General features: G+C 36.5%; 4 protein-coding genes and 2 long non-coding RNA genes across 11 annotated transcripts in view; 1 reads left to right on the top strand and 5 right to left on the bottom strand.

Annotated features, from left to right (window-relative positions):
- Positions 1 to 144, bottom strand: part of LOC130590185 (uncharacterized) — a 1,323-nt gene extending 1,179 nt beyond the window's left edge. Inside the window, exons 1-2 of the mRNA XM_057392215.1 lie at positions 139 to 144; positions 30 to 50 (exon numbers count right to left, since the gene is read on the bottom strand). Of these exons, the coding sequence (XP_057248198.1) occupies positions 30 to 50; positions 139 to 144 (27 nt within the window). The remainder of the gene's footprint in view (positions 1 to 29; positions 51 to 138) is intronic.
- Positions 145 to 148: 4 nt separating this feature from the next.
- Positions 149 to 926, bottom strand: LOC130590184 (uncharacterized). Its single transcript, XM_057392214.1, has 2 exons — positions 493 to 926; positions 149 to 446 (listed from the first exon to the last, which is right to left on the bottom strand). The coding sequence occupies exons 1-2, from the start codon at positions 924 to 926 to the stop codon at positions 149 to 151; spliced, it is 732 nt and encodes a 243-aa protein (XP_057248197.1).
- Positions 927 to 10,773: 9,847 nt separating this feature from the next.
- Positions 10,774 to 13,715, bottom strand: LOC125493493 (uncharacterized). 2 transcript variants are annotated; one of them, XR_007270101.2, is made up of 3 exons: positions 13,426 to 13,709; positions 12,346 to 12,804; positions 10,774 to 11,103 (listed from the first exon to the last, which is right to left on the bottom strand). It is a non-coding gene; the product is annotated as an uncharacterized LOC125493493 (long non-coding RNA). The 2 variants fall into 2 exon arrangements; XR_008967810.1 differs by having other exon boundaries at positions 12,346 to 13,715.
- A 27,797-nt stretch (positions 13,716 to 41,512) lies between these two features.
- On the top strand, positions 41,513 to 60,062 carry LOC104903447 (NAC domain-containing protein 73). 2 transcript variants are annotated; one of them, XM_010691482.4, is made up of 3 exons: positions 41,513 to 42,029; positions 42,194 to 42,392; positions 59,318 to 60,062. In XM_010691482.4, the coding sequence occupies exons 1-3, from the start codon at positions 41,907 to 41,909 to the stop codon at positions 59,812 to 59,814; spliced, it is 819 nt and encodes a 272-aa protein (XP_010689784.1). In that variant the 5' UTR covers positions 41,513 to 41,906; the 3' UTR covers positions 59,815 to 60,062. The 2 variants fall into 2 exon arrangements, with proteins under 2 accessions (XP_010689784.1, XP_048491797.1); XM_048635840.2 differs by having other exon boundaries at positions 41,893 to 42,029; positions 42,225 to 42,392.
- LOC104903446 (uncharacterized) lies at positions 58,982 to 68,730 on the bottom strand. Of its 4 annotated transcripts, XR_007269500.2 has the most exons (4): positions 67,913 to 68,730; positions 64,337 to 64,428; positions 60,361 to 60,481; positions 58,982 to 59,906 (listed from the first exon to the last, which is right to left on the bottom strand). XR_007269500.2 is itself a non-coding variant. In XM_048635841.2 (3 exons), the coding sequence occupies exons 1-2, from the start codon at positions 68,590 to 68,592 to the stop codon at positions 64,386 to 64,388; spliced, it is 723 nt and encodes a 240-aa protein (XP_048491798.1). In that variant the 5' UTR covers positions 68,593 to 68,730; the 3' UTR covers positions 58,982 to 59,906; positions 64,337 to 64,385. The 4 variants fall into 4 exon arrangements, 3 of the variants coding, with proteins under 3 accessions (XP_048491798.1, XP_048491799.1, XP_010689781.2); XM_048635841.2 differs by lacking the exon at positions 60,361 to 60,481; XM_048635842.2 differs by lacking the exon at positions 60,361 to 60,481 and having other exon boundaries at positions 58,982 to 59,844.
- A 12,203-nt stretch (positions 68,731 to 80,933) lies between these two features.
- LOC104896861 (uncharacterized) lies at positions 80,934 to 84,222 on the bottom strand. The gene is made up of 2 exons (XR_007269896.1): positions 83,638 to 84,222; positions 80,934 to 81,347 (listed from the first exon to the last, which is right to left on the bottom strand). It is a non-coding gene; the product is annotated as an uncharacterized LOC104896861 (long non-coding RNA).
- Between the last annotated feature and the right edge of the window lie 59,957 nt (positions 84,223 to 144,179).

Genomic DNA, 144,179 nt, shown 5'->3' with positions numbered 1-144,179 from the left:
ATTCTTCTGGAAGAATTTGGGAAACTTGCCTTCAATGAAGCTTCAACCCCCTGATCAATATAGCAACAGATTAGGCATAGCAACAGATTAGGAATAGCAAGCATCTTGATGATACATGATAAATAATGAAAAAAGTACCTTCATTCTGTCACTCATAAAAGTCCATCATTCTCTCTGCTGTTGCCAATGTTAGCCTCAAAGACCTGAAGAAGTAGTCCCAGTTGTCTGAACTCTCCTCACTAACCACTGCATATGCTAATGGAAAATTTGTTGGTTTCCATCTAGGGCTATTGCAGATAGCAAGCATCCATTGAAGCCCTTTCAAATGGCAACCATCAATGCCAATTAGTGGTCTGCATCCTTTCATAAACCCCTTGAACATAGCATCAAAACTAACATAAATCCTCTTAAATGTTAGTGGATTAGCAGGGCCTTCATTAATCCAACTGATGAAGGCAAAGGATTCAGGGTTGTTCTCCTTAATGAGCAAACATAATGTGCAGATGCCCATAAGACTCATCATGTGCTCCTTGGATCTCTTTCACAGCCTCAGCCCTAGCCTTATACATAGTGGACTTGGGTACAGTTACCCCATATTTATCCAACACCAAATCAACAAGGGACTGACAGGGTACTTCAAAGTTAGCCCTCACCTGATCCAAAATCTTCCCTGCAAGCCACTTAATACCAGCCATAGGGTTATGTTCAAGTCTGTGACAAGAATGTGGCTCACTTAGAGATTTAATTGCCCATGTCACTTTATCAGGCAAGACTGAGGCATGCAATCTCCAGCCACAATCTTGGTTTGCACATACCACAGTGTATCTCTTTGCATCAACTTTCAGCCTGACCAAATCAGCCCCTACTTGCACAGAAAAATCCCTAACTGCTTGCACCATATGCTCCTTATCTAAGAAAATAGCCATTGTTGTAGCTCTATTTGACCAAATGGTTGTTCAGTAAACAACTTCCCATTTCTATAAACCTTGTGCAAATAACTCTCATTTTCAACCTCATCAGCTAAATCAGGAAACCCCTCATGCACATCATCATCATCATCTTGCTGCCTGCCTATTTCTTCTTCTGCAGTTTGTTGAGGCTCAGTTTGTCTGTGTTGCTTTCTTTCTGATGGTTGAAATGTACCCCCCCTTTAGCTGTGTCTTTGGGACCCTTCTGGTCCTAGGGTTTTGTGATTCTGTTGTTTGAGTGGGCTCAGTTTCAGTGGGCTGGGTTTGGGTGGGCTGGGTTTGGGTGGGCTCAGTTTCAGTGGGCTCAGTTGGTTGGGTTGGGGTGGGCTCATTTGGTTGGGTTGGGGTGGGCTCAGTTGGTTGGGTTGGGGTGGGCTCAGTTGGTTGGGTTTCATTGGGCTGGGTTTTGGTGGGGTTTTTTGTTGCTGCTTTTTTTGGAGTTAGTTTCTTCCTGGCCTTTGTTTTTGGTGGTGTTTGCTTTTGGGCCTGGGATTCTGTGAACTGGGGCCTGGGGGGGAAGCAACAAATGGATTGGGCTTAGACCTTGTTCTACCTGCTGGTCCTGAACAACTTTCTTGGGACTGAGCCACTTCTTCTGTTTCTCAGGACTTACAAAACATAGTCCACTCCTTCCTTGAGATCCCCTCATCAAACACAGGTACCTCTGTAGCCAAAGGCTCTATATCTATGACCTATTCCTCCTTTTTTCTTCTGCCTCCCTCCTTTTTTCTTCTTCCTCTTTTTGTCTTCTCTCTGCATCCTCCCTCTCTCTCTGTTGTCTAAACAGTTCTTGCTCCTCCATCATTTTTCTCAGCCTTTCTTGACTCTCAGCCCACTTTCTTTGCCTCTCCAATTTTTCCTTTTCTTTCTGTTCCTTGTATGCTTTCAGTTTGTGGTAACTCTCAACATAACTAGAAGGAACCTCTAAGTTTGTTATGTATAAATCTATCTCCATTTTATTTTGAAACAAACTAAACATCCTAATAAGATGCACATCACAAGTAACCTCAACTAACTGTTGAATCCCAGGTGGATAGTACTTAATAACAGGATTTTTTGCAGGTATGACATTTTGCTTATGAGCTTCCTGTTCTAAGTCTTGTAGCAAACACATGAAGCTATACTGATCAGTTTCTTTTACTCTTATATCATAACCATTGTGTTCATAGTGAATAGTTAACCAAATCGCAACCATTTTCAGAGATAATACCCCAAACCCTACAAAATCATTACACCAAAATAAACCCCACAATCAATTTACAGGCCATAATAACGAGATTGAAAACCCTAACAATTGTTCATTTAACAGGAAATCATAAAAATTACGCATTTAACATGGAAAAAATTGTTCAGAAGAGAAATTACTGTTACATACCTTGCAATTCGAACTCGCCTTCCAGAAATTGTTCTTCGTTGTAAAAAAAAATCCCCCTTTGTTTGAATCTTTAAAGAATTTGGTGCGTTTTTTGGGAAAAAAAACCCTAGATTTTGGGATTTCTTCATTCAACTGCCAATTCCTCTTCCTTTACTTTCTTGCATTAAATGTTCCAACTACCAACTTTCAAACATAAAACAAACTTTCTCTATCTCCTTTGGCGCCCTTTAGATGCTTCAGTTAACGTCTGTCAACCTGCCGTGAGTAGTAAGGGTATTTGAGACACAAACTCAAACCTCAGGGGTATCTGAGGAATTCCCCAAATGTGGGGGATAATTTGGGAATTACGTCAAACCTCAGGGGTACCTGAGGAAATTTCCCTAAAAAGAATGATTGAATACGAAAGAAGTAATTGCATGAACAAGAAAGAAATAGGAACACGGAATTTTTACAAGGAAAACTTCCTAGGCCCAATAGGAAGAAAAACCTTGACCACGAGGGATTTTGACTCAATTCTCTTTAATAACTTTAGGCCAAAAGAACTCACTTTTGTACAACCTAAACTCGGACCTACTCTGTTCCTCTAGGAACTGGTTCCCAGTCAACTTGTTCCCCCTGAACAGTTGACTTTCTCTCTTGACTTCACTCGAAGTCTTTTCTCTTTCTCTCTTCTCTGTCTCTTTCTCCGTTTCACTCGAATGATTACAGATTTAGATTCACTCAACCCAATCTATAAAACTCTAAGTAATAATGAAAGAAGAGTAAAACCTAATACACTTTCACTAAGATATTACACTTAAAATTCTGAAAGCATACATATAAAGATTGTTACAAACAACTTATTTCTAGAGGCCAATCTTTTCCACGATCCCATGAAGCTTGTATTCAACCACTTCTTCCATGATCTTCCGTTGCAAATATCAGTTGGGAGTTAGTTGGTCAATGTCCACAAATTCAGCCATTAACACACGCATCCCCACTTTCCCACGCCTTGTCAGTAGGTGGGTTGTTGTGGTTCCTAAAATATAGGAACTACCACAACGCATCCTTTTTAGGGGCTTGTTTAGGTTAGATTTTGGCGACTCCTTGTTTATGGAATATACGAAAAAACTACACACAAACTAACTAAACAGAATATTATGGAATCAAGACATATCATAATTTTTACCTCCATAATATAAACGGTTTTATCACAAATAACGTTTAACAACTTGATTTTTTTTATTAATCTCCTAATCAATACTCTATAAGTTATTTAACATTATTTGTGATATCTAAAATTAATTTAAACGAAAAGAATAAATCTTAAGCTATAAACTAATTTAAAACACACATGATTAAGTCTAACAAAATAAACTAGAAGCATCCGAATGAAAACAAAACTAAAATTAAATAAAGTTAATTATTTGTCATTATCAAAATAGTGAAACAACAATATTCCCCCTTTTTTATTATGACAAATAATTGGAAAAAAAATTGATGTTTTTATTTTTTAAGAAAAAGAAAAAAAATCTATAAACAATAAAAAAAATAGCACACAGACTACACTTAAGTAAACTCAACTAAGACTAAGACTGGGAACAGGGATGAGAAAAACTTGCATAGGAACTAAGAAAAAAAAAATTTATACAACAATATCTCTTCCCCCTTTGTCACATGTTAGGACATATTTAGCTCTAATAACAACATATACAACCATTAGAATCAACTAAAATCCATTCATATACTTAAAAACCCATTTTGGGAAAATGAAACTCATTTTGGTTAAGTAAGGTCATTTCGAGCCGATTTGTGCTTTTCATGTCCAATGTACTTTTTTTATTGTATTTAAAAACATGTTAGGACATATATAACTATAAATACAAAATATATAGCCATTAGAGTCAAGAAAAATCACCTCACATGCTTTGAAACACATTTTGGGTAAATGAAGCACAATTCGGGCCCATTTTTGCTTTTCATGTAAAATGTACATAATTTCACGCATTTTGCCACATGTTAGGAAATATTTAGCTCTAGTAAATAAATACACAACCATTGGAGTCAACTAAAATCCATGCATATACTTAGAAACCCATTTTGGGAAGATGAAAGTCATTTGTGGTAAGTAAAGTTCATTTCGGGCCGATTTTTGCTTTTAATGTCCAATGTATTTTATTTTATTTTGTATTTAACTACATGCTAGGAGATATATTACTATAAATACAAAATATATAATCATTAGAGTCAATAAAAGTCACCTCACATGCTTTGAAACTCATTTTCGGTAATGAAGGCCAATTCGAGCCAATTTTTACTTTTCATGTACAATGTACTTAATTTCACGCACTTAGCCACAAGTTATGACATATTTAGCTCTAGTAAAAACATAGAGAACCATTTGAGTTAAATGAAATCCATGCATATACTTAGAATTCCATTTTGGGAAGATGAAACACATTTCTGGTAAAAAAAGGCCAATGCAGGCCGATTTTTGCTTTTCATGTTCCATGTATTTTTTTTATATTTAGCCACATGTTAGGACATATATAACTATTATTACAACATATATATCAATTAGAGTCAAGAAAAGTCAAACACTTGCTTTGAAACCCATTTTCGGTAAATGAAGGCCAATTCGGGCCGATTTTTACTTTTCATATACAATGTACTTAATTTCACGCATTTAGCCACATATTACGAAATATTTAGCTCTAGTAACAGTAACAGCATACATTACCATTAGAGTTAACTAAAATCCATGCATATAATTAAATACCCAATTTGGGAAGATGAAATCCATTTTTGGTAAGTAAAGGCCAATTCGGGACTATTTTTGCTTTTCAAGTTCCATGTACTTTTTATTTGTATTTAGAAACATGTTAGGACATATATAACTATAATTACAACATATATAACCATTAGATTCAAGAAAAGTCACCTTACATGCTTTGAAACCCATTTTTAGTAAATGAAGGCCAACTCAGGTCGATTTTTATTTTTCATGTTCCATGCACTTAGTTTCACGAATTTAGCCACATTTTAGGACATATTTAGCTCTAATAACAACATATACAACCATTAGAGTCAACTAAAATCTATTCATATACTTAAAAACCCATTTTGGGAAGATGAAACTCATTTTGGTTAAGTAAAGGTCATTTCGAGCCGATTTGTGCTTTTCATGTCCGATGTACTTTTTTTTGTATTTAGCTACATGTTAGGACATATATAACTAGAAATACAACATATATAACCATTAGAGTTAAGAAAAGTCACCTCACACGCTTTGAAACCCATTTTGGGTAAATAGAAGGCCAATTAGGGCCCATATTTGCTTTTCATGTACAATGAACTTAATTCCACGCATTTAGCCACATGCTAGGATAAAATATTTAGCTATAGTAACAAAATACACAACAATTATAGTCAACAAAAATCCATGTATATACTTAGAAACCTATTTTGGGACGATAAAATCCATTTCCGGTAAGTAAAGTCCAATTCAGGGTGATATTTGGTTTTCATGTTCCATGTACTTTTTTTTCATTTAGCCACATTTTATGACATATATAACTATAGTTACAACATATAAAACAACTAGAGTCAAGAAAAGTCACTTCACATTCTTTGGAACCCATTTTGGGTAAATGAAGGACAATTCAAACCTATTTTTGTTTTTCATGTTCCATGTACTTAGTATCACGTATTTAGCCACATGTTAGAACATATTTAGCTCTAATAACAACATATACAACCATTAGAGTCAACTAAAATCCATGCATATACTTAAAAACCCATTTAGGGAAGATGAAACTCATTTTGGTTAAGTAAAGGTCATTTCGAGCCGATTTGTGCTTTTCATGTCCAATGTACTTTTTTTTTTGTATTTAGCTATATGTTAGGACATATATAACTAGAAATACAACATATATAACCATTAGAGTCAACAAAAGTCACCTCACATGCTTTGAAACCCATGTTGGGTAAATGGAAAGCCAATTAGGGCCAATTTTTGCTTTTCATGTATAATGTGATTAATTTCACGCATTTAGCCACATGTTAGGACATATTTAGCTCTAGTACAAAATACACAACCATTATAGTCAACTAAAATCCATACATATACTTAGAAACCCATTTTGGGACGATAAAACCCATTTCTAGTAAGTAAAGGCCAATTCGGGGTGATATTTGGTTTTCATGTTCCATGTACTTTTTTTTCATTTAGCCAAATTTATGGACATATTTAACTATATTTACAACATATATAACAACTAGAGTCAAGAAAAGTCACTTCACATGCTTTGACACCCATTTTGGGTAAATGAAGGCCAATTAAAACCTATTTTTGTTTTTCAAGTTCCATGTACTTAGTATCACGTATTTAGCCACATATTAGAACATATTTAGCTTTAAGAATAACATATAAAACCATTAGAGTCAACTAAAATCCATTCATATACTTAAAAACCCATTTTGGGAAGATGAAACCATTTTGGGTTAATAAAGGTCATTTCGGATCAATTTTTTCTTTTCATGTCCAATGTACTTTTTCCTAGTTAGCTACATGTCAGGGCACATATAACTATAATTACAACATATATAGCTATTGGAGTCAAGAAAAATCAACTCACATGCTTTGAAACACATTTTAGGTATATGAAGGCGAATTCGGGCCCATTTTTGCTTTTCATGTAAAATGTACTTAATTTCACGCATTTTGCCACAATGTTAGGAAATATTTAGCTCTAGTAAATAAATACACAACCATTAGAGTCAACTAACATCCATGCATATATTCAGAAACCCATTTTGGGAAGATGAAAGCCATTTCTGGTAAGTAAAGGCATTTCGGGCCAATTTTTGCTATTCATGTCCATTGTACTTTTTTTGTATTTAGCTACGTGCTAGGACAAATATGACGATAATTACAACATATATAACAATTAGAGTAAAGAAAAGTCACGACACATGCTTTGAAACCCATTTTCGGTAAATGAAGGCCAATTTGGGCCGATTTTTACTTTTCATGTACATTGAACTTAATTTCACGCATCTAGTCAGATATTACGACATATTTAGCTCTAGTAACAATATACACAACCATTAGAGTTAACTAAAATCCATACGTATACTTAGAAATTTATTTTGGGAAGATGAAACACATTTCTGATAAGTAAAGGCCAATTCGGGCCGATTTTTGCTGTTCATGATCCATGTATTTTTTTTGTATCTAGCTACATGTTAAGACGTATATAACTATAATCATAACATATATAACAACTAGAGTCAAGAAAAGTCACTTCACATGCTTAGAAACCCATTTTGGGTAAATATAGGCCAATTAAGGCCATTTTTTGTTTTTCATGTTCCATGTACTTAGTTTCATGCATTTGGCCACATGTTAGGACATATTTAGCTCTAATAACAACATACACAACCGTTAGAGTCAACTAAAATCCATGCATATACTTAAAAACCCATTTTGAAAAGATTAAACCCATTTTGGTTAAGTAAAGGACATTTCGGGTTTATTTTTGCTTTTCATGTCCATTGTACTTTTTTTTTGTAATTAGCTACGTGTTAGGACAAATATAACTATAATTACAACATATATAACCATTAGAGTCAAGAAACGTCACCACACATGCTTTGAAACCCATATTCGATAAATGAAGGCCAATACGGGCCGATTTTTAATTTTCATGTACAATGTACTTAATTTCATGCATATAGCCACATATTACAACATATTTATCTCTAGTAATAATATGTACAACGACTAGAGTTAACTAAAATCTATGCGTATACTTAGAAATGTATTTTGGGAAGATGAAACACATTTCTAGTAAGTAAAGGCCAATTCGGGCCGATTTTTGTTATTCATATTGCATTTTTTTTTTTTTTGTATTTAGCTACATGTTAGAACATATATAACTATAATTACAACATATATAACCATTATAGTCTAGAAAATTCACCTCACATGCGTTGAAATCCATTTTGCGTAAATGAAGGCCAATATAGGCCGATTTTTGCTTTTCATGTACAATGTACTTAGTTTCACGCATTTAGCCACATGTTAGGACATATTTATCTCTAATAACAACATACACAAACACTAGAGTCAACTAGAATCCTTGCATATATTTAGACACCCATATTGGGAAGATGAAACCCATTTTCGGTAATGAAGGTCAATTCGGACCAATTTTTACTTTTCATGTACAGTGTACTTAATTTCGCGCATTTAGCCACATGTTATGACAAATTTAGCTCTAGTAACAACATATAGAACCATTAGAGTTAACTAAAATCCATGCATATACTTAGAATTCCATTTTGGGAAGATGAAATACATTTCTAGTAAATAAAGGCCAATTCGGGCCGATTTTTGCTTTTCATGTTCCATGTATTTTTTTTATATTCAGCCACATGTTAGGACATATATAACTATTATTACAACATATATATCCATTAGAGTCAAGAAAAGTGACCTCACTTGCTTTTAAACCCATTTTCGGTAAATGAAGGACAATTCGGGCCGATTTTTACTTTTCATGTATAATAAACTTAATTTCACGCATTTAGCCACATATTAAGAAATATTTAGCTCTAGTAACAGCATACATTACCATTAGAGTTAACTGAAATCCATGCATAAGATTAGAAACCCAATTTGGGAAGATGAAATTCATTTTTTGTAAGTAAAGGCCAATTCGGGCTGATTTTTGCTTTTCAAGTTCCATGTACTTTTTTTTTGTATTTAGCAACATGTTAAGACATATATAACTATAATTACAACATAAATAACCATTAGAGTCAGGAAAGTCACCTTACATGCTTTGAAACCCATTTTTGGTAAATGAAGGCCAATTTAGGCCGATTTTTATTTTTCATGTTCCATGTACTTAGTTTCACGCATTTAGCCACATTTTAGGACATATTTAGCTCTAATAATAACATTTACAACCATTAGAGTCAATCCATTCATATACTTCAAAAACCATTTTGGGAAGATGAAACTCATTTTGGTTAAGTAAATGTCATTTCTAGCCGATTTGTGCTTTTCATGTCCAATGTACTTTTTTTGTATTTAGCTCCATCTTAGGACATATATAACTATAAATGCAACATATATAACCATTAGAGTCAAGAAAAGTCACCTCACATGCTTTGAAACTTATTTTGGGTAAATGGAAGGCCAATTAGGGCCCATTTTTGTTTTTCATTTACATACTTAATTTCACGCATTTTGCCAAATTTTAGGACATATTTAGGTCTAGTAACAAAAAAAAAACCATTATAGTCAACTGAAATCCATACATATACTTAGAAACCCATTTTGGGACGATAAAACCCATGTCTGGTACGTAAAGGCCAATTCGGGGCGATATTTGGTTTTAATGTTCCATGTACTTTTTTTTTCATTTAGCCACATTTAAGGACATATTTAAATATATTTACAACATATATAACAACTAGAGTCAAGAAAAGTCACTTCACATGCTTTCAAACCCATTTTGGGTAAATGAAGCCCAATTCAAACCAATTTTTGTTTTTCATGTTCCATGTACTTAGTATCACGTATTTAGCCACATGTTAGAACATATTTAGCTCTAATAACAACATATACAACCATTAGAGTCAACTAAAATCCATCCATGTACTTAAAAACCCATTTTGGGACGATGAAATCATTTTGGGTTAATAAAGGTCATTTCAGACCGATTTTTGCTTTTCATGTCCAATGTACTTTTTTTGTAGTTAGCTACATATCAGGGCGCATATAACTATAATTACAACATACATAGCTATTAGAATCAAGGAAAATCACCTCATATGCTATAAGACACATTTAGGTATATGAAGGCCAATTCGGGCCCATTTTTGCTTTTCATGTAAAATGTACTTCATTTCACGCATTTTGCCACAACGTTAGGAAATATTTATCTCTAGTAAATAAACACTACTACAAAAAAGGGCAAAGATAACTGTTAAATTAGGTTTTACATAACAGTTTTGAGGTGTTATCCAAGTCAATGTAATGTAAAGTAAACATAACACCTGATGAGAGTGTTATGTTTGCCAGAGAAAACATAACAGTCATTTATAATATACGTTATGCCACTAGATAACACATTTTGTAAATAAGTGTTATGTTTGCTATTTATATGATAAATTGAAAGAAAGAAAATTTAACACTTATCTTGAATAACTGTTATGTTTTCCTATAATATATATAGCATATATTACCTATAACTGTTATCTATGATATTTTTTTAAAAAAAATAATCAAATTATCATTTCACGCATATATTATTTATCGTAGGCGTTGCAGCACGCAGCACAACAATGTCGTACAACACAATTCCTTCTTTTTAACAGGACAGTACAAATGTACAATACTTGTATCTGTTGTATAATTACTGTTCAACCCATAAGATCTTATAACAAATAAATTGAATATGATATTCCAAACTTCAAAAATTCTTTATATCACAAAATAATTCAACTAGTATTCATAATTCTAAACTTCTAATTAAAAAAACCAATATATATACATATCAATTTTTAAGCTAAATCATAAACAAGATCAAATTTATCCTATAGCCACATCTATGATATCAATATCCAAATCCAAAAATATAATGTATGTCCAAAAGTGGATTAAGTTAAAAAATTGGGCGGAAAGTTATAACTTATTCATCCTTTGTGCTTTGTGTGTTGATCTCCGACATATGTAATCCACAACTCCTTGAGTTCATCAATTTTCTCCTGAGAATAGGTTGGACTAATGCCTTGTTAGTACTATAATAAATGTATCGTAATTATAGAATAAGTATTCATACATAAAAACTTGAAAAGTAATTAAACTTTATAATTAATCATGCACAAATTAATTTATCATAGTTGTAGCAAGATCATTCAGATATAAAATAATAATAAAGTGTTTTCAACTAATTTACCCAAACTACTCTTCATCTATCTAATATAATATGGATACAAATCTACAGTCTGAAAGATTCGTAATCATATAGAAATAAAAAAAATCAAATTATAACTAATGTTCAAGTACCTTATCTAGATTAACTAGTCGTCTCAAGCATGTAGCGACACACACAATATCCACAGTCTAGAGTACCAAGCGGTTGGCGAGGGCACTATACAGAAGAAATCACAAATACTATAATATAGACAGTGAAGAATATTTTTGTGTCAAGCTAGGTTGCACATAGATGGATACGGGTACGGGTGCAGATTCGGGTACGAGGACATAAAACGGCAAGATTTTGAAATTTTAAGGAATGGATACACGTACCCATAGTGGGTACGTATCGTATCGGGTATGGATATGGGTATGAATACGTGACCTAGAAGAAGTATCCATGCTACATAGGTGCCAAGTCATTGCGATATGGTCATCTAATTAATGATCATTTCGTAATATGAATATTATTAAAGTGTGATTTGTTTTCTCACAGGATCAAGATGGTTCCCACATCAAGGGGCTTGTTATCAACTTTATTCATGCATTCTGATTAGGAAGAAGAGGATGATATTTCTGAAATTCTCTTTTGCATAAGTATGGAGTTAATTTCAATTGGAGTTTGTTTCTGAAAGACTATCTCATTATACCTGCTGATTTGTTTAAGATTTGTGTTTAATTAAAATTGCTGAAGGTTTGTTAGTTTTAACTGAGTGCATTTTTTCTGGTGACTCAGGATGTGGCTTGGTCTTTATTGAATCAAACTTACGAAAAATAATTTAGTCAGTTTTGCAATGGTGTTAGAAACAAATTTCAGAAGGTTGAAAACAGTAATTTCAAGAGTTAAGATTTCATTTATGAGCAACATTCTTGAATGCAACTAACATATGTTTTTCTAAGGTTAAATATCACTAACTTTGACCATAACATTTGTACAGGCTAACTAATCATTTCAGCCATCCAGTCAAACCATTTCAACAGGCTAAGCAAACAAACATGTAAAAATAGATAAAGCTGCAAGGCAAACATACCTCATTAGCTTTCCTAGCAGCAGTTGCAATGATCTTTCCCGAGTCTGAAGAAATATAATTGACCACAAATCCCTCGAGCTGAAGCAAAATTCATCAGCTAGCTTGCTCGTGCAATTGCTCTTTAATGTGTGCCCTCTCAGTAAGTTGTTTTCATCATCAACAGAGTACCAATACACATCAGAAAATTATCTCTGAAAGATGGCAGCAGCTTCAGGTGTCTGAGGGTATAAATGCACATCCTGCATCTACTATTAGATGGAGACACTTCTGGGTTGAATCTACAAATGGCAATGCAATGACCTCGACAATAAAATGGGTTAATCCCAAATAGTTAAGCTTCTTCCCCAAGTAGGTGTGAACAATTGAAAGAATGCCACGGGCATCAATTTGATTTCCACAGTGGCCAACAACTAGAACAACTAGATTTTCATCCATGGTAGGATGATGAGGAACCTGCCACTGGTACAGGTTAAAAGCAATTGGGTTTTCACATGTCTCAGGCTTTCACAAATTAGGCAGAAAATGCCTAAGACAATTAACTAGAGCTTGGACAAGAAAAGCAACACCAACAAAGCCACAAGAACAACACCACCACAACATCATTCAATTAATCATAAATTCAATCAATATTAAACAATCTAAAACTGACTGGAAGGTTAGAGAAAAGGTGCACACCACCTCAAGAAACAACGATAAACAGCACCACCTGCACACGACGGTGCTAATGACGCCACAACAACATCAGCAACGAACAACAACGGCATCAGCAACACAACAACAGTGTAGCATCAACAAAGAAGGGAGGAAAACACGAGCAACAACAACCCATAAACAGTGAAATTTTATGTTCAGTATCAACTAATATAATCTATCATTCATTAGTAATATTTGTATGAAAACGCAGTGAAATTTTCTCGTCTCATTTTTTTTCTCCACCCAATCGACTACCACTAATGAAGCAAAATTACCAATCCAAGAAACTAGAAAATTGATTAAATTATCCAAATTTGATGATAAAGCCACAAATATCAGTTTCTTTATACATTAGGAATACATAAGGGCTTGAAAATTAAGAATTACCTGTAAATTGTTCTTAAAAATGGCAATTATGGTTGTCGATTTCTCCCAAAACTATTTAATGGGCAGAATGAAGTTGCGAATTTTGATGAATATATCCACGTTGTCTTCTAGAATGAAATTGAGACTGTGAGGGAGGAAGCTTCATCGGAGATAAGGGCCATAGTTGGAAACTGAAGGGGAAATTGGAGGTGCTAGCAAGTGGTTATGTACATTAGAGTCCAGTTACAGAAATTTAAAAGTAGGATTTGTAAAAGAAAAGGGTTTGCAGTTTCTATTTTATATTTTACGTGTAGAAAGTGATCCTAATTTTTAGCCAAATAAACGGTCTATAATATAAATATTTTAACATATTTTTTTATTATTAATAACTGAACAACACATACTAATTTCATAGCAAAGATAACACACATTAAGATAATTGTTAAGAATATATTATCAATACAAGTTAAGATAACAGTTATGATGTTAAAACGTTAAATTTAGACTTTACTTAACAGTTGCTAAAATAAGTGTTAATTTAGGGGTGTTATTTTTGCCCTCTTTTGTAGTAGTGAAATAAACAACCATTAGAGTCAACTAAAATCCATGCATATAGTTGGAAACCCATTTTGGGAAGATGGAAGTAATTTCTGGTAGGTAAAGGTCATTTCGGGCCAATTTTTGCTATTCGTGTCCATTGTACTTTTTTTTGAGTTTAGCTACGTGCTAGGAAATATATGACTATAATTACAACATATATAACAATTAGAGTCAAGAAAAGTCACGACACATGCTTTGAAACCCATTTTCGGTAAATGAAGGCCAATTTGGGCCGATTTTTACTTTTCATGTACAATGTACTTAATTTCACGCATTTAGCCAGATATTACGACATATTTAGCTCTAGTCACAATATACACAACCATTAGAGTTAACTAAAATCCATGCGTATACTTAGAAATCTATTTTGGGAAGATGAAACACATTTCTGATAAGTAAAGGCCAATTCGGGCCGATTTTTGTTGTTCATGTTCCATGTATTTTTTTTTGTATTTAGCTACATGTTAAGACATATATAACTATAATCACTACATATATAACAACTAGAGTCAAGAAAAGTCACTTCACATGCTTAGAAACCCATTTTGGGTAAATATAGGCCAATTAAGGCCGATTTTTGTTTTTCATGTTCCATGTACTTAGTTTCATGCATTTAGCCACATGTTAGGATATATTTAGCTCTAATAACAACATATACAACCGCTAGAGTCAACGAAAATTCATGCATATACTTAAAAACCTATTTTGAAAAGATTAAACCCTTTTTGGTTAAGTAAAAGACATTTCAGGTTTATTTTTGCTTTTCATGTCCATTGTACTTTTTTTTTGTAATTAGCTACGTGTTAGGACAAATATAACTATAATTACAACATATATAACCATTAGAGTCCAGAAACGTCACCACACATGCTTTGAAACCCATATTCGGTAAATGAAGGCCAATTCGGGCCGATTTTTAATTTTCATGTACAATGTACTTAATTTCATGCATTTAGCCACATATTACAACATATTTATCTCTAGTAACAATATACACAACGATTAGAGTTAACTAAAATCTATACGTATAATTAGAAATGTATTTTGGGAAGATGAAACACATTTCTGGTATATAAAGGCCAATTCGGCCGATTTTTGTTGTTCATATTGCATATTTTTTTTTTGTATTTAGCTACATGTTAGGACATATATAACTATAATTACAACATATATAACCATTATAGTATAGAAAATTCACCTTACATGCGTTGAAACCCATTTTGGGTAAATGAAGGCCAATATAGGCCGATTTTTGCTTTTCATGTACAAAGTACTTAGTTTCACGCATTTAGCCACATGTTAGGACATATTTATCTCTAATAACAACATACACAAACATTAGAGTCAACTAGAATCCTTGCATATATTTAGAAACCAATATTAGGAAGTTGAAACCCATTTTCGGTAATGAAGGTCAATTCGGGCCGATTTTTGCTTTTCATGTACAATGTACTTAATTTCACGCATTTAGCCACATGTTATGACATATTTAGCTCTAGTAACAACATATAGAACCATTAGAGTTAACTAAAATCCATGCATATACTTAGAATTCCATTTTGGGAAGATGAAATACATTTCTAGTAAATAAAGGCCAATTCGGGTTGATTTTTGCTTTTCATGTTCCATGTATTTTGTTTTTATATTCATCCACATGTTAGGACATATATAACTATTATTACAACATATATATCCATTAGAGTCAAGAAAAGTGACCTCACTTGCTTTGAAACCCATTTTCGGTAAATGAAGGCCAATTCGGGCCGATTTTTACTTTTCATGTACAATAAACTTAATTTCACGCATTTAGCCACATATTAAGAAATATTTAGCTCTACTAACAGCATACATTACCATTAGAGTTAACTAAAATCCATGCATAAGCTTAGAAACCCAATTTAGGAAGATGAAATTCATTTTTGGTAAGTAAAGGCCAATTCGGGCTGATTTTTGCTTTTCAAGTTCCATGTACTTTTTTTTTTGTATTTAGCAACATGTTAGGACATATATAACTATAATTACAACATAAATAACCATTAGAGTCAAGAAAAGTCACCTTACATGCTTTGAAACCCATTTTTGGTAAATGAAGGCCAATTTGGGCCGAATTTTATTTTTCATGTTCCATGTACTTAGTTTCACGCATTTAACCACATTTTAGGAAATATTTAGCTCTAATAATAATATTTACAACCATTAGAGTCAACCAAAATCCATTCATATACTTCAAAACCCATTTTGAGAAGATGAAACTCATTTTGGTTAAGTAAATGTCATTTCTAGCCGATTTGTGCTTTTCATGTCCAATGTATTTTTTTTTTGTATTTAGCTCCATCTTAGGACATATATAACTATAAATGCAACATATATAACCATTAGAGTCAATAAAAGTCACCTCACATGCATTGAAACCTATTTTGGGTAAATGGAAGGCCAATTAGGGGCCATTTTTGTTTTTCATTTACATACTTAATTTCACGCATTTAGCCAAATTTTAGGACATATTTAGCTCTAGTAACAAAATACACAACCATTATAGTCAACTGAAATCCATACATATACTTAGAAACCCATTTTGGGACGATAAAACCCATTTCTGGTAAGTAAAGGCCAATTCGGGGCGATATTTGGTTTTAATGTTCCATGTACTTTTTTTTTCATTTAGCCACATTTAAGGACATATTTAACTATATTTACAACATATATAATAACTAGAGTCAAGAAAAGTCACTTCACATGCTTTGAAACCCATTTTGGGTAAATGAAGCCCAATTCAAACCTATTTTTGTTTTTCATGTTCCATGTACTTAGTATCACGTATTTAGCCACATGTTAGAACATATTTAGCTGTAATAACAACATATAAAACCAATAGAGTCAACGAAAATCCATCCATGTACTTAAAAACCCATTTTGGGACGATGAAATCATTTTGGGTTAATAAAGGTCATTTCGGACCGATTTGTGCTTTTCATGTCCAATGTACTTTTTTTTGTAGTTAGCTGCATATCAGTGCGCATATAACTATAATTACAACATACATAGCTATTAGAGTCAAGAAAAATCACCTCATATGCTATAAAACACATTTAGGTATATGAAGGCCAATTCGGGCCCATTTTTGCTTTTCATGTAAAATGTACTTAATTTCACGCATTTTGCCACAACGTTAGGAAATACTTAGCTCTAGTAAATAAATACACAACCATTAGAGTCAACTAAAATCCATGCATATAGTTGGAAACCCATTTTGTGAAGATGAAAGTCATTTCTGGTAAGTAAAGGTCATTTCGGGCCAATTTTTGCTATTCGTGTCCATTGTACTTTTGTTTGTATTTAGCTACTTGTTAGGACAAATATGACTATAATTACAACATATATAACAATTAGATTCAAGAAAAGTCATGACACATGCTTTGAAACCCATTTTCGGTAAATGAAGGCCAATTTGGACCGATTTTTACTTTTCATGTACAATGTACTTAATTTCATGCATTTAGCCAGATATTACGACATATTTAGCTCTAGTAACAATATACACAACCATTAGAGTTAACTAAAATCCATGCGTATACTTAGAAATCTATTTTGGGAAGATGAAACACATTTCTGGTAAGTAAAGGCCAGTTCGGGCCGATTTTTGCTGTTCATGTTCCATGTATTTTATTTTTTGTATTTAGCTACATATTAGGACATATATAACTATAATTACAACATACATAAGCATTAGAGTCAAGAAAAGTCACTTCACATGCTTAGAAACCCATTTTGAGTAAATATAGCCAATTCAGGCCGATTTTTGTTTTTCATGTTCCATGTACTTAGTTTAACGCATTTAGCCACATGTTAGGACATATTTAGCTCTAAAAACAACATATACAACCATTAGAGTCATCTAAAATCCATGCATATACTTAAAAATCCATTTTGGGAAGATGAATCCCATTTTGGTTATGTAAAGGTCATTTCGAGTCTATTTTTGTTGTTCATGGCCATTGTTTTTTTTTTTTTTTGTATTTAGCGACGTGTTGATGGGAATGTTCCTTCGAGTGGAAAAGAGGCTTACGCCCTCGTGATTGTGAAGAGCGTATATCTCTCCTCACCATTCTCCAGCGTGTTTTTTTCGAGCCCAAGGAACGAGATTCCTTTATATGGTCTCCACAAAAATCTGGAATTTTTTCAGTTAAGTCTTTCAAGGCAGAAATGGCAAAGGGTTCTCTCATTAATAATCTCACTCCCATCAACGGAATTTGGAAAGTTCTAGTCCCCTTTCGGATTGAAATTTTTGTATGGTTTGCAATCCTTGGCAAGCTAAACACCCGAACCAAATTGTTTCGAATCAGTATTATTCCAGTCGACGATATTTGTTGTGTTTTATGCGGGGTTGTTGCTGAAGACACAAATCATCTTTCACTCACTGCGAATTCTCGAGAAAAATTTGGAGTTGGTGGCTCAATATATGGGGAATTCAATGGGTATTCCCTTATGATTTGCGTGATTCTTTTCTACAATGGAGGGCTCCCTATGGTGACAATTTTTTCAAAAAAGTGTAGGCGGCAATTTTTTTCATAATACTGTGGTCCTTATGGAAGGAGCGAAATTATCGTATCTTCAAGGGAGCTTCAATGGCCCAACCCATATTCAAGATCTGATATTATTAAGAATTGGGTGGTGGATTAAAGGCTGGAACACCCTCTTCCCTTACCACCCAGAAGAGATACAAAGGAATCCCAAGTGTCTTCGATGGTGTTCAATCCAAATCACGTCTGCTCCTCCAGCTCCCGATCCCAAGCTTCGGGTTTGGTCACCACCTCCTCTTTCATGTCTAAAATGAAATGTAGATGCTTCGCTACAACCCGCTCTCAACAAGTCTTCAATTGGTGGAGTACTTCGAGATTCATCGGAGAAGTTTCGCTGCCTCTTTTATTCCCCCTTACCTTCCATGGAGATTAATCTGGCAGAGATTTTTGCCATTCATCGAGCTCTCAAAATATCTCTAAGCAGCCCATAATTCACAAAACATCATCTTATAGTGGAATCCGACTCCGCAAATGCAGTCAAATGGTGTAATGAAAAATCAGGGGGAACGTGGAATATTCATTTCATCCTGAATTTCATTCAAAACATTCACTCTATGGGGCTCCAAGTCACAATCTGCCATAGTGGAAGAGCCTCAAATAGTGTTGCGGATGGGTTAGCGAAGCAAGGGCTTGCTAGAACTGATGATTTTATTGCCTGGCTGTAACTTTGCCAGTTATCTTATGCTTTCTGAAATTTTGGTGCTTATTCATGCATGTAATGGACTCCATTTTTGCTTTTCATGTAATACTTAATTTCACGCATTTTGCCAAATGTTAGGAAATATTTAGTTCTAATAACAACATAAACAACCATTAGAGTCAACTAAAATCCATGCATATACTTAGAAACCCATTTTGGAAAGATGAAAGCCATTTTTGGCAAGTAAAGGCCAATTCGGGACTATTTTTTCTTTTCATGTTCCATGTAATTTTTTATTTGTTTAACCACATGTTAGGACATATATAATTATAATTACAACATGTATAACCATTAGAGTCAAGAAAAGTCAACTCACGTGCTTTAAAACCCATTTTGAGTAAATGAAGCCCAATTCGGGCGGATTTTTGCTTTTCATGTTCCATGTACTTAGTTCAACGCATTTAGCCATATGTTTGGACATATTTAGCGCTAGTAGCAACATATATAACCATTAGAGTCAACTAAAATCCATTCATATACTTAAAATCCCATTTTGGGAAGATGAAACTCATTTTGGTAAAGTAAAGGTAATTTCGAGCCGATTTGTGCTTTTCATGTCCAGTGTATTTTTCTTTTGTAATTAGCAACATATTAGGACATATACAACCATGAATACAAAATATATAACCATTAGAGTCAAGAAAAGTCACCTCACATGCTTTGAAAACCCATTTTTGGTAAATGAAGGCCAATTCGTGCCCATTTTTGCTTTTCTTGTACAATGTACTTAATTTCATGCATTTAGCCAAATGTTAGGAGATCTTTAGCTCTAGTAACAAAATACACAACCATTATAGTCAACTAAAATCCATGCATATACTTAGAAACCCATTTTGGGACGATAAAACACATTTCTGGTAAGTAAAGACCAATTCGGGGCGATATTTGGTTTTCATGTTCCAAGTACATTTTTTTATGCATTTAGCCACATTTTAGGACATATGTAACTATAGTTATAACATATATAACAACTAGAGTCAAGAAAAGTCACTTGACATGCTTTGAAACCCATTTTATGTAAATGAAGCCAATTCAAACCTCTTTTTGTTTTTCATGTTCCATGTACTTAGTATCAAGTATTTAGCCACATGTTAGAACATATTTAGCTCTAATAACAACATATACAACCATTAGAGTCAACTAAAATCCATTCATTATATTTAAAAGCCATTTTGGGAAGATGAAACCCATTTTGGGTTAACAAAGGTCATTTCGGACCGATTTTTGCTTTTCATGTCCAATGTACTTTTTTTTTTTTTAGTTAGCTACATGTCAGAACACATATAACTATAATTACAAAATATATAGCCATTAGAGTCAAGAAAAATCACCTCATATGATTTGAAACACATTTTGGGTAAATGAAGGCCAATTCGGGCCCATTTTTTCTTTTCATGTTAAATGTACTTAATTTCACGCATTTTGCTACATGTTAGGAAATATTTAGCTCTAATAAAAACATAAAAAACCATTAGATTCAACTAAAATCCATGCATATACTTAGAAACCCATTTCGGGAAGATGAAAGCCATTTTTGGTAAGTAAAGGTCATTTCGGGCCAATTTTTGCTTTTCATGTCCATTGTACTTTTTTTTAGTATTTAGCTACGTGTTAGAACAAATATAAATATAATTAAAACATCTATAACCATTAGAGTCAAGAAAAGTCACAACACATGCTTTGAAACCCATTTTCGGTAAATGAAGGCCAATTCGGGCCGATTTTAACTTTTCATGTACAATGTACTTAATTTCACGCATTTAGCCACATACTACGACATATTTAGCTCTAGTAACAATATACACAACCATTAGAGTTAACTAAAATCCATGCGTATACTTAGAAATCTTTTTTTGGAAGATGGAACACATTTCTGGTAAGTAAAGGCCAATTCAGGCCGATTTTGCTGTTCATGTTCCATGTGATTTTTTTTTGTATTTAGATACATGTTAGGACATATGTAACTATAATTACAACATATATAAGCATTAGAGTCAAGAAAAGTCACCTCACATGCTTAGAAACCCATTTTGGGTAAATTAAGGCCAATTTAGGCCGATTTTAGCTTTTCATGTATAATGTACTTAGTTTCGCACATTTAGCCACATGTTAGGACATATTTAGCTCTAATAACAACATATACAACCATTACAGTCAACTAAAATCCATTTATATACTTAAAAACCCATTTTGGGAAGATGAAACGCATTTTGGTTAAGTAAAGGTCATTTCGGGTCAATTTCTGCTTTTAATGCCCGTTGTACTTATTTTTGTATTTAGCTACGTGTTAGGACGAATATAGCTATAATTACAACATATATAACCATTAGAGTCAAGAAAAGTCACCACACATGCTCTGAAACCCATTTTCGGTAAATGAAGGCCAATTCGGGCCGATTTTTAATTTTCATGTACAATGTACTTGATTTCACGCATTTAGCCGCATATTAAAAAATATTTAGCTCTAGTAACAAAATAAAGAACCATTATCGTCATCTAAAATCCATGCAAATACTTAGAAACCCATTTTGGGACGATAAAACCCATTTCTAGTAAGTAAAGGGCAATTCGGGACGATATTTTGTTTTCATGATCCATGTACTTTTTTTTTTCGCATTTCGCCATATTTTAGGACAAATATAACTATAGTTACAACATATATTACAACTAGAGTCAACAAAAGTCACTTCACATGCTTTGAAACCCATTTTGGGTGAATGAAGGACAATTCAAACCTATTTTTGTTTTTCATGTTCCATGTACTTAGTATCACGTATTTAGCCACATGTTAGAGCATATTAGCTCTAATAACAACATATAAAACCATTAGAGTCAACTAAAATCCATTCATATACTTAAAAACCCATTTTGGGAAGATGAAACCCATTTTGGGTTAATAAAGGTCATTTCGGACCGATTTTTGCTTTTCATGTCCAATGTACTTTTTTTTTGTAGTTCGCTACATGTCAGGACACATACAGTTATAATTACAACATATATAGCCATTAGAGTCAATAAAAATCACCTCACACGCTTTGAAACACATTTTGGGTAAATGAAGGCCACTTCGGGCCCATTTTTGCTTTTCATGTAAAATGTACTTAATTTCACGCATTTTGCTACATGTCAGGAAATATTAAGCTCTAATAACAACATAAACAACCATTAGATTCAACTAAAATCCATGCATATACTTAGAAACTCATTTTGGGAAGATGAAAGCCATTTTTGGAAAATAAAGGTCATTTCCGGCCAACTTTTGCTTTTCATGTCCATTGTACTTTCTTTTGTATTTAGCTATGTGTTAGGACAAATATAACTATAATTACAACATATATAACCATTAGAGTCAAGAAAAGTCACCACACATGCTTTGAAACCCATTTTCGATAAATGAAGGCCAATTCGGGTCGATTTTTACTTTTCATGTACAATGTACTTAATTTCACGCATTTAGCCAGATATTACGACATATTTAGCTCTAGTAACAATATACAAAACCATTAGAGCTAACTAAAATCCATGCGTATACTTAGAAATCTATTTTGGGAAGTTGAAACACATTTCTGGTAAGTAAAGGCCAATTCGGGTTGATTCTTGTTGTTCATGTTCCATGTGTTTTTTTTTGTATTTAGCTACATGTTAGGACATATATAACTATAATTACAAGATATATAAGCATTAGAGTCGAGAAAAGTCACCTCACATGCTTATAAACCCCTTTTGGCTAAATGAAGGCCAATTTAGGCCGATTTTAGTTTTTCATATTCCATGTACTTAGATTCACGCATTTAGCCACTTGTTAGGAAATATTTAGCTCTAATAACAACATATAAAACCATTAGAGTCAACTAAAATCCAGTCATACACTTAAAACCCATTTTGGGAAGATGAAACCCATTTTGGTTAAGTAAAGGTCATTTCGTGCCAATTTTTGCTTTTCATATCCATTGTACTTTTTTTTTTTTGTATTTAGCTACGTGTTAGGACAAATATAACTATAATTACAACATATGTAACCATTAGAGTCAACAAAATTCACCACTCATGCTTTGAAACCCATTTTCGGTAAATGAAGGCCAATTCCGGCCGATTTTTACTTTTCATGTACAATGTACTTAATTTCACGCATTTAGCCAAATATTACGACATATTTAGCTCTAGTAACAATATAGAAAACCATTATAGTTAAATAAAATCCATGCGTATACTTAGAAATCTATTTTGGGAAGATGAAACACATTTATGGTAAGTAAAGGCCAATTCGGGCCGATTTTTGCTGTTCATATTCCGTGTATTTTTTTTTTGTGTTTAGCTACATGTTAGGACATATATATAGCTATAATTACAACATATATAACCATTGGAGTCTAGAAAAGTCACCTCACATGCTTTGAAACCCATTTTGGGTAAATGAAGGCCAATTCGGGAAGATTTTTGCTTTTCATGTTCCATGTACTTAGTTCAATGCATTTAGTCATATGTTAGGACATATTTAGCGCTAATAACAACATACAAAACCAATATAGTCAACTAAAATCCATTCATATAATTAGAAACCTATTTTGGGAAGATGAAACTCATTTATGGTAAGTAAAGCCAATTCGGGGCGATTTTTGCTTTTTATGTTCCATGTACTTTTTTTTGTATTTAGACACATGTTAGAACATATATAAATATAGTTACAACATATATAACAAATAGAGTTAAGAAAAGTCACTTCACATGCTTTGAAACCCATTTTGGGTAAATGAAAGCCAATTCAAACTGATTTTTGTTTTTCATGTTCCATGTACTTAGTTTCACGCATTTAGCCTCATTTTAGGACATATTTAGCTCTAATAAAAACATATTAAACCATTAGAGTGAACTAAAATCCATTCAGATACTTAAAACCCATTTTGGGAAAGTGAAACCCATTTTGGTTAAGAAAAGGTCATTTCGGGACGATTTTTGCTTTTCATGTCCAATGTACTTTTTTTTGTATTGAGCTACATTTTAGGACATATATACTCTAATTACATCAAATATAACCATTAGAGTCAAGAAAAGTCACCTCATATGCTTTGAAATCAATTTTGGGTAAATGAAGGCCAATTCGAGCAAATTTTTGCTTTTCATGTTCCATGTACTTAGTTTCACGCATTTAGCCATATGTTAGGACATATTTAGCTCTAATAACAACATATACAACCATTATTGTCATCTAAAATCCATTCATATACTTAGAAACTCATTTTGGGAAGATGAAACCTATTTTGTGTAAATAAAGGTCATTTCGGACCGATTTTTTGTTTTCATGTCCAATATACTTTTTTTTTATTTAGCCACATGTTAGGAAATATATTACTATAATTACAACATATATAATTATTAGAGTAGAGAAAAATCACTTCACATGTTTTGAAACCCATTTTGGGTACGTAAATGAAGGCCAATTCGAACCGATTTTTGTTTTTCATGTTCCATGTACTTACTTTCACGCATTTAGCCTCATGTTAGGACATATTTAGCTCTAATAACAAAATATAAAACCATTAGAGTCAACCAAAATCCATTCATATACTTAAAAACCTATTTTGGGAAGATGAAACCCATTTTGGGTAAGTAAAGGTCATTTAATGCCGATTTTTGCTTTTCATGTCCATTGTACTTTTTTTTAGTACTTAACTACATGTTAGGACATATATAATTATAATTAGAACATATACAACCATTAGAGTCAAGAAAAGTTACCTCACATGCTTTGAAACCCATTTTGGGTAAATGAAGGCCAATTCGGGCTGATTTTTGCTTTTCACGTTCCATGTATTTAGTTTCACGCATTTAGCCATATCTTAGAACATATTTAGCTCTAATAACAACATATAAAGCAAATATAGTCAACTAAAATCTAATCATATACTTAGAAACCCATTTTGGGAAGATGAAACCCATTTTGTGTAAGTAAAGGTCATTTAATGCCCTTTTTGCTTTTCATGTCCAATGTACTTTTTTTTATATTTAGCTACCTGTTAGGACATACATAACTATAATTACAACATATATAACCAATAGAGTCAAGAAAAGTCACTTTACATGCTTTGAAACCCATTTTGGATAAATGAAGGCCAATTCGAACCGATTTTTGTTTTTCATGTTCCATGTACTTAGTTTCATGCATTTAGCCTCATGTTAGGACATATTTAGCTCTAATAAAAATATGTAAAACCATTAGAGTCAACTAAAATCCATTCATATACTTAAAAACGCATTTTGGGAAGATTAAATCCATTTTGGTTAAGAAAAGGTCATTTGGGGCCGATTTTTGCTTTTCATGTCCAATGTACTTTTTTTTGTATTTAGCTACATGTTAGGACATATATAACTATAACTACAGCATATATAACCATTAGAGTCATGAGAAGTCACCTCACATGCTTTGAAACCCATTTTGGGTAAATGAAGGCCAATTCAGGCCAATTTTTGCTTTTCATGTACAATGTACTTAGTTTCACGCATTTAGCCACATGTTAGGAAATATATAGCTCTAATAACAACATAAAAAACCATTAGATTCAACTAAAATCCATGCATATTCTTTTAGAAACCCTTTTTGGGAACTGAAGATGAAACCCATTTCTGGTAAGTAAAGGCCAATTTGGGCGGATTTTTGGTTGCATGTCCAATGTACTTTTTTTTGTATTTAGCAACATGTTAGGATATATATAACTATAATTACAGCATATATAACCATAAGATTCAAGAAAAGTCTCCTCAAATGATTTGAAACTCATTTTGGGTAAATGAAGGTCATCAATACGGGCCGATTTTTGCTTTTCATATGCAATGTACTTAGTTTCACGCATTTAGCCACATGTTAGGACATATTTAGCTCTAATAACCACATACACAACCATTAGAGTCAAATAAAATTCATACATATACTTAGAAACCCATTTTGGGAAGTTGAAACCCATTTTTGGTAAGTAAAGGCTAATTCGAGCCGATTTTTGCTTTTCATCTTCCACATACTTTTTTTTGTATTTAGCCACATGTTAGGACATATATAACTATAATTACAACATATATAACCATTAGACTCAAGAAAAGTCACTTCACATGGTTTGAAACCCATTTTGGGTAAATGAAGGCCAATTCGAACCGATTTTTGTTTTTCATATTCCTGTACTTAGTTTCACGCATTTAGCCACATGTTAATAACAACATTTACAACCATTCATATACTTAAAGACTCATTTTGGGTAAGTAAAATACATTCATATACTTAAAGACCCATTTTGGGTAAGTAAAGGTCATTTCAAGCCGATTTTTGCTTATCATGTCCAATGTACTTTTTTTTGTATTTAGCCACTTGTTAGGACATATTTAACTATAATTAAAACATATATAACTATTAGAGTCAAGAAAAGTCACCTCACATTCTTTGAAACCCATTTTGGGTAAATGAAGGCTAATTCGAGCGATTTTTGCTTTTCATGTACATTATACTTAGTTTCACGCATTTAGCCACATGTTAGGACATATTTAGCTCTAATAATAACATATACAACCATGAGCGTTAACTAAAATCCATGCATATACTTAGAAACCTATTTTGGTAAGTAAAGGCCAATTCGGGCTGATTTGTGCTTTTCATGTTCTATGTACTTTTTTTTTGTATTTATCCACATGTTTTCATTGATGTATATATATATATATATATATGATAATTAACTACTTGTTTATTTCATTTGGGATCCGGAGGTTCGGAACATGATGAATTTACCTAAACACAAATTTATTTTGTGGTTAGGCATCCAGGGTAGGTTGAAAACAAAAGATATGCTGTTTCTACATGGTATTTGTCCAGATAGCACATGTTGTTTATGTGGTAATGTAGGGGGAAACACATGATTTTTTTGAGTGTGAATTCAGTAAGCAGGTTCTATGTACAAACCTTGAGTGGATTCGTGTGATATGTAGGCAAAGAACTCTATAGCAGTGGGTCACCTGGGCCAGGAGAAGATATAAAGGGACCAAAGTAAGGAGGCATGTTTTGTATACTGTCATAGCTGCTGTAGTATATCAGGTATGGATGGCATGAAATGAAGCTTATTGGCAGCACAAAGTTTGCAGAATAGATCATGTATTTAACAATACAAATTGTATAGTTAAACATAGAATTCACTTTTGTGTTTCGAAGAAATGGAGTGCTAGGGATTGTGAATGGATAGATAACTTGTAATTGGGTAGATAGGTTGGTTGGCCTGTGTGTTTACATACTTGAAGGATATAGGTTGTACATGTTTCTTTGGTTGGCAATATACTACTTAGTTACCAAAAAAAAAAAAACTACTTGTTTTTTTCTTGTTTCTATAGAATTTCCATATTAATCCTGATGAAACTAAAAAGGCGTTCATATCCACGGTGGCCGAAAGATTTAGAGCTCTCAAAAGCAAACTAATAGTTAGTGGATGGATAACGAAATGGAGAAAGAGGAATGAAAATAGGAGAAAATTCAAAAATCAAAACAAAATGAGACGGAAGAAATAGAAAAGGAGAGGGGAGATGAAGATCCACGACAACCGGATAGCATGCCTTTTGAGATTTGGTCACATATAAAACGAGAAGATTAGGAGGCATTTGTTGCCCAAAATACTATGCCGGAGATGGTGGTAAGTTTTATGCTTCAAGCTATATTTGAATTTGCATATTTACTTTTAGTACAATTAGATGTCTTTTCAAACTAACCATGTTATCTTATAGGCTAAACGTGAAAAACATGCACATAGTGTAAGACAGAGGAACCACTACAATCATATGGGTTCTTACACTTATGCCAGGGCGAGACAAATGTGGATTGACAATCAATTTTACCCTTCTACGACGACATCTTCTACCTCCAACGCCACATCTATCAAAGTTGACTGTGTCGCTGATTGGTGGTACTCCATGCATAGGTGTGATTCAGAAAATAAAATGACCATTTGAGATCCGAGGACCTTGAAGATTGCCAATGCCGTTGTAAGTACCTACGCTCCTTTTATATTGTTCCCCCCGGTTTTTTTTTCTCCCCCACTTTTGTTTTGCTCCCCCGGTTACTTAATTTTATTTTTGCTCCCCCGATTTTAATTTTTCTCCCCCACTTTTTTTGTTGCTTCCCCTGTTTTTTTTCCTCCTCCCCTTCCTTCCTGCCTCACCTACCCTGCCACCCCACCTGCTAACTTCCCAACCCCCTCTCACCTTCTGCCCCCTACCCTATAGCCCTGCCACCCACCCTGCCCAGGCACCTGCTACCCTCCCAACCCCCTCCCACCTTTTGCCCCCACTCTGCAAACCCCCCTCCCCAGCCTGACACCCCCTCCCCAACCTTCCCCACCCCTATAAACCCCCTCCCTAGCCTGCCCCACCTTTGCCACCCTCCTCCCTAACCTTTCCCCACCCCTATAGACCCCCCTTCCCAACTGGCCCCACCCCTACAAACCCCCCCCTAGCCTGCCTCACCCCTGCCAACCCCTCCCTAGGCTTCCCCACCCCTGCAGACCCCCTTCCCAACCTACCCCAACCCTACAAACCCCCCTCCCCATCCTTCCCCACCCCTGCCACCCTCCCTAGCCTTCCCGATTCCTACAGACTCCCCCCTCCCCAGCCTGCCACCCCCTCCCCAACCAGCCTGCTACCCCCTACCTAGCCTTCCCCACCCCACCCTCCCCCTACCTAGCCTTCCCCATCCCTGCAGACCTCCCTCCCCAGCCTGTCACTCCCTCCCCAACCTTCCTCACCCTTGTAAACCCCTCTCCCCAGCTTGTCACCCTCCCACCTGCTGCCCCCTACAGACCCCCTCCCCTTACTGCCCCACCCCCATACTTGCTCTCATTCACTTGCACAATGCCTCCATTCCTTGCATAACCCATCTTAATTTGTTATTTTTAGAAACTAACACTTGTTATTATATGATCTATGTAGATGGGGCTCAAGCAAAAAGAGGTTAGCGGCGAGTTCACTCCCGAAGCCAACAAAGATGATCTGTACGAGAATTTCATAAAGGACCACAATGGACATTTGAGGGGTTTTGGTGGTATTCGTCTCGTTTTAACAAAAGCCTACAATAAAGATTCTTACATCGTTACAAAGTCACGCCCTAATATTTCCGCACCACATGATATGGAAGTTATGGCACAAGCTCTTTGGGAGAAGCTTATGGAGGAAATTACAGAGAAGGAGACGGAAAAACTCACGAAAAGTTTCAATGCGGTCCTTTCAGAGTATGGTTTACCGACTATGCGTCAACCTAAACTGGATCGTCCTTTGGAGGACAAAGCTAGCCATCCTAACACAAAAAAATCAGCACCATCTATACTTAAGTTAGAGGTAACTATTATTCTTCTTATAACTTCAAAAACTAAGTAATCATATAAACTAACCTCAATTCATATACTTTTAAAGGAAGAAACGCCTTGCCAGCTTTTACTAGATGTAAAAGATAAGGTTTTGATTGTGGTGGCGGAAGGAAATGCACAACCATGAAGTGAATGAGCAATAGTCCATCATCAGTCTGTGGACAATGAGCACTTGGGGGTCAGTGTAGTCTCCATCACTCCTGGTTAAGAAGACCTTACATTTGGTGGTTATGTGTTGTGGCCATCGGCATGGGTGAGGTTTTCAGACGACGTAAAATGAAGCAACTAAAGTCTTCATTCATATTGATCTATTTAATTCATATCTATTAAGTACTTCCTCTGTTTCTAAATAAGTGCAACATTTCTTGTTTTCACGTTTGCCAATGCATTATTTTAATCATTAATATCTTCAATTATCAATAAATAAAAATTATAAAAAGTTGATATCAAAAAAATTCACATTCAGACGAATCTAACAAGATCCCACATGACTATGTTTTTCCTAAAATGTAAATCACCAAAGCTAATTAAAGTTCAAACTGTGAATAGTAAACACTATGCAAATGTTGCACTTATTTAGAAACGGAGGAAGTATTAACTAAGTAAGTTGAATGTTTTTCCGTTTCAATCAATAGGTTTTGGAGACAATAAAGAAGCCCAAGGAAAGCAAGGTGGACTCTTCTCCTCTAAAAAAGGCGAAGGAAAAGGAGGGTTCAAGCAAGCCAAAGAAGGCAATGTTAGGGAAAGGAACGCAAGTCTACAAAGGTTGAAGTCGCCAACAAAACCCTTCTAAAGATACTTGGATTGAGTCATCAACGCTTCAATGTCTCACTAAGGCATGCTCATGGCTACATGCAAATATGCGTGTATGCCGTATGATACACATGTGGAGGTTAAGTTGGGTACCACGGAATTCAACTACCACGAGGAAGCATCGACATGGATGTCCAAGGATGATGTGAAGGAGTTCCTTTGTGGAGAGATGAATGTTTCATTGATTCAAGCATTCATGAGGTATAACATTTGTACTTATGAAATATATGAACTTCTTTGCAATATCTAATAATATATCTATGTTATGTATATGGTTGTGCTTTGAATTGAAGATTACTACAAGAGCCTGCTTTTGGACGTGATCAGTTTGGGTGGTTATGTCAAAATTTCATCCGAGCTGACAGTTGTTTGCAAAACACAACTGAGGTTAAGGAGTATATTTGGCTATGTCTCCAAACAACTAAATGTGCAACATAAGTTCATATTTACCCCTTATTTTGAAGAGTATAGTTCTTAACCTTTGTATCCATTTTTACCACTTAATAATTATTATATAATACAAGTACTCACGTGATTACTTCCTAACTTTTTTTCGGGATTTTAGTGTCCATTGGTCGCTTCTTGTGATTTGGCCTTCAAATAGCACAATATATCAGTTTGATTTTGTAGCTCAAGATCCACCATAAACCTTACTCCTCATATCATGCATAAAGAGGTATGTTTGTTACTTAATTAAAATAATGCTTATTATTATTAGCAGAACACGTTTCACTAATTTCTTCCATTGTCCACTTCTCACATGAAATTAACATAACTACAGTTGTTTGAAGAAGGTTGAGAGAACAAGAAAAGTTCCTCAGTGGAAAACAATGAAGGTAATTCATATTATTTTTCTACTTCTTTCTTTTACAAAAAACAAACATGTATGTTTCTTACATGATTTTTCAATGTAATTCTACAATTAGTGTGCCCAATAGCCCGGGGAACCGAGTGTGGCTACTATGTGTTGAGGTTCACGCTTGATATAGCCTTAAGTTGCAAGGAAGTCGGGGATATTGAGAAGGTATTATACATAACAACCCATTTTCGCCTTTTCGGACCTATTTTCGCCTTTCAAGTTCAATTAACATAGTTTTTCACATTTAGCTACATGTTAGAACATATATAGTACTAATAGCAACATGTATAACCATTAGAGTCAAGAAAACCCATTTCTTATGCTTTGAAACCCATTTTGGGTAAATGAAGGTCATTTATAATCTATAAAACGATCCTGGACCTGTGGGTTATGGGCCCACAACAATATCACAAAATAGAAATACAATTACATGAATTGATCAATCAAATCTCTGATATAATACATTAAAACACCATGATATTTCTTTCCTATAACACTATATAATCTCCATCATAGCTCCCCCGAAAAGCATCTCTTATTATACCATGATCCTTAAACCACACCGGAGCTGGATTTCACATTCCCTGAAAAATTCATTAGCATTAAACGCTGCCCCCACCAGGACAGGTTCCAAAAACAAAATCAGCGAAACCGAGTACACACTATCCAACCAGAAATTCTTTTTATTTTTATTTTTGGTGGCTTAAAACACATTAGAGTTGTTGAGTGTGGTTTTATAGAGAATAAATGCGTCATGAAGAAATTACCTTAACATGTGAACTTTTATATCTCATGGATCAATGTACTTAAAACAAAATCACAGAAAAAAATATATATATCTTTTCATCAAAGATTCCGCATACCCAATATATTTATATTTCCCAAACATTTTATACTTGCTCAAAATACAAAGATATTCGTCGATAGATACCACGGATGCAAATGTAACATGTCAAAGAATATACTGAGTAACTTTGCAAAAGCTTTCCATAAATTGTCGGGCTATATCAACATCATTATCAAACATAACTCAAATTTTTCTCAATACTTTAGCATCAAAATATTTACTTAGTTAAGGAACACGAATGGAGAGGGGTAAACCACGTTCCCAGACTTTTGAGGGACGTCTCCCCACCTTTCTTATATTCTGCTTGCAAGACTTTTAGGTCATGACCCTACATAACGGAGCAATACCCGCTCCAAACACATAATGAGCAAACCTGCTCCACAAATGTTGTTCGTCACTGCTTTTGCAGCTACTTCCCTTCTAAAACAAAACATAACCGCAATACTCAATTATTGATTTCACAAACTCATATTTTTTCGAAACTCATATACATGGTTTTGAAAATTCGTATAACAAATATTCATATCTTATATAAGGATAATAAATCCATGTTCATATTTTGGAAACATACTTTAGAAATAATGGATATTTGACTTAGAAATCATATGCCAAATCCATTACACAATTATAAATTACTTAGTATTATTCAAAATCTGAAATCTCGAATTATCTTCATCTCCTTAACATCATTTGACAGATTTTGATAGTAAATGTTTTCACAATGGGAACAGATAACGTAGTCAAAATGTAACATATGCTTCTCAAAGATTTACAAGGTGGTGAACTATTGTCGAAACCACACACTAAGCACGTATAACATGTAGTTTCTAACTTTATAGATCATAATATTCCCTCTAACTCCTTTTGGCAATTTCCCCTTCTTTTAGTCCCTAATCCTTGGACTTCCATCTTTAACTTATAGCGTCTCACTATAGCCTCCAAGAATTCTCAAGATATGAATGTTCCTTGAAGGATTACTTATCCCCAATACACGAAGTCAACATTGCTAGAATGATACTTGTATGTCCAACTTATCACATTAATATCCCAGATTTCCCACGACCATATTATATCATAATAAATCATCTACGTTTATTATTGTAAGTCAGGATATCTCACTCCATATATCTATGTCATAACCAAATATTTCATGACTCAACTATTCATCAAAATATTTACAATTACGAATACTTGAACCCATTATCTTAATCAATCTTAATTATATAACTCATAACCCTACAACCCCAAATATCTAAACTTGATGTTCATATTAGTCTTAACACTCTATTATTTCAATATCAATACACATCATTAACTCCTAAACTCTCCATTACACTCGATTTACCTTTCTCCTAACTTCCATTTACATAATCTTACTTATCTTACTAGAAAATTATACCTTTAAACTTTCTTACTTAATCCAATTCCAGATATGACCTTTCATAACTTAAATACTATAAGTTACACTTCTTTATTTCATATTCTTTTGAACCAGTACCCATATCTTGATCCTTCATTTCTCTAATATGACCTTCACATTTCAGATCTTACTTCTCAATATTTAATATTTCGTCTCAAATACTTATTTTGGTTATAACATCTCTTGGACTCACAAACCTATTGTAACCACTCTATTAACCCTTAGATTAATGTTGAACTTCCAAAATTCACTTTCAAATAATTATCCTTAGATATCTAACTTGACTTCTATACACAACATTTGATACTCTTCCCACCTTCCCATTTCCTATTCTTACTTCTCCAATTAGAAAATAAGACTCCTAAGTTCTTTTGCACTCCTCATTGATACCTATTATAGAAGTTTTCCAAACTCTGTTATCACCTTCGCTTGACTTTGACAACATAATACAAATTTAGTGTCTGATACTTCCCAAAACCATCACTCCAACCCCTTTATATCGATATCACTATTATAGAACTCATTTATTTAACTCTATGTTCCAACGTTGAGTGTTTCTCATTCCCTATATATATACTTTCCAATATATACTTTTATAGTAGTCTGATCTTTAAGAATCATATAATTTTTTATATCGACAACTGACCCATTAATTGATGTTGGCACTCCAAAACTTACACAATCACCCAACTCCACTTTTCAAATAATAACTAACATTCTCAAACATAATTTTGCGATCTACTAATTTGTCCCACAACTACTTGACATAACTTTCCAATATTACAAAACCCAATTTCCTCAAATAGTCCTTGTTGCTATGCTTCTATGACATAATGTAACCTTTTTAATCTGAACTCATTCTCCTTATAATAATGGTTCATACTATACTCGTTCATAGTTTACTACATGTATATTTCCGTACTCAAATAATAGTCCTCCAAAACTCATGTTATAGCATACTCCGAAATTACGACTACAACTCCGAACCCATATCTTCCAACCTCTAATGCATGTATTTCGAAATGGGTAATCAAACATCATAATTGATTTCTTAAAAATTCATACACAAAACTTGAACAAGAATTAATGTTACTAAGATGTGAAACCGAGGTTCTCAACAACTTACAGCCTACAGGTATCATGTTCTTATAAATTTTGTACATTTATAACCATATATATACAAACTCTTTTCTGAAGTCATAATTTAGCTTCATAACCTTATCCATTCCCCTAATGTATAACTCACTGAACTCATAGAATCAAACTTATAACTATTGAAAATATAGTGAAACTCTCATTTAGAACCAAATGTCCATGCCTTATTCATATCACAAAACATGGTTCATCAAACAAATTTATACTATTGAGTCTCAAAACAACATAATTTTAACTTATGAAAACATATCAAGATCAACTTATATAGTTTATATGATCAATCGAAATATCAATAATATATTTGAAAAGTGGAAGGACATGTGTGTACCTCTTTCATTCTCCAAATAACGTTCAATTCCATAAAAATTTTCAAGAGTCCAACATCTCTAAATTCGTGACCAATCTCCAATAATCACCTCACAATAACAATAACAACAATTTACATTCTTTCCAACTATAATTCAGATAGATGAATTGACTTGCTCATCCTTTCTAAACTCTTCCATGAACTAACTACAACTCATCATATACCAATTATTCCACTAATCCAATTTAAAATAACACTCTCTAACTTTAATTAACCTTATTCTGATTTTAAAGAATATTATCAAACAACATAGTTTATAAAATCAGATTTTATAACTTAACTTAAAAATATCAATACAAATTATAAACCTCAATCCAACCCATTGAATAAAGATAAAAGATTCAATCTTTGAGTTCAACAAACTATTTCTCAACGGATTTTGGAAATCAATACCAAGTTCAACTAGATTTGTGAAAATCATTAACTATTAATACCATGCAAATTAGATTGAAATTGATTAAATAAGGATCACAATTTAAACCCAAAATTTATACCTTCATCTAACAATTGGGTTTTATGAATTAAAGAGAGAGAATGATTGAAAGAGTACCTAACATCAACACAACAACAACATCACCCACGACGCTGCAGCGACGACATTGAAAGTGCGAAAGAAAATGGCAGCAATAACACCAAAGTTGCAAAGGTCATAACTCATAGCTCCGAACTCCGAATCGAGTGATTTTTGTGCCCAAATTCATTATCTCGAAGAGATCTAAAACTTTGATGAAGAAACAAGGAGCAACATTGAATTGCATGTTGGAGAAAATCGCAGAAACAGATTGACAAAAACAGAGGAGAAAGAAATGAAGGTAGTAACACCAAACTTGCAACAGACATAACTTATAGTACACAAGTCGGAATTGAGTGATTTTTGAGCCTAAATTGAGTATCTCAACGAGATCTACGACTTTCATGCAACATATATTCCCAAAAACCATCTGCATACTGAATATTTAGAGCAAATAATTCAGCACCAACTTTAGGACCCAGAAAATTAGAGGAGATAGATTGAATTAGAAGGAGGTGGATTAAATAGAGGAGTGGAGTTTAATTCTCTAGATTTCTAGAAGGAGATTAGATACAACAAGTATTTTTTTTCTAGATTGATAGAACCCAGTTGATTTATGAAGAATTGACACATCAAAAAAAATACGACCTTGGTTGGCTGCATCACAAAATGACACAAAGAGGAAAAGAAGTAGAAAGCTTCTCTTAAACAACCACGAAGAGAGAGAATGAAGATCTCTTTATCATATAATAATTTCTTTTCTTTTACTTAAAACTAATCTAAAATACCCTCAATTTCATAAAATCCACAATGAGATAATAGATTTTATAATAATAATTAAGTAGATTCCCATTGATATTAAAACTTAATAACTAATAAACATAATTAACGTTAATTAAAACATGATCAAAACATGGGCTATTACAATCTACCACCCTTAAAATAAATTTCGTCCTCAAAATTTGAAAACGTAAAAGTTTAAATCTTTTCAAAACGAGTACAACTCTTAAAACATTTCCACAAATTATCAAACCAAAACGAACTCATATCCAAATTCTAACATCTCAAAAATAAATTGCTTTCCAACCCAATAATCACAAACTCCAACTACAAACTTTACACAATCTCAATCAATATAATTCGATCTTCCTCTTATAGCCATTCAAATCTAATACGCCAATAGAACTTTTTACTTTTGCAAATTTCACAACACTCAACCTTCAATTTCTTAATTTCAGTTCCTCAATTTTAAACTAACTCATAGCCCAAATCAATTTCAAACATTCCAAAATATCTCTCTTAAATTCATATGTCATGATATGAAGATCACGACAACCCTTAAACAACCATGCTCTGATACCATCTGTAACAGCCCGCACTTCCGAGCTGCTAGCTAATTACACTTAACATTTATAAATCTCAATTAACACTTAATAATCTCGAATTTACATTCACTCGCAGCGGAAATATAATCTATAAAATGATCCTGGACCTGTGGGTTATGGGCCCGCAACAATATCACAAAATAGAAGTACAATTACATGAACTGATCAATCAAATCTCTGATATAATACCTTAAAACACCATGACATTTCTTTCTTATAACACTATATAATCTCCACCATAGCTCATCCGAAAAGCATCTCTTATTATACCATGATCCTTAAACTACACCAGAGCTAGATTCCACATTCCCTGAAAAATTCATTAGCATTGAACGCTGCCCCCACCAGGACAGGTTCCAAGAACAAAATCAATGAAATTGAGTACACATTGTCCAACCAGAAATTCTTTTTATTTTTATTTTTGGTGGCTTAAAACACATTCGAGTTGTTGAGTGTGATTTTATAGAGAATAAATGCGTCATAAAGAAATTACCTTAACATGTGAACTTTTATATCTCATGGATCAATGTACTTAAAACAAAATCACAGAAAAAAAAAATATATATCTTTTCATCAAAGATTTCGCATACCCAATATATCTATATTTCCCAAACATTTTATACTTGCTCAAAATAAAGATATTCCTCGATAGATCAAAGGATGCAAACGTAACATGTCAAAGAATATACTGAGTAACTTTTCAAAAGCTTTCCATAAATTATGGGCTATATCAGCATCATTATCAAACATAACTCAAATTTTTCTCAATACTTTAGCATCAAAATATTTACTCAGGGAAGGAACACGAATGGAGAGGGGTAAACCAGTCTCGAGACTTTTGAGGGACGTCTCCCCACCTTTCTTATATTCTGCTTGCAAGACTTTTAGGTCATCCCTACATAACGGAGCAATACTCGCTCCAAACACATAATGAGCAAACCTGCTCCACAAATGTTGTTCGTCACTGCTGTTTTTGCAGCTACTTCCCTTCTAAAACAAAACATAATCGCAAAACTCAATTATTAATTTCACAAACTCATATTTTTCGAAACTCATATACATGGTTCTGAAAATATATAACAAATATTCATATCTTATATTAGGATAACAAATCCATGTTCATATTTTGGAAACATACTTTGGAAATGATGGATATTTGACTTAGAAATCATATGGCAAACCATACACAATTATAAATTACTTAGTATTATTCAAAATCTGAAATCTCGAATTATCTTCATCTCCTTAACATCATTTGACAGATTTTGATAGTAAATATTTTTCACAATTGGAACAGATAACGTAGTCAAATGTAACATATGTTTCCCAAAGATTTACAAGGTGGTGAACTATTGCCGAAACCACACATTAAGCGCGTATAACCTTTAGTTTATAAAGATCATAATATTCCCTCTAACTCCTTTTGACAATTTCCCCTTCTTTTAGTCCCTTATGCTTGGACTTCCATCTTTAACTTCTAGCTCTCACTATAGCATCCAAGAATTCTCAAGATATGAATGTTCCTTGAAGGATTACTTATCCCCAATACATGAACTCAACATTGCTAGAATGATACTTGTATGTCCAACTTATCACCTTAATATCTCAGATTTCCCACGACCATATTATATCATAATAAATCATCTACGTTTATTATTGTAAGTCAGGATATCTCACTCCATATTTCTATGTCATAAACAAATATTTCATGACTCAACTATTCATCCAAATATTTACAATTACGAATACTTGAACCATTATCTTAATCAATCTTAATTATATAACTCATAACCCTACAACCCCAAATATCTAAACTTGATGTTCATATTAGTCTTAACACTCTATTATTTTAATATCAATACACATCATTAACTCCTATACTCTCCATTACACTAGATTTACCTTTCCCCTAACTTCCATTAACATAATCTTACTTATCTTACTAGAAAATTATACCTTTAAACTTTCTTACTTAATCAAATCCAGATATACCTTTGATAACTTAAATACTTTAAGTTATACTTCTCTATTTCATATTCTTTTGAACAACCACCCATATCTTGATCCTTTATTTCTCTAATATGACCTTCACATTTCAGATCTTACTTCTTAATATTTAATATTTCGTCTCAAATACTTATTTTGGTTATAACATCTCTTGGACTCACAAACCTATTGTAACCACTCTATTAACCCTTAGATTAATGTTGAACTTCCAAAATTCACTTCCAAATAATTATCCTTAGATATCTAACTTGACTTCTACACATAACATTTTATACTCTTCCCACCTTCCCATTTCCTGTTCTTACTTCTCCAATTAGAAAATAAAGGAGATGTGTTGTCATGGGGATGCTTAATCTAGGTGGGAGCATGGTTGTAATGCTTGGGTTTACGTCTAGGTGGGACTTTGGGAGCATGATTGTGATGCTTAGTCTAGGTGGGAGCATGATTGTGACGGGATTGGCTATGGCTAATATATGGAGAGGTGATTGTGATGGTTTCGGGTATTTGTTGTAGGATGTTCTCTTACATAACCGATCTCCGGGTGGGAGATCGTTGGGTTATGTGGAGAGTTGTGAAGCAAGGAGGAAAGGAGATTCGAAGAAAGTAGCGAGCATCAACAGCCAAGTCAGGTAGCTGGAGAGCTCGGGCGGAGGGCAGCAGAGGTGGCCCAGGCGGGCATCCCTTGTGTTATGGGTTCTGCCTTCGAGGCAGTTTTGTGGCAACCCCCCTGAACACGGGCGGGCGGCATACAGGCCTGGGTGAGCGGGTTTGGTGTTGTTATTTATGCTTTCGATCAGAATGGTTAAGCAGCTCTGCGCCTGGGCAGGCGATTCTTCAAGCTCGTCTAGGTGGCCCATTCTACATGTGTTTTTTTACGGTTTAAGTTATAATCGTGGTCGTTGGATTGCTTTTAGTCTTAGGAGTATAAATACCCTATTTTTCAGTTTTAGAAGGGTGTAGCACACATATCTCAAAGTTATCATCTTTTCTAGGGTTTTAATAGAGATAGTGATTTTGTGAGAGATTTGTATGTTCACCATTGTCCTCCATTGATTCCATACTACAAGTTTGTGAGTTTTTCTCCCGGAGCTCGGGTTTCCCACATTTTATAATGGTGTTTTATTTCTTGTTTTCTTTCCTCTTTGCATTACTTGGTTGTTGTTTCAATTTTATTTTTATTCTTGATTAATTTTGATTACACAAACTAATTAGTACTTATTTTTCTAAATAATGATGCCCCCCTTGCACGATGGGAGCATGACGTGGAATCCCATCGTGAAAGATATCTTGTGACGGGTTTATGACAGGATATCCCATCATAAAAGGTGTATTTTTCTAGTAGTGTTTGGAAATTTTATTTATAGTCTATATATTGTTTCTAATACCATTTTTAGACATAGGTCTCAATATCTATTATCCAATCAACTCCCCATGCAATATGTTTTAGACTTAGATTTTTTTTTTCTCTTGACTTTTACCTGATCCTTTCATAATTTCTTTTCTCCAACTCTCTTAGTTTTAAATTTGTAGTTGGTTATGTGGTTAAAAGTAATAACTTATCCAGATTAATTGTAAACTGGGATAATATTCCGTTACAAGTTATGTACAAATTCAAGTAGCTCCATTGCAAGTTGTTCTAAGAACCCAATATAATCCATTTACTTCGTTATTAAAGACTAATTTTATTAAGTTCGGATGACGAGCGAGAGGTGATAACTCATTTGAATACCACATCGAATTTCAAGGCTTTGCCCACAGTTCCAATCCTTATTCTAATAATATGTTGTCAAATCCTCTTGTGGTGGCGGTGGGCCTTCAAGACTGTTGTCTTCTAAGTTGTACCCTTAAATTTTTCTTATGAGTTGGTGTGTACTACATGCTATTATCTTAGCAAGTATTTGTCATAGGACCAATTTTCTCTCCTAATAAAAAAACAATATGACCTGTAATTATTCTGCTAATGATATACACATCCACCTTACCCATTCGGGAAAGGAGAAAAAATGGTTTTAGGTTTAAAAAAACTCACCTTTAGTTTGAGGAGGTCTGAATCAATTTTTGGTGAAGTGGAGTAAGAGAGATTTCTTGCTTGGAAATAAAGTGTGTAGATGAGGAAATATATTTTAATGGTAGTTGCTAAATATAAACTTTCATACTCCAAATTAGATCCATGTGTAGTATTTGCTTGTGATGTTCATGTCTTTAACTTCATGTACACTCTATAGCGTGACATAAGAACTGAAAGGTCTCTCTTTCTCTCTCTAATTTGACAGCCCTCTTCTCTCATTCAATAGGTTGCCTCATCCTCACTCAACTTACATATATAAAAAGTAATATTATACACTGTATCTAAATCTTTTGGTTGTTTTCACTAAATTTTCAGCTTCTTTACGTCTAGTTTTTCACAAATCAAACGACACAATGTTAAAAGACTCTTTAGCCAAGAACCAATATAATTTTTATCCTCTTTCTTCTAAGTAATATATACATATATATATGTATGTATTACAAACTTAAGATCCAAGCAAAATATGATATCTTCCGTTTTCACTCCCACTTTATTTTTTTGAGTAACTTATCATGCTTCAAAGAAGCTCCTAAAACATTTCCATTATGTTCTGATACTCATTTAAAAGGGTTATATTATGGGGAATTAAATACCTTCCTTCCCAGAACACACTATTATCAGCAAATAAAGCTAGATCACCTCCATTAAAAGGATACAAAGTCTTTTGCTTTCTTCTCCTTCTCGCCGAAACTTCCTTTTTTTAAGCTTAATAATCTCATCATAGGATGAACATTTAACAAGCAAAAACTGAATATACATGAGAAATTCCAGAAATAGAACAACTATACAATTATAATTTATCATCATCATGACTTGGTGCAACGAAAGCAATGACATTGAAACTGTGGATAAAAATGCAGCAACTTCAAGGAGTGATACAAGAGTCAAATTTTGCCCTTCATGCGGTCATCAGATCAAATGCCAACAACAGGTTTACTATAATTACTTTCAAAGTTTATTATCATAGTATTAACAATTAGCTTGTGGCACGAAAGTTATAGCGAGGAAATAGCCGGGGTTTTGGAAACGTAAAATCTTATGTCTCAACCAAAAACTTATTTGATAAATTATGTATGTGCATGGATTTGTTATCAGGGAAGAATAAATGATTTGCCTGGTTTGCCAGCGGGTGTGAGATTTGATCCAACAGACCAAGAACTAATTCAGCATTTGGAAGGGAAAGTGAGACCTGATGATGAGACTTCTCGTGGATTACACCCTCTCATTGATGAGTTTATCCCTACGCTTGAAGGGGAAAATGGGATTTGCTACACCCATCCTGAAAAATTACCAGGTAGATAATTACACTATTTTTAATGTACTTTCTTGTTAGTTTACATTACTAATTTGTTTATTATCCGATATTTGGTAGTTGGTAGTTGCCTTTGTGAGTATACCATTCAAAACAATAAGTATTGTGCTGTGTAGAGAGTAGAGACTGGGCAATGAGAGGAGAATATAAATGACTTATCCGAAATCTGAAGATAAATCCAACTACAAAAATCATAAAAGTAATCCAAATTAATTTAAAATATTGAACTAAATGGATGATACTTGGCGTCGATACATCTAGGGAAAATTGATACCATTGTTCTTAACTGACTGGGACATATTTCCATATTATTTTCATGTTCTCGCTTTCTTTATGAATAATCCTTAATTTTGATATACCTTCTCATATTGCTAGCTTCCCCCGATCTCTATCATACAAGGGAAGGGGAAAGAAAGATGGTGTCCCCCTCTAAAAATACTAAATTACCCTTAATGACTTAATAGATTGAAAAATTAACAAAAGAAAACAATTTGAGAATCCTTTTTCATTTCAACTTGTGATTCGAAACAAGTTAAAAATGAAATATGCATCAAATATTTCAATCAAAAAATTAAATGAAAAAAATATCTTGACCTTTTTTTATACGAGAAGATGGTATAAATGATGTCCACCTGAAAAGTCTGAAACACTCATTAGCTTTGATACTATTTAATTCAATCAAACCAACTCATTATGTATATTATTTTCGTTCAAAATCCAGTCACATATAATTAATATTAAAATAAAGACACTCACAACCATTGCTAGTTTTTACATTAGCGAATTAATATTACTAAAGTAATCTAACTATTAATCTTTTATATTATAAGCGTAATCATAATTATAGTACGGATGGAGTATATAATAGAATAACAAGTTTTGAAATTAATGCATGCACCGTGAGCATATAACACACGCGTTGTTTGCATATAATGCTATCATGTATCATATTCTAATTGGTCATGGTAGTTTTCTACAAGGAAATTGAAGGAGAAGGTGAAAAATGAAATTTTAGAATTTAGAACCAAAAAAAGGAAAGAAAATAACTTTTTTAGGGATAGGAGAGAAATTTAACTTAGACAATAGGTAATATGTCACTTGGGATCAATGTTAGAATGATGCCTAAACTTGGGATCATTCAAAAGTAACTTAAAAATTCGGAGTCATGATTTAACTTTTTTGCATATATCAATCATAACAAAGTCTTATGTATAATTGTTATACAATAATTTAGGTAAAGTTTCCCTCAACACCACAAACTATGTCACTGGTGCACTCAGCGCCATTAACTTTGACTAGAAACCAAAACAACGCAAATTACTGGTCTGGGTGTACCGAGGGTCATAAATGACGTCGAACTAACTTTTCTCTACACATTTTCACATGACTTAGGTTTCTAATCAATGAAAAAGATAGGACAAATGAAAGATAAAGGGGAAAATGAGAAAAAAGTTGACATGAATTCCTTGTCATCGTCGGCAAGAAAAGTTAGCTCTAATATCATTTACGACACTCATTACCCATAGGCCAATAGTTTGGTATGTTTTGGGTACTAGTCAAAGTTAGTGGTGATTGGTGCATCCTCACCATAGTTTGTGGCGTTTAGGCCAATTTTGCTAATAATTTATTTTGTAACAAATTATTCACACTTTTGTGAATTTTCATGATTTCTTCAGCAATTTCAGTGGCGCACGATCATTTTCATCTTCTCAAACTCGATTTTCTATCTCCTGTTCCATTCCTAATTTCTCTCTCCATAAACTAGTCTCAAATCCCTAATCGCCTCCTTCTCTTGCATCGCAACAATCACTTCACTGGCATTTCTGACAAATCCGCATTACAAATCGCCATTTAATATTTTTCGATATTTCTTCTTGAATTTTTCAAAGATTTCTTCACTTCTTCTCCGCAAGTAGGAACATGCACCCATAAGGATGGTGTACCCTCTGCTAAACGACGTAGATTTAGTATTTTAAGAGTCTGTGATTTTATGAAAAATGTTGTTATTTGTTTACTTAAATTTTGCAACTTGTTTTATTTTTTTTAAAGAATAAGTTGTTAGTGATATTCCTTTTTTCAAATTTAAATTTAAGAGGTATGTTCTTTTAATTTAAATTAGATATTCATTTAAAAAATATTCTTTTCATTACCACCTATGTTCTTTTAATATTGGATATTTACACGCTCTTTAATAATTTATTTTTCCCGATGCACAATGAGAAATGTGCAACTTCGTGCATAATTCATGTCTTGCATCCTCTGACGCCATTAAAATTGCAAAATAAGGTGTAAAATTGTGTAGCCATAACCCTAGAATTTGAGATCGAAGATTCCAAACATAAATTTTGAATGATAGACAAATTATGTTCATTCGTTCGTTCAGAGGAGGGAGAAAGTAGGATTCTCTCGTTTCTGAATGAATCAATCTAGAGTTCCGATAAAGTGTAAGATTGCTGCTAGAATTTGTATGAAGCCTAGAGCAATAATCGTCATGTATGCATGCTCCTATCTTGAAGTAAGTAGAAAGGACAATTCCTCTGTCTGTCTCTGTACCATATAGGAATTTGCCATTGTTTAATAATTCGAGCTTTTCTTTGTTTTCTCCCTCCTCTCTAGAGATTGAGATTGGTTTGCTGCAACTACATATGAAGAGGAGATCATTTTTACTATTGCTACTTGTGAAAACAAATAGAATGAAAACAACAAAAGACCACAAAGAGAAGTAAAACAAGAATAGGATGCATGAAGAGAATTATTGCAGAAGAGGAGATTTGAGATTTCACAAATGATTTGATTTGTGATGTCAGAAATTAGGGTTTTACAAAAAATGAATTAACTGGAAAACTCAACACTTTTGAGTTTTTAGTGGAACTTTGAGGGGAGACTAGAGTGGATTTATAATGGAATTCAAATTGGATTTTTATGTGATGTCACAATAAAAAAAATGGTGAATTTTAGTTTATGCGTGGAGTGTGGATGAAATTAAGAGTGGTGGTCAAAATTAGGAACGGGTTGGAATTGGTTTCCTATCAAAAAGATATAATAATGATACAAGTTTGCTAAAAAAAACATAAAATTTAGTCTCCCCTCATTAGACGGCACTAGTGCAGCCTCGAGGCTGCCTCACGAATGGCATCCAAAGTATGCTGGATTCTAATGTCAACTATCTTCCTGGAGTCCAAGTACTGAACCAATGAAATAAAGTCCGTAGTAAGTAAAACATTTGGGTACCTATTCGTTCGAGCCAATTAATGGCGTTAAGACAAGCGACAACCTCATTATATAGAGCGAAGGCAGCATAAAGAAATATCGCTTGTCGTTGTAAGCATTGCATTTGATGGTTTAAGACGACCTAAGTGGCTCCTCCGAAACCTGTGTTCAAATCCCATGAGCCATCAAGTTGGATTACGATATCCAGGTTTCCTGCTGTCGTTGTCCTATGTTTGTGAGAATGAAACCCGGAGGGGGAAGGTAGTGAGGGTCAGGAGGTGGGTGAGTTGGCTGAGGCACTTCAAGGATGTATTGTTGGTGTTGCATATCACTTTCCCGCTTATGCAATTAGTGTTTGTAAGGTAGCACGGACTTACCTGTCAATTTGATCATTCCTCGTTTTCCAGACGGCCCAGAGAGTACCAAGAAACGTAGACAATCAGGTACGATAAAAACCATCGTCCTTAATAAATTTTTCGATCCAATATTCGAGCCAAGAGGCCACGGAGAATAGAGGATAAACATGGGGTAGTAGTTAAATACTATTTCCTTCTCATGCTTCAATTGCTAGATGACATAACCTAAAAATGTGTTGGGAATCCTCATCATTATGCAAATAAGTCAGATATTGGTTTGAGATAGTTATCCCTCTATGATAGAGGTTGGACGAGGTGGCTAGGAAATTGTGCCAGAGTTTCCAAATAAACATTTTCCATTTTGGCATGATGTTCAACCCCCAGATGTGACGAAAGAATTTCGTGTTTGCTGGAGTTGTCATGTTGCAAGTTTCTTTTTGTTGGTGTTGTAATAAAATTCCATAACCTATTTTTGTTGAATATTCCCTGGAACGCGTAAAAGGCCAGTAGGGGACATCTCTCACATCAGGTCCAAAGGGGAGTTCGATACCCTTTATGTGTCGAGCATCAATAGGACTGAATATTTTATTGACTTTTCGAACGTCCCAGTCTTGGTTATGAGGAAGAATGAGATTGGCGACATTAGTGCATGCAGCTTCTCGTAATGAAACGCAATCCCGAAAAATGGGAATCTTTATGTTAACCCAGGCTTGAAGCAGCTTTGGTAGAGCATCCGTTGCCTACTTTCCAAGCAAGTAGACTACAAAGTTTGGCTAGCCATTAGAAGACCTTTACGACCCAACGATAGATTGTGCGTAGTCAACCTGACCCAGGAACTACTTTGATTAGTCGAATGGAAAACCTTAGATAGGAGAAGCTGTGGGTGGTGATAAGTACGCCATACTTTTTTCATAAGGAGTGCCTTGTTAAAACAACCAATGTTATGAAAACCCAAACCTCCTTGCCCACGAGGTTGGTGCATAACCTCCTTTTTCTTCCAATGAATCCCTTTTTTAGTATGATTTCGCGAGAAGAACTGAGCAATCATTGCATCTAATTTGTGAACTATAGTAGCTTGAACCGAAAAGATAGATGATTGTTTCATAATGGTAGCCACCAGAATAGTGTTAATAATTATTAACTTAGTCGATTGAGATAAAGTGCAATGATTCCAGAGAGAGATCTTGTTAGAAATTGTATCCAGTAGAGGAGTGAAGTGTTGGACTTTTGAACCTTGGATATCAATTGATGACCCCAAATATTTCCCGAGCGAGGAATGGGCCTCTATTTGAAGGATACTTTTGTAAGTTTGTCGATGGTCAGAGGGCATATTGGGCTAAACTTCACAAAATATTTCTAAAAATTAAGCATCTGACCCGAAATATTACAAAACCTTGTGATGGTGGCTTAAGAGCAGTACAACCTTCATTGACGCTCGGAAGAAAAATAGTGCGTCGTCGGCAAAAAATAGATGAGATATCGTAGGATCCTGTTTACCTATTTTGATGCCTTAGAGTTAACGGATATCAGTAGGAAGAATAGTCATTCTAGAGAGGATATCCATGCAAAATAGAAATAGATAAGGTGAGAGAGGATCACCCTGTCGCAGGCCACATTGTGCCAAGAACGCTTGAGTTGCAACCCCATTTATAAGAAATCTGTAGAAAACCGTCGAAATACATTGTTAAACCATTTGTATCTAATCTTAAGGGAGCCCATATGCTGTTAAAATTTTTATAATGAACAATCAGCTAACCTTGTCATATGGTTTGTTCATATCTAGTTTCAGCGCAGCTCGATGATGAAGACCTGATCTTTGCTTGTTTATAATATGAGTCAGCTCATGAGATATCAAGATATTATCATCCATGTGGTGACACGGAACAAACACATTCTGAGTGTCAACAATTAAACTAGAAATAAGTGCTTCATTCTGCGAACCATACATTTCACAATACACTTATAAATTACGTTACAAAGAGTAATTGGGCGAAAAGGGCTTACAAAGGGGTGTTTTTTCAGAATCAGGATCAATAGAGTTATGTACCATTCTTTCAAAAGATATCCGGAGGAGAAGAATCGTTTAACAGCTTCTATGACAGAGGGACTAATATATTCCCAACGAATTTTGAAAAATTCCGAAGGAAAACCATCGAGTCCCGGAGATTTATCGTTTGCAATATTAAAAATTGCATCTCAAATTTCTTGGTCTGTAATAGGAGAAAGCAGTGCATGTTGGTCCTGGTCCGAGATATGCGGCAAGTGAAGCTCATGCAATATTGGATCAATATCCGAACCATGCTGCTGATTGTCAAGCTTGGTTCCAGACAACGGCTGAAAAATACTCCTGAAATAATCTTGGAGCATTAAAGCGATATCTTATGGGTTATCCATCCATTCCCCAACCGTGTTACAAATCATGTAAATAAAGTTTTGTTATTTCTTTTGCTGGAGTCTATTGAACAGGAACTTTAAAGGAATGTCCCCAAATTTTAGATGACGATCTTTAAGTCATTGTTGCCAGTATGTAGTGGCGAGTGATGCCTCCTACATTAAAGCTCGTTGGCGATTCACCAGAGATACGCCTTGGGTAATAGTTTGCACTTGGTTACCTTGCTCTTGTAGTTCATCAAAGATGCTCCTCCAATTAACTTCCCAAAACAAACGTTTATTGAGACACTAGGCTTTGAGCCGAGTGCGAAGGAGACCCAATTTCTTTGATAAAATATACATAAGAGAGCCCGCAATAGACATTTGTCAAATTTCATGTAAGATGCCAATTACCTCTTGATGTCGTAAACACCAATTCTCAATTTGATAAGGGCGACGATGCTTGAGATTTGGAGGTGACGTTTGTAACCAGATGGGAGCTGGTTGGAATGGATAGTTGGGAAGTTTTGAAGAATAGTAAACGGGAACTCATCGAACCAGTCCAAGTGAGGCGTAAGCTTTATCCAATCTCTCCATAATAAGATCTCATGCATCCCTGTTGTTAGACCAAGTATAACATGGCCCGTGAAATGGAATATCCCGCAAATTGAGATCATGTTTCTAGTTGGTTATCTCTTCCCAACGTCCAATTAAGTCTCCCCCCCCCCCTAATTTGTCGGAGTAGTTATCCACTTGATTTATATCACCAATTATTACGTAATTTGTATACTGATGTAACATTTGATACAAGGCATCCCATAAATCCGACATATGCTCTACTTGAGGCTCTCCATACAAGAGAAGGGAGTGCCACATCTTTCCATTCATAGTTATTGTTTTACATAGCACATAGTTCCTATAACTTACACCCACATCCATAACAAAAGGACCCCATCAAAAAACTACTAAACCCCCTAGTATCTACAACATCAACTCTACAACAAGATGCAGGACTAGTTGATCTAAGTAATTTAGCAACATTATCTACATTGGTTTTGGTTTCCTAAAGGAACGAAAAATATGGATGATACTCGAAAGTAGCCACCGAAGGTACTGAATTGTCGGACTATTCCTATCATTTAGTCCTCGAAAATTCAAGGAAATTTCATTGGGACTTTGGTGGTTGATCAGGGTCAACCACCTCCCTCTCAACATCAATTTTCGGTAAAGTCACATTCAAACTCAAGTGCAGCACCATTTCATTATCTTTAGTAAACTGGTCTGTGTATTAATCTATTGAAGATGTTGCAACATTCTTTCTCTTCTTTAGGCTCCAGTCAGCAATTGGTTGTTGAGGTGAGGTTTTAGCGTGCCGTTTTTTCACCCTATGCTAAGAGATGTTGCTATCTGGTTCTGCCCTGAAAGCTTCTGCCATCTCTAGATCAGTTATAATTTTGCCTCAAATTCTCGAATTTTGTTGACCGCATTGTATATTGAAACCCCCTTTAGCATCCCATTCCTCCATCTTGCGTTTATGTCGCTTTAATTTAGCCTGGAATTCATCCCCTTCAAACCTGATGTAGTTGCTGACAGATTGACTCTTTATGGAAGGAGCATTACTTCTCTTTTTTCCTATAAACATTGAAGCAGAACAATGGAGCACCAGCACTATGCTTCTCTCGGGGACATCTTGTTGGTAATTACCTGGAGTATACATTGGGGAGCAACTGAAATGTCATCTGGGTCGACTTGTTCATTTCTTGGATGATGATTTGTATTATTGTCCTGCAAAATAGAATTAAAAAAGTATGCAACAATAGGGGGTGAAATCCTAAACCTACTATTAATGAAATGAGAAATATCTCGAAGCTCATCTGGTTCATTGTTTCACGGAGTTTGTTGATCCAGCCCATTAGTATTTAAAGTTGGTAATTCACCCCTTTTTTTTTACTAAAAACCTCATGGGCTCATTCCAGCCAGTTGTTGGGCCCCGCTTCTTAAGGCCCTGGAGGCCTGATGGCCCAGCCCTCATTGACCACATCTTCCAAGGTATTTAGGGGATTGTGAGGTTTCTGTTCAGTGGCTTGGTAAACTGGGCTAGCAACCCTTTTAGCTTTAATGGACCCACAGAAGTTACTCACTACCGTCGCAGATCTTTGAGCCTAACTTGACAACCTCAACTGCTGAAAAAGGCTTCTTCTCGCAGCATTATTCCTATTCAGGTTATAGGCTTGAGATGAGAGTGGGTCATTACTAGTTTGATTTGGCAAGAGGTTTAAGTCTAGGTTTGTAGATAGAGGGGTAGACTCAAGTTCTTCACGTTGTGGTGGGTTAACTGAAGCATTAGTCCATACCTAGCCCAAACCGCTGGCCCGTGGAAGGGGTGATGTTTTCCTCCCACCTAATAGGTGTTCTGTTTTGTGTCGAGGCATTGGACAAATCAGGTGGTGGGTTTATGTGGTTTTGTGAATATCTAAATAATATTGGTGGTTATAGCCTAAGTTGGGAGGTCGAAAATCTGGAGTGGCATCATAAAAATCCTCATGCGAACTTTTCGATTCTCCATGGTCATGAAGGTAAAGATGGGGTACATATAAGGGTCAAATTGGGGGGAGGGTTAAGATGTGGTAGAATATTATATAAATTAATACGAGGGTTTCGATGGACGAACCTGTCGCTCAGACCTCTTACCATGTTGGTATAAAGTGGAACGCACTCGTGTCTTTGTAGAACTGTCTTCCCATCTTCCTCAAAGCCCCTCACGCGTCTTTGAATAATTCTACGAGCGTCATATGCTGATAAATGGCATTGACTAGTGTTGTGTCCCACACAACCACAATCTTTGCAAAATTTGAAAATGCCTTCATATCTAAAATAAATCCACGAGACTCGGTCTCCATTAATAGGGAGGAAGCATCCTGGAATTAAGGATTGGGCAAGATCAATGATGATTTTTGCTCTTAGATATGGCTTTTGCAGCAGACCTAGGCCATATTTATCAATAGATTTGACAAGCCCTACATGGCTTAGAATCCTCACTGTCCATTTGTTATCAAGATAACCAAAAGGGAGATCATGAACGCGAACCCAAATACGGCCCATATTAAAGTTAATACTGGTTGGAACTTTGTTTGCTGAGCTAGGCCTAAAAGTTATAAGCTTGCCATCTATAAAGGTGGTGTTGAGGTACAAAATCGCATCTTTGTCGGTTACATTTTCACATTCGAAAATGATGTATGGACCTGTACGATAGACGCGGATAGGTTCACGTGTTTCCCAGTGGTTGTCGACAATATTGTAAATGTAGCTGGATTTCGAGGGGGAGTTATCGAAAAACATTCCAACAATTGCATGTGACCAGTTTATGGATTGAGGATTAAAATAATTTAGAGGGTATTGGATGAGTATGCTCATCCTTTGAATGTTGGTTTGTTGGTGAGGTGATGATTTGGACCATTTTGGTTCGCTGAGTTATGATTCTGATGATTGTTCATAGCTTGAAATTTAAGCAGCTAAGTAAAGGTACAGTTTGAAGTGTAGTGCGAATTGATGAGGGAGGGTTGGATCTAGTCGTATGTTAAAAAAGGAAGATTTTAGCGGTTATTTCCAGATTTGCTGCTAATTTGTTCCCCACGCAGATTGCATGATCAACATCTGGCAAGCTAAGTAAAGGTACAGTTTGAAGTGTAGTGCGAATTGATGAGGGAGGGTTGGATCTAGTCGTATGTTAAAAAAGGAAGATTTTAGCGGTTATTTCCAGATTTGCTGCTAATTTGTTCCCCACGCAGATTGCATGATCAACATCTGGCAAGCTGGGGAAGATTCGCAGAATTAAAGCGGTGTCTGGGTGAGTTTGTCGGCTGAAAAAAGTGGGGTTCACAAAGTGTGAGGAGAAATTCTCTAGAGAGAGAAAGTTCCTAATGTACTAGGTTTTGTGTAACTGTTTATTGTCTTTTGCATTCTTCTAGAGAACCTATATTGTAGTCGATATGGTTTTCTCTTTTTTCTTTTTTTTTTCATAAATTAGATACATTTTCATGATCTATATATTATTATCTATAATCTATTATCTATAATAATGATATATATACTTCCTCCATTTCAAATTAAACTAGTTATTAGGCCCGGGCTATGCTCCGGGTAAGAAAAAATTTCATTTATTAATATAATACTTTATGATAATAACAATAAACACAACTTAGCCTAGTGGTTAAGACTTTAGTATATGTACTTGAGGTCTCGGGATCAAACTCTGTACTACACAATTTCTAATTTTTTTTATTATACATAGATTACATGAACTAAAACCCCTAGGGGTAGTACTGTGGTGGTCAACACTGCTTTTAAATGGTTTATGCATACATAATTAATTTTAATGAACATGCAAATTTATTTATTTTTAAGGATGCAAGGGATATGTTTAATAACATTAACTGTGGAAACATAGATCACTAAAAGAAGTTAGATGAGATGGTGATTCTTTGAAAACCCGTATATAAGGTCAGGGGTTCGAGCCCAAGCTTCAGCATATTTATTTTTAAAATAATGACCACTTGACTTTATTGGTTAATAGACACGTGGCGAAATTCTGGTGGCAGGAGGAGGGTGCCACGTGGCGCATCGACGTTGTTACGCACGCCTTTTAATATATTAGTATAGATGCAACAATTTGAATGGCACATTCTCCTAGACAAAATTTCTTAAGTTGAGATTAAAAAGTAAAGGCATGTGATTCACTTAATATGGAAAGAGAAATTAGGACCAACTTAATATGGTGTACTTAAATAAGGCTTAATTAGTTTTAGTAAGTGTATATTTGTAATTTCCCACTCAAAAATTTTACCAAGAATAGAAAAAATTAAAATTTTGCATTTCAATTAAAATTGTCGTTTATGGAAACCATTTCATTTAATTCGGAACGAAGGAAGTATTAAACAAAATCCTAAATTATCATTTCATGTTATGTTGCTTCATTATCTCCTCATTTCCATTTCATAAATCAACTTTACAAAGATATCTAATTGAATGCGATTATCAATCCTATCTTTTTTCTTATTTAATTTATAAGAACTGTGATTTGATGGAAACTAAAAAATAATATCTTCAAAATATCTCAAAAATAAGTTGAACTTAATTAACGAAAATATTTAAATTATTTGTTGACTCAAGCAATAAAAAATAAAAATATCATTAAATTCACTTCATTCGTTCCATTATTATTGCAACATAAAAACCAAAATCTCATTGGCTCATTTTTCAAAACAATCATGTGAATAGGAGAGAGATAGAAATAGATAAAAGGTGGGACTTGTGTGATCATAAGAGAGATATAAAGATAAGATATTACTAAATAAAGAAACATTCCAATTAATATGAAACATAAAATTTGGAAAGATATAAATAGTTGAATATAATTTTTGAAAAGTATCTTCTATGTTATAGCTATAACTACAAATCAAATACTTCCTCTGTTTCATAATTCTCGCTACACTTTTCATTGTGGGAAGTTTCACATTACTTGCTACGCTTCCTTTTTGATCAATAAACTCTCTCTATCTCTCTCCTCTCACATGGGCCCCTTTTCTTTTTACTCTCTACCTCTCTCTTCTTCAAATATTGCCTAGGTGCCCGTGAATTGAAAAGTGTAGCGAATAATATGAAACGGATTGTAATAGTCCTGTTTTTAAGAATGTATCTTTAAAAGTTAATTATAATTATTAAGTTAATTATGTTCCGAAAACTTTTATTTTATTTGAATTGTGGAGTATTATTTTTATATTCGTGGTGCAATGTAATATATTTAATTATGTCTAAGTTTATAAAGTTATTACTATTATAAAAGAGCAATTTGGAGAATAATCTTCGTATCAAGTCGCGTAGCCATGCATAGCCGCCGCCAGCAAGAGAAACTTCAGTAAATACAAGGGACAATGATATCAACCCTGGTACAAGCCATAGCAAACCTGATTGGCTGATTTTAGTATGAAGGTTGGACCTTTGATACCATTTGCAGCGAGCATGTTAGAAATAGACTAAAAAACCAATAATTCAGTGGGGGAAACGAGGGATACAAACCTATAAGGACCTGTTTGGTTGTTTTTTGGACTTGGAAACGGATTGAGGTAATGGACTCACTTTTAATATATTTGGTTGGGTTGCTAACTTATTTCACACCCTTACTAGCGCAATTCCATTAATTTGAAACCCCCCTCTCACCAGAGGAAACAAAATCTGTTACCTTCCACAAACACTTCACCTCACTATTGCTCCTCTGTTCACACCTATCTCCTTCGTTCGTCTCCTCGGTTCGCATCTCTCTCTCCCCTCTCTCTTTCTCCTCTGTTCGCACCTCTCTCTCTCCTCGTACCCCTCTCTCTCCTCTATCTATCTCTCTCCTTTGTTCGCACCCCTCTCTCTCTCCTTCATGTCTTCAAACACAAATCCAAAAAAAAAAAAAATAGGTTTTCCAATTTACAAAAATTCGTTGAATTTCTCTGTTAAAATTTCAACACTTTCACTCAAATCAACAATGGCAGATGTCCAAATCGGTGGTATAATCGAAGCGATTGGCGAAAATTCAAGTTTGATGTTACATGCTTGAAAAAGAAAGTATAAACCAAGCTTCAAAACAAGGAATAACAAGAATAAGCAAAGATCTCTTACCATAATTTTAGGAAAGGAAGTATAATTCAAATTCGAAAATAACTACGGTATAATCGAACTTGAAGAACTGCTTGGTTACTCTTTTTGTCTTGATTTTGGTTATCATTTTGTGATTTTGGAGAAATAGATTCGTGAATCTTGGTGTTGATTTGTGGTTTTTGGACGGTTGATTGATTTTGGTTGATTCTTTTTATTAATATTTTGTAAGTCTTTTTCTTAAATTTTCATATTGTAATTTTTTTGTCTGTTTTTTTTTTTTTTTTTTTTTTTTTGCTTTTTTCTGAATTCTGATTTGTGGATGTAAATGGTATAATTGAATTTGGGTATATCGATTTTGTTTGACTCATGAAATGGGATTAAATTATTTTGATGTGGGTAGAAAATTATCGTGTTCTAGAAAGTTATAATTATTTGGGTATTATGATAATATTAAAAAATGTGAATCCATTTGAAATGTGAACCAAACAATGAGAAAGGGAGTCGTAGAAAAATAATTCGATTCCTCAGTTAAAACAAACAAATGTTAAAATAACAGATTTCATTGTCATTCCACCCCTTATCTCCATTCCACTCCATTTCCATTTCCTAATTCGAACCGAACGACCACTCAGTCTACCCATTTGATCTCTTCAAGATAGGAATCAAAAGATGGCCTTCAAGGAAAAACTACAAAATTTATCCATGTACATGCCATGATCTTTCAAACCAAACAAGAAAGAAGGCACCAGGTTTGGAGAAATGAAGAAGTATCCAATAATTACTCACATTTCAAGGTAATCAACATCACCTTTGAGAAATTTCCAATTAGATTTTGTGTGAGCAATAATAGTTATAAGATCAATAGGATCACCAACATTTTTCCAACTAGACAAGTCTTAGAAAGCTCCTCATATCTAATTGGACTTGAAGAATCGAGCTCATCTAAATAACAGGGTTAGGGAAGAAGGTAAGGTCATTAATACTTCATAGTTTCACATTATATGCTAATTTCACTAATACTTTACAAGAGGTTACAAAGTCCTAGTACACAATAGAGTACACAAAGCTGAGTTTCCATTTTTCTTTTACTAAAATCAAATGTTTTTCTTTTTGATTCTTGTATTAGCTCTCCTTTGTTTTACTAATTAGTTATTAAGCCCGGGCTATGCCTTGGGTAAGAAAAAAATTCATTTATTAATATAATACTTTATGATAACAACATTAAATACAACTTAGTCTAGTGGTTAAGACTTTAGTATATGTACTTGAGCTCTTTGGATCAAACCCTTATACTACACAATTTCTAAAACTTTTTATTGCACATGGATTACATGAACTTAAACTCTTCTCCTAGGAAGAGCGCCTCGTGGAATAGTTTCTTGTTTATGCACACCTTTTAATATATTTGTATAAATTATTCTTGAAATTGCAATGATTTAATGATAAAGATCTATTTGAATTTCATCATCTTCACCAATCTTGTATATGCTTAATTATTAAGAACTATTAATTGTATGTCATGCCTAGTAAAATAATAAAAGGTTAGATTCCCTCGAACCAAATGACCACTCAGTCTACCCACTTGTTTAATCTTCAATCAATGCCTGAAATAGATTTTGGGTGCAAGCTAACAAAAATTAGCATATACTCCCTCCATTATTTATTAAATGCAACAATTAGATTTTTACACCATCCACACAGAACCCCTTCATAATCAATTGCGATTTTTTTTACGAAAAAATGTAGTCATATAGACTCATCTCGGTATATACTTTTAATATATCAACTTTTTAAATTTTTTTAGGAAAAATTGTCAAGAATAAGTCAACATTTAATTCATCTACTAAAAACAAGTCAACCTTTAGATTATCTTTGAATAAATCAACCTCTAATACCAATTTGATTTTAACAAATCCTTGCCTATTATTAACATATTTAACCACTTAAATATGGTACGTGTAACTATTCAAAAGAACGAGGGAGAAAACAAAACGAAATTAAAAATTACAAGAAAGAAAAAAGTCAGATTATTTGTAATTTAACTTGTTTAAAATTGATAAGTACTAAAAGTAGACTTTCATAAAATAATCAAAAAGATGTCTTATTTTTAGCGAACATGACAAATATTAACTTATTCTTGACAATTATTCCTATTTTTTACTAAAAGATAGTTAAAGATACTAATGATTAAAATTATACATTGACAAGCGTGAAAATTCAAATATAACAATTAATAAAGAACAAAACTCATTTGAATTACTGTATATTTGCTATTAGGGTTGAGTGGAGAGCATAATGGTAGTAGATTTAGGCGCTCATAGCCTAGTCCATACCTTTACACTCGTATCCAATATATGGTTCATCAACAATAAATTTATATGCGTTAGGGAGGTCTAGAGAGTGAGAATTTGTCCCTTAGAGCATCAGCAATGGCTTGGTTGGTCTTGGTTGGTCTTGGAGCTTTTTTCTTTCTCTCTCCTTCCCTCCTTACACCTCACATCCCACTAAAACTCCAACCAACTCATCTTTTTTTTGTCACAATCCCAAACTTACGCCATATGTGTTCAACCAAGTTATTTTTTAGTGAGATGTGAGTTTCCGCATCTCGCATCTCAGATCTTCTCTCCATGTATGCACCTAAATTTCGCGCATCGAGTCTTCCGTTGTGCACAACGAATGAATCTTCTCCGACTTGGTTAGATAACCCCTCATTATTATGAGTTTGAAGCTGATCATATTCGTTTGGATCTCGGTAATTTTGATAAGTATCACGCTCATCTTCAACAATCATATTGTGCATGATGATACATGCCATGATTATTTTCCACAATATGTCTTTATCCCACGCGAGAGCGGGTTTACGAATAATTGCAAATCTAGCTTGCAATACTCCAAATGCACGCTCTACATCTTTTCTAACAGCTTCTTGATGTTGTGTGAATAGTCTTTGTTTGGGGCTTTGGAAAAACATAAACATTCTTTGAAATTCTGGATTTTGTAGCACACTTGGATCGAATTGGAAATTATTTTGGGGATTTTGTGTGTGGTTTGGATTATTTTGGGAGTAATTAGGATTATTTGAATCCATAATATTGACTTACTTTAAGTAATATTAGGTAGAGAGCTAATTAGATAAAAAATATATTAGGAAGAGGTGTTGTAAAATATATGAAATTTGGGCTCAATTTATAGATAAAAATATTTTATAGCCGTTATTGTAATTTTTTTTTTTAATTTTAACGTCATTTTTTTTTTTACCGTTACAAAATTTGTAACGTTACAAATTACTGTTTTATGGAAACATAAATTTGTAACGTTACAAAAGCTGGCGGAAGGCACACTTGGCAGCAACTGATTTGCTGCTCAGTGGCATCTGATGCGCGTCAGAGCCACTGACAGCTCATCAGTCACTTTTCCCCACACGCAAGATGAAACGGCACACTTTGCTTGCTTTCTTCCGCCTTCTCACCCTTCAACCCAGCGTTTCATGCTTTTTTTCACCAGTTTACTTCGCCACGTGGCGGCTCGTTATTAGCTGTGTGCACGCCATCCGAGGGGCTGTTGGTCTGGAATTCTAGACCAACCAGCTCCAAGGACCAAGTGTCCCAATGGTTAGACTAAGTAAAGCTAGCTTTACTTTTTGCTAGACCAACTAAAACCAAGCCATTGTAGATGCTCTTATGTCATAATAGTCCCTTCGATTGTATTGCTTTATCAAGTCCAAATAAGATTCTTGAGCCTTTTTCTAAAGATCCATTGATAGCGATATGCGTGACGTGCAACAATACGTCTTTTGTATCCTATTTCTAGGTTGTGCATCTATCACTATTTGTACTCATTCCGTCCCAATTTATCGTGCTTGTTTCTCATTTTACAGTATTTGTATTAGAACAATAATTGTTTACATTGGAAAGTACAAATATTAGACATTACTACAACTTTCCAGGTAAAAATGAATACAAAACATGACTACAAAAATGTTTGATGAGGACATTTTGGAACAAAGTACCATTTCAAAAATAGCAATAAGAACATTTTCATACACCCAAAATGGCATACAAGCATGATAAATTAGAACAGAGGGAGTAATTACAATTAACAATTTGCTTGACAAGTGATAATCTATGACAAGGAACACAAGTTTTCTGTGGTATTGTTTTCAAAGTCTTGGAGGTAGTTAAGAGGATTTCTATTAGTGTGTCGGACAGGAAATTAAGCAAAGAAGGAAGAAATCGCTCACAGCCCTCCAATTTCTACCGAGCCATGTGTCAATGTCACACAAGAAAGATAGTAGATGATGTAGCATAATTTAATATAAACATCTTGCAGGAGTAAGAAAAGACGGACAAGTTCGTCACTTCTTCCACCGGCCTTCCAAAGCATACACAACAGGGACAAGAAAGAGAAGGAAAGTCCATACAGACGATGATGGCAGCGAAACCCGGTGGCACAAAACAGGCAAGACCCGACCAGTCCTCAACGATGGTAGAGTAAGAGGCTACAAGAAGATATTAGTGCTCTACACAAACTATGGCAAGCAGAAAAAACCTCAAAAGACTAACTGGGTAATGCATCAATATCACTTGGGTGTCGATGAGGAAGAAAAAGATGGGGAAATAGTAGTCTCTAAAGTCTTCTATCAAACACAGCCTAGACAATGTGGATCCATTTTGAAGATAAACGGACGTGTATCAAACCCGAGTCCAAGAAACGAATTGGGTGAATGTTACAGTCATTCCTCTATCATTTCGTTTGAGCAAAAAAGCAATAGCAATACCAAAGGAAGTGCTTCAACAGCTATGTTTCCATTTTGCTGTCCTCGATAGCTTCTCAATCAACAGGCACATCTTCTGCGCCTAAAAATGAACATAATTATAGGTGCAAGGACTAAGAAGACTCCTGACTTATTTCCCGAACTCTGCATCAATAGGACATATATTCATGTGTAAGTGTACATAGGTACTGTAATAAGGACTGATTTGAGGTACACAACTGTTTCAAAACAGCATTAAATTGACGGTCTGACTGGTAGTTGGTCGTAAATGGAAGTAATGATAATTCTTTTTTATTGTAATTTTGTAAGGGAGGTCCCAAGTCAATATCCATGGTAATAGTACTTCACCAAAAAAACATCTATTTTCTTCTTAAAAGTCAATTTTATCCATTACCACTTGGATAGGTGGTATTGAATGAGAACAAAATTTTATGACGAAAAAACAGAAATGAAGTTTCAACCATGGTAAATTGACATGAGATTGTTCTTGCAAGATTACACTAAATTTTATTACCCTTACCATCCTCTATATCGGTTACATATGAGCCGTAAATGAAATAAAGAGAAAAACTAACTACACTATTTATGTAATAATTACCCCTTTTCCTCAAACTACATCAGCAGTCAAATCTTGTAATAATCCAAAGAGATTTTCGCAATAAAACAATTGCTGATCAACTAGCAGAATGCTATCTACAGAAGAATTTCAGGCAATCTACCTGAAAAACACCACAGCAGTAACATCTAAGACGGGGCTCACTTAAAGGTGCTGATACACTATACTACACAAAAGAAAACTCTAGCACAAGAGCAATCAAACCCACAGCTAGAGCTTGTTGAATTCCTTTCCCATTCCCCCTCATTATTCCGTGTCCCAAATTGAAGTTCCACTTGGACTTATATTGTTGATCATCATTGATTGCAATTACATAATAAGATAAGAGCTTTTGCAGAACCAGAGCACTTTAGGGTACAGGTAAACATTAAATATAGATCCCAGTTGTCTGGGAATCCTATTTTTCTAAAAGGGTAAGTGCAATGATTTTCTTTCTCTTTATAGAAAGAGCGTTTGTCATGAAAACCACTATATTTCTCTGCTCTGATCTGTAATAGTACTCCAGTCTTGTGTACTCAAATATTCTCAAGCTTCCTAGTCCAAAGAGTATAACAGCTAACATAAAAGTTACTAGTGGGGATCTAGTAGAGGCAGGAATCTAGTGGTTGCAGAAAACCTATTTTCTGGGGTAAAGGGTAAATGCTATAACAGCATGTGAAGGTGCATGTTCAAATCGTGCTATGTTCTTCAAACAATCATGAAGATAAACCGCAAACAAAAAAAACTCTCCTGGCAAGGATTTACTACGCAGAGCATAAATCAGCCTACTTAAGATGCTAGAAGAAATGAGTTCAAGAGCCATTTGTCATGGTCTAGTTTGGTTTGGTTAAAGCAGGTCAGTAATTACAGGATGGAATTGTCATGCAGCTATGTAGAGGTAAATTTCGCCTTCGCAAAAGTAAATGGTCTCACTCGAATACTCTGAAAATAAAGGAGGCGTTGAATCCCCTGACAAGAAAAGAGGCGTGCAGCCCACAGGTTGGTAGAGAGATCATGGTTGCATGGGAAAGAGAATGGAATACAACGCTCATTAGAGACATCTTTTAGCCCAGCGCGCCAACAGGATTTCGGCCCAACAGTTCCACTTTAATAAATAGAGAATATAATGAAGCTCGGTGTGTCAAATCTGAATATGCTTTTTTATTATATCAGAGGCAGCAGGTTTCACAAGGGACTAAGAGATTGTGAAGCAAGTTTTTGTAGTTAAATATTCCCTAGACGAAAATTATTCATTTGGAAGATGATCAACACTGCTCCACCACAAATATTAGAATAAAAAAGGGGTGGCTAAATTTGTTGATCCAAAATGTGTATTGCAGGAACAACGTGATGCATCAACTGAGCACTTATTAAGAGCCTGCCCCATCTCATCTATGATCTAGAGGGCTAACAACATGGGTATTTATCCAGCGGCAAACTATATTGTCACCACAAATATTAGAATAATGCATGCTCCGTTTCTCTGGACTAAAAGGAGCAGTATAGCTTTGGAGAAATTGACAAATGAAATTCTTGTTGACTTCTAATGGAAGGAGATTTAACCCCCGTAAATTACGAATCTATCAGAAGGAAGCAACTCATAAGGTCTCAACAGAAGAGGTGGATGCAGCATAGAATATTATTTATTAACAAGCAGGAGTACACAAAAAAGTACAGCGGCAGTTGGAAAGGAAAGGGAGAGAAGAGTGAACTTGCATTTTCCTTTCAAATCTTTCCAACATTGGGAGGATTTGGTTTATTAAGGTGGGAGGGGAAACGACTCCTATTTCTTTACCCCCGTATTGTATCCAAGCAAGGGAAAATGTATCCTTCCCTTTCCCTTCTCTCCCTTAACCTCCAAATTTCCCTATCCAAACAATCTATAGGGTCCCAAAAGCTGGATAAATATTTGAAAAGCATGGTGAGGCAATGCAAGCTCGTCTCCTCTTCAAGGAGAAGCAAAAGCAGATTTTGATGCTCATAAGGAAACTGAGAGAATTAGGAGAAAGTGGAAATCCTGACAGATAGTATCAATATGGCGTGCCGTGAGCGGGATTGACTCCAGAAATTTCCTCCTTAATACTAAATATATTAAAGGCTATATAGTTCTTTTCAGTTTTTAAATAAAAAAAAGTTGATTAGTTACCGCCAAATAATAAAATTTACAAGAATAGGATCAGCTCAGAAAGTGCGTCAAGTCAACTCCTTACGCAAACCAGTCAACCAACTTGCCTCAACATCACCTGCACTTAACTGGCAATAATGTGCCAAGACACCAAATTCAACTTTATTCGTGCAAGTTAACCACCCCACCCCTCCCGAAGAGAAGTAAAAGGCCTTCCACCTCGTGCAAGTTAACCACCCCACCCCTCCCCAGGAAAAGTAAAAGGTCTTCCACTCAACACCAATTCAAAAACTAGAGCTCAAGACCCCTAAAGAAGAAACATTTGTCAAGCCTTTCAATAGGTGACTTTGTCAATAACTGCCTTCTAAAAGTAATTTTAAATTCAGAACCAAATGCCAACTTATATTTATTTTTGATACCTTTTCTCATTTTCCAGTAGGTTTGGCTATCAAATTACACCATTAAATCTACTTCTACCGCTTTGTTCGTTTTCTTCTAATCAGTAGATATGATTATGAATAAAAACCAAGAAAAGCTAAAACAATCTTTGGAAAAGCACAAAAGGTATCAAAAAGTAAATCTAAGTTGCCTATCAAGCCTTAATTTATAACGTTTTTTCGAAGAGGCTGTAAATGACAAAATTAAATGAAGAAAGTCAACTCATTAAGATAATGTCATAGCATGGCGTTTTTCTATATAATGTCATGAAAGTCGAGCAATTAGATATTCCCGTATGCATCTAGTTACGACATCAGAAATTTGATAATCCACATGAAAGTAAACTGAACACGTAAGTCTCTATTCTACCTTCATTTCATGTCAACAAACTCATAGCAAGCATTCCTTCAAAAAAAAGAACTCATAGCAAGCACAACTAAATGCAAATATGAATATCTTACTTCTGTTGTGGACACTTTTGGATGATTTGCCAAGCCACACTCTACCATCCCCATTAAATAATTTTGGGCCTTCAAGTCACTTGCATTATTCCATAAACCCTATGTTCTACCTAGTTAAAGTCTCTTGAAGCGTACCACAAAGAAACCTAAAATTCAAGTCATTGCCAATTTAAAAACAACATATCACAAGAACTAAATGTTCTAAAATGCTGATTTTCCCACTCGCAGAAGAAACCAGTCAAATTGACAACATGGAGATTCACGAAACATAGAAGCCTAGAAATTGTTTGTATGACAGGAAAGTATATAGGCAACGACTAGTCTTATATGACCACAATTATGAAAATGAAATATTTACTTACCAAAAAGAAAAGGCATATAAAAATAATAGAAAAGGTTTGACAAACTGCAAACAAAGCAGTCTCCGAATTCCAGAATGCAAGTCAGCAGAAGAATTGAGAATTATACATATTTGGAAGACATATGTATGTAAATGAACCTTATTAAACCTTAAACACCTAGAATAATGTATTCAGTGCCATAACCTGATAGCTGTCCAGTTCACCGTCCACTTAAAGCCTAGGAAAAGGCACTATCAGTTCCATAGCATAATAGATATCAGTCCACTGAAAAGCCTAGAAAAGGCACCATCAGTTCCATATAATAGATGTCCATTTTACCATCCATTACATCTATATATATATCATAAGAAACATAACCTATTACTTCAGCTAAACCTATATGCTCACAAACTCTAGGAAAGGTCCTATATAAGAGTATTTAACCTAAAACTTAACCTATAACTTTATGCTCACACAATAGTACAACTCCTTTATGGAAGAAACGGCTTCACCTTCATTTCTAGGCACAGTGAAGTCAATATTAAGGTAGTGGTATGCTGAAAGTACACTATTTGGATATTGATTATTCCAAGATTCCAAGTACATGATGATACCTGAGTCAACCTGCACACCGTAGCAGGAACGTTCTTTTTAAGCTCTCGTTCAAGAAGAAGTACTCTCCTTATCAACAGCTGGTATTCCGGCTCTGCAATAGTCATATGTAGGTGCATAAAAACTACTGCATATTAAAGGCAAAGGGAATTTGTATTCTTTGTATTTCAGTAAGTAATTGATAAGATTATTAAGTTGTCAAAACAGAAATGCAATGAGCATAAGATCTGCATCAACAACACCAAAGCAAGGACCACCAGATCACATAAAGTTTTTAATACAACAACAAAGCCTTAGCGCCAAAATGATTTTTGGTCGGCTAACATGAATCGTCATAGGAGATCGTCACCGTGACTAATGAAACAAGAAAAGAACTAGAAGTTAAAAAGAATAAACAAGGAAGAGGGAGAAAGTGAAATTAAAAAAAGTAAAATAAGAAGAAAAAAAATTATATAAAATAACATACAAGGTAAGAAAAATAAGAAAAGTTAAAAAAGAAAAATGTAAGGATAAATAAATTAAATATCTATAGAAGAAAGACAAGAAAAGACGAAGAGAAAAAAAAAAACTTGTAAGGAAAACAAATGAAAAGGTTAGAGAAAACCTTAAGAATGGGCATACGTAAAGAATGTTCAATGCAAAAGATTTGCAAAACGCGAGAAGTAAACTAAAGAGGGGTCAAAAGGGAAGATGTATGAAGTCAAGCCAAGTCAAGTCATCAACATATATTCTCTCCCTCCAATTTACCCTACCCAACACCATATTTTCCTCAATCCCAAGTACTCATTACGTTCCAATCACCTTCATCCATGTGTTCTTAGGTCTTCCCCTACCCCTTTTACAACCATATCATTTTGCCACCTTTCTAGCCTCCTAACCAAGGCATCACTTTGTCTCCGTCTTACATGTCCAAACCATCTTAAACAATTCTTCATCTTAAACTCAATCAGTGTAACCCCTACTTTCTTCCTAATAATCTTATTCCTCAATCTATCCTTTCTTTTACCCACACATCCAACGTAGAATACGCATCTCCGCCACATTCATTTTATGCACCTAACAATATTTCACAGCACAACATTTTGTGTCTTACAACAATGTAGGTTTAGTTGTCGAGCACTAGGATTTTCCGTTTTTGGGGATGCCTGGATCACATAGGAACCCCGTGGCACTCTTCCACTTCAACCAACCTGCTTTGATTCTACGAGCCATATCAACATCCAATACCCCATCCTTTTGGATAATAGATCCTAAATATAGGAAGAATTCCGAACCTTTGGACCATCTTCCCATCTAAGATAATCACCCCTGCCTATATGTTTCGACCCCACTAAAGTTACACTCCTAATATTTCGTCTTGTTTCTATTTAACCTAAAACCTCGAGAATCCAAAGTTTATCTCCATAATTCCAACTTACTTTCCACTCCTTTTGTTTCATCAATCAACACAATATCCTCTCCTAACATCATGCACCAAGGTATATCGTCTTGCAATTGACCTCGTCAATTCATCCATGCCTATAGCAAAAAGAAATGGGCTAAGTGTGGAACCTTGATGTACTCCAATCATAATGGGGAACTCTTCGGTCTTTCCAACACTAGTTTGCACACTCGTGCTAACTCCCTCATACATGTCCTTAATGATATCAATATATTTCAACGAGTTCCTTTCCTTCTTAAAGCCCACCAAAGAATTTCCCTCGGTACCTTATCATACGCCTTCTTCAAATCAATGAAAACAATATGTAAATCTGTCTTTTAATCTCGATAGTTCTCCATTAGTTGTCTTATAAGATGAATGTCCTCCATAGTGGATCTCCATGGCATAAATCCAAGCTAGTTCTCCGAGATCTTTACACTTCTCCCTAAACTTTGCTTAATAACTCGCTCCTCAAGTTTCATAGTATGGCTCATTAGTTTGATCCTTAGATAGTTGGCACAAGCTTGGACGTTACCCTTGTTCTTGTACAATGGGATGATAGTATAGTACTTTTCCTCCACTCTAATGGCATCCTATTACTTCTCCAATCTTGTTGAAAAGAGTTGTTAGCCATTCGACCCCCTCTCCCCAAAGCATCTCCAGACCTTGATAAGTGTGCCATCAGGGTCCCACTACCCTCTCCAATCCGATTTTATTCAATGTCATTTTGAATTATTCGCATAAACTCTCGGTTAATAATATCATGAGGGATACTTGTATCTCCAATATCGCGCTTTTGATCTTCGTTGAATAGTTTATCAAAGCAGAACCTCCATCTATCCTTAATTTCCTTCTCTCGAACCAAAACTTTTTCGTCAACATCATTCACATACTTTATCATTCCAATGTCTCGCTTCTTTTCCTTTTCCCCTTCTTTTGTATCCAATCTTGTTTAAAGGTCCTGATAACCTTTGCTCTAGCCTATCTTACGGCCTTCTTTGCTTCCCTTTCAGTCTCCTTATACTTCTCGTAGTTCTCAGCACTTCCACATTTCAAAAAAAATTACCACCAAGTAAACAGATAATCAGAATCAGATCATCAGAAATACCAAGCAATCACCTATTAGCTTTTTTTCATGCTTTAGGCCTCGTAGTTGAACACTACAGGAGTTACCATGTACCATTCGACTTACAATTACCTCTTAGGCTCTTACAGTTGAAAGAATGTCCATCTCTTCTGACCACCAGATAAGAAAGATAATAGCAGCAACTGAGCTCTACAATTTTCAATGACTTGATGTACCATAGCAAACTCTAAGCCGAAAGTTGCTTTGAAAGCTCATACACAAAGTCATCTGATCCATGAGAGCATTAACGTCGGTTAATCTAAATTACCTTTTAAGAGTTGCGAGTCTTGTGACTATTAACCATTTCTCTAAGCACGCCATTAAAGATAAGCATACATATTTACTTAAACTACATATAGTCACTCCATGCTCAGACCAACAGCAACAAACACAAGCCTCCATACAATTTAACATCAAAGCCATTTATCCATCCCTTGCTCCTCATCATACAACACTCCCATAAGAAACAATCGAATTTCATCAAACTTTTCTACTGTACAACACATTGTTATTGCTTCAACTACGCTTTGCACATTAATCTTTGTTTTCCAAAATCCAAATCAAAAGACAGAAATAAATACACACATACAATCACATATCCATATATCATCAAATAACTCATTAAAACAAAATTCAACATGCACCCAAAATAATCCAAATTCCCCTCAAATTAGCTTACCACAAAAAAAACCCAAAATTAAAAAAAGTTGTCAAGTACAACCAAATTGTCTAGAATCGAATAAGGAAAAAAAATGATAAATACATCCCTAAAAGCCTAGCATTAATCATAACTAAATATCAATAACACCGATTGATACATGATTTGTCATAAATTCCTAAACTGAAAATGAAAATAGCATTCAACAAATTAAGGTAAATGGACGGACCAAGGAAAATGATATATACAGCCCAAAAGGCCTGACATTAATCAATAGCTAACATTAATAACAAAAACCGATGCATGATTGGTAAACCCCAGAAGAAAAACAGTATTGAACAAATCAAGGTAAATAAATCGGTGATCGATCTTACACAATTGAAGTCTTGTTTTTCCTGAAAATATAAACATCAGTCTCCTCATAATTATACTCAGGATGCAAATCCTCACGCGGCACCTTCTCAATTTGAAAAAACTCCCTACAAAGTTTCCAGAACAACTCATCAGCTTCAGGCGACCTCAACTGATACCCAAGCAATACAACCCCGTCTTCCGCCATCATTTCAAGCATCGTTTGCACCAATGGCCGCACCGTCTCCTCCAAGTACACCACATCAGTAGCCACAACAACATCAAAGGGAGGCGAGAGGGCCTTCATTTGGGCCGAGTTGGCCCAGTACAACTGGGCTGTCTTGAGGGACTTCTTCAGCACGGGCTTGTTCTTTCTTAAGTTGTGCTTTAGGGCTGGCATGACTGGGGCTATGTCGGTGAGGATAACATCGGTTAAGCCCAAGAGGTAGAGGCCCATTCCAGCGACGCCGCATCCTGTGCCCAGTTCGATACCGCGTTTGGCGCGGAAATCAAGAAGGTCGGAGTACGGGTTCGGGTTCGGGTTTCTGGGGTTTGAGGGGGACCAGCGGTCGGCGAATTTGACGAGGACAAGGGAACCGGCCCATACGGAGGTGCCGACGTGCATGGAGCCATTGTCTTGTTGGAGAGAGAGATTGGTGTTGCTGACGGGGAGGTCGATCACCGGTGAGTCTGTGAATTTCATGCTTTCTGATGGGTTGGTGGTGGGAGCAGAAAGCACAACGCCACAGCCCACCTGCACAGACCGTCTAGCGAGTGAGATATCAGAACTTTGACTCCTACTAGGGGTGTGATTAAACAGTTAGAGTTATGGTTCAAACCAGATGTCATTGTGTTTTGCATAAAATGCACTAGATACACATGAGTAACGGCGTCAAGTTTTCGTTAGTCATTAGAATTAATTAACTCCTCTAATCCTAATTAAACCTTCTAACTTCAAATCCTAACTTAATCCCTAACTTCAAATCCTAACCCCATCACCACCAACCCACCACCACCCTACCAACACCACCTCCCTTATCCAACCACCACCACCCCTACCCAACCACCACCATCATCACCAATTGCACCTACCAGCAACCACCCCTACTTCCATATCTCTATCTAACACCCCCATTTCTTATTGATCTCCTTCACCGACCCATGATCGCCACATCATGATTAATTCACCATCACATTTTTTCTTCACCTCTTTTTTTTTTTTGTGGTTGATTTGGGGTTATTTGGTGGTGGTGGTGGTGTTGGTAGGTGGCTGAGATGTTGGAAATTGATTTGGGTTTCATGGTGGATCTAGGTTGGATTCGATGGTTTCAGTGGTGGATTTTGGTGACGGTGTTGTGGGGGGAGGGCAGAGGGGGAGGGGTTCTACGAGGGTGAGGGAGTAGGGGGATGTGTGGGTGGGGGGAGGTGGGTGAGTGATATGGGTGGCTAGGCAGGCCGTGGGTGGGTGATTGGATGGGTGGGTGGGTGGGGTTAGTGTTAGGGTAGGGTTAGAAATTAGGATTTAATTTAGTTAGTTAATTAGGGCTAATTAGGATTTAATCAGGGTTATAGGGGTTAGAGGATTAATTAACCCTAATAACTAACGGAAACTTGACACCGTTAGTCATTAATGGTATTTGGTGCATTTTATACAAATCACAAAGGAATTTGGTGCATTAACGAAACAACAAGGGTACCTGGTACATTTCATGAACTCAGGAGTACCTAGTGAAAAACCCGTAAAATTTTCAATTTAACCTTTTTTATTTTCTAATTCCTATTTATATTTAACAAATGTAACTTATAAATTAAGAAGGATATTGCTACTTCTATTAGGAGTGATTGAATTTGATAATAAGTCTCGCCACTTTGCGAACAATTTATGCACGATTCGATCAATACTCGATCAAAACTCGATTTGTGGTGTCTCGGCTTGGATTCAGACTCTACTAAAGAACGCAAAAGGCGTAGCTAATTTTGTAGCCTAAAAAAATCAAATGCTCATAAAAAGACACGTGGACCAATTAGAAGCGTACACGTGCCCTAATAAAAGGAGGAAAATGTTGGTATTTTTAAGGGTCTTTTACTAATTAAAGGATAAGGCTCACTTTGAAGGAATATTGAAGGTCCAACTCCCAAAAAATAGTTGAATATGATTGCTTGATGCTCAGCTCCCAATCATTGTCTGCCACGTGTCATAATTTGATTGCTTAGCTAATCAGGTGCCCTTATTTTAGGGTAACCTCAAATGACAGCCTTCATATCCCAAACACTATAAATAGTCCCCTTGAAATCAGGGAAAGGGTGATTCATTGAACAATGTGTCATTACTCTGTTAAAATATTCTCTCACTTTCTTTCTCTATCTCTACTCTCTTTCCTGATCTGATATCTAACTTAAGATTCGGAGGGAAAAACACCACCCAAACCTCCCGGGTTGGCTCCTTTTTCTGCAGGTCCTTAGTACGGAGCTTGGGTTCAGAACACCAACCTCAATAATCGTTGCCCAAGTCTCCAAGAAAAACACATTGAAGAAAAGGAGTTTACTTGCCAGCCAATGAGACTAAAGACTTGGCGCCGCCTGTGGGTAGACGCAACGATGATTGACTATCACTCGTTCAACGTGGCAAGAAATCGAAGTTGTCAGATTCGAGCATAAGATATGGTAGATGATGAGCGGCCAACTCGAGGGAGGGATAGACCTCCGTCCATCATTAATATTCCTGGTCAGAGCCATGTACTTATTGTGCAGAAAAATCTTGAACGCCTAGTGACTACTCCTCATCTGGAGAATGTCTCGAATGAATTCCATACTAAGATGGCAACAATCGTCGAGGAACAGATCAATAACAATATGTTGTTTTTCCATGTAAATCCGTATCCAACTAGTAACAATCAAGCTCCTCTTCAAGGACGCTCTCAGGAGAATCGTGCAAGTCCAATTCGGCATGCTCTTCAGGAACCCTCTAGTAGGACAACCAGAGAAAAACAACTGGAAGGTAGTGATCAGCTAACGAAGATGGACTGGAACCTGATGATTAGGACCCAAGATGATACTCGTCCAAACGGACATCAAATGAAAACGGATTCCCTAAAGTACTTGGAGGCAAAAAAAATTGTTGCATTACAATGGTCGGTCACGGGGTGTAAACTATATTTGAGAGATCCCTCTTTGAGCATACCTTCCAGTACAAAAGGAAGAAGTCTGGGCCACTCTCTTATTCATTCAAGACAAGAGAAGACGATGGTCAAGCCGATGGTTTATCAGCGTGTAGCCCTCGCAAACACCTCATCTAATCCCGTGTTGAAGGAGTATCGTAAGGAGTTCATACTCATTGAGGGACAGCTAGGATCCCTCCGGATCAACTGGCCAACCCCTTTTTTTGCCAGGATCATGGAAGCGCGCCACCCTGCCCAAAGGTTAAACTCCCAACTATATAACCGTTTGATGGAACAACTGATGCAGATGATCATCTCTCTACTTATAAGCATCATATGTATGTCGAAGCAGTAGATGATACTACTTGTTATAAGAATTTCCCGGCTACTTTGAAGGGAGTAGCTCAGAAGTGTTTTAACAATCTTCCCTCTAATTCAGTCAACAAATTCACTGAACTCAGTTATCTATTTACTAGTCACTTTGTAGCCAATCGACAAGTATAAAAAACAAGTATGCATTTGGGCAAGGTCGTCCAAGGACCAGAGGAAGACCTTCTAAGTTTTGTTAAGAGATTTAATCTAGAAGCTTTGCACATTCAATATCTTAATTCTGGCGTGGCCTTTGACACCTTTATTATAGCATTACGACCAGGAAGTTTTAAGGTTGTCTTGTTAAGAAGAAGATCACCACTCTTATAAAAGCCCTGCAGGAGACTGAAGCATTCATACATGCCACTGAAGTTTGTGCTGAGGCTAAGCATCCTGAGTCCAAGAAGCCTGAATAGGTGGTTCTGGCAAAAAAGAGCAACCCTAAGAAGGCCGAGACTTGGGCAATAACCTCCACAACTACTTCGTCCAGGCACAAAAAGAGGAAATAATTTGAATCTTCAGCTGATCCGATATAATTTACAAAGGAATAATACTCCATCCTTATGGAGATAAAGGGTCAATATGAGCTTAAGACTCCAACTGAAATGAATACTCCTTACAGAAACAGAGACAAGAGCAAGTATTGTCACTTTCATAAAGATTATGGACATGAGACCAATGAATGTAATAGGGCTCTAGAGGAGTTAGCCCGAAAAGGAAAGATGAATCCATACTTACCCCAATGGGGAAGGAAGTTTCAGAGGAAGGATGATCATCAGAGCAAGAGGAAAGAGAGTGAAAGCACTGACGAAGATGTTGTTCTTGTCATCTCAGATGGGTTTGCAACTGGAGGACCAACCAATCGGGGGCACATAAACTACCTCATGGAGCTCGGTCGAATTTTGTTAACTAACCAACAAAGGTCGAGCCCTTCTCTAAGGTATTCGTCAGCGAGCAACATTGGGGAAAGCTGAAGACTCTTCAAGATGACCCATTGGTTGTGAAAATGAAGATAGCAAGCTTAAGAGTAAGAAGAATTTTGATTGACACTGGAAGTTCGACGAATATCATCAATGCGAATTGTTTGTACATACTGAAGTTTGATGAGAAGAATGTCCACGACCCTATCATTGGGTTTGGTGGAGGAATTATCCATCATATGGGGACGGTTACTTTGCCAGTCCGAGTGGGAGAGAAGGATGTCTCTCGCACTCTGTTCATCGAGTTTCTGGTCGTCCGAGACTTGACAACTTACAATATCATTATTGTTCGTCCAGAGGTAAGGGGTAACGCACTATTGAGAATGCAACTGTACAAGCTGAGAATGGCTCAAGATTTTAACAAGACAGTCGCTAGGCGACCATTCAAAGTAGGGGATCTGGTTGTCAGAAAAATGGAAGTTATTGGACGAGCTAAAGAGTTGGGAAAGTTGGCACCAAATTAGGAAGGTCCTTACATGTTTGTCCAAGAAGTAATAAGTTGATCTTTTCATCTCCAAGATATGGATGGACCACCAATACAGTGCACTAGAAATTCAGACACTCTGAAGAAGTACCACATCTGATCTAGATAATTATTCAATAAAGATAGTAGTCTGTAAACATAAATTGTGCCACGACACAAAAAGAGATTTAGAAATGTATACATGTACCATGTAGGTCGCCAAGCAAAATTCATATAATACAATTTCTACTTTCTCACGACACTCACCATTGTTTCTTTATATTACTTAAGTCGTTCACTTTGGAGCATTTTTTACCACTAGTTAGCTTAATGGTCTAAAAGTGACATTAAATTAAATAAAAATAAAGAAAATAATAAACGACCAAAATTAAGCTAAAAGAATGAGTCACCCCAACAAGGGATAATCATTCTTCTAACGCACATTACTTCCTCAAGGAGGCCGACCAAAATGTAATATACCCAATGAAAAGTAGATTACATATATGGTTAGCCAAATAGTAATATTCTCTAGTAAGGGAAACATTATGGTCTCCTAAAGGAAGCTAGCCATAAATAAGCACACCTTAGTAAAGGGTATTTTACTTTTAAAAGCAAGGTCAACCAAGTAGTAATAGCCATAGTAAGGGAACCATTCTATAAGACAAATACTACTTACTCAAGGAAGCCGCCAGAAAATGCTAAGCTCATAATTGAACAACAATCGTATCCCACAAGGTTGTCAAGTGTATATATATCAAAGCTCGTCCAAGATGAGAGTCATACAAATGTTCGACTTATAGTGGTTGTTTTCCTTCTTAGAACATAGCTCGCCCGGAATAGTAGGACGAGCTCAGTTCCAAAAAGAGGGGGGGGGGGGGATAACAGGCCATAGAACTTTTAAGAAACTCATTTAGGAAGAATCCTATTTGACTGGGACATTTGTTCAAAAATCCCATGGTCGTCTAGGAATGAGGATGTGTTCCATTTCAATTTGGGGCATTTGGTTGAAGTTTTGTAGTCATCTAAGAATCTTTGGACGAGCTCATCTTAACTTGGGAAAAATAATTTGAAGTTCACTAATCGTCCAAGAATCTCTGGATGAGCTCATCATAACTTGGGCACATTAGTTTGAAGTTCATTAATCATCCAGATTTTAGGACGAGTCCCATTTGAACTTGTGCTTTTTGTTCAAAGAATTCAATTATCATCCTAGCTAGGACAAGTTCTATTTGAACCTGGGCATATTTATTTAAAGTTCAAAGATCGTTCAAACTATAGGACGAGCTCGTTAATCAACCAGTCTTAAGACGAGCTCCTTTTAACTTAGCATATTTCAACTAATTTGATGGTTAGTCCAGAAACAAACATTGTTAGACGAAAGTAGTTCTACAACAAGAAAATTTTCATTGATATTTGTTCAAAGGTTTACAAACTAATCTAAACAGGAGAAGACTAAGCTACAAAGATGGCATCAGCCAAGATACAATCAACAAACACTAGCATAAGACTATGAATTCTATTCAGCAAGAGGGGTATCTTGGCTGACAAGAGGATCTTTGGGGAGCTCTTGGTCTTCTTCAGGGGGCTCTTCCTCATTTTCCTCCTCGTCTTCAAAAGAATCGACGAAGATAGGGGGAGTACAGCCATCAATTTAGGCTATGTGCACCTCTTTCTGAAAGATTAGACGACGCTCAAACCAGTCGAAGTCCTCAAACTCGGCCAACATCTCGAAAGCCTTCATGTCTCATCCCTTGGAAGTCTCGACCACATCGATTAGTGCCTCCTTGGCATCACTAAAGGAAGGGACCGCTCTGCCTTCGGACGTTCATTCTCCTCACTTAGTGTGAGGTTATCCTTCCTGAGCTTGGCAGCGGCCAAGACGACAGTGTTCCTCACCTCCTTCAGCTTGGCAGAAACGGTTTCCATTGTCAGTAGTCATTCAGCCTTCTCATTCAGTAGCTCATTGATCTTAATGAGATGCTTCTTGTTGCTAGATTCCATTTCGGTCATACGCTTCTCCCAGGATTCTCGAGATTGACGATGGAGGCTCTCCAGCATCTGACAATCATACATGGCCTTGTCCTCAGCCTCTATAGCATTGTGGATGAGCTGCTTATGTTCTTCTCTAATCTCTCTCGCCCAATCTTCAGTTATCATGCAACGAGCAAGACGTTGTAACAATGAAAAGCAAATAAAAGTCAGTAGATGAGTAAAAAGAGATGAAATCATTACAAGTACCAAGATACAACAACGAAGAGTTTACCTCAGCAGTAAGTTGGGACATGTATCCCACGTGCCCAAACTATGCTCCCATTAGGCCTTTTATGTAATAATCGGGATAACACTTGAAAAGCTCCTGATTAAGCCTCTCCTGTTCAGCCTTCGTCATCTTAGCAAAGGCAGCAGAGGAGTCATCGTATGAATCCGCTAATGGATCAGCAGGAGCTGCAGGTCCTTTGCCATTATCTGAAAATATGGAAGAGTTCGTTCTCTTGACGTGTTAGACTACTGCAAGTTTGTTGGACGGACTCATCTGACGTCCAACAAACCGTAGCATCTTAACTACATTTGAGTAGTATGACATCCGAAGATAAGGACGTTGATCTGTATGATGATTGAATTTGAGCCACCGATCCAGCGAGCGACCCACTGAAGTCCAATCCGAAGATAGCAGTCGCGTCCATCTTCGTTACAACAACCATTTCAGGCTGATTAGCTGCGTCCGACTGATTAATAGGGAGAAGGGTGGAGATGAATCCATGCTCTCCCAAAGAGGGAGCAATAGTGGATGAGTCATCCGCCTTCAAAGGCTTACCCACCGGAAGCGGGTGAGACTTGTCTCCCGTTCTCTAGTTGACAGGAGTTGCCTTGTGAAAGGACGGTCATTCACTTTTGATTTTAGCTGTGAAACCTTTGGATTTTTTGGGTGAGGATTGATCCCAAGCTACAGTTGGGCGCCTTGTGGACGCAACTGGTTTCCCAGCCAACGTCTTGGACGTTGGGGCATTCTTCTCCAAAAAGAAATAAAGCACAAGTAAGAAAACGATCCTCCTAAAACAACGATGTCAAAATTATAAATACTGGACACATTCTGCTTGCTAAAGGAGATCAGCCAAATTGACCATTACCTTCTAGGCGAAGACCATTCGCAAAAGAAGACCAGCTAAGTACAACCGCCTTCCTTTTACGAAGAATCCTTGTCCGGAAACAAGAAGAATTTCAAATTTTGGACGAAGACCGTTCGTAGAAGGAAATGGGCCAAGTACAGCCGCCATCCTTTTACGAAGAATCCTCGTCCGAAAAGAAGAAGAATCTCATATTCTGAAAGAAGACCATTCGTAGAAGAAAATCGGCCAAGTACAATCGGCTACCTTTTTACGAAGAATCCTCATACGAAAAACTTTACAGACAAAGAACGTCCAAATTCAAACGTTCTCCTTCTGTGAAGGACCCTCGTATGAACCCTTTTCTCATCCTCATACGAAAAACAACGATTTTGTAACTTGCCTAAGTATCAGCCCTTTTCTCGGGCCTTGACTTGGTGTATTTATTCCAAAGGTTCTCACTGAACTTAGACATGTTTATGTCTCTCGTCCAAGATCTTTTTAGAAGTGCTATGGTTGCATATGCAAAAAAAATAAATCAAAATGATTCGTAAGACACATACGTTGGACGGTAAATCTTACTTAGACTTTTGGTGTTATACCTCTATCTTCGGCCAACCGCAAGCTAGTAGTGACCAAGAAGTTGTCGTCGTAAAACATTTCCTTTAAAGGAATATTCCATCGGTATGCTCCCAGTTACCTGTAATTGTGATCCGTTTGCCAGAACTGAGGGGTCTTTCTGTGGAAACCTTCACGAACAATCGTCGTTTTTTGATGGTTTTTCCCCTTCTCACAGCTGCTCATTTAGTCTGCCCCTTAATGGTTGGATGATTTGACTTAGAATACTCAACTATTCTGAAGTACTCGACCACTTCATTGTCAGATCTACTTTCCAGATCCAAGATAGACGCTCCTCGTCCGGTGTTTATTGTTGTCCGACTATGATAGCGATAATGCCTGATAACGTCTTCACTAGCAGCCTAAACGAAGATGAATTCAGCCTTCCATTCGTGCATCTTTGATGGTTTATCCCAAGTTGTGATAAACCTAGAGTGATTGCAGACGCTAAAACCAAGCTCCCTTAACTATTTTAGTAACTTTATATACATAGTGTATCTTGGAGAAGGCTGGTAAAGAAGGACTTAGGCCGCGCAGTTCGCAGACGACAATGTATTAAGAATGTTGTGCCAAGCATTTGGCAGGAATTGGTTATGACCGATGTTATAATACATTAACACTTGATCGACAAAGTTGTGAAGGGGAAATCTCAACCTGATATTCAGGACTAGTTGATAAATAGCAAAGTGACCCCTAGGAGAGCTCAAATTGTGGCCTCCTCGTCTGAAATTACAAACGAATAGCCCAGCATAGGCAAAATGGAGGTTAACCGATTGGGGTCAGGGCCACCTTTCTCTAACCACTTACGATTCACAAGAATAAAACCATGGTCTAAAAGGGGACCTAGACGTCTCCTAATTTTGGACGAAGTAGTAAAGGGATCGTTAGATTCTTCAGGGGAGCTAGAATCACCCTCATTATTATTGTGGTCATCATCTTCCATCTCAAAATATCTCCAAGACGGGCTAGCCTCTGGGTTTATTTTTTCAACAGTCTCTTCCCTGCTGTTACCAAGGGAAGAAAGCTCTACCGCTGGTCGAGCACTTTGAGTTTCTCATTCCCTTACTTCTTCGGGAACTCGTCCAGTAGACTCCTCCATCTCAGAACTGGAGGTCGGGAGTACGATTACTCGTCTAAGACGGGCGGTTTGCTTGATGCGCGCCAGATTACTTTGCGCAAGCAAAGATTGGGTCATCTGAATTTGTCGGCCAAATCAAATAAAAATGATATACATGGCCGGCCAAAATAGGCCCAACTGTGGAATGTGCTGAAAGGGAAAAGCGGTCGGTTCTAGCGTCAAGGCATAACTGTTGAACGACCGGGATTATTTGACAAAGAAGAGAAATTCATTTTATTGATTTTTTTTTAAATAAAAGAATAAGGAGTACTCGGAAGAAAGAGGGGATACTTGACGAGCGATTGCATTCGGTGAAGAAAAGAAAGTCTGGACGACCGCACACTCTCTCTAGAAAATCAGAAAAGTTGCAGACTGTTTCTCCCAAAAAAAATCTCTCTAGGTGTGGAATGATTTCAAAAAGGACAAAAAAACATATTTATAAGGGAGTGAAAAAACCTCCTGAACCGCTTAAAAACAACTGGTAACTCTTGAACCGGTTAATAAGAACCGATAACTTCCCCAAAAACTGGCGCGTCTTTGCTCTTTTGAAAATGAGGTAACTTACTCATGTAAAATGGCATTAACCGTCTTTGGCAACGGTAAATTCCCCTTTTAGGGAGCAATGATTATAAGGTAAAAACTTAAAGGCTCACAAAGAGACACATGGACCAATCCGAAGCGTCCACGTGCCCTAGTAAAAGAAGGAGGGTTGGCATTTTTACGGGGTTTTACTGATTAAAGGTTAAAGCCCACTTTTGGCCTAAAGGAATATTCAGGGCCCAATTCCCAAAAAATGGTTGCATATGTTTGGTGATGCTCACCTCCCAATCATTGTCTGGCACGTGTCACAATTTGATTGCTTATCCAGTGAGGTGTCCTTATTTTTACGGTGACCTGAAATGGCAGCATTCAAGTCTTAAATAATATAAATAGTATCCTTGAAATCAGAAATAGGGTAACTCATTGAACAATGTGCCATTATTCTATTAAAATATTCTCTTACTTTATCTCTCTATCTCTTCTTTCTTTCCTAATATGATATCTGACTTAAGATTCGGAGGGGGAACCACCACCCAAACCTCCCTGATTGATTCCTTTTTCTGCGGGTCCAGAGTACGATGCTTAGATTTGGAACACCAACATCATGAACCGTTGCACAAGTCTCCAATTTCCAACCAAGGAGACTAAACAGCTAAGCTACGCAAAACTCGGCTCATAAATCTCGTGAACAAGCTTGATTTTTATTTTGTATTAAAAATTTTATGATGTATATGTAATATTATCATATATATCATATCATATAACTAATATAAAAAGTTGAGTCCAAAAGCCAGCTCACGCGATTGCGACATTTAGCCTCCTTATTAGACGTCATTTTTCGCGCTTATTAAATGTCATGTCATTAGTTTTTTTAAAATAAATAGACTCCTAATTCAAATTGATAAAAATAACATATATAAAGTTTAGGATAAGGAGAAATAGAGTTTGGTTTACACTTAAATGCTTATGGACAGTAAATCAATTATAACTTTTAACGTATATATCAAAAAATTATAATTTTTGTACCATTAGAAAGTATTCAAATAATACCTTAAAACAAGATCCATTTATAATATTTTTTAACTCTAATTTAGAGTGATGTATATGAAAAAAAATACTTACTATAGTAACGTATTAAATTAACCTACTGCAATTAGAATTAGGGATGTGTTTTCAACTCCAACTTTTCTACAATCCTATTCATGTAAGAATTAGAAGAAGTACAAGAAGTTTTCCTAGAAAAAATGATGTATAAGGAAAAGTGTTCACTATAAGAACATATTAAAGTAACATATTATAAATTAACGCGGCTACTACTCTTCAGAAGGGTATCCTTTTGGATTCGAAACATGGCATCCAGAATATCCACATCGAGGGTGATAATCTCCTCCTTGTATATAACGTGATTAAAAAACTATGGAAGACTACTTGGCAGATACAACTTATCATAGAGGATATTCACGCTCTAATTCAACATTTTCATTCCTATTAGATCCATCATGTCTATAGGGAAGTTAACAAAGCTGCAAATTGGATAACTAATGTAGGACATTTAGTTCAGTCTAGTTTTGATATTACTTCTTGTACCATTTCAGCTTTTCATTCCATTCTTGTAAATGACTTTTTAGAAGTTCTCCAGCCTCGCGAGAAGGGTCTCCTAAATTTCATTTTTCTTACCTTATAAAAGATATTATAAATATACATGCGGAAAAATCAAAATAATAACATATTATATTACAAATTTTGTTGTATGTTGAAAAATAAATACGATCAAATAGCTAGTAACTAATATATAAAGTAGAGTCCAAAAGCCAGCTCACGAAGTCACGACATTTGATGTCCTTATTAGACGCCACGTGTCACGCTTATTAAGTGTCATGTCATTAATTTTTTAAAAGAAACATAGTCCCAAATTGATAAAAATACATATATAGAGTTTAGGATAAGAAGAAATAGAGTTTGGTTTATACAGAAATACTTAAGTATTGTAAATCGATTATAACTTTTAACATATATTTCAAAAAATTATAATTTCTGTATCATTGGAAAGTATTCAAATAATACGTAAAAATATACATTATACATATTAAAGTAATAGCCGTGTTATACACATTATTCAAAAATATATTTGATCATATCCTAACACTAGTATAATAAGAAAAGAAGAAAACTTTGTCCTGCATGTCAAGACCTCAACCTTCTTCTGCTCTCTCCTTCATCCTCAAATTTTCGGCCTTTACTTTGCTTATGCCACGTGGTATAAATGTTCTTCTAATTACCCTTCACCGGCTGTATTGAGCACTTCTAATCACCCTTCATTGTGCCGAGTATATAAAAAAGTAGAATCAGTCAATAACTAAGGGAATCAATCAAGCATCTATCAATTACGGAAATAAATCAAATCTTATTATACACTAGTGGAAAAAATGCCCATCTGATGCGGTCAAAATCGGGCTTACTGATCCGATTTGGTCTACATCGGATGGGCTCGCAACAGATCCAAAATATTTACCGATACGATCCTAATCCGGATCAGTAAATTATTTACTGATGCGATTTTTATGAATCATATTAACTGATCCGCCTTTCCATTAAAACCGCATCAGTTAATTGGAATTTTTATTTTTTTTTAAAAAAAGCAGATCAAACTAACTGATTCGGTTTCCAGCAAGAACCGGATTAGCTAGTGGAAATCAAAAAATAAAAATAAATTAGCTGCCACAACAAACTGCAGACTATTATTACTCTAAGTTCAGCACATGTATACATAAAAACTGTAATTAAAATACACAAACAAAACATGAACAAAAATTAGCGCAAATAAAAAATTCATTCTCCTAGTTCTAGAGAACTGATGATGGACCCATTAGTAACACATGATCCCTTCTGATTTCTCTTTGAAGTTGTAGACAAGAGAGAGAGAGAATACATTCAGAGTTGCCGGGTGAAACCTTTAGGCCGCCTCTCCTATTCCCTGTTGGAGCAACCTAATCCAGAAATGGATGAGGAACTATTTCTTGATTATTTCGGAAGTACAAATCAGGTTGAGAAATTGTAGACCAGTTGCCAATATGCATTTGAGGGCAGCAAAACTGCAGCATTCCATTTCCTGCAGTTTAATGTAATTTAGGAAAAACTGACAAAAACATATTATTAACCATGTGGAAAAAAATAGATATAATGATACCAAAGTTAGAAACATCCAAATCAAAGGAATTAGATGCTGGAGGTGAGGATTCACTTCGTCATAAAAATTTTGTCATTCTTTCTGGTGCTTTAAATGTCCAAAAATTCAATTTTGACATCACTGTGATTGTCTCTGTTATCACAACTTATCAAGGTTCACAACTCAGTCATCTTTTGCACATTTACTTAGTTCAGTCTATTTTTGTTTAATGAACTATTACTCCAGTATTATTGTTGTCAAATAATATGTGCCAGGAAAGGTTATATATTCTTTACATTTAGCTGAGGATCGATCAGATCACCTATTTGAGAGGACAAGAAACTAGCAGCAGAATCAGGGAATGAAACCTAAGATGGTGAACAGCATACAACAACGTGAGTTAAAAAAATAATGCATCATAATCAATGGAGCCCAGCAAATTCAGCCTAACAAACTAGCAGCAAATTCATTAATCTATCAGCTCCATGAGGAGGCGGGTTTGGCTAACAGACAAGGCAACATCTTAAACGAGGTCAATGTCTCAATGGTCTAATAATAAATCATAAGCTAATGAATTTACCTACCAACTTAGGCCTACTTAGACAAGATGTAGATCATTAAATGAATTATTACTAATATCCAGTCATGAGACAATCATGAGTTAAAACAAGCACACAAACACCCCCTGCACAGCTCCAATAGTCCTAACCTATCAAACTCTACCTAAACCGAACTCAAAAATCAAACAAGGGAGTAATGTAATATCAAACATGAGAGAAATATAACATGAATGTTCTGATTTGTGACCTCTGGGAACTAGTACATTTATTTGTTGCACCAATAATTGTAAAAGAGCATGTTTCTTAGGTGCAAATAGTTTTTGTACAGCATTGGAAAAGAGTAACTGCAAATAAAGCTATCATTAATATAAGAGCATGTTTCTTAGGTCAAATAGTTTTCGGGACTTGTGGGAGTTAATTTTGGACACATTACGAATTTAATGGTAAAATGTGCTTCCACAATGTTAGTGTTTACTCAGATTTATCAATATTTACCAGCCATTTCAAATATGAAAAATTAATAATGAAACTAAAGTAAATCAAAGTAACAACTAATGGATAGCTTCTTTTCTGTCAACCAAGAATCAACAACTAGGCACATTCTATTATGTATATCTCACAGGTTATGATTGAGTAACTGGAAAATTTTAGTTTCTAGAGAATGATACAAGGAGAGGAGCTCTTAGTATCAACTTTGTAAAATTCAGGAACCCCCTCGGGATACAGATGTAAACAGAGCCCTCACAACTACCTAAATGCAAATGTAAACCAAGCCCTCATAAATCATAAGTAAAACATATATAGCCATATAAATAGTCACAAAAGTCAAGTCTTTACAGTCGATAACAAATTTGTGATCACGACACTATTGTATCCACACATCTAATATATACACAACTAAACACCGTATCTACTCCGTAAATGTACAATGGCCAATATGTCTTCACTTTGTTTATTGATGAAATGCACCTGAACTAAACTTTTCGCCATGAGCTTATCTGTAATCCGCCATTCCACCGAAACCCAATGCATACAAAACCTTCTATACCAACTCCAGAGGATGACAAATGTCATTCAGGTTGTACTCTTCAAAACATACTAGACCTTATTACATTAATTATAGGAAACTAACAGTTGAAGGCTATATAGGAGCGACAAGTGTAACAACTACAGACAAGAAGAACCTTGGCAAATTTTAATGTACATGATTTAAAAGACCATTGAGCTTATAAGAACATATAAACTCAATAACATAAACAATTCATGAACACTCCTCACTTAATGTAGCAAATTATTAACAAATTACAGCAGAAAAAGCAACAACCAAAGAAGAAAAATTTTAGGCTCTAAAGCAATCAGAAGAAAAATGCAGCAATTGGGAGCAAAAGCCAGAAAAACTCACATCAAAAAACCAAATAATACGAATTAAATTCACCTCACAAACAACATAATTTACTTTAAACTTACTAATAATAAAAAAAACCAACATATACATTACCAAATTCAAGCATAAAATTGATCCTTTAAAATCATAACCACAAAATAGTAGGAAAAATCAATTGAAGTTCGACATAATAAAAAACAATTACAAATAACTAATCACATGAAAACCCTAACTCTAGTAATTCAAAAAATTCGAAAATCCTAATTTTAGTAGGAGAGTAGTAATTAACCTAAGTTCGCGACAGAGTCAAGATGAGAATGAAGCTTGAAGTAATGCGCTCATCGAGACTGAACGCTAATTTCAATGGCCTTTTCTTCATCCCTAGCTTATCACAACAAGGAGATCTTCTCATTTTCTCTTTCTTAAAGTTTTCTTTAATCTCAATTTTGGAGACAAACCCAGAAATTTAAAATACAAATTAACAATAACCCAGATGCCAATTTTCAAGATTTTCACTCAAAAGCTTCGAATTTTACATAAGATGAACTTGTTGCTGAGGCGGAGGTTTTTTAGCGGGGGTGCTGGTGAGATGAGGAGGATGAATATATTGGTGGTCGTGGTTAGTATAGGCGGAGTTAAGAGCTAAGGATGGGTGGTTCGCGAGGAGGAAACAGAAAAGAGGATGGAGTTAGGGTTTGTGTGTGGGGAGTTAGGGGGTTAGAGGAGATGCGCTTGATGAGGGCGGGGTTAGTAGAGGATGGAGGGGAAGGGAATAGAGGTTTGGATTTATATTTATGATTTATCATATTGGGCCAGAGATGTGGACCATGGGTCATTCTAAGGGAAAACGCGGGTTTTTCTTTACAAAAATATTGGAAATTTCTGATCCGGTCTTGTGAATCGGATCAGATTTTAAAAAACCGCAGACGTTTATATAATCTGATGCAGGCCACAAGAGGCCCGCATCAGATTATTCTGCCAACCTTCCCTTCCATTTTTAATGTTGATTTTCGAATGTGATTTTATAAAAACCGCATCTGTTACTAAGTGACATATAAGGTTTTTTTCCACTAGTGATAACTGGTCATTGTTATTGATTTTCAACAAATAATTCAACCAATATCAAAAAATGAGGATGAATATAGCTGTTGATATATGAGAAAATTTTGGATGAATTCAACCACTATTGATTTTGTCATCATATATGAGAAAATGGGAGTAGTTGTGAATTTTAGGGAATTTATAGGCTGGATATTTTTGTAAGAGATCAGTGCCATGAATGAAGATGCAAGAACAGGAGAGAGAAGAGGGGGGGAGGGGGTTGATGAGAGAGATTAGAATAGTAGTAATATATAATGTCAAAGGTATAGTTGTCATATTATACTGTGTATTAGTAAATTATGCTAATCACTTTTTGTTAGAAAATTGTATTTATTACCAATTGTATTTATTACCAATATCTAAAGTGATAATCGTCGAGTCTGATAAAGCCACGATTTGGTTGAAGTTGGACTACTTTAGATTAAGGTAAATTATGATGGTGATCATAATGATGCAATTACTCCACTTCAAATAATATTCTTTTCTTTAATGATTGAAATTAGCATATATAAATATTGCATTCTCAAAGTTTAGGTGTATAATATGATACTTATGCTTCCTCTAAGTTGTTGATACATAACACATAAATCTTATTCCTTTTTTTTAGGGAATATATCTTACTCTTATTCATATTACACTTATTATATATTAGATAAGCAAATTATATTTCTGGTGTCCGGTGGATGACCTATAACTTTAGTTTTGGGGTGTCAATTATAAGTTTTAGCCACTACCCATATATCAACTCACATAATTAGGATGATATTATTCATCGTAACTTACATAATTAAGACAATATTCTTCTTCATAAGTTGTCAAATACATGCTCCCTCTGTAGCTTAATACTTTACCCAGTTTTTTTGGCTCGTTTGCCAATGCAGTTCTTGGTCCTTCGATATCTTTGATTGGATATTGCTAAACCTATTCCTATCCCCATAGTTTGAATTAAATTGACTTACTCTATGTGATATTAAGTGACTGTGAATGAATTCTTAAGACCATTGTAATTTGTAAATGTTCAAGATATAAACTTGTATTCAAAGGAATAAAGCCACTCACTGATGTTACATATTACTCCCCTTATTGTTCCTAAGTTATTGAAAATTATAATAGTTGACGAATTATTGATAAGCAGTATAAATTGTTCATATAACACAAGTTCCTTATTTGTTTTTCTCTTTCATAAATTAAAATCCATAGAAATATGAAACACCAAAAATTCCCAAAAATAGAGGAATCCTATTTATTTAATCTTAATTCATCTTTATCTTTTCTTTTATTTTTCTATCTTTTACATGTGGGACTATTCATTTCCTGTTACATGCATTTTCTCTCTTTCTTCTCTTTCACATTCATTCTCCGTGCTTCTCTCATTCGCTTCACCTTTGGAACTCGTCATCTCTATTACACCTCTTAGCACACCATATATCTTCAACCATTCTTCACCAAATGGAAAGAACCTCTCTCAATTCACCTTTATCTAAAGCAAAATCTCCCAAGAACTAACAATGAAAAACCCCTTTTCTCCACCAAAAACCCTAGAAATCGAAATCCCTCAATAAACAATTTTGGAGGTAGAAGTGTAAATTTCTAAAACTCCAAAAAGAAGTTCCAAAAGAAGGGGACTAATTGGGGAAAGTGATAATGAAGAAAAATTTCCCGCAACAGTTGAGCGAGAAGATGAACAAAAACATGTTCCTCTTAGAGGAATTGTTTCCTCTTCCTCAAAGAAAAGGGTTGAAAGAAGTTATTCTTATGTTGATCTAGATTAGGCTAAGAGCGTTAAATTCACGGAACTATTCGAAATCTTAAAGGAATTGTGTACGGAATATTTGTTTGAAACCGAGTTTAATAATTCTTTAGTTCCTTTAGGAATGGATGAATTTTGTGCAAAGTTTGTGAATATTGATGGTGTTTGCACATCTGAGTTTAGGGGAAAGAAAATAAAATTTACCCAAGAAACTTTAGGAAGAATTTGGGAAGATCATTACAAAGGAGCGAATGTTTATTTTAAAAGAAAAGGAACCATGTCCTTTCCAATATTCTCCCAGGATGATGATGTTTAATTATTTGGAGGAATTACTGGACAAACCAAACTAAACCCTAACGTCTTAACCTTTCTTCAGTAGGTTTTGTTCAATGTAGTATGGAGAGCACTCATTCCTCGCACTGAAAAGCGTAATAAAGTTGGCTTACTAGACATGTGTTACATGTTTTGCCTTCACCACCACATCCAAATAAACTTTCCCTTTTTCTTCATGCAACATCTAGCCCACTGCATAGAGAATCATTTTTATTGGTTATGGAGCCTTAATCACCTCTCTTCTCACACATTCAAAGTTAAAACAACCAATTTGCCTACCTTGGGAATTAAGCAAGGTAATATTTTAAATGAGAAGACTTTGTATGGCTGTCTGTGCAAGATGGAGTTCTCACTCAAGGAACAATTCCTTTGAGTTCCTCTCATAAAAGGAATATGCCTATAGAGGAACCGGTTGAAGTAATCCTAGAGGAGCCAGATCGTGAAGAGCCTAAGGAACAAGCTCTATACAAAACAAAAGAAAAATCCTAAAAAAGCTAACCAGCCTGTTCCTAAGAAGGTTCCCTCCTTAGCTTCAACAAGAAAGAGCTATAGGTTAAGTTTTGTTAAAGTTGTTCCCGTCCCTTTTAATGAGGATGATCCTCTTGTCGTTTTCGATGAAGAGAAACATCAACCAACCTCATTACCATAAATTCCTCCTCTACCACTCACCATAAAAAGTATCCCTCAACTTTCTCCATCCACTTTCTCCGTTCTTCTAGCTATGAACATATAAAAGTTACCATTATTGAATCAACTCCCTTTGCTTTAACCTCTAATTAGTTACCTCCACGTCCTCCCTTTCTTCCTGCTCAATATGAAAACAACTCCTCCTCTATTCCTCTCACAGGAACAACAAGTCCTTTATAAGAAAAGGCACTTGTTCCTCCTCCCCAATTCCCTAGAGACACTGATTCCAAAGGGGAAGAAAAACATTCTCCTTCTACTGAGTATGGGTGGGTCAAGGAGGTTTATCTCCAAGCACAACATATGATAAAATTCTACAATCACCTTCACTGGACTTTATATTGCAAGACCGATAAGATGTTATGATTCATAAAAGTCCTTAATGATACGGTATTGAGCAACAGAAGAATATGGAGATCATGGTTCAAGCAACGAACTATTTGAAGTAATAATTAAATGATCATCATTAGAATGTGATGAACAAATTATAGAAACTGGTCGAAAAAGAACAAGTGATAGAGGAACATCAATCCCTTCCATCTTCTACCACCTAATGTTTTCGTTTCTTTCTATGAACAAAAACTCTTAGCTTTTGTTTCCTTTTTGTTATTTTTTTTTTCCTTTCTCTCTTGTTTTATAAATTTTTGGAACAAGTTCTATAAGAATATGAATTTGCTATTTGTCTTCGATTTTGATATGTTTTGCATTAATTCTTACTTGGAATTGGCTAGTATTATGTAATTAATGTTTAGGCAAGTCTAACCTTTGACTACTAACTTAACCATTTTGTTGTGCTTGTTTATGGTCTTAATATCTTTCACAAAGAAGTCTTCCCTAAATCACTATGAGTTTGATATTTTTGAAGATGACAAAGGGGGGAAAATAGTAGGAACAAAATAAATTGAAAAATTGAAAAATTGAAAAATCTTAAACATTTAAATCCTTAATCTGATCTTAATTAAAATTATAAATTATTATTATTATCTTTCATTCTCTTATCTTATTTGTTGTTTTTATTTTCCTTAGTCTGTACATTTGTTGTCATCATCAAAGAGGAGAAAAATGTTGAACCTTAGTTTTGATGATGACAAAGGAATAAAGATGTAGACTAAGTTATAAACTAACAAATTGTTGAGTGAATGAAATTTGAAAGGTATCACTGCATTGAGCAAAGAGAATGCTAATTAAAGGAAGAAATCAAGTTTGATTTTTAATGCTAAGTGAAGATGCTCTACAAACTAATACTAGAGTTGCATTAGAGCAAAAGAAACAAGCAAGGCTAAGTAAAGAGAATGTTTGTCTATTCCTTTGTAAGAAACAAACATGTTGGCACAAGAAATCTAAATTAAAGGAACTAAGTTGTAGTATTGCTAAGGATTTTATTGATTTGTTTTGCAAAAAAGGAGCCCTTGTCTTCGACATGGAGCAAAGAGAATGCTAATTAAAGGAAGAAATCAAGTTGGATTTTTAATGCTAAGTGAAGATGCTCTACAAACTAATACTAGAGTTGCATTAGAGCAAAAGAAACAAGCAAGGCTAAGTAAAGAGAACGTTTGTCTATTCCTTTATAAGAAACAAACATGTTGACACAAGAAATCTAAATTAAAGGAACTAAGTTTTAGTATTGCTAAGGATTTTATTGATTTGTTTTGCATAAAGGAGTCCTTGTCTTCGACATGGCCCAATCTGTTGGGATTCTAAAAAAGCTGTGTGAATTTAATAATACCGTCTCTTCTGACCAGGTTGGTGCTTTGATTGACAATCATTTGATTTTTGTTTAGGTTATCTCATGAGTATCTTGAATATCCCCTGCACCAACCCTCATATATATATATATATATATGTGTGTGTGTGTGTGTGTGTGTGTGTGTGTGTGTGTGTGTGTGTGTGTGTGTGCGTGTGCGTGTGCGTGTGCGTGTGCGTGTGCGTGTGTATGTGTACGCGCGTGTGTAGATTTTGTATTCTAACTATGTTTTTTGCAGTGTTGCAATTTTTTTTTCAGTGAGTTTTAACGCTAATAAGGACAGCAAGAAAATCAGGAAGTTGGTCTGGAAATCCTTAAACAAGGAAGCTCAATAATCAGAGAATAAAGAAGACAAGGTTGCCTTTTGTCGTCATTGTGCATACGTCAAAGGGAAGCCTACTTATGTGGACTTGAAGAAATTGTGGAAGCATGTTTTTCGCATCCATAAGGGTTTTCTATTATGTGAGGAATACTTTGGGTTAATTTTAATAAAACATTCCCACTTACATGTATGCAATGTGGATGAATGAGATGTAAATGTACTGTGAATAGACCATTGGTAGACAAGGATTATACTACTGCAGATTGTCAATGTATTTGTTGTTACTTGTGTTAATAATATACTATTCACTTTCTCTTGGGATATTCTCATGAATATCTTGTAGATGCGACACTGAGCACGTGCGACATAGGCAACTGCACAGGGATACCAAAAATTTAAGGTTCCATATACTAATTTTATATTAATAGATGTTGAGTCATTGTATAATTTTTTTTTTTGTTGGTGTTGGACTCATATATCATACATGCACCGTCTTTATTCGAGAATTAGGATAGATATGTAACTGTATAGTAAACTAGTCCAAATATCACTCTTGATCATCAAATTACAGTTTTAGTTCACTTAAACAATTCCTAATTATAAGTAATCAAGCAATAATTTTAATACTAATTGAATGAAAGATTGATGTCATTCCTCAAATATTCCAAAAGAATTTTTTTTTACAATCTTTAATCCTTAAATGAGGTTAGACTCCTTTTATTTATACTAGTAACAAACTAAGTCATAACCCGAATATAACTCATATTGGATTTAAACAAGCCCAACTTGCACACTGCACTATGTAAAACCCTTACCATAACCATGAGTTTATCAACTATTATCTGTATTATATAAGTCAAGGGATGAGGTATGGTGTTCCCATTTGAAATGACTATAATACCCTTTAATAATTTAAAATAACATTTTCTTTCTATAAAAGTTCAAAAATGCAAATAAATGCAACTTGCCATATGGAATAACTCAAAAATGAAATATGCAATCAGCATTAATAACTTGACAAAATAGATTGACACAATCAATTCATGAAATTAATTAGAATCTTTAATAAATAAAAGTTTGTGATTTATCCTAAGTCCTAACTATATAATACTTTGTGTTTACAATCAGTAAAGAACTATTATACTAAAGATACTGATAAGGAATTATTAAATCATCAACCAACTACTCACAAAAGAACCTCATTAATTTTAGATTAAAAAATTTCATTCGTACATGTAGATAGCTACATAAGGTTATTGACGCACGCATCACGTGCATATACGACTAGTAATATATAGTATAAGATATGATTGTAACACATAACTATTCAATAAACCAATAAATACAAAATATAAACTCTTGTCCAGAGCAAATAAATTAAAGTCAATGGAGACCAACATTAAAAACAAAACTTATTAAAAGGGTGCCTTGATTTTATATCAATGATGTTAATGTGTGAATATTTTTATTTTATAATCCATTAGTTTAACCCATAATTGTACTTTTAATGTATTAACAAACGAACTAATATTATCTTCATTGTACATGAGGTGCTTGGTAACTAAACGCCCTAAATACATGAATATTTATATATAATATAGTATTAAATTAAAATCTACACATGTTTGTACTTTTAATCTATTATTATAATGTTTATTGTAGGGGCCTCCTTCACAATTGAAACGCCCATGGTATCTTGCATATCCCTTTCCACAACTCATGGTTTAATATCGAACCTCTTATGGTATCGTGTTGTATGATATTCATTAATCATCGCATTTATACTTTATAACCTCAGAGGCTACTTTACATCTTTTGATTATCGGGTTTACTGGCTTTCAATCGCATGACAATAAAACGATTAGTACATTTGTAGACAGAGAAAGGTATGATGTTAAGATCTACTGCCTGGATTATGTACAGTATTCATCTCAGAGATCTTTTATAAAGAAAGGGTTAGTTGAACTCTTTTGTGGTAAATTAACTTATCCTTTTGTTTATGCCGATTTTGTACCAAGTACACAAAAGGAAAAGGAAGCCAACAACGAGATCTATATACTAAATTAGCAAATAGACGAAATATGTAAAGGAAATAAAATAATAAAAAGACAAACAAATTGTTGATGCGGAAAACCCGAATGACAAGAAAAACTGCGGGTGATACTCTTGATCACCAATCCACTAGTAGGCCAACACCGTCAATTACAATGATGAGAATACAACGACTTTGCTTTTCTTCTCTCATAACAATATGCAATAATCAGAGAAGGAAAATAATATAATGAGTGTATGAGTTAATGTGAGCTAGAAAGATCCAACCTAAATTTTACGTCGGTTTCTTACTTATATAATAGAGAATATTCTCCTGGAGCCTTTTTTGATCCTCCCCCTTAGTAGGGCCTTACCAACCAATAGTAGAGTAATGCCGCCCTTTTTTCTCAACTGCTTAACCGTCGATATTCCACTTTCTTTGAACTGATCACACTTGTTTTTGGCAGCCAAATTTACCTCTGTCCATATTTGAATATAATTTACACCAACGCCAAAGTGACAAAACCTGGGCCCATCAATTGCCCCTAATTAACGCATGTTGTCCTAAAAACCGCTGTTGGGCAAACCGTCAATTACTTTACTTTGGGACAATCGCCTATTTCACCATCTTCTCACGCATCTCTATTTAAAACCACCCCCATCATGAATTTGTCCTTTCACCCTTTCATCTCCCACTTCTCACTTTCTTTCTCTCCCATGATTGCTGAAAATTCATTGCCTCAAGAACGTCTGTTTCTCAGGTGCTTCATCAACCCCAGGCGAACCAAAAACCAGGTAATTTTTTTTTAAAATCTCTCACATTATTTTCATGGCCCCTAAGGAAAACCTCCCTAGAATTAGAAAATCCAAAAGAGCCCCCAAAGTTATGGCGAATTCAGGAGAGGTCGTCATAATCGAGGTGGGGGTTGTTGGGGGGGAAGAGCGTTGCTAGTGAGTTTACTGAGGACGACATAGATGCTTTTCTTGAAAAATCTGGGTTACCCATTTCTACAAAAATTAGAGCTCCTAAGATGGACGAACGTCCTGATGATCGCCCTGAGGGTTGGATAGTTCTCTATGAATACCCTTTCAAGATTGGGTACAAATTTCCCTTGAATCCCCTAATTTTTCAACTCCTGACTGTCATGCAAGTGAGTCCGGCTCAAATTATGCCTCTGGCTTGGCGTGTCGTCCATGTAATCGACATATTGACCCAAGACATGAACATGGAATTCATGTTGTAAGACCTTCTATACCTTTATGAGGTTAAAAAAGTGGAGAACACTAGGTATACTTTCTTCTTAAAAACTGGGCGACATTCTTTAGTGGAAAATTCTGGGGCAAATGACAGGGGATGGAAGAAAAGGTATTTTTTTTGTAAACAAGAAATCCTTGGGAAAAAACTTCGACTTCTTGCGTGACGGTTGGAATCCTGAAGGTACTTACCATCCTCCTTGCTGCGTCTTTTATTGAATGTATTGTTGACGCCGTCTAATTTCTTTTGTGTTTGCAGAAGTACGCCCACTACCCGTCGAAGAATCAGTCTACACCAGGACAAAGGTCAACCAACTACTAAAGAAATATTCTGCTAAGGAACGAACGTTCCGAAACAAGTTTGAGTTGGCGACGTCGGACGGTGACGCATTGCCCCAGTCCATTGACGAGCATACAACTAATACCAGTGAACCAACCAACACCTCTCCATCAATGGCGTCAGGTAATCTACCTTCTCCTTGAACATTGAGATTCTCCCTTTATACTGACACTGACGCGCTTTTGCAATGCCAGAAAATACCATGTCTACCAGGTCGAAGACACCAAGCTTTGTCCTCTCTAAAGCGGAGATGCTGGAACGGGCCAAAAAGAGGGAACAGTCTGCCAGCAGCATGGCAGTGACGCCGTCGCCCATGATTGCTCCTAAAGTTGCCAGGACGGCCGGTTCAAGTGACGCCCCCAAAGTTTCCAGGACGTCACTCCAAGAAGGAGAGACTTTCACCATTAGTCTTCACAAGAACTTCGGCGAGATCACTGCACCAATCATCTTTCCGTTGGCAGAGAAGCGGGCGTTCCCTGCTCCCCAACGTTACCTGGCTAGTATTCCTTTGGCGACGGTGGCGAATGAAGGGCTGGCTCTGCAAATTTATGTAAGTTATCCAGCACATATTATGTTTATTGTTTTTAGAAAAAGCACTTACTGACGACGACCGTTCATGTAGGCCGTCCGAAATTCGTTGGCTCTACGCTGCAGCCCTTACTTTAGAGAAGGAGTGCAAGACCTTGCGTGAGAAGCTAGAGAGGTCTACTTCAGCTTTGATGGCAGTAGAAAAGTGGGTTTCAGAGCTTTCCACTGATCTGGCCAAGGAGAAGAAACGGAACGCCGACCAGGCACCTGACATGGCGTCATTGAAGGAGGAGAGGGACGCCACAGTGGCGAGTCTTTGTGAGGAGCTGGTTGATGCTGCTAGCCATTATACCTGGAAGACCAAGGCTAGGCTGATGAAGCAGTTCCTGGAAGGGAAAACGTCGTCATGGACCCCAGAGGCGGACGTTAGGCAGTTCTTAGAGGTGTTTGGGACTCCTGAAGATCTGCTCCCCGACGGCGTCGACACTGTTGACACCATGGCGACTGCTGACTACGGTGTCAAGAATGAAGCTACCGACGCTACCTGACTTCTTTTTGGTTTCTGCAAGGTGCTGCGACACCTATAAAAAATAGTTAGTCAGGTAATGTACTTTGGAGGTGTTGTGTCACCAAACTTGGATGCTTTTGGTTTGCTTTGTGTGGTGATGTTTTAAGACTTTAACTTTTAGCTTGCGTAGTTCTCTTTTGTTATTATGACAATGTTATGTTTGTGTTCACAAGTTGTGTTCTGCTACGTTATGTTTGTTTGCCATGAATGTTATTTGTGTATGTATGTGTACGCGAGTATGTACGTATGTAAATGTATGCGTATGTAAGGTACCTTTTTGTGTAGACCTTGTGATGTTTTTGCTGCAATGAAGGGCCGATGCCACTTCCAGCTAAACACACTAGTTTGTTGATGTTTTGAGTATAAAGTTGTGATGGTCCGTCTGACGGGATAGGGTGTCCGTCGCGTAAAGATGTTAAGAGATATGTATGTTGCCCCTGTGTCTTCGTCATACGGCCATAAGAGGTGTGTAGCCAGTAATATTGACGCCGGGTGTAATTACACTTATTTGTGTGATAAAGGGACCTACAAAGTTGTCAATACACCTCAAGTACTAACGTCAGTAAGGCATAAAAAATGACGCGAATTCAAAATCAAATGGAGTAATGATACCACAAGTCAAACATGACATTACTTACTTTCACTAGTGTTGTCACAATAATGCACCGATCAAAAGTAATAACGTTTAAGGTGGACGACATTCCAACCCCTTGGGATTGGCTTACCCTCTTTGGTGCATAGACGATAGGCACCGTTTCCCACTATCTTTTAAATACGATTCGGACCTTCCCATGTCGGTGCCAGATTTCCTGCGTTGAGCTCTTTAGTGTTTTGGAAGACTTCTTTCATGACCCAGTCTCCAACGTTGAACGTTTTGGCCTTGACATTTTTATTGAAGCTTCTGGCTACTATTTGCTGTTGGGATGCCATGCAAACAAGTGCTGCCTCTCTCAATTCTTCACTAGTGACGATATCGTGGCTTAACTCTTCTTCGTTTCACTCTGGCGTCAGTAATCTATATCGTGACGTCGGGATACTTACCTCAGGAGGAACAACGACTTCACATCCATATACTAAGGAGAAAGGGGTTTGCCCCATCGCCATCCTGTGAGTGGTTCTATTCGCCCAGAGAATTGACGGGAGTTCTTATGCCCAATTACCTTTGGCCGCCTTGAGGCGTCTTTTGATGACTTGGATGATTGACTTGTTAATTGACTCAGCTTGCCCATTTGTTTGTGGATATCTAGGCGTTGCAGTGCTAAGCTGTATGTTCCATTTGGCCAAGAAATTTCGAGTGGGGGTGTTGTAAGTGCAAGAGACACTCAAGAGGGGCGGGGGGGGGGGGGGGGGGGTGAATTGAGTGTTTGTCCGAATGTTGTAACTTTTTCGATTATAGTAAGAACAGTAAAAGAACAGTTCTCTAGCAGCGGAAATAAAAGCAATGAATAAACAACACAAGGATTTAACGAGGTTCGACTTCTAATAAGTCTACGTCCTCCACTCACTCACTCTTTTATTAATCAACTCAGAATAACAAAAGAATTACACTCAATCACTTATGCACCTATGCACAAGATGATTCCCAACTTCCACCTATGGAAGTTCAACTCAACCACCAACTATGATGGTCCAAATGAAGTTGATCCCTGATCAACTTCCCCAGCAAACTGAACTCACAGAATGCTCAAATACAACCAGTTTTTCTCTTAAAAACAAACAACCTTACACGCTTAGAATGAGAGTAATTTAAGATCTATGTGGTATTCGGGTTTATGCTTAGATTTGAGAGTTCAAGAGATGAATTGCTTTTGCTTAGAGTATTCTGAAAATATGCGTACAAAAGCTTAAGGTTTGTGTGCTAGCAAAACTCCTTAAATAAGCCTTTGGTAAGTAAATGTTTACATGATATTATGAGAGTATATTTTCCTTGGAAATATGGAAATTATTCCAAGGAAAATATACTCAGTATAATATCATATAACACACTTAGCATAATTAAGAAATCTTGCTTACACAACAAACTATGCATCCGTGTATTTTGAACATCAATTTTGCGCGGAAAGAAAACTTTCCTAAAATACGAGTGCATGAAGTAAAACCTTGAGGACTGGTTCAGATCTGTTCCGAGACTGTTTCAATCAACCAAGTTTTACTTGTAGTTGTGTATGACAAGTAACCGAGATTTCTTGTCATCCACAACTAGCTTATCTCTCTAGTTTCAAACCTTTATAGTGCATCCAAACCTTTATACCACTTACATTGCATCTAAGACCTAAATGCTGCAACTTGATCTTGGTCTTCATGCAATTCTTCAAGACTTGACTTCACTAGCTTCGTCTTTCTATCCATTGAACTCGTACTTTGGCACCTGGACATGTAAACAGAAACATGCATGCAATATAAGTTCAATGTGGTTTGTCATCATTCAAAACTTAAAACAGGGAACTTAACAAATTCCCCCTTTTTGATGATGACAAACCCTGAAGTTCCCCCTGCAAATAATATCATTAGTTTTGGGAACTTTTTTCAAACAAATTGAATTCTAAAGATAAGAACTCAAGGCACTGGTCTCGTACTGTTCCTGCAGATTAATCATCATTTACAAGTACACCAGTTCACAACTAACTGACAGCAGTTTAAGAAAGAGTTTCTAAGTACCATAGGCAAATACTAATTAGACTCAGAGCTCTTAGACTTAAACATGCATTCGCAAGAAGAACATCAGTAGTTGTTCAGACTTATTTCTAAGTCATTAGGGTGAAAACAAGTAACGTGCTTGGAATACGCCCACTTCTAGACCACTTCTGGTCTATCACCTCTAACAAGGCACTCAACCTTGTTCTAGTTGCTGCAGCACACACAGGTTAACACTTCCCCCTAAGAGTAGGTGAACTTCACACCTGCTTCCCCCTTTTGGCATCATCAAAATAAATCAAGGAACCAAACAAACACACAACAAGTAGAAAAACTACCAATTATATGAAGTCCATGCTATGTACGCAGCTCAAACAACATTCTAGGGATGCTGATGCTACCAGTGTTCCTGCAAAGTACCAAAAGCTACAAGTCCTAAATAATAGTTATTACAGACCAGTAGTAGACCAAATTACAGAAGATCAAATGTTTTTGTAATTTGGGGAAGGGGGGTAACCAGATATAAAGTTCAAGAAAAGAGAGGGGTTAGCAGTAAAATAGAATAAGAAGAAAAGAGAGGAAATTAATCAGCTCCATAGTCGTTTTCAGTCCCATCATCTTCTTCCTCCTCAAGATTCTCTGAAGCATCTTCTGCATGTTCTTCCTCCTCCTCTTCTTCTTTCTCCTCGGAAACCAGTTCATCATCATCTTCATCACCAGCAGCATGAGATGACTCTTCCTTTGCCTCAGAATCCTCTCTACCCTGAATACCAGCTTTGTCAAGGCGAACCTCAACTCTCCTGTAGGATTCTTGAAGAGCAGTGCAAAGTTGAGTAACACTATTCAGCATATTCTGCATCATCTGGTTCTGGTCACCAAGGTATAAGTAGCCTGAACTGATTCCGTACTGGTCCCTTCACCAACAGCAGCACCCTTTGCTTCACTTTTCATTTGGAGAGCACCACCTGCATATGACATACCCTTCTGACCTATAATCTGATTCGTAAGGTGAGACATGGTGCCATAGTCTCCCACCATACGAATTTTCCAATGAGTAAATACTAAGGTCATCCATCCTCCATAGGGAAGTGCATGCTTAACCTTCTCCACACAGCAGATCATATGACCCAATATCATAGTAGGGAGGTTGACTGGAATATGTTCCATGAGACAGTATATGAGAACACTATCCATCAACCGGACACTCATGCGGCCTTGTGCTCTGGGAAACACAATCTTTGAAGCTATGGTATGAAAGATCCTCATGATGGGCTCCCTTAAGTGGCTAATGGTGTACCCCTGCTTAGGGTCAGGTGGACCAGTGAACAACCTGGTCTGGATCTGTTCTGCTGTGAGGCCTTTAACTGTGGGCTAGTTCTCCCTTGAGTACTCATCAAGTCCCTTGTTTGGGACTTTGAGAATTTCAGCCAAAATCTTCTCAGATAAATTCATGGGAGTGCCCTTAACAAAAGCAAAGTAGGACCCATCGTCCTTAGTATGCAGGTGTACATGAAATTCCTCAACCAAAGGCATAAACACATCAAGGTGTTTGGCAAACAACACATACTATTTCTAAAATTCTAAAGCTTCCTTAACCTCATGCAAGAATTTCTGATTAACCCAACTCTTTGCAACAGAAAAACCAACTAGAATAGACCTATCCCTCAAATCATACAGAGGCTCAGGAGTGATAGACTTACTTTTCTTGGGTTTAAAGCCCTCTGCAGCAACAATAGCAGGCAACTTCCTCTTTTTGTCGGCTGGGAACATTTCTGGTTCTGGTTCCAGCACAATCTCCTTGCCTTTGGAAGATGCAGCACCCTTCCTAGCAACCGTCTTTATCCTTGTGCCCTTGCCAGTAACAGCCTTTACATCCTCCTTCTTAGGAACTTCCCCCTCAACATCCGCACCTTCCTTCTTCTTTAATTTCTTCACTGGTTTGGGTGTGATTTTAGGGGTAGAGATTTTGGGCTTCGTGGTTTTGATTTGCTGTTTTGTCGGGATGGGTTTGGTAACTGTCTTCTCAACAGACTTAACCGCTTTTGATGGTGGTTTCTTGGCAGCAACCTTCTTTGCCTTTTCAATTACATCCTCCTTCTTAACTTCTTCTTCCTCCATCTCCTGATTTTCCGGTTCAGACTCACCCACTGGCTCCGACTCCTTTTCAGATTCTGACTCCTCCAACTTCTCCAACTCCCCTGGCTTAGACTTCTCAATCGGTTTTGGTGAGGGAGCCTTTGATTTTGGTGTGACAAGCCTTTTGGGAGTGGTGGTTTTTGTAACTTTGGGAGTGGCGGTTTTGGTGATTTTGGCGGTTGATTTTGGAATAACCGCTTTTGTGGTGGTAGATTTTGTGGTGGATTTGGGTGTAGTTGTTTTTGTAGTGGTGGATTTTGTGGTTGCTGGCTTCTTGGAATTCCTTCGTATTAAAGGTTCTTCTTCCTCATCTTCAACCTCTTCCTCCACCATCGGATCCTCCATTGGTTCAGCCACTTCCTTTGTTTTCTTAGTTGCAATTTCGGCAGATTCTTCAACCTCCTTTTTGACCAACCTAGTACTCCTTCATTTTGACATGATGAGACTGAATTCCCTCTGTTTTGAGCACTTGAGAGAAAAAAAAAACATGAACAATTTGTGTTTCAAGAATTCGAGAAAGAAAGGAGTAGAAAGAAAATTAGGGTTGGAACGAGAGAATATAAACAGAGAAAGAAAAGAAAATAAGGAAAGTATGTGATCAAAGAGAAAAAGAAGGAAATAAGGAAAGTATGATCACATGCAAGAATATATATAAGATGGCAAGTAATGATTAACCTCGCAAACTGCAATTGCCGTAATTACAACCATCACTTCATTTAATTTCCAAATTTGAAATTTGAAAATATTCAGAGAATAACCGCCTCAAGAATCTGGTTACCAAGTGGTCTGCAACTGGTCTGTGAAACTTACCTTTATTAAGACTTATGCTTAAGTACCCAAGTACTAAGATGACCAGTTCAGCATCGCATAAGAACTTTGTAAACCCTAAAAAGCAAAACGAAAAAATATACAAAAGAAAAAGAAATATATACACAAATTGACATCATTTGACTAGCCAAAGGGACAAGTCAAGACCTAAGAGCTCATTGTCTAATTTTAATCATACCCAACAAGGTACAGAAGCGATGAACACTTCTCTGCTCAAAGGTTTTGTAAATATGTCAGCTAGTTGATCTTCTGACATGCAAAACTCCAACTCAACATTACCTTTTTCAACATTGTCCCTTAGAAAATGATGCCTAATCTCAATATGCTTGTTTTAGAATGCTGGACAGGATTTTTTGAAATATTGATTGCACTTGTGTTATCACATAAATAGGAACACTTCCGAAACAGACCCCAAAATCCTTTAGTTGTGACTTTATCCACAAGAGTTGAGCACAACACAAAGAGCACAATGTACTCAGACTCAGTGTGGATAGTGCTACAAATTTTATTCTTAGATCCCCATGAAATGAGACAAGAACCTAAGAAGTAGGCCATTCCAGAAGTACTCTTCCTGTCCATAATAAAACCAGCAAAGTCAGCATCTGTGTATCCAATGAGGCTCATGCTGCTGCCCTTTGGATACCACAAACACAAATCATCAGTACCATTGAGATATCTAAGAATCCTTTTAACAGCCTTTAGGTGAGATTCTTTAGGGTTGCTTTGAAATCTCGCACACAACCCTACTGAAAACACTATATCTGGCCTAGTCTGTTAAGTAAAGCAATGACCAATCATACCTCTGTATAGCGTGCCCTCAACATCCTTTCCCTTCTCATCAAGGCTCAATTTTGTAGAAGTTGGAATAGGTGTTTCATAGGACTTGCTATCTGCAGACCATACCTCTTCAACAGCTCCTTGAGGTATTTCTGTTGATGGATCATGATTCCATCTTTGGTTTGCTTGATTTGAAGGCCAAGGAAGAATCCAAGTTCTCCCATCATACTATCTCAAATTCGCTCTTCATCAAATCTGCAAACTCTATTACACAAATCAGGATTAGTAGCTCCAAACAAAATATCATCAACATATATTTGGACCACTAGCAGATCAGTTCCCCTTTCTTTCAAGAATAGTGTCTTGTCAACTGATCCTCTATTATAGCCATTTTCTAAAAGAAAACTGGAAAGTCTCTCATACCAAGCTCTAGGAGCTTGTTTGAGACCATAAAGAGCTTTGTCGAGTTTAAAAACATGATTTGGCAAGTCACTATCCTCAAAACTAGGGGTCTGCTTTACATAAACATCTTCTTTCAAATAACCATTAAGAAAGGCTGTCTTAACGTCCATTTGAAAGAGTTTAAAGTTCATTTGAGCAGCAAAAGCAATTAATATCCTGATAGTTTCAAGCCTGGCTACTGGAGCAAAGGTTTCATCATAATCAATTCCTTCTGTTGATTAAACCCTTGAACCACTAGCCTAGCTTTGTTTCTGACTATAATTCCTGAATCGTCCAATTTGTTCCTGAACACCCATTTAGTTCCAATAACAGACAATGCTCCTCGTCCTGGGTTCAAGATGCCATAGTTGATTTCTCTCAAACTGATTGAGTTCATCTTGCATGACTAGGACCCAATCTGTATCCGTTAAAGCAACCTTATAATCAGTAGGTCAGGTTCAACATTTGATAAGAAGGAATAGAATGCACAAAAGTTTTGCAAAGTAGAGTTCCTTGTCTGCACCCCTTGTTAATTCACTAATGATTAGATCAGTGGGGTGAGAGGACTTGTACTTAAAAGATTTGTTCATATCAAAGTTTGCATTTGTGCCTTCTAATGTTGAACCTGTTCCTGTACTGGTTCCCCTGTCTCATTGTTGTGTGCAGGAGAACCAATTTCCGTAGTGGTCTCATCTGCATCATCTTCATGTGGATGAGCATCTGAGTCACTATCTCCTTCCCTTACCTCTTGAGCTACCTGATTCTATGCTGGACCAGACTCTAGCTTCCTCTCTATGAGAGTTGTGTGGTGAGCCTGGTTCAGCACCTTCTTCATCCTTAGCTCCTGTAAAGTTCAGCATACCAATTTCGAACTCATCAACATCTTCAACCTGCACATGCTTGCTGAACATGTTAGTCTCATCAAACAAGACATGGATACTTTCTTCAACACACAAGGTTCTTTTATTGAAAACTTTGTATGCCTTCTGTGTGAAGAGTATCCAACGAAAACACCTCATCACTCTAGGATCAAACTTGTCCAAACTTGATTTACCATTGTTGTGTACAAAACATTTGCACCCAAAAATACGTAAATGTACAATGTTTGGTTCTCCCTAAGAGCTTATAAGGTGTTTCTTCCCAAGGAGCTATAAGGTGTTTTCTTCAGTAAAGTCTCAACATTACCATATTCAAAATATAGCACGCAACACTCACAGCCTCAGCCCAGAAGTTTCGAGGAAGACCACTCTCTAGAAGCATTGTTCTTGCCATTTCTTCTAGAGTGCGATTTTTCCTTTCAACCACTCCATTTTGTTGTGGAGTTTAGGGCTGAAAAATTGTGAGATACACCATGATCATTACAGTAGGTTACGAACTGACATTGTCAAATTCAGAACCATGATCAGACCGGATAGAGACCAGTTGATGACTAATCTTGTTTTGGACTTGTTTTACCAGAATTTCAAATTCTTCAAAAGTTTCATTTTTAAACTTCAAAAAGATTGTCCAAGTGAAACGAGAATAATCATCAACTAACACAAACACATAACTATGACCATTTCGACTTTGCACACGCATGGGCCCACACAAGTCCATGTGTACAAGTTCGAAAGGTCTAGTTGTGCTTACAAACTTCTTTGGCTGAAAAGAGGACTTGACATGTTTACATTTAGCACATTCATGACAAATATGATCTGCAGAAAAACTTGATGTTAGGTAAACCTGTCACCAAGTCTTGAGATCTAGTTTATTTAGCAAAGAAAAACTTACATGTCCAAGTCTCTTATGCCACAGCCAATGATCATCCTTTATAACACTAAGACAAGTGGCACTGGTCTTTGGAATCTGACTTAAAAATGTTATGTAAACATTGTTATGTCGAAATCCCTTGCAGACCAGTTCCCTTGTTTCAGTGTTGACTATATGACAAAGATTGGTTTCAAATTCAACATGGTTTCCTTTGTCACATAGTTGAGAAATGCTCAAGAGGTTATGTTTCAAACCTTCTACAAAATAAACATCATTAATAGCTTAGAAAGTGTCTTACCAACTTTACCTATACCTTTAATCAAACCTTTGCTATTGTCTCCAAAGGTGACACTTCCTCCTTCATAGGCTACGAGTGAGAGAAATTACTTTTATCTCCTGACATGTGTCTTGAGCAACCACTGTCCAAATACCAGTATGGTTTTGCTCTCACTCTAACCTGCACAAACAAATCAAGGTTTAGTTTTAGGAACCCAGATTTTTTGGGTTCCTTGTCCTTGGAAACTGGTTTGACTCTGTCCTTTCTAACCAGATTTGTTTTACATTGGTCTTCTTTGTTTTATCATGTTTTCCATTGTTAGACCAATTGTGTGTTGACCCTTCTGATAAAGGGCATTGTGAACATGAGACTGATTTCTTTTATCATGTTTTTGCTTAGTCCAACAAGTATTAATAACATGACCATTCTTACCACAGTAGGTACATACGTGCATGTCCTTTGCAAACACGTACTTACCTCTCTTGAATTCTAAAAATCCAAGTCTCATCTCTTCCCAACTTTGGTGGCTGTTGGGAACTGGTTCCAGAATACCCTAATCTAAACCTCTGAGGATTACCAGGTTGTGAGGTAAGAATGTTTAAAGTACTCTGAGCATCGAGCAACCTGTATCTGTCTCAAGCAGTCACTCAAATCTGTTCCTTGGTTTCAAGTTTCTTAAGTTGAGCTTCATTAAATTCTGCAGCAATGGCAAGATCCAACTTTGCCTTATGAAGCTCATCCTTAAGTTTTGAAACCACTTCTGAATCTGGTTCAGACATGGTGGCAATGTTCTTGCCTTTTCTTAGTTCGTATAATTCGGATTGAAGATCACATATCTTACCCTCATATTCCAAACATAAGTCTTCAACATTAACACTAGGACCACTTGTGATAGCAAAAGAAGCTTAAATCCACATACTCATTGAACAATTCTTCCACATCATCAATCATATAATTATGAGCCAAAGTTAAATCAGAATGTTCTAAAGTAAAGCTTTTCTGTTTGAGTAACTCGAAATTTATACCTTCAACTTCAGCCTCCTTGAGTTTACTAAATCCTCTATCATTATTTTGATAAAAATCAGTTTTTGAAAAATCTGATTGAGGTCTTAGCATCTCAAGCTCAATGTTCTTCTGATCCAAACTTATTTCAAGCTCTGAAATTTTTCTTTCAGTTCTGTACAAATAAGTTCAAGTTCAGCAGAACGGCTTTCACTTAGGTCTAAGTTTCGAGTTACCTTCTCAACTTCTTTTTGTTAGCTTTACAAGTAGCATTACCTTTAACATTTTGTTCAATAGCAGAATCAATAGTAACTCATCTCTATCACAATATCTCATTTGTTCTTGCATATTAGAAATAGTTACCTGTTCTTCATGAGAAGAGCTGCTTCCTGCCATGAGACACATGTGTTCTTTCTTTCCTAAATTGGTCTGCGTCTAGTCTAGTCTCCAATCAGTGCAGTCACACACATTAGGGCTTCATCTTCCTCCTTTCACCACCTGAATCAGAATCACCCAGCGGCTAGCATACCCTCTTAGTCATTTTCTTCTCTCTCTGTCCTCCTTTATCATTCTTCCGTGCTGGACAATCCTTGATCATGTGTCCAGTTTCTCCACATTTGAAGCAACCAGTGCTAGAACTGGTCTTCTTCGAGTTGCCCTTGTTCTTCCAAGATTCCCCTGAACTGCGTTCTGAGACTCCTCCAAACCTCTTAGCCATGAGTCCAATCTCATCGAGATCTTCATCATTTTCCTCACCCTTCAAAGCTAACCCACGACTTTTGGTTGTGCTTTCCTCCTTTGAATCCACCAACATCTCATGAGTCATTAATGACCCAATAAGTTGTTCTATGGACAAGTCGTTAGATCCTTAGCCTCCTGAATAGCAGTCACCTTGGGCAGCCATTTACCTGGCAAACTTCTCAAGATCTTTCTCACCAAAATCTTCATTATTAAAGTTCTTTCCAAGAGATTTAGTTCATTGATAATTGACATGAAACGAGTAAACATATCTCTTTATTTTCATCTCGGTTCATATCAAAAGTTTCATATTTAGACATTAGCATATCAACTTTAGATCTCCTGACTTCACTGTGCCTTCATAGGCTAATTCTAGGGTTTCCCATATTTCCTTAGAGTAGGAGAGAGCTAAGATACGGCTTACCTCATTATCAGCAATACCTTGTTGAAGTAGAGACATGACCTTTGCATTCTTCTCAAAAGTCTTCAGATCTGTAGTAGTGTACTCACTCTCTTTCTTCTCTGTTCCACATGAATTGTTAGCCACCTTCTTTGGCCCATTCTTGATTCTCATCCAGCACTCATAGTCTGTGTCAATGATCAGATTTCTCATGCAATTTTTCCACCAAGGATAGTTGGTTCCATTGAACTTTGGCAGCCTTGATCCTCCGGGTCCACTGGTCATTTCTTGAGTAGTCATTATGTCCTCCTTCTCTAGGTGTTACCCTTTCAAGAAGTAGGCTCTAATACCAATTGTAAGTGCAAGAGACACTCAAGAGCGGGGGGGGGGGGTTGAATTGAGTGTTTGTCCGAATGTTGTAACTTTTTCGATTATAATAAGAACAGTAAAAGAACAGTTCTCTAGCAGTGGAAATAAAAGCAATGAATAAACAACACAAGGATTTAACGAGGTTCGGCTGCTAATAAGTCTACGTCCTCCACTCACTCACTCTTTTATTAATCAACTCAGAATAACAAAAGAATTACACTCAATCACTTATGCACCTATGCACAAGATGATTCCCCAACTTCCACCTATGAAAGTTCGACTCAACCACCAACTATGATGGTCCAAATGAAGTTGATCCCTGATCAACTTCCCCAACAAACTGAACTCATAGAATGATCAAATACAACCAGTTTTTCTCTCAAAAACAAACAGCCTTACACACTTAAAATGAGAGTAATTTAAGATCTATGTGGTATTTGGGTTTATGCTTAATTTGAGAGTTCAAGAGATGAAGTGCTTTTGCTTAGAGTATTCTGAAAATATGCGTGCAAAAGCTTAAGCTTTGTGTGCTAGCAAAACTCCTTAAATAAGCCTTTGGTAAGTAAATGTTTTCATGATATTATGAGAGTATATTTTACTCGGAAATATGGAAATTATTCCAAGGAAAATATACTCAGTATAATATCATATAACACACTTAGCATAATTAAGAAATCTTGCTTACACAACAAACTATGCATCCGTGTATTTTGAAAATCAATTTTGCGCGGAAAGAAAACTTTCCTAAAATACGAATGCATGAAGTAAAACCTTGAGGACTGGTTCAGATCTGTTCCCAGACTGTTTCAATCAACCATATTTTACTTGTAGTTTTGTATGACAAGTAACCGAGATTTCTTGTCATCCACAACTAGCTCATCGTTCTAGTTTCAAAATTTTATAGTGCATCTCAACCTTTATACCACTTACATTGCATCTAAGACCTAAATGCTACAACTTGATCTTGGTCTTCATGCAATTCTTCAAGACTTGGCTTCACTAGCTTCGTCTTTCTATCCATTGAACTCGTACTTTGGCACCTGCACATGTAAACAGAAACATGCATGCAATATAATAGTTCAATGTGGTTTGTCATCATTCAAACCTCAAAACAAGGAACTTAACAGGTGCTAATGAATTGGGAGCTGTTGTCACAAATGACTTCAGAGGGACGCCAAACCTGCAGATAATGTTACACCATATAAATGTAATAACCTCTTTATCGCGTACCTGAGTAAACGAGTCAGCTTCGATCCATTTGGAGCAATAATCGGTTAACGCCAGTAGGGTGTAACTTTTCTGCTAGTTTGTGTGACATGGCGGCATGTCGCTGACAAGTGTTGCATTTCTTAGCATACTCGAAGGCGTCCTGACGTAACGTCGGCCAATAATATCCCATGCGTAAGGTCCTGTTGGAGAGGCTACGTCCTCCTGAATGATTGCCACAACATCTGTCGTGCATCTATCGTAACACTTGATGGCGTTCATCGCCTTCAAGACATCTCAGGTATGGTCCTGCAACGGACTTACGAAAAAGGATACCGTCAAGTAGAACGTACATTGAAGATCTAAAACGTACCTTTCGAGCTTGTAGCCTATCTTCAGTAAGGGTGGCATCGTTAAGGTATTGGATGATTGGCGTCTGCCAACTTATTGATGGTGTCGCAATGTCATTGATGTCACTAACCTCGGTTGGTTTATCAATTGCAGGTGATGACAGATGTACTATATGTATGCTTTTGAATCTTGACTTTCTCATAGCTGACACAATATTTGCCAGTGCATCTGCCTGTGTGTTTTGATCCCTGGGGAATTGAGAAATGTCAAAGCTTACGAAAGATTTCAATCTTAGTTGAATGGCGTCCAAGTATGCCGTCATCTTAGAATCCTTGGTGGCAAATTCCCCTTTAATTTGATTGAAGATCAATAATGAGTCATTGTAACCTTCTACTTCGGTGGCGTTTAGATCCTTGGCCAACGTTAGCCTAGCTAGCAATGCTTCATACTCTGCTTCATTGTTGGTAGCTTTGAAGTCGCAGCTGATAGCTCGGGCTATGATGTCCCCTTGTGGTGACTTTAGCAATATGCCTAGCCCAACACCCCGAAAATTGGAGAATCCATCTACGTGTAAGATCCACTTATTTTTAGTTCTATTAACTTCAAACATACTTACCTCGGTCTGTGCCGTCGCTTCCAATCTAAGGCTGAAGTCGGCCACAAAGTCTGGTAATGCTTGCGACTTTATAGCTGTCCGCGGCTGATATGAAATGTCATAACTACTGAGGGTGATTACCCATTTGCTCATTCTTCCCGTCAGTTCTGGACGTCTTAAAATGGACTTAACAAGATAGTTAGTTTTGACGTGGATAGAATGCGCTTCAAAATAATGTTACAATTTTTTGGACGCCGCTAGGACGAGATTTTCCAAGGAAGAATACATGGTTTCAGCGTCGACCAGAGATTTACTTACATAGTATACCGGTAGCTCTCCTTCTTGTCCTTCCCTGGCCAAAACGACACTTACCGAGGATTCGCTGACGGCGACATACAGTTGTAGCGGCTCGTCGATTGAGGGCTTGGACAGCAAAGGCGGCGTCATAAGGTATTGTTTGAGGTCCTGGAGAGCTTGCCCATGTTACAGCGTCCATTTAAATCCTTTATTCTTCTTGAGGATGTCATAGAATAGCCGACACTTGTCGGAAGACTTAGAAATGAACCGGTTCAACGCGGCGACACGTCCGGTTAGCTTCGGTACTTTTTTCAAATTTCATGGCGATTGAATGTTGAGGATAGCTTTGATTTGGTCCGGGCTAGCTTCGATGCCGTGTTGAGTGACTATGTATCCCAAGAATTTACCTGCAGACATTCCAAAAAACACTTTGTAGGATTTAATTTCATACCATACCTTCGAATGACGTCGAATGACTGTTGCAGATGTGATACATGATCGTTTGCGGTTTTCGACTTGACCAGCATGTCATCTATGTGAACCTCCATGGTGTCCCCTATCTGGTCTTGCACATGGCGTTGACTAGGCGCTAATAAGTCGCACCGACGTTCTTCAGTCCGAATGGCATGACCTTGTAGTAATAGATGCCATGGTCTGTGACGAATGACGTCTTCTCTTGATCCTCTAGGTGCATGAGTATTTGATTGTATCTTGAGAAGGCGTCCATAAACGTCAACAGCTCATGTCCTGTAGTGACGTCTACTAATGCGTCGATGTGCAGCAGAGGGAATGGATCTTTTGGGCAAGCTTTGTTGAGATCAGTAAAGTCTATGCAAACCAATTAAGGTACTTTACCTCCCTTACCTTACCGATCTCAATCAGTTTTTGAACCTCGTCATTTATGATTTGGTTTCGCTCGGGGGCGAATTTGCGTCTCTTTTGCTTGCCGGGTTTATAGTTGGGGCCGACGTTGACTTTGTGTGTAATCACGTCTTGGGGTCAACGTTGAGTTTGTGTGTAATCACGTCGGGATCTATTCATATGACATCTTCATGTGACCATGCAAAACAATCAGCGTTAGCCGTTAAAAACTCAATTACCTGTTATCGGACGTCGGGAGATAATGCTGCCCCTATCTTGACGGTTTAGTCAGGATTGCTAGGGTCTAGTATAACCTCATCTACTTGTTGTTCGTCGAAGTCTTGTTCTCCCAACGTCTCTGTAATTGTTATGCCTCCGATTTCCTTAGTTTGAGAGAAGTTTTGTAACATTCCTTTGCGATTCGTCTGTCCCCTTTGGTCTCTTGTAACCCCCACTTTGTGGGAAATTTTAGTGATTGATGATACGACGACGGGACAACCTTCATGCTATGGATCCAGTGCCTGCCTAAAATGACAATATAAGAAGAAGGACAGCTACTGACACAAAATTTAGTTGGCATGTTAACTCCCTTGGCGAAAGTGGGCGGCGTCACTTGTCCCATGGTATGTTTGGATTCTTCACTAAATCCAACAAGGACAATGGACTTTCGGATGACGTTCCGCTCGTCGATCCCCATGTCTTATAGAGCGCCTCTCATAAGGATGTTGGTTGAACTGCCATTATCAACTAACACACGTTTAAGTAAACAATTACTAACAGTTAATGATATTACCAGTCCGTCATGATGTATGTCTCTATCGTCACCGAGGTCGGCGTCATCAAAGGTGATGGGCATAGCTTCCAGTTCAGCATCATGCGGGTGACGGAGCTCTTTTGGGACGACATCCTGATTTGACCATCTCTAGCATGTCGCTTAGCTGCAGAGTATGTTAGTCCTCATATATTTGATCCACCACTAATAACATTAATTACCTTTACATGTGCTGGCGAGGAAGGTGGTTGTCGTCGGTCCTCGCCTTTCGAAGCCGTCTCTTTTAGGTAACCTTGCTTCAAGAGGTGGGCTACTTCTCGTCTTAGGGCGACGCACTCGTCACTATGATGCCCGTGGTCCCCGTGAAAATCGCACCATTTGGATTTGTCGCGATGGGCCGTCGACTTTTCATTCCTGTAAGGCCATTTAACAACAGTACCCAAAGACTATAATGTATTAATAATACCTCCCATGGTGACGTTAAAGCCGTATTTAGCGAGCCTAGGGGGCAGACCAGGGTCACTCTTCTAGTTATTGGTGAATCCGACATGACGAACGCTGTGGACTTGCTGCGGTTGTTCGTATGGCTTCTGGCGCCACAACGTTTGTTTGCTTGTCACGGTCTTCCGGCTGTTAGCATTGGCATAAGCTTTTCTGGACTGTATGTCTTCTTCCAGCTTGATTTGGGCCAGTGCTTTAGCTTGGGCATCTTCGAATGTTGGACAAGGATACTTGGTCAGCTACTTGTAGAGATCTGATTCTTCATCTAATCCCCGCCTAAAAGCTTCGATGGCCATCCTAGCGTCACAGTTTGGAATGGACACCTTTTCCCTGTTAAACCTGTTCACAAATTCTTTGAGAGATTCATCAGATTTTTGCACAATCCTATGCAAATCACTAGCTTGTTTTTCCATGTTAAGACTACTAGCAAACTGCATATTTAAAGGTATTAACTTATTGAGCAAAAGAAGAGATAATCCCATTATTGAGATTAATGAACCACTGTAATGCCGGTCTGGTCAGCGTCGAGCCGAAGCCTTTGCACATGCAAGCCTCTCGCATGTTTTTTGGGATTGAAATGGTGATCATCCTTTGCTTATATTGAGCGACATGGTCGTTGGGATCTGTGATGCCGTCATAGAGTTTCATGGATGGGACGGAGAATCGCTTGGGCACCTCGATCAACGCAATGGGGTCGGCGAAGGGCGAATCTGCATAATTGTTTGGGGTAGCCTTCTCCATTGGTCGGGGGACGCCAGGAACGACGGCAGGGTTGACCCTAGGATGGCTCCTTCGGGGGATTGACATCGCCACCGTCATCGCCATCCTCCTTTTTTGACTCATCAACGTCTTCATTGATGACATGGTTCAGAGGAGTCTCGAATCCTTCAGCGTCCAAATTGGGCATTCTGGGGACGCCACTGGTATTGCGAAGCTCTGGCCCTTTTGAGGATTTTTGAGTGGATTTCAAGCTCTGATTCTCCATGCAGGACGCAACATAGCTTTCTTTCAACGTCGCCATTTCTGCTTTGACGCGGTTGAGCTCATCAATGACCTCTTGGGTAGTGATCCATTGTCCTGCCATTGAAAACACAAAAGGAGGGGAGAATGCGAAACTAGTGTATGCATGTAAAGTAAAAGAAAAGGTGATTGCGAGTAGATGTATAGAGATCTTGCTATGGCTCCACGGTGGGCGCCAAATTGTTTATGCCGATTTTGTACCAAGTACGCAAAAGGAAAAGGAAGCCAACAACGAGATCTATATACTATGGTAATCAATTTTAGCAAATAGACGAAATATGTAAAGGAAATAAAACAATAAAAAGACAAACGAATTGTTGACACGAAAAACCCGAATGACGGGAAAAACCGCGGGTGATACTCTTGATCACCAATCCACTAGTAGGCCAACGCCATCAATTACAATGATGAGAATACAATGACTTTGCTTTTCTTCTCTCATAACAATATGCAATAATCGGAGAAGGAAAATAGTATAATGAGTGTATGAGTCAATGTGAGCTAGAAAGATCCGACCTAAATTTTACATCGGTTTCTTGCTTATATACTAGAGAATATTCTCCTGGAGCCGTTTTTTATCCTCCCCCTTAGTAAGGCCTTCCCAACCAATAGTAGAGCAACGTCGCCCTTTTTTCTCAACTGATTAACCGTCAATATTCCACTTTCTTTGAACGGGTTACACTTGTTTTTGGCGGCCCAATTTACCTCTATCCATATTTGAGTATAATTTACACCAGCGCTAAAGTGACAAAACCTGGACCCAACACCTTTATACTAATATATATATATTTCATACGAATCTCACATTTCATATTTGAAGGTGCTGGTAGTGTACAAGTGTGGGAAATAATTGTGTTATACCATTGTAGGTTAACCTGGCATTCAATATATATAGTGTTTATAATACAGACCTATGACTATGAAAGTACCCTTCTACCCTTTACAATATAATATTATCCCTTTACATATAATATTATCCAATACACCCCCTCAATCTTTACGGGGTGAAACAACGGATAGATTGATACGATGATTAGTAAACAAGTCAGTAGATAGGCCTTTAGTAAAGATGTCTGCAACCTGAGACTGTGTAGGAACATGTCGAACAATAAGACCTCCCTTGGCAACCATTTCCCGAACAAAGTGATAGTCAACATCGATATGTTTGCTATGATCATGATGAACTGGATTAGCAGTGAGATAAGTAGCAGAGACATTGTCGCAATAGACAATCACAGGACGACGGAGAAAATGGCCAATGTCAGCAAGAAGTTGCTTGAGCCAAATAGTTTCTCCAGCTGTGTAGGCAACTGCCCTGTATTCAGCTTAAGTGGAGGATTTGGAGACAGTAGGTTGCTTTTTAGAACGCCAGGAAATTAAATTCTTCCCAAGAAAAACAGCATAGCCAGTAGTAGAACGCCGTGTGTCAGGTCATCCTGCCCAATCTGCATCAGAATAGGCAATAATAATAGTAGGAGAGCTGTTGCTGTATAAATACAACCCATAATCCAAAGTGCCCTGCAGATATCAGAGAATTCTTTTCACAGCATGAAGGTGAGTAGTACGAGGAGCATGCATAAACTGGGACACCATATTAACAACATAAGCAATATCAGGACGAGTTGTAGTTAAGTACTGCAACGCACCAATCATACTACGATAATCTGTGGGATCAACAAGAAGTTCTCCATCAAGCAGAGACAATGTTACTCTAGACACAACAGGAGTGGTAACTGGTTTAATAGTATGCAGATGGAATTTACGAAGTAAATCAGAAACATACTTATGTTGTGATAAAAATAAACCAGAGGGAGTACGCACAATCTGTACACCTAAGAAATAATGAAGATCCCCGAAATCCTTCATAGCAAATTGAGAAGAAAGAACAGAGATGAATTTGGCAACAAGAGGAGGACTACTACCAGTAAGGACAATGTCATCAACATATAAGAGAAGAATAATGAGATGACCACGATATTTGAGAGTGAACATAGAAGTGTCACAACTGCTGCACTTGAAACCAATAGATAAAAGGAAGTTGCTAAACCGGGAGAACCAGGCCCTAGGAGCCTGTTTCAAACCATAAATGAACTTTCTGAGACGACAAATAAGGTTTAGATGGATGAATAAAACCCGGAGGTTGACGCATATAAACCTCTTCATTAAGAAAACCATGAAGAAATGCATTTTTGACATCTAACTGACGAATAGACCATTTTAGAGAAACTGCAATAGTAAGAACCAAGCGAACAGTAGTAGGTTTAACAACAGGACTAAAGGTTTCAAAGTAATCAATACCTGCCTGCTGATGATTGCCAAAAACAACAAGTCTGGCTTTGAACCGCTCCACAGAACCGTCAGAATGATATTTAATCTTGTAGACCCACTTACAACCAAGTAAATTCTTATCATAGTTGCGAGGTACCAACTCCCATGTGTCATTTTCAATCAAAGCATTATATTCATCTAACATAGCTTGACGCCAACGGGAGTCTTTAGACGCTTGTTTAAAGTTAGTAGGTTCAGGCTCAGTTATATCAGTTTTTAAGTTCATGAATATTTTAGGCTTAGACACACCACTTTTAAGTCGCGTAACCATCGGATGGTGGTTAGCTACGGAGGACGAGGGAGGAGGGGGGACGTGGGGGGACACACTACCAGACGACGAGGGAGGGGAGAACAAGGTCGGGCCATCCTCATGGACGGAGAGGAGGCTGATGCTGGTCCAGCAGTAGCTGAGGCGTCAGCGTACGGGTCAGGAGGCGTGCGAGGCGAGGCTCGCAAGGGAGAAGAAATGCGCTCGACAGGAGGCGACACGGGGAGGACGCGCTGGCCTGCCAGGCTATTAAGGACAGTAGCGGCAGCAGGCGAGGCAGCGGAGTTGGGCACCAACTGCTGTGGGTCGTGGGCAGATGAGGCAGCGAGGCTGCGGGGCAAGGACCGAGACAACGGGTCCGACACTGGGAGTAGCGGGGGAGCTGGGGGGAGCTCACGTGCGACATTGGTAGGACTCCAATCAGACGACAAAGCCATGGGCGACGTATAAGGCATATCAGACAAGGCACCCACTAAAGCACGATATGGAAAATTATGTTCATGAAAGAGGATATGACGACTCGTGTAGACTTTCTTGGTAGTAGGATCAAAGCATCGATACCCTTTATATTCCAATGCATATCCAATAAAAACACAAGTTTTAGATTTAGGTTGCAGTTTGTGATTTTTAGAGTTCAGGAACAAAGGAAAGCATTCACATCCAAATGTTTTCAAAAATTGATAGGGAGGAGGACGATGAAATAATTTTTCAAAAGGTGAAACACCCCCTAAAATCGAGCTGGGTAATCTATTGATAGTGTAAGTGGCAGTATATGATGCATCAACCCAAAATTCCGCAGGAAAGTCAGAATGAATAATCATAGTACGAGCCATTTCAATGATATGACGATGTTTGCGTTCTGCAACACCGTTTTGAACTGGAGTATGGGGGCAAGATTTTTGAAAAATAATACCATTGTCAGAAAAATGTTGTAGAAGAGGAGAATTGTCAAATTCCCTTCCTCCATCACTTTGAAATATTTAAATTTTGCAATTAAAAAGATTTTCAACCATCTTTTGAAACATAAGAAATTTTGAATAAGCTTCCGATTTTCGACGTAAAGGATAAATCCAGGAATAGCGCGAAAAATCATCAACAAACACAACATAATATCGAAATAATTGATTTGACAAAATAGGAGATTGCCAAAGATCACTATGAATTTTATATAATGGATATGTAGAAATATGTTCAACAGAATCAAAAGGTAAACGATGTATTTTCCCTAACTTACATCCTACACAATCATCATGAAACTTAGAGGTACATGTGATGTATTTATTTGAACATAAGTTTCCTATAACGCTAGAAGATGTATGACCCTGACGAGCATGCCACACGTCACCCGACTCCTTAGTGGCTAGGAAAGCAGGAACTGAAAGCTCAGGAGGGACAATGCTAGGCTGAAGAGGGTAGACACCTTGCTTACTGGTTCCCTGAAGCAGAACTTCCCCCGTTATCTGGTCCTTAACATAAACAGAATTTTTATCAAAGCTCACAACACAATCATTTTCATGACACAACTTGTTAACTGATAATAAATTATGTTTTAAATTAGGGGCATGACTGACAGATGTTAAACGGAGGGGACGACTTGCAGTTTTTAAAGTTAAATTACCAGTACTTTTAATTGGGAGTAAGGTACCATTACCAACTACAACAGAACTAGACCTAGTATAAGGAGTTTTAATAGAGAACGTACCATCCTGAGGAGTCATGTGAGAAGCAGCTCCCGAATCCGGATACCAGACTGAGTCATTAGCTTCACCACCAACAGACAGTGCAGCTAAGGCTCAAGTGACACTTTCTGAGGAGGAGGGAACAAAGCTATGATTGAAACGCTGGGGACAGTAGGCAGCTTGGTGACCTGGAAACCAACACAAACCACATGTATTGGATGTAGGGGTAGAAGTAACATTGTGACTATGTGATGAATTACGCCTTATACCATTTGAGCGTCCCCGATTACCATTGTTGTTGTTGTTTCCTCCAGGGCTATGATTGTTATTGTTTTCACCATTCCCACCATTATTATTTCGAGCATTGTTTCCCCCACGATTATTATTACCACCTCTATTTCTGTTATTCCTTCCCCGATTTCTTCCTCCAGAATTAGGCTGGGAGGAGGAACTTGAACCAGTACCAGTAGATTTAACGCCAAGTAAGGCATGATGGGACGAAGAATCAGATGCATCCTTAGAATTGATCAACCTTTGCTCATGCAGTAATAACTTGGGACGCAAATCATCAAAAGTAATGGGGAATGGATAATGCAGAAGGGTAGTAACGATATGATCGTAATCAGGATCACGATATAAACCAAAAAGGGTATACTGCACTAAATCCTGGTTCGACACAGGACATTGAATAGCAGCAAGGGAATCAGCAATCACCTTAATTTCCCGTAAATACCCATCCATTGTCTGAGAAGCAGTCTTTTTAAGCCGAGGTAAACGACCCTTTAATTCCATAGATCTGGCCATACTAGCATGCATAAATCAAGATTGTAATCTAGTCCAAATATCCACATAAGTATGTAAATCATGAACATTGACAAATACATCACGTGATAAGGTGGCAAAAATCCACGATTTAACTTGTTGATCAATGCGCAAATACTCATAAAAGTGAACATTGGGAACAGTATTACCTGACTCATCAATAACAGTAGCAGGAGGAATAATAGCAGTGCCATCAACAATACCAAGTAATTGATGTGAAAGTAATAGGCAAGTGATTTGTGTTTTCCATAATAAATAATCTTCAGGGGAAGATAAAGTAATGGTTACCAGATTCGTCAGATTAGGAGCCGATAAATGCGGAAGAGTGAAGGAAGTCGTTGAAGAGACGTTGTAGGGCAGGCCGAGAGGAGTCATCGGCTGGGAGGGGTAGGCGGCCGGTTGAGCGGCGCCGGTGGCCGTGTACGATAGGGGAGAAGAGAATCCAGGCGAGATTCTTGGGTTTACGCGGCTAGAAGAAGACGGACTAGGCTGAGGCGTGAGAACCGTCGGGGTAGCGTGGTCGGAAGTGGACCAGGCGTGAGAGTACATTGACGTGGCAGCGGCCGTCGAAGGCTGGTCGGAAAAACCAGAGAGATGCAACCAAGAAACCCTAGAAGAAGGGATATGGCGCGAGAAAAGAGACTCAGCAGGGGGCTGCTGGCCGACGGTGACGACTGGGGCCACTGCGGCGGAGGCGAGCGCCGACGTGGGTGCCGGAGCGACGGAAAAGGTAGTCGGCGCCTGAGTGGTGGTTGATTCCATGGCCAGGATGTGAGGGTAAAAGAAAAAAACGTGCTTTTCGTTTGTTGGTGTGCGTGAAAACGAAAACCGTGAAAAAAAAAAAATTCCGGTGGAAGAATGTTTGTTTTTTTTTTTTTTTGTTTGTTTAGAAAAAAAACTTAGGCTCTTGATACCATGTACAAGTGTGGAAAATAATTGTGTTAACCCATAGTAGGTTAACCTGACATTCAATATATATAGTGTTTATAATACAAACTTATGACTATGAAAGTACCCTTCTACCCTTTACAATATAATATTATCCCTTTACATATAATATTATCCAATAGGTAGTTTGGCTGAAGAAATGAGTGATGTAGCAAGAGACAACATTCTAAGTGGGATCATAAAGACTCTGAAGCCTTGCCTGAAAACTTCTATGATAGGCTTCAGCCACACGTAGGTAGTTGATTTTTTGATGAAGTAGCTGAATGGTATTTGTCCGTTGGTTATATTTGGTATTATTGGTTTGACTTTTTATAGATGATGATTTCCATTGACAGCCTAGAGAATTTGTTTCACCTGTCAGAGGTTCATATAGACATGATAGTTGTAGCAGAGAAAGCCCAATGGCATGGGAGAGAGAAGGAAATAGCCAAAGAATATCTCCAGGACTAGATAAATGGAGACCTCGGCATTCAAGTCAATCCCAGAGGAACGGTTGGAGCCGGTCGCACAGGTACGACTTTGTAAAAGAAATGTTAATTCCTTCTGCATTCTTTTAGCTTTCTCTGGGACTTAGTAATTGATTAGGAGGCAGCACAACAGCTTTCCGAAACATTGTTCTTCCTTTATATGTCTCCTCTGGTCTCGAGTTTCCAACATGGTTTCTTTTAGGGTATCTTGGACGTAGAATTTTCTCTCCAACTCCCTTTTCCCTTCTTCTGATTTAAAAGGGCCCTGTTTTTGCGTCTTTCATGTGTTTATTTCATTCTAGAGTCGGTTTTCCATTTTAAATTGGTTAATATAACTGTTTAAAGTTGTAGTTGCAAACAAAGATTTATTTATGGTCTCTAGACATTTAGGACATACTTAACCATCGTTGATTCATGATACACTTCTATGACGAGCTTCCTTTTTGTTTAACGCCTAATTTAAAGTAGTTGTAAGTTGTACTCTAGGCATGAGTACACACTTGACCGTTGTTAATCATGACACATTACTATGCTCAGCTTCTTCTGCTAGTCAGGCTTCTTCTCCCTTTTCTTGTTCTCCCTAACTTCCAAATTATGTTTAGAATTAGTAAGAGCAGGAGCAAGAGTCATTGCGGGAGCCAGAGTCTAGCTCATAACTTTAGAAGGGAACCTGCAGTTAATGATAGGAGTAGAAGCAGATTTGGAGCGTCACCACAAATATGTAGGAATTTTGTTGGTGGAAGATGTAGGAGGGAGGAGTTGCCATTTTATGCATCAAGTTGCTCAACTGTATGACAATAAGAGGACTCTAGAATGTAACCAACCAAATGATTAGAAAAGACGTCGAATGAGTGGAGGTTCAATATCTTCTTCTGATAACGTTAAGGACAATGCTGTAAGGACTGACAAATCAGCTCATATCTGTAATGATTTTCTGAAGGGAATGTGTCGAAGAGGTCATTCATGTAAGTATATGCATCATGACAATATTAGTGATGTATTTGAGAAAGGACCTGTTGAAGATGTCTACATAGGGATCATGAACACCGAAGTAGGGATACATATTATGATCATGAAATAGGGATACACATTCTAATCATGGACATAAACGTAAGGATACTTATCCTGATTGGAATCATGAAACTGAACCCCTGTTATGGCTGGTTTTTATAGGATGACGTTGACACAATGACTTGATGACCTTGACGTTATGACGCGAGGTTAGCCGCAGTATTGTAATGTGAAGATTATACGGATCATGAGGCGCCAAGTGTTACTAGAAGTGGTAAGCCGTTTAGCAACAAGATAGTGCCAAACACAGTGCTAATCACTGTCCATGCAGCTAAAGAAGAGTTCGATAGGGAAGGCGAAGTCATACTACTTGGCGTAGAATTTGGGTTGTCACTTGGACGTGGGCCAAGTTATTCTTGTATTACTTGGATTGGTTTAGAGTAGTAGTGTGTCATGTAATTACTCTAATATTTTCCTATTATGTTTTATGTTGTTTCAATAGGAGTAAGTTAGTTAAGTTGGTTGAAGTTGATTAGATAAGTCGGTTTGTTTTGCATGGCTTGTACTATATAAGCACATGTGGTCATAACATTGTAGAGATATACGTTGTTGAATATTGAATAAGAAATCTTTGAGAGTATTGCTAATAATACTTAAGATAAAGTTTAGATACTAGCGAAACTAGTGGATCAAAGTCGTTGTCTTTGTTCCAAACTTGAAGTCGTTGCCTTCAAGATTCTATCAATCTTCACCTTCAAAAACAACCCATAATTGTTTATTTTAATCAAGGAACCTCCATAAACATATGTAACATCAAGTTCCACATCAATGGGTATCACAGCTTTGCCCATGATCCCAGGGAGACGAGTGTTATTACTGCTCGAATTCATGCCAAATTAGCAGTAACTTTGGGGGACTCGTACTCCCAGAATATTTCACTTTTTTTGAAGATTTTTGATCCTAAACTAGACTACATCTTGTCTAGTCTATTGTGTTAAAATTTCACAAAATTTCGAGGAGTTTTAATATAGTTTCGAGATCGTTCTTTGAATGTGTGCTAAAATCGCTGGAATCAAGAACAGCCATATTAAACCGAGGATTACTAGCGCCTGGGAACGAATTTGGCTATGAAAATTGAACTCGAATCTTAAAACATATAAATATATACCGTGTCCAAATTTCACAAGTTTTGGCTGTGTTTTGAGGAAGTTACGAAGTTTGTTGATTTGGCTAAGCTTCTTAAGACTTTCTTGAATATGGGGACTCCTACAAAGCAAGAAGAGTTGCAGGAGATGATGGCGAATATGATGAGGGATTTTAATGCAAGTTTTACCTCCATGAATGAATCCATACAAACCACCAACCGAATGGTGGAATCTATGACTGGAAATTGGGAGGAACAGGGAGGGAGAGGGCGGCAAAATAGAGAGCCACCATTAAGAACTCCTATGGAAAGTGATAGGGACTTCAAACTCATGGAGTTGAAGGAGTTTATTGATGAAGGAGATGTTGAGGATCTCCAAGAGTGGATTCGCCAATTTGAAAAGCTTATGGACTATAAAGGGTTCGATGAACATAAGGCTTTTAAAGTAGCACACTTAAAGATTAGTAGATATGCTAGTATTTGGTTTGAAAGTTTGAGGAACAAAAGAATTAGGGAGGGGGACCCTAGGATTGATACTTGGTCCGAATTGAAGAGACAAATCAAGAAAAGATTCATTCCACGTGAATATCTTCAAGATCAGTTCTTGAAACTCAATCAAATTCGATAAAATTCAAAAAGTGTGGCTGAATATACCAAGGAGTTTGAGAAGCTATGTATTTTGTGTCAGTTGGATGAGAAAGAAGAGATGAAGATTGAACGGTTTATCAATGGCTTAAGACCTTCCATAGCCAATAAGTTAGAAACTTCTAACTATCTTTTCTTTGACGATGTACTTAGATTGGCCGAGAGGTTTGAAAGGCAAGAAAGGGAGGTGCATAAGGGTAACGAGAATACCTATGCTAGTAGTTCCTATTCTACTTCCTACAAGAATAAAGCTACCTACAACCAAACTACACAATCACCAACTACTTTATCCAAATTTGACCCTAAATCGAAACCAAAAGTTTACATTAGTCCGGAACAAGCTGCCTTGGCTAAGAAACAGTGTTACAAATGTCAAGGTTTTGGTCACATCTCACGTGATTGCCCACAAAAAGTTACTATTTCCCCTAAAGATCATAGGACCTTAGTTAACATCCTTGCGCAACAAAAGGAATAAGAGGAATTGTGCCATAATTTGTGCCATGAGGAAGAGGAGGAAAGTAAAGAAGGGGAGTCCGACTTGGAGGACGAGGAGAAGTGGGATGATTAAGAGCTTGAAGAGGCTGCTCCGACAAGTTAATTTTGAGGAGATTACTAAGGTTAGAGTCTCAACCATTAAGGGAAGAAGAAGAGCAAAGGGAAACTTTATTCTATATGAGAGCCTTTGTGAATGGGAGGGCGTGTAATCTCATCATTGATAGTGGGTCTTGTGCAAATGTAGCTTCGTCTAAGATGGTGAATATCCTCAAGTTACCTACAAGAGATCATGCTAAGCCTTATGCTTTAAATTGGCATAATGATCATGCGCCAATTAAGGTAAAGAAACAAGCACTTGTAGCGTTTTCTATTGGAGACAACAAAGATGAGTTGTGGTGCGTTGTTATCCCCATGGATGCTTGTTCTATTTTGTTGAGAAGACCATGGCAATGGGCTAGGAATGTTAACCATGCTGGAAAGCGCAACATATACTCAGTTATGGTTGGCAGGAAACGTTATAGGTTGAAACCACTTCCTCCTAAAGTGACGCACACTAAGGACCTAAGCAAGCTAAGTCTTTTTTTAACAGGAGCTGAGTTTGAGAGGGAGATTAAAGATAGTGGCGTAGGGTATGTGTTGTACATAAGGGAGGCAGCAGCACCCAAAGATCCTCCCTAAGACCTCACCTTAACTAACCTTCTCAAGTAGTATGAAGATGTATTTCCGAATGATCTTCCACCACCGGGACTTCCACCAATTAAGGGCATTGAGCATGCCATTAATTTGGTTCCAGGAGCTACCCTACCAAATAAAGCTGCATATAGATGCAATCCTGAAGAGTCTAAAGAGCTACAAAGGCAAGTACAAGAGCTAATTGATCGAGGTTATGTGCGAGAAAGCAAAAGATCTTGTGCTGTCCCAGCTTTGTTAGTACCTAAAAAGGATGGTACTTGGCGTATGTGTGTGGATACTAGAGCTGTAAATAACATCACCATCAAGTATAGGTTCCCTATGCCTAGATTCGATGATATGTTGGATGAGTTACATGGCGCTAAAATCTTCTCTAAGATTGATTTGAGAAGTGGATACCATCAAATGAGGGTGCGAGAAGGGGATGACTGGAAAACGGCTTTTAAAACCAAGCAAGGGTTATATGAGTGGATGATTATGCCCTTTGGGTTATGCAATGCACCAATTTCTTTCATGAGATTAATGAACGAGGTGTTACGTCCTTTTATTAACTCATTTGTTGTTGTTTATTTGGACGACATCTTGATTTATTGTCGAACAAGGAGTTGCACTTTGGTCATTTGAGACAAGTCTTTGAGGCTCTACGTGCACAACAACTATATGGCAAGATGGAAAAGTGTACATTCTTGGTTCCTAGTCTTGTTTTCTTGGGGTATATAGTCTCAAGTGAAGGGGTACGAGTTGATCCTTCTAAGGTAGACGCCATTTCTTCTTGGCCAGAACCAAAGAATGCACCTGATGTGAGAAGTTTTCATGGCTTGGAAACTTTAGCACCATGGCAACCCCTCCTACGGAACTTACAAAGAAGAGCGAGTTTGTTTGGACTAACAATGCAAAGAGGGCCTTTGAAGAATTGAAGGCTAGCTTATGTAATACATCGGTTCTTGCTCTACCAGATTTTTCTAAACTATTTGAGGTTGAAACAAATGCTAGTGGTTTGGGAATAGAAGCTGTGCTTCTAAAAGAAAAGCGTCCCATAGCTTTCTTTGGTAAAAAATTGAATGGGGTTAAGCTTAACTATTCTACTTATGACACAGAACTAGGAATAGAAGCTATGCTTCTAAAAGAAAAGTGTCACCGTAGTCCATGGTTGGGGTGAGAATAAAATGAGATTATAGAAGTGACTGAAGACGTGACTAGAGTCGGACCTAAGAGCATGGCCAATGGATGATCCCAAATTTGAGATCATCAATTACTTTATTCATTTCTCACTCTTCCACCTCATTCATGATCTACAATTAATTTTTATGATCTCTTGACCCTCAATGGATGATCTATAATTTTAGATCTTCACATTCTCTTTCCTACTTTTACCATACCCCACCATATATTATCTCTTTTCGATCTCCTTCCCATCCCATTTTTTTTATTTTTTCTACTTGTTTTGGGATCTATAACTAATTTTTATTAGGAGAGAATGTATTTTTGTGGGGTACATAAATGAAGAAAGGAAACAAATATGACTTTCAATCACAAAATGAGCTCAAAAATAAGATGTGTAAAAATAGCTCAATATTAGTCTCTATTTATAGACAAAAAAATATAGCTGATGGTATTTTTTTAAAAAATAAAAAATAAAAAACTGACAATATGTCCGTTGCAAAAATTTGCAACGTTAACAATCACAAATAATCCTAGCCGTTAGATTGGAGAAATGAGGGGCATTGGATGGCTGTCATGCAACAGCAGTGGACTCCACTTCATTTTGAGCCTCCTCCCCTCTTATGCCATGTGGCAATGAACTCCCATTTTCCTTGGCATCTTGAGATCGTTCCCACAATTTGATCGAGCAACACTTTCTTTCCTTCTTTTTTTCTCTCTCCTATTTATTTAATGGGTATTATTGTCTCTTTCTAGATGATCCAATTTTTGGATCAACCAATGGCTATAACTCTAAGGATGATTCTTGGAGCCATGTTAGGCTTGACATAAATAAAAACTGGTATACATTACTTGCCGGTGACAAACACAACCATCACAATACACATAGGAGACAGGAAATGAGGGCATCAAATAAGAGGAAGCGACAACCAACAACACAAGAGATCAACATCGACGGTGAGGATGACCATCGTCGGCAGCGTATCTTACATCGGTAGCACTGTGAGACGTAACAGACATAGATGAAAGAGATGGAGTTAGAAAGAGTTGGCTAAAATAGAGTCATATAGAGTTGTTGTTTGGGGTTCTCCAGATTTTTTCTCAAAGGAGATCATATTCAATAAGGGTCTTCAATCAATTTAGATGACACTTGCAGAACAAGATTAAGTTTTGAGCTACGAGGGAATAATAAAGCAAGTAGACTTAGGGGAATTAAACACCTAATGATATGGGTGTCTTAATGTCGAAAAGATACAAACAAAGAGATATAACAAAGATGAGATGTTTTTTAAGCTTAATACTTTTCACATATACCTCTTTCCAATTAACCCACAATAATACAAAGGATATTATCTTAAATAACCCTGACATATAGGTATTTTTCCTAAAGAAGAATGATAGATGAAATTCAGTATGAAACCATCCGAGCACTTTTCAGGTAAGCAACTAGTCTCCAGCTATTCGACAGGTCTAAAACCCACCCCTGTAAATCCACACTAGACCACCACCACTCCACGTCTCCACCGATGCATTTTTCGCTAGCCCTCAACAACCACTCAATTATAAGAGAAAGCAAGACCTAACCTCTACGAATCCACCCGACAGTCGTGGAAAACCCACACAACAAACCACCACCATCGCATGTTAGAGTTTGTTTTTCCCCCAAATTGGGAATTTGTTTACAATTATGTTGGGCTTTTGCTCGAATTGCATAAATTAAAGCTTAGCTAACATTTAGTATCAAAATTATCTTCTTGTTCTTTGAATTCAACTCAGATTTTCCTTTGAAATTTATGATTTTTTTATGAGAATGTTTATATTATACTCCACAAACGGTGAAATAGACTTGTGAGAGTTTCACGACTAGGAGGAGTTTGATGGTCGCAGTTGGGTAGTCCTGGCGTTGGGTGGAACTGTTGAAACCCATTGAAAGCCTACTTGTAAGTGTCCCATATTGGAGAAAGAGGAGAGAATAAACCACTTTATAAGATTAGGATTTACTCCTCCTATCACCAATTGGTTTTAGGATGGAACCTCCTAGCTTGTAAGTGGGCTAAACTCCTCTCCTCCTTATTTGGTTACCGAGGCCCATTTTCATATAATCTGAAATTTAACATGGTTTCAGAGCCTGGGTTACGGGTCTCGTCTAAACTGGGTGTTTGATCGTTACTCGATAAGGATTTACCTCGATAGGATGTCCAGCCCCTAAGAGGATTATTACTCTGACCTTTCCAGTTAGCTCTGAATTTCTAAGGACAGTCACAAGTGAGGGGGTGTGTTGAAACCCATTGAAAGCCCACTTGTAAGTGTCAAACATTGGACAAAGAGGAGAGAATAAACCACTTTATAAGATTAGGAGTTACTCCTCCTATCACCAATTGGTTTTAGGATGGAACCTCCTAGCTTGTAAGTGGGCTAAACTCTTCTCCTCCTTATTTGGTTACCCAGGTTCATTTTCATATAATATGAAATTTAACATGGTATCAGAGCTCGGGTTGCAGGTCTCGTCTAAACTGGGTGTTTGATCGCTACTTGATAAGGATTTACCTCGATAGGATGCCCATCCCCTAAGAGGATTATTACTCTGACCTTTCCAGTGAACTCTGAATTTCTAAGGACACTGTGAGTGGGTGTGTTAAAACCCATTGAAAGCCCACTTGTAAGTGTCCCACATTGGAGAAAGAGGAGAGAATAAACCACTTTATAAGATTAGGAGTTACTCCTCTTATCACCAATTGGTTTTAGGATGGAACCTCCTAGCTTGTAAGTGGGATAAACTCTTCTCCTCCTTATTGGGTTACCCAGGCCCATTTTCACATAATCTGAAATTTAACAGGAACACATGTAGAGAGGGTGAAGGAACAGAGCAAAAAGGGGAGGAGAGATGATGAAGACATCGGGATGAAGAACAAGAGAGAGATGATGAAACACGTAGATTAGATCTTGTTTCTTTTAAAAAAAATTGATTTATAATTGTAAATTTCAAATAAATTAACACCGTTGGATATTTCGTCAAGTTTGACGATAAAATACGAGTTTAGCGTTATCCAAGTGTTAGTCGAGAACAAGCACTTAAGTAACTACAAGAGGGGGGTGAATTGTATTAGGGGAGATTATCTAAGTTTTTGCGAAAATAAAAGAATGATTGACTAAGAAAGAGATAATGCATAAACAAGAACGAAATAAGGACACGGGATTTTTACAAGGAAAACTTTCTAGGACCAATAGGAAGAAAAAACTTGACCACGAGGGATTTTTACTTAATTCTCTTTAATAACTTTAGGCCAAAAGACTCTCTTTTGTACAACCTAAACTCGGACCTACTATGTTCCTCTAGGAACTGGTTCCCCCTGAACAGTTGACTTTCTCTCTTGACTTCACTCGAAGTCTTTTCTCTTTCTCTCTTCTCTTTCTCTTTTTCTCTCAAAATGATTACAGATTTAGATTCACTCAACCCAATCTATAATACACTAAGTAATAATGAAAAAAGAGTAAAACCGAATACACTTTCACTAAGATATTACACTTAAAATTCTGAAAGCATACATTAAAAGATTGTTACACAAAACTATTTGTAGAAGACAATCTTCCAATGATCTTCTCCACGATCTTAATGAAGGTTGAATTCAGCCACACTCCTTCCATGATCTATCCGTTGCAAAGTTCCGTTGGGATAAGTTGGTTAGTCTCCACATGTTCAGCCACTAACACACGCGCACTCACTTTCCCATGCCTTGTAAGTAGGTGGGTTGTTGTGGTTCCTAAAATCTAGGAACTACCTCAACTTATCCACTTTAGGCGCTTGTTAGGTTAGATTTTGACGGCACTTCGACAAGAATTCTTTCCAAAAAGCTGCGCACAAACTAACTTCACAGAATGTTATGGAATCATAAAATATCACAATTTTTACATCCATAATATAAACGATTTTGTCACAAATAAAGTTTACCAATTTAATTATTGATTAATCTCCTAATCAATTCTTCATAAGTTATTTAACATATTATTTTTGATTACTAAAAGATAATAAATATAAAGAATAAATCTAATTTATAAACTAAGTTCAAACAACTAAATCTAATAACATAAAATAAACTAACAACACACGAATAAACACGAAACTAAAATAAACAAAGTTAATTATTTGTCATTATCAAAATAGTGAAATAACAATATCCCCCCTTTTTGATGATGACAAATGATTGGAAAATTTTTCACTTTTTATGTTTTAAGAAAGAACGAAAAAAAATCAGAAAAAAATAACACACAAAAAAATCACACAAACTAGACCTAAGTAGACTCAACTAAGACTGGGAACAGGATCAGGCTCTGTTTGGAACGGGGATGAGAAAAACATGCATAGGAACTAAGTAGGAACGAAGATAAAAAAATTTATACAACAATATCTATTCCCCCTTTGTCATTATCAAAACCAAGGGATGAACTAGTCAACAGTCTAGGCATCAAGCAAGTTGCTCAAACACAGCACATAATATTAGCCATCCAAGCACAAAAAAAAAATAAGCAGGCAGAAAACAACAATATGGACAACAGATTTTAAGCAATATGCAGATGAAAGCAGAAAAATAGAAGAAATTAAAAGTACTTCATGTGTCTCAAAAGGACACATAAATAGAAATCCAAAAGAAATTGTTTAACAATAATTACAGCCACAAAAAAAACTTGTTCAATTGTTTCAAAGTTAAAGGAAGTTAGGGTTTTGAGCGTTTGAAGAGAGAGGAGACCACAGAATCAATTTTTGAGATCACACCATCCACCTTGTTCCTGATCCCCGTATCAACATTCTTGATGGCTATCAGTTGTTGTTGCTGTTGAGAATCCAGAGCAGAGACAGTGGTCTCTGTGGCATTGATTCTGGTTTGCAGAATGGTTAAGGAGTCCTGAATTTCTTGGAGTAGCTTGTTGAGCCTAGTAGTAGATAACAACGGAAAATCCATAGCAGTAGAGGGAACTGGATCCGAGTCTAGGTGAATAAACACTGTTTCACCTTAATCCTGCTCCTTCAGAGACTTGGACCCAAGTAACCTTTGACTCTTCCTGACAGACCCACTTGGAACTCCCTCTTCACCCAACTTCCTCTTACTACCCACCTCAACCTTGATAGGCGTTTCTTCCCTCTCAAAGTCTAGTTTCCCATTGACCAACCTTAAACTAAGCCTTGACAGAGTTTCCTTGGTAAGATAATTTTCTGGCTCAAGACAAAAGGAGGGACTGGCAGGCAATTTAACTTTGTAATTTTTGAAAACAGAGGAGAGAAGGTTGCCATAGCCAACTTTGGTGTTATGGGAAATGCAGTGAGAGAGATGTGAAATAATCAAAGAGGGGAGGTTGATTTTGATGTTATTTGCAAGGCAATACATAATGGAGAGATCCATTAGACTTGCCTGGGTTCTTTTTGAGGAACGGAGTAGAATGAAACGCCAAACAAACTGGAATAACAATTTGTGAAAGGGGGATAATTCTTTTTAATCTAAAGACAATGCATTAGAATTGCCATTAAAGAAAGCAACAATTTGAGCATTGGAGACTCCATTGATATTAAGTTTCGCCCTACCCTTAATATATTCTTTGTAACCTTCAATTGGGACATCAAACCATTCCCTCAGCTTCTTTTCAGTCAAAGTAACAACATAACCATTCACTACACTCACACATACTCCCTCATTTATGTTAAAACTTGAACAAAACTCTTTCATTTCTTTTTCATAAAGACCCTCATCTAAATTGACAATTTTCCACCATTTTTGAAACTTTAAGATGTTCAACAGTTCTGACCACTTGGACTTTTTGCACCATGCAACATCAGCACAAAAACCCACAAGAAATTGGGATGACATTGTTTTCTTACCTCGCTTTGTAGGAACTGTAATCTCCTTTTCTTGTTCACTTTCAGCTTCGTTTTCACCATCTTGTTTCAGAGAGAGAGAAACAGGAGCAGAGGATTCTGATTTTGACCCAGTGGAATCTTCTTTGGTCTTGGATGATTCTTAAGCGCTGATTTCATCAAGGGATGGTGTTTTCTCTCTGGGAAAATTTTCATGATCTCCGGTATTTTTACTGTGAGAAGACATGGTGAAAGGGGTTTTTGGAGGGAGGTTGAAGATGAGCGATGAGAGAGAGAGAGAGAGAGAGATGAAATGATGTGAGAGTTGGAAGTTGTGAGGGGGTCAGTGATGTGATGGGTTAGGTTATAAAGTAATGATGATACCATGTGAAAGAGAAGTAGAGGATTAGGTTTAATGAAACGATTTATTGGGTTTTGGAAGAAATTTAATGAAGTTTCTTCATTTAACTCATATTAACCAAACGTGTAATTGTGGCAATAATACATGTTAACGCATTTATTTATGGAATGGAGGTGAGAAAAGAAAATTAAGTATGGAAATGTGGAGGGAAAAATAGAAAAACAAAAAAATACTCTTGCAAGGAACGGTCGACGAAGATAGATCTGAAAGGAGGAAGAACGACCAACTAAGACTGATGAAGAGCGGTGACGACGAAGATGCACGGTTGATGGAGAGCAACGACGAACGACGAAGAAGGACGAAGAATGGCCGCAGGAGTGAGTGATTGAGGAGAGGAGAGAGGTCAGATTTGTTTTTTGGTTTAGTGAGGGAGGCGGATGCGTGAAGTGAGGGAGTGAGGAAGTAAGGGAGGCGTGAAGTGAGGGAGTGAGGGAGGCGTGAAGTGAGGGAGGGAGTATAGGGTTTGGTTTGGGGCGAAATGTCGTGAAGCAGTGACTAAGTGAGAGAGTGTGAGTATATATATGTGAGGAGCCTAATATTGCTGCGGTTTCCATGTAGGACCGCAGCAATATATTAAAAAAATATTTTTTTAATATATTGCTGCGGTCCTACGTGGAAACCGCAGCAATATTAGTTGTTCAAGGTCCCACTTTATTTTTAAAAGTATTCGTTAGACAATATTGCTGCGGTTTTGGGCGGGAACCGCAGCAATATTGTCAATTTTTATTTTTCCTTTTTCTTTTGCGTGTTATATTGCTGCGTATAGGTAAAAACGCAGCAATATCACCGCAGCAAATAGCATTTATTCTACTAGTGACATGATAAAATGTGTCCATAATGTACAAACTACATACGTACCAAATATGTGCAAGGACAATAAGGGTAATATTCAAAGACATATGTGAGTCCTTATACTTGACCCTAGGTGTATGAATTTTAATTCATGAAAGTTGCAGGACATCTAGTAAGAAACAATTTTGGGGAATTAACATCATTTGTACATTTAAACATTTTTATCATTCCTAGTTCCAAGCGTATCTTTTCAAACTGTCCCTAGATAGAGTTTAGTCAAATGTCAGCTATTTGATTTTCAGTTGGACAAAAATCAACTTTGACTAATCCCTTTTCTACATTGTCTTTTAGGAAATGATGTCGAATGTGAATATGCTTGACCTAGAGTGATGAACTGGATCCTTGGAAATGCAAATGGCACTAGTATTATCATAGAGTATAGGAACACACTTAAATTATATGCCAAAGTCACATACCTGTTGCTTTATCCATAATACCTGAGAGCAGTAAGCAGCAGCTGCCACGTATTCAGCTCCGGCTGTTGAAAGAGCAACAATGTTTCTGTTTCTTTGACTCCAAGAAACTAAGCTTGATCCTAGGAACTGGCAAACCCGAGGTGCTTTTCGATTCACCAAGTCTCCAGCATAGTCAGCATCAGAATAGCTACTAGATCAAAGATGTCACTTGAGGATAGAACAAACAAAGATCATCACTTCCTTTCAAATATCTAAGATCCTTTTGACAGCTGTCAAATGAGATTCCTTAGGATTTGATTGGAATCTAGCACATAAACCAACACTAAAGGAATATCAGGCCTACTAGCAGTTAGATAAAGTAAGGAACCAATCATACCTCTTAGAGTTTCTGATCTACGGACTTACCACTTTGTCCTCATCTAACCTTGTTCCTGTTCCTATTGGAGTATGGTTGTTTTTGCTTGATCCAGTCCATATTTTTTCAATAACTCCTTTACTATTTTTGTTGATGGATCATTGTTCTCTTTCAGTTTGCTTGATTTGCAAGCCAAGAAAGAAGTTTAACTCTCCCATCATGCTCATTTCAAATTCACTACGCATTAACTCAGCAAATTCTTACAAAGAGATTCGTTAGTTGCACCAAAATTATATCATCACATAAATCTGAACCACTAGGATGTGTTCCTTTGGATCAAGAACAGGGTCCTATCAACTTTCCTCGTATAAAATCATTAGAAAGTAAGAATTTTGAAAGTCTTTCATACCATGATCTAGGAGCTTGCTTAACCCATAAAGAGCTTTATCTAGCTTATAGACATGTTAGGAAGATCAGGGTTTTCAAATCCAGGAGGTTGTTCCACATAGACGTCTTCATAAATACCATTTAAAAAGGCACATTTGACGTCCATTTGGTACAACCTAAAACCCATGAATGCCGCAAAGGCAATCAAAATTCTTATTGCTTCTATTCTAGCTACAGGAGCAAAGGTTTTATCAAAGTCAATACCTTCCTGTTGATTATACCCTTTGGCTACGAGTCTGGCTTTGTTCCTTATGACTGTTCCAAGTTCGTCTAGCGTGTTCCTGAAGACCCATTTAGCCAATCACCTTTTGGTTTTTAGGCTTGGTCTCAAGATGCCAGACCTTGTTCCTCTGGAACTCATTCAGTTCCTCTTGCATGGCATTTATCCAGTCAGACTCCAGAAGGGCATCATTGTGATCTCGTGGTTCTGTCATAGACAAAAAACTGGAAAGCACATAAATTTTTCAGTTGGGATCTCGTTTGAGTTCCCTTTTCAATATCACTTACATTAAATCCAAGGATGGGATTTTAGTGTTTCCATGGTCTTGGTTCAAATCTCTTGTCTCTGCTCCTCCAGCTTGAGGACTTCATTCTGTTCATTCTCTGGATGAATTTCTGCTGCTGTTCCTCCTGTATACAGGATCAGGAACAACTATCTCTTCTTCAGGAATATGCTTTTTGTCGTTCCTGCAGGTGTTAGTTCCTCATCAAGTTACTGACTCCTCAAACGAGTCAGTCCATTTCAAAGTCATTTTCATGACTTAGTTCCTGCAGGAGTTAGTTTCATCAGAAAATAATATGGACACTTTCCTCAACACACACTGTTCTTTTGTTGTAAACTCTATATGCTTTACTGTTAAATAATATCCTATAAAAACTGCCTCATCACTTCTAGCATCAAACTTTCCTAAATTGTCTTTACCATTGTTATGTATAAAACATTTACAACCAAAGATTCAAAAGTACGAGATATTGGATTTTCTTCCTTTGAGTAGCTCATAAGGGTCTTCAGGACAATGGTCTAACATGACTCTATTGATGATGTAGCATGCCGTGTTACGCTTCAGCCAGAAATTCTTCGGAAGATTGCTGGCTATTATCATTGTTCTTGCCATTCCTCCAAGTGGATTCTTCCTTCACCACGCCATTTTGTTGTGGGTCCTAGGAGCTGAGAAGTTGTGATCAAGTCCTTCATTTCTGCAAAACTCATCAAATTTGGAGTTTTCAAACTCCTTACCATGATCAGAACGCAAGTGCTTAATTTTAAAACCACTTATTCTTTGAGTTCTTTTTGCAAAGTTTACAAATTCATCAAATGTCTCAGTCTTTGCTATGAAGAAAAATAACCCAAGTGTATCTTGAAAAATCATCAACTATAACAAGTACATATCTCTTACCAGATCGCTTTGGATTCGAACAGGGCCACATAAGTCCATATGAATCAATCAAGAGGATTTGTGTGCTTACCATCTTCTTGGTTTGAACGAGGATCTAACTTGTTTCCTTTTGCACATGGTCCACAAACTTCATGATTTGAGACTTTTATTGTGGTAGTCCAACAACTAAGTCCTTACCACTTAGCTTCTGGAGCAAGCCATACTTGCGTGACCACATCTTTTATGCCGAATAAGTGGTTCATTGTCGATGGCACTTAAACAAGTTAGGGGTTGTTCCTAGGAACAAGGTTGAGGTCAATAAGATAAGTGTTTCCTCTCCTAGTTCCTTCCAGAATCTTGGTACCTGTTCCTGTATTACTTACTACACAACATTCATCAGTAAAATTTACACTGTTCCCTTTGTCGCAAAATTGAGAAATACTAAGTAGATTGTGTTTCAAACCCTCAACCAAAAATACATTATCTATGGAATGTGACTTAGACTTTCCTACCTTACCTATAGCTACAATATTACCGGTAAGATTGTCTCCGAAGGTCACAGTTCCTCCATCATAGGCTGAAAGCGAGAGAAATTTCTTTTTATCTCCTATCATGTGTTTAGGACAACCGCTATCGAGGTACCACAGGTTGTTCCCCTCACTTTAGCCTGTATCAAGAAATAGTCAGTGGTAGGAACCCAGTCTGACTTGGTTCCTCTGTTGGGCTAGTATTTCTCTTAACTTTCCACACTTGCTTTGTGTCATTCAATATGTTCTTCTCTGAGGAACATCAGACACTAAGAGTCCATTGTTCCCACAGTAAGAGCATATTCGGCTGCTTGGAAGATCAACATATTTTTTCATTTTTTTTTTCTTCTTGTGATTGAAACCTAACCCACTTCTTCCTTCATTTTTATACTTTTGTATCCAACTCACTGGATCAGGAAGTGTTGTTCTTGAAGATTCCATTTTCTCTTTAAGTACCAGATACTCTTAAAACTTTTCATGTTCGAATTTTAATTTTCGAACTCGGATCTGGTATTTATAGAGGAACTGGTTCCTTCAGGAACAAATAGTTTCAATTCAGCCATCTCCATATTCAAGAAATAGTTTTCATTTTTAGCATTTTTAAAAGCTTCTCGAATACGTCGGTTTTCATCAAAAATTTCAAAGAATCTTTCCTCAATATTGCATTTCTGTTTTAAACCAATTTGAATGTCCTTTGGTGACTTCTAAGGCTTTTTCAAATTTTCTTCTCTAACAGAAATGGCCTTGTAGTCATCCAAAGTTTCCAAAAGAAGTTTTATTAATTGATTCTTTGAAATTTCTTTTAACTCTTCTTCAATAACATTAATGCGTACCTTGTTGTTTGGCAAGTCTTCTTCCTCATCTGTCTTTGCCATGAGACACAAATGAGTTGTTTCCTCTTCTGGTTGTTTCTGCTCCTCGTCTGAATTCGATTCTCCCCTGGCAGCAACCATGGCCCTTCTCATATCAACTTTTGAGAATGTTTTTTGTTGTTCCTTTCCCTTCTCCTTGTATGTTCCTTAGCTCTTGTCATTTTCCCAGAGAGGGCATTCCTTTATGAAGTGTTCAGGACTTCCACATTTATGACATCTTAGCTTCCCTGGCTTTTTCATGTTCTTTCCTTTGTAATTTTTGTTGAAGAATTTCTTGAATCACTAATAGAATAAATGCTTATTGCTGCGGTGATATTGCTACGGTTTTACCCATACGCAGCAATATATCACGTAAAAGAAAATAAAAAATAAAAAATTACAATATTGCTGCGGTTTCGGTAGAAAACCGCAGCAATATAGTTTGAACGAAAATTTTTTGAATTTTTTTTCCCTTAACATATTACTGCGGTTTCTGGCAAAAACCGCAGCAATATATTAAAATAATATAAAATAAATATTATTTTAATATATTGCTGCGGTTTTTTTAAAAAAACCGCAGCAATATATTTTTAAGGGGTATTTTAAGATCTAGGTCATTAGCACGAGTCACGCCTCACATCTCTCCCTCTCTCCCAGCGCCTCACATCTCTCTTCTCTCCTCTCTGCGGTTTCTCACACTCAACTGTTCGTCTCTCATCGTTGTCTGCTTACCCTCAACTCCGGCACCTTGCTCGTCTCACATGGTGGCGAAATCTAGTCTCGTTCGTTCGTGGGTTTCGTTCGTTCGTGGGTTTCGTTCGCCGGTTTATTCGTCGTTTGTCGGCTCGTTGCTCACATGCCAGACGCATGTTCCTCATTCGTCGGCCGTTCGCACCAACTCCGGCGCATTATTCCTCACTCGTTTGTAAATTTTCGTTCACCAGATTGTTTGGAGAAACGAGATGGGTTTAATGGGCCGGGTATCGCATCGTTGAGAAATGAGATGGATTCGTCGAGAAGCCATTATTTTTTTTTCGTTTTTTTCAGATCTGGTTCATTCGAGCCATTAATTATTTTTTTCGTTTTTTTTTTCATTTCTTTTAGATCTGTTTGTAATTATTCGTTTTAGGATTTTTTTCCTTAACAGCCTTTTAATACCAAACAAGCTACCCCAATTAACAGTGGGTACATTTTTTAGTTTTTTTTATTTTTTTCGTTTTTAAGATCAGTTTTTAATTTTTTGTTTTTATTATAATTTTTGTAATTAGTCATTAAGTTGTAATAGTTTTTTATCTTTAAATATTAATAAGATTTATGTCATTTGATCTCCATTTGTTTGCGAATTTGGTGGATAGTGGATGGGTTAGTGGCATGGTTTTAATCTTTCAAATTTAATTGCAAAATTCCAAAAAAAAAAAAAAAAAATTTTACCTGGCAAGGACATATTGTTGCGGTTTTGGGAAACAACCGCAGCAATAGGCCAAGCTATCGCTGCGGTTTTCATCCAAAACCGCAGCAATACGTTGTAGGTTTTGAATAAAAAGTAAATATATTGCTGCGATTTTACCCAAAAACCGCAGCAATATGTTCATATATTGCTGCGGTTTAAAACCGCGACAATATAATTATTACCTATTGCTGCCCCATTAATTGCTGCGCGCCCAAAACTGCAGCAATAGGGCACTTTTTAACCGCAGCAAATAGCATTTATTCTACTAGTGAATCTTTTCACGATCAATGCTGCTTCTTCATCATCAGTTTCTGAATCCTCTTTTTCATCAGACTTGAGAGCCAAAGCTTTAGGTCTACTAGAGTCAATTTCATGAGTTCCTAGAAGTATTTCATGAGTCAACAAGGAACCGAAAAGTTGCTCGATATTGAATGTGGTGAAATCTTTTGTTTCAAGCAAAGCAGTGACCTTTGCCATCCATTTGTCATCCTGAGGTAGGCTTCGTAGTACTTTTCGTACTTGTTTCCTCGGAGTATGACTTTCCCTAGGGATTCAAGCTCATTTATTATGTTGGAGAACCTTGTGAGCATTTCTTGAACAGAATCCTTAGGCTTCATTTGAAATAGCTTGTATTTGTGCATGAGCATGTAATTTTTGATCTCTTGACTTCGTTTGTTCCTTCGTGAGTAACTTGAAGAAGTTCCCACATTTGCTTGGCTGATTTGCATCCCATGATTCGATTGTGTTCATGGGGACCAAGGCCACAGTGGAGAATCTTTTTGGCCAAGTTTCATCTTCATTTTGTCGAAGTCATCTTTATCATATTTGGAGAGAGGTTTGGGGATGTCTTCACCCTTTTCATTTTTCTCTGTGACTTCGAAGTCACCAATCTCTATCACTCTCCAAACTTGATAATTTTCAGCCTTAATGAAAATTTCCATACGATTCTTCCAGTATGGATAATACTTGCCATTAAACATAGGTGGACGCTGAGTTGAGTAACCTTCTTCCAATCTTTCTCCGATGTGTTCATCATTTCCAGGAACTAGCTCCTCAGTGTTAACTGATTTTGGAGGAACCAGGCTCTGATACCAATTGTTAGTCGAGACAACACTTAAGCAACTACAAGAGGGGGGTGAATTGTAGTTGGGAGATTTTAAACTTTTTGCGGAAATAAAAGAATGATTGACTAAGAAAGAGATAATGCATAAACAAGAAAGAAATAAGGAGACAGGATTTTTACAAGGAAAACTTCCTAGGCCCAATAGGAAGAAAAACCTTGACCACGAGGGATTTTTACTCAATTCTCTTTAATAAATTTTGGCCAAAAGACTCTCTTTTGTACAACCTAAACTCGGACCTACTCTGTTCCTCTAGGAACTGGTTCCCAGTTAACTTGTTCCCCCTGAATAGTTGACTTTCTCTCTTGACTTCACTCGAAGTCTTTTCTCTTTCTCTCTCGTCTCTTTCTCTTTCTCTTTTTCTCTCAAAAAGATTACAGATTTAGATTCACTCAACCCAATCTATAATACACTAAGTAATAATGAAAGAAGAGTAAAACCGAATACACTTTCACTAAGATATTACACTTAAAATTCTGAAAGCATACATTAAAAGATTGTTACACAAAACTATTTGTAGAAGACAATTTTCCCATGATCTTCTCCACGATCTTGTCCATGATCTTAATGAAGCTTGAATTCAGCCACACTCCTTCCATGATCTATCCATTGCAAATTTCCGTTGGGAGTAAGTTGGTTAGTTTCCACATGTTCAGCCACTAACACACGCGCACTCACTTTCCCACGCCTTGTAAGTAGGTGGGTTGTTGTGGTTCCTAAAATCTAGGAACTACCTCAACTTATCCACTTTAGGCGCTTGTTATGTTAGATTTTGACGGCGCTTCTACAATAATTCTTTCCAAAAAGCTGCGCACAAACTAACTTCACAGAATATTATGGAATCATATTATATCACAATTTTTACATCCATAATATAAACGGTTTTGTCACAAATGAAGTTTAACAACTTAATTATTGATTATTCTCCTAATCAATTCTCCATAAGTTATTTAACATATTATTTGTGATTACTAAAAGATAATAAATAAAAAGAATAAATCTAATTAATAAACTAAATTCAAACAACTAAATATAATAACATAAAATAAACTAATAACACACGAATAAACACGAAATTAAATTAAACAAAGTTAATTATTTGTCATTATCAAAATTGTAAAACAGCACCAAGGTTATTTGGGAAAATGGCTTAGATATTAGTGTCATTTGAGATAGTATCCCATAATATAATTTTATTTAAAATAATACTTCTTAAGTAGTTTTTCATTAATATTTAGTAAGTAATAAACATTAAAACTTTTAACAAAAAAATGTTTAAAACATGAGCTATTACATACTACCACCATTAAAAGAAGTTTCGGCGTTGAAACTTGAAAACATAAAACTTTCGAAAAACTGAAAACGAATAAGATCGCATAAAAGTATAAAACACTTTTAACGAAAATCAAATCAAACTCAACTCTGAACTTAACTTTGATACCTAAAAAGATCAGTTGTTTCCTAAATAATCACTAAACTCGAATCCTGATTCTCCGAAATCCCTCACCAATAATAAATTCAAATTTCTTCAGATTATTAGACACTGAAATCCAAACCCAAATAAAGCAATTTACTCTTTAAGGGGGTAGAACATAACAGACAATAAATTCCATACATAAAAATACGAACAAACACCCTCAAGTAACTAATTGTATACAAATAATGATAATTATATATATGTATATACATATATACACGTGTGTACCTAGAACAATAAGTACAACCTCCATATTGACTTTTTTTCTCAGTTAGTTATACATCAGTGTTACAAAAAACTGATTCGAACAAATATTTATAATTTTTTTAATTTATTTTGTCCTCTAAAAATTTTAATTTTAAATATATTTTTCTTAAATCAATATCTCCTTAGCTCTTTTAGTTGTTTGTTTATCACTATTCAGTACTGAGAGAAGGAAATATAAAGTAGTGCTCAAATAAAGTGGAAGATTTGTATATCAGGTTCAATCGTTGAATATTAATAAAGTAAAAGAGTTTGATTTATATAATAGAGAGACCAAAAAATAATCAACATTTAGGTTTTAAAATATTATCAGTATAATTATATATATATAATTAAAGTCCTATTTTTTTCTTTTGTTTGTGTCACTCAAGTTATATTGTAAATTTAATTTTTGAAACCAGAGTTTTTCACACATATGTAAGAAGAAAAAATTATTATTTTTAATTTTATATTTAATTGAAATTTCAAAGTCAATTTCATTGTTAGCTTGTTCAATTAAAAATAAAAAGTAGGAAAAAAAATTATTTAATATATATGATAATTTAAATTCATTAAAGGTATCTTAGACATTTTATAAGGGACACCATTTTCATCCCCCATTCACTTATATAATAGATACACACACACACACACACACACACACACACACACACGCACACACACACACAGATATATATATATATATATGTGTGTGTGTGTGTGTGTGTGTGTGTGTATATATATTAACAGGGTCGTCTTGAAGATTTTAGGGTCTCGGTTCTAACATGAAAATGGGGCCCTAATTTATAGAAAATAAAGATGGAAAGTTGAAAATCTAAAGATAAATCATTGACAAATTTATTAAGAGTGGGAACAATGAGTGATTTTTTCAAATATGAAGTCAAATTTTCAAAATAGATAATATATTTTGAAGACTTTACAATTTTGGGGCCCTGTGCTGTTGGGCTCTTTGCACACCCTCATCTACCCCTCTATATATATATATATATATATATATATATTATATATATATATATATATATATATATATATATATGTGTGTGTGTGTGTGTGTGTGTGTGTGTGTGTGTGTATGTAGAACACCCCTCTTAGGTGAGAGCACAACTTATGTGAGAACAAATCTGACCATTGAATGCTTTAAATCTAACGGTTGGGGAATTTTTACAATTACAATATCATTCCCGCATCACACAACATATCATCCCAACTCATTTCCATTCTCTCTCTTCACCTCCTCACTCTCTCTCCTCTCACCATCATCAATGGTGGAATCAACATCAGTAACATGCGGCGACCACCACTACCACCACAATTCTCTCCTCCACCTCCTCCCTCTAATAAGTGATTCAAATTCTCTCTCCTCTAACTTTCGAAACTGCTACGTGATCATCACCGAAAATTAGTGATTTTGCCTATTATTCTGTCGAACACATTACCAAAATCAGCTATTTGTCTTCTGTTATTTGCACGTGCTCGGCAGATTGTTTTGGCTTCGATTTTATCTGTGGTTAATTGTTCGTCGAACACTTGTGCGTTCTCATGCCGCCAACCACGTCAACGTCGATCAACCACCGCCATCAATGGTGTCTCACTAACATCAACATCAATTGATAAACCTAACTATATGTTTTGGATTTGCATTTTATCGTGGATTTTTTAGCATTTTATTTTGATATTTTACTTCTATTTTCCATTTGTCGAGTTTTTGTTGATTTTCGTGCTTATGTAGTTGTGTATTTGGTCTAGTTTTAGGAAATTAGTCACATTATCACCATACATGATCAAGATGCAAAATGTATATCATGTTCTAAATTAATGAATATCATGTTCTAAAACCATGTATATCATGTTCTAAAAGAATAAACAACATTTTCTAAAACGATGTCCATCATGTTCTAAAACGTTATACATCATGTTCTAAAACAATGTACATCATGTTCTGACCTACATCTATTCTTACATAAGGACCCATTCTCACCGGATCTCAATCCTTTTTTTGCATTTTATTTTTATATTTTACTTCTATTTTCCATTTGTTGAGTTTTTGTTGATTTTCGTGCTTATGTTGTTGTGTATTTGGTCCATTTTTAGGAATTTAGTCACATTATCACCATACATGATCAAGATGCAAAATGTATATCATGTTATAAATTAATGAATATCATGTTCTAAATTAATGTATATAATGTTCTAAAACAATGTATATCATGTTCTAAAATAATGAGCAACATATTCTAAAACGATGTCCGTCATGTTCTAAAACAATGTACATCATGTTCTGACCTACATCTATTCTCACACATGATATATGTTCTCACATAAGGACCCATTCTCACCGGATCTCAACCCTATGTGTATGTATATATATATCTGTGTGTGTGTGTGTGTGTGTGTGTGTGTGTGTGTGTGTGTGTGTATGTGTGTGTATAGACATATATAGACATATATACATATATATATACATAAATACATATACATATACATATATACATATATGTATGCATATATACATACATATATATATATATATATACATACATATATATATATATATACATACATATATATATATACATAATTATATTATATATATCATATATTATATATACATACATTATATATATACATACATTATATATATATATACATACATATATATATATATATATACATACATATATATATTATATACATACATATATATATATATATATATACATATATATATATATATTACTAATATATATATATTACATACATATATATATATATACATACATATATATATATATATACATACATATATATATATATACATACATACATACATATATATATATATACATACATACATATATATATATACATACATACATACATACATACATATATATATATTATTATAATATATAATTATATTATATAATATATATATATATATATTATATTATATATATTATTATATATATATATATATATATATATATACACATACATATATACATATATATATGTAGATATATTTATATGTTAAGCGGAATGGATGACGACCATATGTTGATAAGGGTTCTGTCCTTTCCCATGCACACAAACTGGCATATTCAGCAGGAGCTTGGATGTGGGATGGTCACTAAATGATGCAAAAGGGTTATAATAAGAAATTTGTTGTAATATCCTATGTAAACAGTGAACGCTTAAATACGGCGTTGTATCTTTGTCGCCCAAGATAAGACGTTTCACTGCCTACATCAGTGATATGTTGTATCACCGGGTGAATTATTCACCCGGCACTATATATACCGTAATTCGTAGGAGAAAATAACATAGAACTACAAATAGCATTCTATCTCAACCTTGCTTAAAATCTCTCTAAATTACAACATGTTATCAGCACGAATTCGCTCTACTATCAAAATGTAGTTCTTCTCAACTGCTAATATTTTTCTTTTAAAAAAAAATGGATCACCAATGTAATTGGATCAATACTATTCTAAACAATGTATCTCTTTGTAGTATATATTTTATTATAGAACGTAATAGTGTACCTTGCACCACAAACCTGGCGCGAGGAAGTGGTAGTATACCCCAACGCCACGATACTCACGTTAATAGCCATGCCGGTGAACGTCGACAAACAACCGTCACGAACCTCAATGATAACCCTCCTCCAGAACCACCAACTGAAATCCGACAAACTCCTAATAATAATAAAAGGAGTAGGGACGAGGCAAGTCCTTCCGTCAGCAGCAAGCGACGGCAAAGTAATTAACTGGCGGTATCGGCTTGGCCGCGGCCAAGCAAGTCTTGCCACCTTCATGGAGGGCAAAGACCTTGCATTTTAAAGCCGCCTATATGGACGGACTATATGGAGGGGCTACCCTGTTGAACTTACCGCCTGGATGGACGGATAACACTATAAAGAGGATGAATTTTTGGCTGCAAATAGCTATAATGGTCGAACTACCTGCTATTTTTTTCTTTGTTATTTTTTTCCATATAATCATTTTTTTTTTTTTTTGTGAAAAAAAGGGGGTGGGAAGAAAGATTTTTTTACTATGTACAAGAAAATGATAGAAGAAATAGCTAAACTTCTTTGCACCGAAAACAACTTATAAGTAGCATCTTCAGATTTCCTCTAAATTGAAAAGGCTACTAGTTCCAATGTCAAATTGATGACACATCATCTGATGACTTGTCCCTTGTCGCTTATTATTTGTTAGCAACTATTCACAATACTAACTTAAAGTTTTGTCCTCTAGTGAATGCATTAAAGAAAATATACGTTACAGTCATAACCACAAATCAGCAACATTCACCGGGTGAATTGTTTCTACAATCAGCCACATTCATTATCAAATGCATCTAGCAATTTTTTTTTCTCTTGTCTTCTTCTACACATGCATGCACTACATCCTAGTTGCACTATATCCGAGCTACTTTAAGTTTACTTTCATGACAAAAAAAAAAGCACATAAACCAAGAAAAAAAAGGAAGGGGAGTAGAAATATGACTAGCTTTATATATCTCAAACCATTAGTTATAACCTAAAATTGTAATTCTTATGGTAAATTATTACATATACTCTATTTTTTTACGTTTTGGTTTTTGTCAGAATGTTAAGTATTACTTACTAGTATATATTTTACCTGTTAAATATGTATAGTGTTTTTACACCACTATAAAAGGGACTTTAACCCTTCCCATTTTTTGTTTTCATCCGCCTTCCTTACTTCCTTCTGCTACCACATAAAGTTGTCTCTCTCATCAAATTTCATAACTTCATTCCCATCATTTTCGGCCACCATGTACAATGTCGGGGACCGCCACCCGAAAGACGATACACCAGATCTCCTAGAATCTTTCAGACAGTTGACGGTCATGTTTTACTAGGGAATGATACTTACAACAATTTTAGTAGGGATTATTGTAATTTTATTTTTGCATATTGTAAAACGCAATTATAATGCTTAATAATGTGATTTTTTTATTTAATTTGCCACTAATAATGTGATTCTCCTTTTTTTTCGGACATGATAGCCACATTCTAATTTAAACATTGTCATAATCTCGAAAAAAAATTGCAGCCTTTTATGTATATTTATTGTTCAATTTTCATGTTATTATCATGTTTCGAACCCCTAACCTCTTGAACGGTTAAGGATTTTCGTACCACTATGGCTTGCATTCCAGTATGATTCTTTTTGCATTAATTTTCTACTAATATCAAAACATCACATGAACTCTGAAATGGTTAGAGTTGCGAACCGAGACTTTGAGATTCTTGAAGCCTCGTGCCAAAGGTATCAAGAATGGAGGGTGGATCCTAAAACTTTTCTAAAGTCACTTAGCCTTGACCATACCATTGTCGAAGGTGGTGCCCCTAACCCTTTGGAGTAAGCAACAACACTGGTGTACCTTAAACACCATATACATGAAAAGCCCAAATCAGAATATATTCTTGTGGAAGAACCCAAAGAATTATGGGAAAACCTAAAGGATCTGTTACGTATTATGAAAGTAGTAATTTAATACAACAACTCCCAACTTCAGGTTCTTAATTTGAAGTCTTGTGCAACAATGATTGGACTCGAATCCCGATTCTGAACTCCGATCAGCAACCTGCAAAAAGGGACCCACCCTGGAGGTTTGGGTGGTATTTCCCCCTCTGATGCTTAAGTCAGATATCAGGGATATGAAGGAACTTTTAGAGAGAGAAAATAGAGAGAGAGAATTTATGGCAGAACAACAGTACTATCCTCTGAAAAACGTAGCTTTCCCCTGATTTCAAGGACTATTTATACTGTTTGAAATGATTGATGTACCTTGATGTCACCCTAATTTGAGAGCATCCGATTGGCTAAGCAGTAAAATGGTGACACGTGGCAAGTACTGATTGGTTAGTACACCTCTTTCTTTAGGCAGAAGTATAAGAGGTTTTAACTGGGCCTAAGTACAGATTTGGGCCTAAGTACACGTGGCAAGTACTGATTGGTTAGTACACCTCTTTCCTCAGAAAGGTGTACTTTAGCCCACATAATCTTCTGACCCATATACCTTACTTTCATAAACATGTGCCACCTGTATGGTTAGGATAAAGCCACGTGTCATCTTGGTAGCCCTTGATTTTTAGGCTACAACATTTTCCCCTTAGAAAACGAAGTT

This window comes from Beta vulgaris, chromosome 9 (genome assembly GCF_026745355.1).
Source record: "Beta vulgaris subsp. vulgaris cultivar EL10 chromosome 9, EL10.2, whole genome shotgun sequence".
In the NCBI taxonomy this organism is placed as follows: Eukaryota; Viridiplantae; Streptophyta; class Magnoliopsida; order Caryophyllales; family Amaranthaceae; genus Beta; species Beta vulgaris.
The sequence above is the reverse complement of the archived record's forward strand: the minus strand, read 5'-3'. Positions and strand labels throughout refer to the sequence as shown.

Coding starts and splice junctions, on each gene's coding strand:
- LOC104903447 (XM_010691482.4), top strand. CDS start 41,907: ATGACTTGGTGCAACGAAAGCAATGACATTGAAACTGTGGATAAAAAT. Junction 42,030..42,193: donor AGATCAAATGCCAACAACAG/GTTTACTATAAT, acceptor ATTTGTTATCAG/GGAAGAATAAATGATTTGCC. Junction 42,393..59,317: donor CCATCCTGAAAAATTACCAG/GTAGATAATTAC, acceptor AACATCTTGCAG/GAGTAAGAAAAGACGGACAA.
- LOC104903446 (XM_048635841.2), bottom strand. CDS start 68,592: ATGAAATTCACAGACTCACCGGTGATCGACCTCCCCGTCAGCAACACC. Junction 64,429..67,912: donor AAAAACAAGACTTCAATTGT/GTAAGATCGATC, acceptor TGACTATTGCAG/AGCCGGAATACCAGCTGTTG.
- LOC130590184 (XM_057392214.1), bottom strand. CDS start 926: ATGGCTATTTTCTTAGATAAGGAGCATATGGTGCAAGCAGTTAGGGAT. Junction 447..492: donor TATGGGCATCTGCACATTAT/GTTTGCTCATTA, acceptor TGCCTTCATCAG/TTGGATTAATGAAGGCCCTG.